The 144,179-nt window shown below is 40.0% G+C and overlaps 2 protein-coding genes and 1 pseudogene across 6 annotated transcripts in view; all 3 read left to right on the top strand.

The window, feature by feature from the left end:
* The first annotated feature begins 40,003 nt into the window (after window positions 1–40,003).
* RNF38 (ring finger protein 38) lies at window positions 40,004–102,751 on the top strand. 3 transcript variants are annotated; one of them, XM_016222849.2, is made up of 11 exons: window positions 40,004–40,072; window positions 64,662–64,811; window positions 71,675–71,868; window positions 78,741–78,954; window positions 83,840–84,007; window positions 85,364–85,534; window positions 87,780–87,941; window positions 88,258–88,364; window positions 90,482–90,566; window positions 93,694–93,815; window positions 99,255–102,751. In XM_016222849.2, exons 3-11 carry the CDS (start codon window positions 71,762–71,764, stop codon window positions 99,451–99,453), a joined length of 1,335 nt encoding a protein of 444 aa, XP_016078335.1. In that variant the 5' UTR covers window positions 40,004–40,072; window positions 64,662–64,811; window positions 71,675–71,761; the 3' UTR covers window positions 99,454–102,751. The 3 variants fall into 3 exon arrangements, with proteins under 3 accessions (XP_016078335.1, XP_016078334.2, XP_016078333.2); XM_016222848.2 differs by lacking the exon at window positions 40,004–40,072 and adding an exon at window positions 97,801–97,900 and having other exon boundaries at window positions 64,395–64,811; window positions 99,255–99,397; XM_016222847.2 differs by lacking the exon at window positions 40,004–40,072 and having other exon boundaries at window positions 64,396–64,811.
* A 3,595-nt stretch (window positions 102,752–106,346) lies between these two features.
* Window positions 106,347–107,206, top strand: LOC107544915 (small ribosomal subunit protein uS2 pseudogene; annotated as a pseudogene).
* A 31,466-nt stretch (window positions 107,207–138,672) lies between these two features.
* Window positions 138,673–144,179, top strand: part of GNE (glucosamine (UDP-N-acetyl)-2-epimerase/N-acetylmannosamine kinase) — a 22,422-nt gene continuing 16,915 nt past the window's right edge. For 2 of the 3 annotated variants that reach the window (XM_087822769.1, XM_087822768.1), the window contains exons 1-2: window positions 138,673–138,743; window positions 143,136–143,341. In XM_087822769.1, coding sequence (XP_087678895.1) covers window positions 143,178–143,341 — 164 coding nt within the window. In that variant the 5' untranslated portion in view covers window positions 138,673–138,743; window positions 143,136–143,177. Of the gene's footprint in view, window positions 138,744–142,190; window positions 142,817–143,135; window positions 143,342–144,179 lie in introns of those variants that run through there. The other variant, XM_016222845.2, reaches the window with a different exon arrangement.

Genomic DNA, 144,179 nt, shown 5'->3' with positions numbered 1-144,179 from the left:
CTCCCAGGCCTGAAGGGGAAAGGAGGCGGAAAGGATTGGGAAAAGTCACCCGCTCGCCTGGCATGTAGCGCAGGACCACGTATTGCCTGGGAGTCCCAATTTTTCTTTGGGCTGGTGGTCAGGTGGGTTGTTTTTACTGTGGATGCATCTTGCAGAGGGAAGGAGGAGAGGACTTGGAGTTCTGGAGGGGGTGGGGGGGAGCGTGCTATGTGTTGAAGGCAATGAGGAGGGGTCCTGAGGAGCTGGAAAGTAGTAGCTGTAGAATGGGGGAAAAGGAGACTGTATTCAGGGGGAGGGGAGATGAAAGGATGGCTGAAGGGAGGGGACAGGGTCTAGTCTAGGGGAAAGATTGGGATGTTTCAAAGAGGGAGCCAAACGTGATGAATTTGAAAGGTGTCTCTTAGAGGTGAGTGGTATCTCACAAGGTTGAGTAATAGGTATTGGTCTGCAGTGACTTCATTTCTTTAAGTAGAGACTGTTGGGAGTACTTTCATGTAAATGTTTTAGCTTTCGCACTCCCCACCTCCATTCTCTCTCCTGTTCTAAGGCTGCAGGCCCATAGTAGTGTCTTGGAAGTAAGGCTTGACAAAAGGGGGAAGGGAAGACTCATTAGCAAATGCATTAATGAGGGCCCTTTGTCCAAGATGATTCCTTGTTTAAGTCTGCTGTTTTCTTGCTGCCCTCCTGCACCTCAGCTTTCCAGCTGTGGTGGCTGTTGGCAGGGTGCTTTGGGAAGAACTGCCCCGATTCAGACAAGATGAGTTAGATTTTTCTAAAAAAACTGTGTGAGAAGCACATATTTCACAGATATATATATATATATAAAAGCATGAAAATTTATTTGTCAGAGACTTGCAATCAGGGAAATGCAAATTGAAACAACAGTGAGATGCCGTTTTATGGCCATCAGATTGGCAAAACTTAAATGCTGTGATAACAAAGTGTTAGTAAGGCTGTAGAGAAATCAACTTTTAATACTGCTAATGGGAATGTAAATGGCACAACCATCTCGGAGAGTAATATATTGAAGTCTGGTTGAAAGAAGGCAAAGGTACCTATTTACTCAAAGTGTTCATTTCATTTCTGGTGTATATTCTAAGAAGTCCTTGCACAGTCGTCCAAGAATATAAGTATAAAAAAAGTACAAGAATACTCATTGCAACTTAAATATCCACCAACAGGAGAACACATAAATTGATAGATTGTCCCACACAATTGAATATTATATAGCACTGTGAAAAATAAACTATAACCACATACATTAAAATAGTTGAATCTCACAAACTTAACACCAGGTAGAGGAACAAGTAACAAAATCGTTGCAGAATGTTTCCACTTGCATAAAATCTGAAAATATGCAAAATCATACTGTTTGTGGTTGTGTACATACATGGTAAAAGTAAAAAAACATGTGTGGTATGCACCAAGAGGTCTCCTGTTGGATTCCCCATTGGCTCACATGCCTGGGTTGCTGGCTTGATCCCAGGTGGTGGGGAGGTGGCCCATTGATGATTCTCTCTCCCCCTCGCCTTTCCTCTCGCTCTAAAAATCAATAAAAACATATTTTTAAAAAAACATGCATGGTAATAACTAACACCAAATTCAGAATAGTGATTATCTCTGGGAAAAGAAGATGAGGAATGGGATTGGACAGGGGCACACAGAGAGCTTTATATCTGTAATATTCTATTACTAAAAAAATCTAAATCAGATAATTGCAAATTAAGATTTGCTTATCTTGGGTGTAGGGTACAGAGATATTCATTGTATATTTTAAATATTTTCAGATCTTTGAAATATTTTCCACATGCAAAAAATGTTCTTGTTTATAGAAACACAAGGATTTTGCCCCATAATAATGAAACTAGCCACAGGCTCCAGTTCTGTACAGCCTATTAAGGTATGCAGGCAGGTGATGCTTTTCTCACCTGCTTCTGATCTGTAAAGCTAAGTTTTGTAATCGATGACTTTTATTTTGGAACTGCTGATAGGCTGGATTTCCCAGTGTTTCTAAACTTTCTAGTGAACCTAGGTCAGCAGTTTCAGCTTTGTCAAAATATAAGCACTCCAGTACATTTTGACTAGCAGATGTAGGGGGGGATGGGAAAACCCAGGAATCTGATTCTGAGAAAGCTCCAGTAGATTCTGATGCCCACTAAAGAATGAGATCCACTACCTTAGGCTTGGATGAGTTGTGCTTCATCTCAGTTTTGTTCCAGTCTAGCTCCCAGGCTGCCCTCTATTGCTCCTCCTGCATGACTGGGATTAATTTGGACTCATGTGATACTTAGCTCTTTTGTAGGGCATAAAATAATGATAGGGATGGAAGCCATTGAGTGTTAAACCCTTCATAATCCATTTTGTCTATTCCTCTTATTTTTATGTAGGTAGCTAAGGGGCCCACTGCCCACCAGGGCTATTTAGCAGGTTTTACAAACTTTAGCCACATGTGTCACAATATATGGTTTTATAGTTAGGATAGGAGGAGCAAAAAAGGGTCTAAACAGAGAAAGAAAACTAGTAGATTTGGTGAAAGTGAACTCCCAAAGGTAAAATGTATGTCATCATGCCTTTCTTTGCAGGTGACAGTGATGATTTGAGTGTTTTATTGTCTGACTTGCAGCTGAAGTTCAGCTATTTGAACCTATAGCCAAAGATTAGGGGCTTTAGGAAACAACTGATTATCCCTCAAGATGGAAGAGTTCCTTTCTCCCAAATTTGCTAGTTTTCCTTCTCTGCTAGATAGACCCTTTTTGCTCTAGTCCTAATATGTTTAGGAATTAATTTTTTAAACACATGTGAGGCTTTCTGGTAATGAAATTTGGGAAATGCCTATTTGTCTTCTTTCTGAAAGTCTACTTTGGGGGTGCGGTGTTGCCCCAATATACTTTTGCAGGGCTGCTGTGCAGGGTTGTATAGGTTGTGCCCAGTACAGGGCACCTGTTTTAGGTGGTATGTGGGAGTGTGGGAGTGGAAATCCATTCTGTGCTCCACTTACCAATATGAACACCTCTTGTGCAACTGTGTCCCCTCAGAGACAGGGGTACCCTTTTCTTATTTATTCTCACAAAGTGCTTTATGACGTAGCGTGGTAGCTTTGGAACTATAACTGTGCCACTCATACTCATCACGGGCTCTGCAAAGAGGGCTGGTTGGTACTGGGCCTGGGACTCCAAGCGTTTTCTCTTTGTGAACTTTTCATGGGAAGGGACCCACCAGCCCTGGTTTCCATCACTGTGCTCAGTTGAACCAAAGAGTTAAGCTTAACATTGTAAAATTTGTTATGGGGCTGGAGAAATAGTACAGAATAAACTACGTAGAAAATAGCATCATTTATGGAAAGACAGAATGAGAGAGAAATCATTAAAAAGACAAAGCATCTGGTAAGTGAAGGAAAGCCATGCACCACATTTGCTCCTGCATTCTTACAGTGCTCACTTTGAGGGGGAAATACAATTTTATTTTCCTCTTCCTATTTGCCCCTACATAGCATTTCTGAATTTCTTAAGACCTGAGGCTTTTTAGCCAATTTAAAAAATATTTACCCATTTGTATTTTCCATTAAGTGGTTGTTTACAATTCCTGCTGTTTCATTTTTTTCTTGGAGAGAGAAGAGGGGGGAGTGCTGAACCGAGGACAAGACTGGACTTCCTACTGCTTTTGCAAATAATGGCAGTGTGTTTTTTAGAACAGTTGTCATGGAAGAGTGCTGTTCTGCAGACTCAAGGGAGAGGTACATTTGAAGTGTTTTCTGTTGTCCTTTTTTATTATTATTTTAAAGCATGATTGAGGGTGATTGAGAGTTCCATTGTGATTTTGCTGCTGTCTTGAAGGAATTTTTTAAAGAAAATGTATGTAAATTAAACAAAAAAGGCTTAAAAATAGTCGTGCCCACACAAAGAGAATAAACAGTTCTCACCTATAGGCCTTACCTAAAACAGTTGCAGTTTTTTTTCCTGTTCTGCTTAAATGAATATTAGTGCTATTCTAGGGACTGCTTAGAATAGTTAACTGGAGTGATGTTGGGCAGGTAGAGGGGGCGAATGGTGGACTTACACTAGAGTTTATCATAGTTCCCTCTAGTCATGGTATGGAAAACTTCATCTGCTTTTGTGGAGGGAAAAAGTATACAAATAAGGGAGAGAGTGTGAATTTGATATATATAATCATTTGACCCTCTTCAAAGAAAAAAAAGAGGGAAGAAGTGTTAAGAGGAAGAAATACATACATGGAAGAGAGAGTAGCAAGCAGTTAAGCAGTAGATGTTTTGTAGTGCTTTGGGGACATTTCTTGAGTTGAAGTTACCTGTCTGTATCGGTTCTGCTTCAGCATCTTTGATTTCACTGTCTGCAGATGGTGCTCTCTGGCCTTCGGTCAAAACCAGTTTTATTGTCAAAAGCTAGAAAGTGAGCAGTTTTGAAGACTAGAAGTAGTAGGGTAGGCTAAGTAAAACGAGTATTCATTTCATAATCACTTTTACAAATAGTTGGGACTGTCATAATTAACAAAAGTATTTTTCATTAGGCTTTGAGGCTATCTTTTTTTAAAAATTTGTCTTTATTGTTGAAAGTATTACACATGCCCCCCCTTCCCCCTCCTTTGACTCCCTCTACTCCACCTCAATACATATTTGAGCACCTACTGTGTAGCAGTAATACCAGTACTAATCAATCACTGATTCACTGGAGTGATGGCCTTCATTGTCAGAGACTTCATTACCTGAGGTCCTCAGAACATTATTGAGACATGAGCTTCAGCTGTTGCTGCCCCCCCCCCACTTTTTTTTAAAATAGAGCAGGGAAGGGAAAAGGGGAGAGAAACATCAATGATGAAAGTCATTGATCGGCTGCCTCCTGCACAACCTCTACTGGGCGCTGAGCCTGCAACCTGGGCATGTGCCCTAACTGGGAATCAAACTTTGATCTCCTGGATCATACATAGGTCAGTGCTCAACTGCTGAGCCACGCCGGCCAGGCTTTTTTTTTTTTTTGGTACTCACGTGAGGATATTTTTTCCATTGCTTTTCAGAGGGAGGGGAAGGGAAGGAGGGAGGGAGGGAGAGAGAGAGAGAGAGAGAGGGAAACATTGATGTGAGAGAGACACATGGATTGGTTGCCTCCCACATGTGTCCTGACCAGGGCCAGGGATTGAGCCTGCAACTGAGGTACGTGCCCTTGGCTGGAATTGAACCCAGGACCCTTCAATCCACAGGCCAATGCTAGCCACTGAGCCAAACTGGCTAGGGCCTTTTCTTCCTTCTACTCCTTGGACTTCTGGTCTTGGTGTTGATCTACCCATCTGTCAGGACAGGCCCCATCCCATGCTTCCCCCATGGGAGGGGTACAGAGGCTTTGCAGAACCTTTTGGCCAGGTACCCAGCAAATAAAACCACTCAAACAATATTGAGCCAGACCTGAGGGCCACCATAGTGGTTCCAGTTCCCTTCCTTCATTGCTGCCTGTGTTGCCACCACCCACCCTTTGCTGTGGAGCCTGGGAGGCGCCCCCCTCACCCCCAATCATACAAAGAGGCTTTGTGCTCTGAGGATGTTCTAAAGGCGGGATCACTGTAATTATAATTCCCTAAGCACAACCAAGTAATGGGGGCAGGCAGGGTAAAGATGGTATCCAAGTACTTGTTGGTAGGGAGAAGTCAGGCGGGATTAAAAATTATCTGGAGACAGTACCAAAATGGATAATGGAGCGTTGTTGGTATTGCTGACGGGAACATGTTTAAGTGAATACATTTCAGGGTTTTAAAGTCTAATACTTGTAAGTTTTAAAAAGCACAAGACAGCTGTAACTTTTCTTTTTTTAGTCTAAAATTGTACAGTTACTTTAAAAGTACATTAGAAGAAGGTGTGTAGAAGTTCTCATCTACTTTGCTTTATGATTCGGTTGCCAGAATGATTAATTGCCCAAGAAAGCCTCATAAATAACTTTATTATACAGGGGTGTTCTTACTGATCTGTGTGTTTGTGTGTATGTATGTTTTAAGTTTCTAAAAATAAGCACTAACTGACATACTTGAGAAGCTGGTTTTCCCCTACTACCACCAGAAAAAACATCAATTAATCTGAGGATGTAAACTCTTGTATCAATCATCCTATGTCGTGATGTGCTTCAGAGCTCTGTTGGTATCCTTTAAGTGAACACTTTTTTTTTCTTACTATGTTAAAATGAACTATTAGTGTATTACTCTTACTACTGTCTCAAACATTTTATTTTTAAAGAAACGCACCAAACAATTGACTGCAAAGGTTATCTTTATACTTTAGGATACTAGACTCCAGTCCCCCTTTCTAAAGGTGAAGGGAAAGGGCTCCTATTTGTTATAATTAGCACTGACATCTGTGGTGAGTGAAGCAGCCAGGTAGAGTGTGTGTACTCCATGGAAACCTACAGCTACTGTGAGCTGGCCTCTCCTCTAATTACTTGTTGGAATCATGTCAGGAGTTGGACCTTTATTTTTACTGTGTAGCATGATTTTGAGGAAATCTACCCTTTTTATTGACAAATAAAATTGTATATATTTAAAGTGGTAGTTTGATATATGTCTACATTGTAAAATGATGTTAATAAATCCATCACCTCACAGTTACCTTTTTGTGTGTGAGAATGTTTAAGATCTGTTCTCTTACAGCAAATTTCAAATATACTAGACAGTATTAACTGCAGTCACCATGCTGTACATTAGATCTTCAGAACTTAGTCATCTTATAACTGAAGGCTTGTGCCTTTGATCAACATTTCCTCATTTCCCCCTTTCCCCCATTCCCCAGCCCCTGGTAACCACCTTTCTACTGTTTCTATGAGTTTTACTTTTAAAATTTTTTTAAAAAATATTTTTTAGATTCCACATGTAAGTGAGATTATACAGTATTTGTCTTTCTGTTTCCCTTAGCATTATGTCCTCCAGTTTCATCCATGTCGCAAATGGCAAGATTCTTTTATTTCTCACGGCTGAATAATATTTCATTGTATGTATATACGACGTCTTCTTTATTCATTCATCTGTCAGGTACTTAGGTTGTTTCCCTGTCATAGCTATTGTGAATAATCCTTTTGTGAACATGAGAGTACAGATATCATGAGAAAATCTACCTTAAATTCATCTTAACGTAGGACTACCGGATAATCCATTACAAAGAATTTGCCCAGGTAATCATTTGAAAAGACTGCCAATTTGACAACTAAATTTTATGAAGTTTAAAAATATATAAGAATCAGCTTTAAAAGGTGACCTGGCCAGTTTTTATATTTTTCATTTATTAGAGCAAGTTGACCTAATCAGGAATAAACTATTATATGAAAAAATATACACAAGGATTCATTTTATCTGCTTTAAATGAAAAGTAAATTTGATCCCCACCCACCTACCCTCACTGTTTTAGGCAAGTATATTAATCAACAGTGACTTATATTTTAGCTTAATAATAAACTGTTATTTGGCTACTTCATTTGCTTCATTTCTAATATATATTTCCTTTGGGGAGTCACCTCTGACTCTTTTTACTTCACTGCTCTCTTGTGGCCACTAAATGATAAAACATTGAGTGCCTACTATGTACCATGCACACTGAGGATTTCAGGTATGATTCACATATGCAACAGTTCAGTGATAGATTCTGACAGTGTGGTAGCAGAACAAATGCATTTTGGGCCCTTGCTAACCCTTTATAAGAGGACAGAGAATGTCACAATTGCATTAATGGCAGCAATATGATTTAACGTTGATAATTAACATTGCAAAAGCACAGATCTAATCAGATCAAAAAATTAAGTGGCTGCCTTTTAAGTAAAAGAAACATTTGGTCTGGCAGTCAGGGCCAGCACAACTGGGTCTTCGTTATTCCAATCTCTCTGTTCTTTCTCCTGAATATTATTGTCCAGGGAAATAGAATTTGCTGTTTTCCAAAGGTGTATCACTTTTTCACCTCTGTTCCTTTGCTTGTTACTTCAGCTTGGAATGGCTAGCCTTCTGCAGTTTTTCCAAATCCTACTTATTTTTTAAACCTTTTTTTTAGAGGGAGGGAGGAAGGGAAGGGGGGAGGAAGAGAGGGAGAGGGAGAGGGAGAGGGAGGGAGAGGAGCAGAGTGGGGAGGGGAGGAGAGAGAAACGACGATTTGTTGTTTTACTTATATATGCATTTATGTTGATTTTTGTATGTGCCCTCACCAGGGATTGAACCCGCAACCTTGGCGTATGGGGACAATGCTCTAACCAACTGAGCTACCTGGCCAGGGCCCTAATTATTATTATTATTATTAATTATTATTATTTTAATCCTCACCTGAGGATATGTTTTTATTGATTTTTAGAGAAAGAAAGAAACAGAGAAACATTGATGTGATAGAGAAACATTGATTGGTTGCCTCCCATGCACATCACCAATTGGGGATTGTACCTGCAACCTAGATATGTGCCCTGACTGGAATCTAATCCACAACCTTTTGGTATATGGGACGACACTCCAACCAGCTGAGCCAGCTGGCCAGGGCAAATATGTTGGATAATAGTGGTCACTTTCTATATGCTTACTGTGTGCAAGGTTCTGTTTTAAGTGCTTTACCTTGGTTAATTAATTTTCACCACAGTACTCCGATGCCATTATTCTTACTGTGCAGATGAAGAAACTGGAGCACAGAGAGGTTAAATAACTTGCTAGAGATGATGCAGCTATTAAGTGTTACCTGGGATATGAACCCAAGCCCTCCTGTTCCAGAATGTGTATTTTTAACCTTCGTGCTTTACTACATCTCATTTTAGGTGGTCTAAGCAAACTTGGCAGTTAATTTTGGTTAGCAAAAGATTGAGTATAAAAAGTGGTCACTGTTTTAGCCACTAAAGAGAATTTCAGTCTTTAGTTTACCTTTGCTCTTCCTGAGAAATTTTTCCTTTTTTTTTAAAATTTCTGAATTATTGTGTTAGGATTACTTAATTGATTTTTTAAAAGTAAGTCATTACTTTTCACAAAGTACCTGTATTGTGAAGTGGGTTCACTTCAGATCAGGCGTATTTAAATCCCTTCTTAGAAAATCTCCCACGTTCTATGATTCGGAACTTACCTGAGTGCTTGTTTGGGCTCTTATACAGATACAGAACTTCTCAAGGAAAAATTTGACCCTACTCAGAGGAACTTCTGAATCCCACCTTTTTGTGGATATGGGTACCCCTCTTCCCCCGCAATCAGCACAAGAATGGATGTTAGACTTCTTGTTAGCCTTTATTTCCGTAGTCAACTGATTTGTCACAAGCTAAAGCATAAACGTATCCCTTTATTCAGTGGCATAGAATATGGACATTTCAGGTTTCAGTTGGAGAGCCTGATGTTGGGTTGATGCTGTCTGAGACAGAGAATCATTTCAGGAAATAATACAGCGTAGGGGTTCCCAAGTGAACTACTTCAAAATTGGTTGGGATGCTTGTTAAAAATTCTCTACCTTTAGGTAGCCTAAAGTTGGAGTGATAAGATTGAGTGTATTTTCTCATAAGCAGTTATAGATGGTGTTTCTAATATTTCATCTATATTATGGGCTTAATAGGCTTTGGTGAGCCATCCATTTAGGAAATGTTCTATGGCAAAATGGGATGCTAAGGTCAAAACAGTATTTATAGACTTTTGGAACAGAGCCTGTTTTTGAGTGAAGTCCGCCAATTCAATCTTTTTCTCCTACTTTGCTTATGGATACCTAGAAAGGAAAAAGGAATTCACTTTCAAATTATTAAGCAATATGGAATTAATTCATAGGAGGGATATATTCTTTTTATTCAGGCAGGATAAAAACTGATTTAGATAATTGAGGAATTTCGGCCTGTGTGCTTGTTTAAGAACCTTAACCTCAGAACATACCTAGAGTTATATGTTTTGGGGCTCTAATGGAAGACATTATTGTTGAGTATCTTTGCTTTATATCAAGAACATGAATTATGAACTCTTGTGATCCAGTGATTTAATGTTTCTATTAAAAAGTGTACATATATATTGTTGAAAACAAGTTGTTACTATTTTGTGATATTTTTGAGCTTTAAATAAAAAATTATTTAAAGTTATGTGTGCTTAAAAGAATTAACCCAAAAAAACAACAAAGGCAGCAAATAAAAAGATTTGCCTTATTAAAATTAATTTGTGTACAACTCATGAAGTAAATTTCTATGTTGAAATCCAAGCTAAAGTCAGAGTTTGACTCTAGAAGGTAATAATATTGTGCATATTGTGAGTCTAACTTTTATTTTGCATTTTTAAAAATTGATTTTAGAGAGAGAGGAAGGGAGAAGGAGAGAGAGAGAGAAACATTTTATCAGTTGCCTTTCATAGGTACACATGCGCCCTCCGATTGGGAATGTCCTGACTGGGAATCGAACCCATGACCTTTTGGTGTACGGGACGATGCTCCAACTAATTGAGCCACACCAGCCAGGGCTGAGTCTAACTTTTTGGAGAACAAAATCTTTAAAAAAAAAAGAACTGCCTTAACTGACAAGTGATTTAATATAAACAATTCTGTGAGGTAGAAATAGAAATCAAACAGTTTTACCTTACCAAAATCTGCTTATAGCACATTTGAGATGCAAACATGTTTCCTTTCAATATAAAATTGTTTGACGGAATAGTTACATTATTTTTCCTGATACTATGTTATTTAAAAACCCAGGGCCCAAATTTAAGGCTTAATTAAAATACTCTTTGTTTCTGTGGAAAAGTTATCAAATTGAAAAGGGGCTTTGATTCCAACATTTTTTAGGAAGGGAGAGGCAAGTCAAATTGGGTATGGGCCCCTTAGACTTGACCATCCTACTTCCTGGGTCAAGAACGCTCAGAGAGAGGGGGGCTGTGTTGCCTTGGGGCGGGGCTTAAGCCTGATAGGAACTAGAAGTGAAACTGGAAGTGCCTTAAAAAGCAGATCGTAGTATAAGGCAGAGTCAGGCTGAATTGAGCAGTGAGTCAGGTACAAATGTGTATGTTGTTCCCGTGGCAGATTTCCTGAGAAAGTCAACAGGTTTTCAGTTGACTAAGGACAGACCTGAGACTGAGGAAAATGAGAGAAGAGCAAAAGGAGGAGGCTGAGGCAGGTGCCTTAGGTTGCAGGTTTTGAAAGAAAATTTCTGAGCTTTTGAGGGAGCAAGCAGGGAGGTAAAGGTGGGATTCTGGTGCCATTTCCCCCCCCCCACAAGCTGTGTGGAGGCTGAGGCTACAGCATGGAAGTGGAGGGTACATACACTTGTAGGTGTTGGTAAAGGTATTCTGGAACAGAAAAGGTATATTTCCGAGGTTTGTTTTAAAATGGTGGTAACTGCCAGAGGGAAAGGGTGTGGGGGAAGGTGGAAAAGGGCAAAGGGGGGATAAATGGTGACAGAAAGAGACTTGACTTTGGGTGGTGAGCACACAATGCAGTATGGAGATAATGTCTTACAGAATTGTACACTTGAAACCTGTATAGTTTTATTAATCAATGTCACCCCAATAAATTCAGTTTAAATAAATAAATAAAATGATAGGTCCCCATTACAATATTAGCGATACAAAGGTTAGCTAGTTGTATATAATTTTATTATACCTGTGGTTAAAATTGAAATTCACTTATTTTAAAAGAAAAATGAGAACTTATGCTATAATACTGACAGATCTAAGAGCAATAAATTTCCAGGGTGGTTTAATGGTAGTTATATGCTATCTCTCAGGCACAAAAGATGACACTGGTAACATGCTCCGCCTAACTAAGGCATGCGGTGATGGTGTTTTTCCCACAGGAGTGATAGATTCAAATTCAGAGAGATTAAAAAACCACTGGTCTTTCTGCTAGCCTCCTCTCTTCCCTGCCCTAGAAACCACTCGTACATAACTGTGTGTGGATGGGTCTGGGTAATATGGATTGGGGTTAGTTTATGGCTCTGAGGTCGATTGTTGCTGTTCACACTTTACTTATGTATCACCTGGGGATCTTTTTAAAATGCAGATTTCTAGCAGCAGCACTGTTTCTGAGCTTTTGGTTCACCTCACTAGGGTGGGGCTTGATATTTTGTATTTTAAACAAATTCCTAGGTGATGGTAATGCAGTTGGGGTAGGGGGGCATATTTTGAGAGTCCCTGGGATACAGTATAAAATAACCCTGAGGAGAATCAAACCATCCATCTTGGCTTCTTGAGCATTATTTTATAACTGAGCTGAAGATGGTGAGAAAAAGTTTGCAGAAAGTAATAGAGTAATTAATGTTGTTCCTGTTAAGCAAATAATACTTCATAAAAAAATTCTGTCTTTATTGTGATAAGTATGTGTCTTTGTCTAGAAGAAAATCAACACCAAACCCCACGAAAATGATTATAATAAGGATGATTACTTCTGGAGAAAGATCCAGGATTATGGAGGGTGAGATTTTAGTTTTCTATGTAAAGTTTTAATTTTTAATGAAGAAATTTGATTTGTATTTATGTAATTAAATTTATAAAAAGGTAAAAGAAATCTGTGCCAGTTTTCTTCAGTATACTTCAGATCTGTTCTCCACCCCTCTCTAGCTGGCTCTCTGTCCCAGAGAAGGTGCTCCCAGGCCCTCTGACTTCTTGTGTTCAACCCTAAGAGGAGGTTGAAGGGAAGGAGAAGAAAGAGGTCAGAATATTTATCGCCCCTCCTCTCAGGGGAGCCTGAAGTTCTGTTACCTGGGTTCTGGTCATTTCTGTCTCCTGTCTTTTTAGGGGACCAGAGTGGTAGTTTCTCTTCCATCCCCTGCGGTATCTGTAGACTTTACCTCCTAATTTTGTAATTATTTCTTTTATAATAACCCCCCTTCAGATTATATTCTAATTTGAGTTTGCCATCTCTTTATTATTGGGACCCTGGCTGGTGGACTCTCATTCCTATTCCTCTCCATTATAATCCTGTAGTGACAGTACTGTTTTGGTATGGTGTATCCTGCCAGACATTTTCTCTATATAGAGTGGCTCTTAAATAAATGTATATATTTAACATACAAGGGATCATGTGTACTTGATAGTCTATACATTTTTTTGTAATACTATATTATGACCATCTTCTACATAAGTATAAGAGAGACACAGAGAGAGAAACATCCATCAGCTGCCTCCTGCATGCCCCTTACCGGGGATCAAACTCACAACCCAGCATGTGCCCTGACTGAGAATCAGACCAGCAACCTCTTGGCTCTTGGGACAGTGCCCAACCAACTGATCCCACCGAGCAAAGCTCTACCTCCTTCTTAATAGCAGTGCAGTATTCCGTTATATTCTATATGGACTTTCCATGATTTAACCAATTCCATATATATTTAACATGACATTTTAAATCATATACTGAATTTCCATTAGTACTTAGATCTGTTTCTGTACTCTGTTCTGTTCTATTGATCTGTGTATACTTTGGCACCAACATTACATGTTTTTACTTATTGTAGCTTTATGTAGATAAATGATTGGTAGGACAAATCCTTGTAGTTTTTTTCTGTTTTTTTTTTAACCCTCACCTGAGGATATTTTTTCCATTGCTTTTTCAGAGAGTGGAAGGGGGAGGGGGAGAGAGAGGGAGAGAGAGACATCAATGTGAGAGAGACACATTGATTGGTTACCTCCTGTTCACATGTTGACCGGGGTTCAGGATTGAGCCTGCAACCGAGGTACATGCCTGTAGCTGGAATCAAACCTGGGACCCTTCAGTCTGCAGGCCAACGCTCTAACCACTGAGCCAAACTGGCTAGGGCCTTGTAGTTTTTCTTATTTTGAAGAAAACTTGGCTTTTATTACTATTTCCCCCCTTCTAGATAAATTTTTATTTATTTTTAAAATTATTTTTATTTTAAAATGTTTTTCTTGATTTCAGAGAGTGGAAAGGAGAGGGAGAGAGAGATAAAAACATCATTGGTGAGAGAGTCATTGATCGGCTGTCTCCTGCACGCCCCCTACTGGGGATCTAGCCCACATGTGCCCTGATCAAGGAATTGAACTATGACCTGGTTCATAGGTTGATGCTCAACCACTAAACCATGCTGGCCAAGCTCTAGATACATTTTTAAAAAGTTTTTGTCAGGATTACAAAAAATCCCATTGATACACTGATTGGAATTGCATTAGATTTATTAAGCTGATTTCTTCACATTGAGTCTTTCTATGTATCAACATTTCTTTCTATTTAACTCTCTTTTTATGTGCTGTAGTATTTGCCAGAGTGAAGTTTTGTGATTTAATTCACATTTGTCAATTCAATAGTATTTTATATTCTTCTTGCTTTTGACAATGGGATTTTTTATTATTATACTTTTTGAGTTTTGCCAATGTTAGGAAAAGCTGTTGACTTTTATACATTTATTTACAAACTTATTTCCCAAGCTTTGTCATTTAAATAAATTTTTATAGATTTTTTTGTGGGTATTCCAATTGGACAACTCTATTATTGGCAAATTTTGCTAATTTAGACTCCTTTTCAGTCTTTTCCTCTGTTATTTTTTTCTTATTTCATCTGCTGTGACATTCAGGAAAATGTCATATACTCACCTTTAGTCTAATGCGGCTGCATCAGGTGCGCTTCGCTGTTCGTTGTGGGCTTGACTGTGGATCTGAAACCTAACAAGTTAAAGAAGTATTTTTATTTATTAAGCATTTTCTTAGAAAGGATAAGTTTGTCAAATGCCTTTAAACACGATTACCTACCCTTAGAGATTATTTCTCTTGACCGGTTTATGGGCTGAGTTATATTAATCAATTTTCAGTGTGGAATTATCCCAAAATTTCTGGAGAAAACCTCATAGCTGGATTGATTTGTTAGTATTAGGGCTTTATTATATATGCACAAGAGAGAAGACCTGTAATTTTACTCTTTTGCCATCCTTGATAGCAGGATTTTGGTATCATGGAAAAATCATCTTTTTGGGAGGAGGGGCAGTAATCATTTCTATTTTGTTTTTTAGAGTTTCCATTCAGTTTTCTTCATTTTTTTTGTCGGGGCGTGGGGGAGGAGGGAAGTAGTGAATTTTGGTGAGTTAGGTTTTTTTCATAGAAAATTAAATCCTTTTCCAACTTTAAAAAAATATGAATGAGTTCATTGTGTTCTTTTACTTTTTTTTTAATATGTCTTTCTTGATTACAGAGAGAGGAAGAGAGAGGGAAAAGGAGAGATAGAAATATCAATGATGAGAGAGAGTCATTGATTGGCTGCCTCCTACACACCCCCACTGGGGATCGAGCCCGCAACCCCGGCATGCACCCTGACCAGGAATAGAACCGCAGTCTCCTGGATCATACGTTGATGCTCAACCACTGAGCCACGCTGGCCGGGCTTATTCTTTTTAAAATTTTCTTTGTAAATATAATTTTATCAGCTTTCTTAATCTTAATCAGCTGTATTTTTAAAAAATATGTCTTTTTAATTGATTTTTAGGAGAGTAAGAGAGAGAAACATTGGCTGCCTCTGGCAAACACCCCAACCAGGGATTTGAGCCTGCAACCTGGGCATGTGCCGTGACTGGGAATCAAACCGTCTGTGCACAGGATGTCACTCAACCAACTGAGCCACACTGTGGACAGGGCTGTATATTTTGTTTTATTTGATTAGGTTAAGTTCTGTTTCTGCCTATTTTTTCATCTGTAAAATAGATATGATGAAGATGAGCTGATGTAAGCAATCAAATGATGGTTACTATAATTAAAAAAAAAAGATTGTCTTTTATTCTTGGATTTATTGTTTCTCTATTTTTGTATACTGATTCAGGAATTTCTTTTCTCATCTTTATTCTTTCTGTATACTTTAAATTAAAAAATTATATAATTATGTTCTCATTACAAAAATAGACATTGCAAAAAATTTAAACATCACAGAAATATATATCAGAGAAAAGAAAAGTTTTTTTATTTGAATTCTTAAGAGATCAGTGAGAACAGGTTGGTATGTATACTCATGTGGGTGTGTGCTTTTTTACTATGCACATACATATACGTGTGTATACGTTATAAAAAGTGGGACCATACTATACTATATACTGTTTTGAAACTTGAATTTTTCCACTCCATACCTTGGATCTCTTTCCAAGTCAGTATTTATAGATCTAGTTATTCTTTTTAAAAACTTTTCTTTGAAATATGATATATATATATAGAATCATGCACATCTTGTAAGTTTGCAGCTCACTGAATCATCACAGTGTAAACATACAATGTAACCAACAGTGAGATCAAGAAATATAATAGTACAAGTACCCCAGAAGCCTCCCATTGTTTCCCCTACCTCAGTCTTTTAAAAAATTTAATAGCTTTATTGGTATATAATTCATATTTAATGTAATTCACTCATATAAAGTGTGCAGTTCAATGACTTTTGGTATATTCTCAGTTGTGCAACCATCACAACTATCTAATTCCAGAGTCTTTTTATCACTCAAAAGCAGTCCTGTACCCATTGGTAGTCACTCATTTCCTCCCACCCCAACTCTAGGCAACAATGATTTAATTTCTGTCACTGCAGATTTACCCATCCTGGATCATTTATATAAGTAGAATCATATAATACAGTCTTTTATGACTGGCTTCTTTTAGCATAATGTTTTCGGGTTCATCTATGTCGTAACACATATTAGTACTTCATTCCTTTTTATCGTCAAATAATTTTCATTGTATGGATATACTGCATTTTATTTATCCACCCATCAATTAATGGACATTTGTGTTGCATCCACTGTTGGACTATTATAATAGTACATCCACTATTGGACTATTGTTATGAATAATGCTATGAACATTTGTGTACTCCATTTGCACTCCATTTTGCATGGACTTATGTTTTCATTTCTCTTAGATATACACACACAAGTGGCATTATTGAGGAGTTACCAAAGTGTTTTCCAAGGTGGTTGTACATTTTATTTTACATTTCTACCAGCAATATACGAGAGTCCTAATTTCTTCACATTCTCATTAATATTTGCTGTTACCTGTGTTTTTTATTATAGCCATCCTACTGGGTGTGCACTGGTAGTTAGTTCATTGTGGTTTTGATTTGCATTTCCCTAATGGCTAATGATATTGAGCCTATTTTCATGTTTTATTGGTCCATGTAGATTTTAAAAAGACTTTTAAAGTTTCTCTAATTGTCAGGAGCAGAGCTAAATAGTATCTTTTGTGTCCTCATAATATTTAGACAAACATTTGAGTACACCTATATTTCTTCACTTTCTTTACTTTTTTCTTTGTAAGTTTAATCTGGAGTTTTATTTATTTATGTTATTTTTATAGGTTACATATTTTCTTCTGAGGATGATTTTTTAAAAATGTCATGCAATTATGTAACCAGATTTATAAGAGTAATGTAGATTTATTTGTATTTTGAATTGTTTCGCTGTTGCCTTCCATTCTTAGCTAGATAAAAAATGTAAATCAGTTCATTGGATTCATTGGGAGAGTACTGCACTTACCAGGACATGTTTTCATAGATTCTGTATAGAAGTGTTACTGGTCCAAAGTCTGTGTGTCTGACGCCTTGAAAGGCCAAAATTCAAAACACCAGAGTATGATTGAGAAGGCACCAACCAAGAAGATAGGAGTCCTAGTAGTTCCTCAAATCCATCTTAAGAAAGTTCAGAGTTCAGGCTTCTTTTATGTCAAGGGAAGAGAAAATGGGAGGGGCTGTTTTTGTAAAATCTCAAGCCCCAAGCAGAATTCCTCTAATGATTAGCATGTCTAAAGCAGAAGCTATTATTAGTCTGAAGGCCATGGAAACAACATGGGCTTGAAATAGATGGAGTCAGAGACGCTGAGCATTTCACTATTACAGGAGTGCTTGAGTAGATGATCTATGTGACTGATAAACCTGACTCAAACATTTCAAAGGTATGATTAAAGTTTGAATTTCATCGACATAATCCATAGCTTTGTTTGCTTTTAACTCATCAGGAGTTTCCAGGTAATATTTTCAGTCAGTTATCCCTCTAGGGAGAAGAGCCTGAGGTAGGGCGTTTGCAGAGAAAGATGATGTAGTCTGTTTCTTGGTGATCAGAGAGATGAATAGGAAAACCAGATGGACAGACTGGGGAGCGTGGTTCCATCATTTGGGAGAATCACTTAATTCCAGAACAACGTACCTACTCGTCTTTGTTCAAATATAATAGGTACATATCTTCATTTATACCACTGTTCCCTCCATGACTTCTCTGAGTTATTAGAATAATTTTTGTTCAGTGTACTTTGCTTTACCCAAAAGGTAAACAGTTTGTATTGAAAACTGAATGGAAATATTCCTTGAGGAGCCTATAGGGAATGGCTCAGAGGATGATATTGTGAATTTTCCAAGGCCTAGGGGCTAGTACTCAATTTCATGGACCCAGAAACTGGTCTTTTCTTGCATGACTATGGGTGATCAGACTGTCACTGTCTGAAAAACAGAAGGCTGAATCCAAACTGAAAGTACCAGCTTAATAATTTGTAATGTGAAAGGGCCTTTTAAATGACTTAAACGTAACAAATAAATATGAGTGTCTGCTGCTTACCAGACTTACTTACTGGGTATACAATAGTAACAAAAACAGGTAAAACCTCTGTTCTTATGTAGTTTACATTCTGGTGACATGAGATAGACAATAACAAATATATAATATGTCATAAAGATGATAAATGCTAAGATAAATTGAGTAGGGTAAGGAAAGATAAGCAGAGAATGAAAGGAGTCAGTTTTATTTAAAACCATTGATCAGCCCGGCCAGTGGGGCTCAGCTGTTGAGTGTTAACCTGTGATCCAGGAGATCTTGGTTCAATTCCTGGTAAGGGCACATTCGCAGGTTTCAGGCTCTATAATCCCCTGTGGGGGCCATGCAGGAAGCAGCCAATTAATGACTCTGTCATCATTAATGTTTTTATCGCTCTCTCCCTCTCTCTTCCTTTCTCTGAAATCAGTAAAGATATATTTTAAAAAATAAAGTGAAATAAAACCATTGGTCAAAGAAGACCTCTTTGCTGTGGTGATGATTGAGCTGAGACCTGAAGGACTATGCAAGTACAGAAGCCCTGAGGCAGAAGTGTGCTTGCTGTGTTTAGGGAGCAGGAGGGAATTTGGAGTAGCCATAGAGAATATATTGGCAGGAAGTAGGGTGATGACCTTCTAGGTCATTATAAAGACTTCCTTTTGACTTTTGCTCTAGATGAAATTACTCAGTATCAGTAGAGAAGTGATGATACCCATTCCCACAGCAGGATCACTGTGACTGCTATACTGAGAATGGGCTGAAGAAGGATAAGGGTTGAAGTAAGAAAAGTGGTTATGAGGCTGTTTTAGTAGAGGAGGAGATGAGGTGAGAAGAAACACGCCAGAAGCCAAGTCAGAACAGGCTGCTTGGTGTAGTCAGTCCCCCATCAGCCCTCATCAGCTTGACCCTTTCTATTTCCTGAGACAACTACATCATCAATGACATTGAATGACCAAACCAAGGGACACTCAGATCACATCTCACTGCATGTCTCACCAGAATTCTCCATAGAATTTACCCTCTTTCTTGAATCCCTAACTCTTGGCTTTTGTAATCTCATAAAACTGGTTTTCCTCTCACTTATGTGTATATTTTTTGTTTGTTAGCCCTATCCCTCCAATCACAGGTTTGAGTTGCTCAGGGCTTGGCCTTGTACCTCTTTCTCTTTTCTGGGTTCTTTTCCTTGATATCATTTGTCCCCAAGGATTTTAAATATCATTTATATGCTGAGAATTCCCAATTTTATGTTTTACAGGGAGCTCATATTTATGTGTTGAAAATTAAAATGTTTATCCAGCCAAAACTGGGGATAACTCGGTCCCGTTCAAGTCCTCCCCCCCCCCCCCAATTTTTCCCATCAGATAATGACATCCAGTTGCTTAATCCCTGAACCTAGGAGTCATTGTTTGGCACCTGTGTTTTTCTCCCATACCCCTTTCCCCCATATCCTTCACCAAGTCCTTTTCAACTCAGCTCCAAAATGTATCTTGTATCTTTCCATTCCATTTCATTCCCTCCTAGCCATCTCATCTATCCCACTGAACTACCACTCTGTCCTTTCAACTGGTCCTCAAACTTCTCTGGCTTCCCTCTGGTTTTCTCTGCACAGCAATGAGAGCTTTTAAAAGAATGGGTCACATGACTACTTAAAACCATTCATTGGCTTCCCGTTGCACTTGAATTTACCAAGCTTTTCCTTTCCCTCTCATAAGCTGTTTTCGCTGCATAGGCTACTTACTGCCCTTTGAGTGCTCAGTTCCTACTCATCCATTAGCTCTCAGCTTTTCTGAGGCTTTTCTTGGCTACCCTGTCTAAAGGAAGTTCTATCTCTCTGCTTTCTTGTTGCACCCGGTTTTTCCCTTTGTAGCACTTCCACAATTCACAATTACTCATTCATGGATATACATATGTGGCCCAGACACTTGTCCCTCTAGGTCTGCAAAGACAGATGAGTCTATCCTTTGCCAGAAAAGTTTGGTCTTGGTTGTAACTGATCACAAAGAAAGTACATTCAGAAGAGGCTGCAAATAATTTTTCACTTTGTCTTGGGTGAGTTCCCAGAAGCTCATTCTCCTTTGATCTTTTTTTTTTTTTTTCTAACCCCTTCCCTTTCTATTCTGATAACCTTCCTTTTGCCCAAGACTGGGAAGATCTTTGACAGCTTATGTTGAAGCCTGGGTTGACTTGTTCCTGGCTCTATCCAGTAAGGTAGTTTTTAATCATCATATTCTTCAAAACTGAACATTTATTTAGAGGGCACACCAAGCCCTCTCTCTTATTTCTCCATCTCCCCTAATATAACTTTGATGTTATCCTAATGTACCTCCTCACAAAGAGATTGGCATTGGGAAGAACAGAGGGAATGAAAGGGACTGGGGTCCTCCTGTCCTGCCCTCCCTTTTATTTTTTATTTTTATTTTTAAAACATTTTATTGATTTCAGAGAGGAAGGGAGAGAAACATCAATGATGAGAGTCACTGATAGGCTGCCTCCTGCACACCCCCTGCTGGGGATCAAGCTCACAACCCGGGCATGTGCCCTGACTGGGAATCAAACTGCAATCTCCTGGATCCTAAGTCGATGCTCAACTGCTGAGCCACGCTGTCCTGGCCCTCCCTTTCTTTTAAATTGTCTTCTGTACTAGACTATAAGCAGCATGAGGCAATAATCTGTTTCCTGTGTTCATCATCACGATTTACCTGGCACATGTGCAGTGCCTGGCACTTAGTAACTGCTCAGTACATATGCACAGAATGGAATTGGAGCACAAGCAGGTAGCTCATCTGACAATTTCATCTAGGTGATGGCAGGGTATGAGCTTGATGGAAAATCTCTTCCTCCCAGCAGTAAATGCCTCTAGTATCCAGAATATTTGTTTGTATACTCCCTTCTACCCCCAACTGTCTCTGCGCTGGGTAGAGCTAGACGACCAAAGTTTGGGCTCAGAAACTTTTACATTGCTGATTTCCACCTTCAGGTGGCTCTTTGCTTCTTTATATGTGCTCATGTCACTGATTAGACTTGTTGCTTCTGCCAGACCAGTGTTCCTGGGCCTAGGAAAAGCCTGTTTTCTACCACTGTGTTTTGATTCACTTAACTCTCTGGATCAACCCAGTTCTTGGGGTGGGGAGTGGGGTGGTGTGCCAAAGGCACTTGCGCACGTGCGCGTGCACGCGCACACACACACACACACACACACACACTTGTCACTCCATTTATTCCAATATGTATGTGTATATAATAGCTTCACTAAACCAATTTAGATAAAAGTTCTTTTTATACCTGCTTCTGAATTTCCTTTTAGTTGCTTAACTTTGGATTAGGTTAATTTCTTCCTTCGTATGGTCACTTATGCTAGAGAAGTAAACAGTTTTGCAAACTGAGAACAACCTATTTTTAATACTTTACTACCTTTTTGTTTGCTAGACACCTATATGGAGTTGTGAAGAAGGTGCGTGGATAATTAACTCTGTGTGTTTATACTAAACAATTATGCTGTGCCTATAAATGGGAGAATTGGAATTTCTAGTATATTTATTGGTCATTACCGTTTTTAATCTTCAACAGCATCTTGTCAGTTGATCATGATTTTAAGAAAACACAAGAAATTTTTTCTAAAAATTAAAGTTGTGGTCTCTAATTGGAAGCACTGATTTGGACCTGAGGTTAGTTTTCATATATTAAGAGGTGTGGTTTTGGTGAATGGATTTAATTCTCTGCCTTTTAAGATCTAAAAAAAAAAGGGCTTTATATATATATGTGTGTGTGTGTGTGTGTGTGTGTGTGTGTAGCATTAAGCTCAGAATTTCCCCATAAGTGTCGGATATCAGTAGCCTAAAAATACATTGGTGTAAAACAGAGCATTTGTGCTGATGTTAGTTACCAATCGCTATGGAGAATCTTGTTCACATATTTCCTAAGTATTCCTTTCTCCATTTTCTTTTGGGAAAATGTTAAAATCAGTTAAAATTCATTGTTTGCATTGCACATGGTAGTAGAAGGTGAATATGAAAATAAAATTCCATAAACCTCTAAAGTGAACAGTATTTAGTGGTGGTGGGAGGAAAGGAGGATTTCTGTGTAAGCAACATACAGTGTTTTGAGTTAATGTGTTATGTGGTCTGTATATAATGGAGTATGTATGTGTACACACATACATATGTATACACACACACACTCCCTCCCCCCCCACCCCCCCATGCATCCAGGGTTTTAAATATAAAGGAATTCTTCTTTTTTTGGAAAACACTAAGGGGGTTTGTGGTCAAAGCTTATAAAGCCATGATAATGGGTTTATTCTCAAAACACTAAATCTCAAAGTACCAAAATGAGGGCAATCCCCCATCACTGATATTTGACAGAGAGGCTTCCTTTTGGACAAATAAAAAGAATTAATACCTTAACATAGGCTAATAAATTTAACCCTAAGAAATGGTAGTACTCAGATAAAGTAATTTCAAGGAGGGTTTTTGGTAGTTCATGGATGCTGAAGGCCCTTGATTTTATGGACTCTCCCATGTCTCTACCCCTTCCCCTGTCTTTTCAGAGTGTGGCCATGGAAGACAATCTTGCTTTCTTGCCTTTTTTCTTTTCTTTTTTTTTTAATCCTCAGCCAGGGATATGTTTATTGATGTTAGAGGAAGGGAGAGACAGAGAGAGAAACACACAGAAGAAATATTGATTGGTTGCTTCTCGTATGTGTCACACCTGGGACCAAACCCACAACCTGGATATATGCCCTGACCAGGAATTGAACCCGCAACCTTTCAGTGTAGATGACGCTCCAACCAACTGAGCCACACCGGCCAGGGTGCCTTCTTTTCCTTTTTTTCCCTTTTTTAAATGTCTTTATTGGTTTCAGAGAAAGAAAGGAAGAGGGAGGGAGAGAGAGAGAGAGAGAGAGAGAGAGAGAGAGAAACATCAATGATGAGAGAGTTGTCATTGATCCTTCCGTACACCCCTGACTGGGGATCGAGCCCGCAATCCAGGCATGTGCCCTGACCAGGAATTGAAACACCATCTCCCAGATCCTAGGTTGATGCTCAACTGCTGAGCCATGTCCGGCTGGGCGGTGTCTTCTTTTCTTAAAGCTCTCTGGTTAGGAGATGAAATGTGGAGATAAGTCGTTTGGAAGATATAGTGGACTTAGTGTATATATTGTGGACTTCTCTCCTAGTCTTGCAACCAGGGAACTTCTGGCCTCTCAGGATTATCATCCTATTGAGGTTCTGCGTTCCAGAAGGGTTGGTGTGTGTGAAGAGAGCAAGCCCATGACCTTTGTTGTTGAGCATGCTGCAGCCAGCAGTGAGCTGCCTTGCCTGAAAACTGTTTTACTAAAAGCAGTGATTCTGATCTGATAAAGCCATACATTTTCTCTCCTAACACATGCATGTATGCACATGCATGCAGAATTTTGTGTACAGTTTAGTGAGTTCACAGACCTCCTAAAAAGTCCATTGATCAATTTTTTAAAGACCTGTGGACTGCAATTTGAGAACCTGTGCCTTAAAGATTTACATCAACAAGGCTTATAAAATTTGTACATAAAAGCTTTCAAGTTATTCTGAACACAGACTTTTAAACTGTTTTAATAAATAATATCTACCCATTTTGCAGACTTTCAAAATCTCATGGTGTGAGTACAGCTCTATTGAAAGGATAGATGCATGTCCTTCTCTTATAGCTCAGTAAAAAAGAGTTAAAAATTATTAGATTAGTTGCCAGTTAAATGGTTTAAATTCAATGAGAGAATCTGATTAAAGCATATACTACTCTAAACCATTACCTGTTTGCTATGTGTGGTTCTGCAAGATAGTTTTATCATATATTTGGTTTAAATGCATTTAGTTCCTTTGAGTTTAGTGCCTCTATGCTCTGGAAGAAAGCCAGCACCTGTGATAAAGCTGGTCCTACCTAAACAAGTTTACCTAGCAGAAATCAGATTTCAGTGTGTTATTCCTGGAAGGACCAGTGTCTGTGAATTTAAAGAATTTGGGGAAATTTTGGCTTCTTTAATGGTTTTATCAGCTTGTCTCTTACTGTATGGTAATCTTGCAGAGAAAATAAGAATGTAAAAGATCCTGTAGAAATTCAGACTCTAATGAATAAAGCCAAAAGAGACCTGGGGATGATTCATTGACAGGTCCACATTGTCCAACTATGTTTGACCAAGTTTATCACTGAGTATCAAGAGAAGCCCAAGACCTAACCACCACCACCACCAGCAACTGTGAACCACCTTCAGCATCCATTCTGTGCTTGAAGGGGGCTCCCAACAGACCACGAGAGGCCTCTTGCATCAGCTTAAAATAATAGCCTCTTGCTCAACCTGCCCTGTAGGAAATGATAAATTGAGTGAGGTTTTCATTCTCCTGCAGCTATAGTGAAGAAGGATGGCTGTCTCTCCTTGGTTCAAGTGTTAGAATTAGGAGCTGGAGTTCACTCAGAATAATGCTGTGCATTATTGTGTCTCCTCTCCACCCTCCTTAGTAGCTCATCACCACTTGTATAGAGCGTCTCCAGACTTTGTTTCTTGTCCTTGACAGTAAACGGTATTGTCTCCCAAAAAAAAGGAAAGAAAAGAAAGAAATTTCATCCAGGTGGATATTCTATTCCCTATTAATGCTAGAAAAATTAAAAGTGACTGTACTAAGTTTTCTGTGATCTGGTCAAATGGCAACTTATGAAAGGAAAAAAAGGGTCAAGGAAAACAAGTGCAGCTTTAAACAGACTTATCTGCCCCTTAGCTTCTTTCTACTGGAGATAGTTGAACGTTCACTCCTTTGTATAATTGTGCTTACTATTAAAGAAACAAAACCTTCTTAATTGAGATAAAGTACAGTACTGCATTGCAGTTCCTCTGAATTTATTTCTGCATACATGTGAGAGTTGAATACTGATAAACTTGATTTTTCACATTTGTAACTAATGCGGTTTAGTTGGATACAACACATAGTTTCTGTTAACTAGCATATATATGTAATCTTGGGAATCTGACTTACAGGATTTAAAATTAACGTATAATTGGTACTTTTATTATGCATAAAGTATTTTCTCACGTTTTAAAAATACTTGAAGAAATACAGTATTTGTGCAGTACTGATGTATGAAGTGCAACAGTACTGATGTATGAAATGTTTTCTGGGGTTTAAAAATATGAAATCTAGCCCTGCCTGCGTGGCTCCGCGTTTGAGTATCGACCCAGAATCCAGGAGATAGCCCTTTGATTCCAGTCAGGGCACATGCCCGGGTAGTGGGCTCGATCCTCAGTAGGGGGCTTGCAGGACCCTCTCATCATTGATGTTTCTCTTTCTCTCTTTCCCTCTCCCTTCCTTTCTCTGAAATCAGTATATATATGTATTTTAAAAGAAATCTATACACAGTGTTTATAACATTGTAGGCACAATTTTAATACTTGTTCTGGAAAATTTCAAACATGTATAGATGTAGAGAAACTAGAAGAGTGAACCCCTGTGTACCCATCACCCAGGTTCAACAGTTACCACATTATGACAATTTTATTTCATCTGCATTTTCACTTATTTTCCCCATACCTACCTAGGATTATCTTTGAAACAATTCCCAATGTTGGGCAGCCATGACAGTCTGTTGCCACCTGATGGCAGCATATCATAATTTGAAAGTTCTTAAATCTCTTGAGAATATAATTAAAAATAAAGGTAGGTAAATGGGCAGTTAGTGCTTAATGGTTACAGGGTTTCTGCTTAGGGTAATGAAAAAGTTTTAGAAAATAGAGAGTGGTGATGGTTGCACAACTTTGTGAATATAATTAATGCCACTGAATTATACACTTAAAAATGGTTAAATTGTTAATTTTTCTGTGCTGTATATTTTACCAGAGTAAACAAAAAGGACAGTCTCATGACAGTATATGATAACATATAAATACATGCGGAGATTCAGTAGTATGGTTCTTATTTATTTATTTATTTACTTTGTAGTATAGTTCTTGTGAAAAGAACTAATATGTATTTTTCATACTATCTTTTTTGGGGAGAGGAAGACCTAGATCAGCCTTAAAGTCAGTGAGCTTCCAAAATTACTTTGAACAGCAAAACCATGGTAAATAAAACATCAAACTCCTTGTGTGTAGTGAGGGGTCTAGGAAACTTCCATCTAGTTTAGCAACCTCCCCTGCTTCCACCCAATTCTGGGGCCCCTAAATGTTTTAAACTATGGCATATCTCCGAGCAGCTCCTTTATACACCAAAAAGCCATTATTATTCAGTTATAGAAGAGATCCCGGTTATCAGTTGGGTGTTTTCATTGGTTTATCAGATCAGGTCTGCTTGAGTCTGAGGTAATCACATACTCAGCACTTCTTGTGCTAGGGGGAGGGTGTAGGCACTTCCTAGAGAGGATTGTAAATTATGAGAAAACGTGCGTAGTGTTCTGAGTTCAAAGCTGAAAGGGATCTTAGGTTATTTAGTCTTTTTAGAGATGTGAAAACAGTTCCAGAGAGATGGGTCGAACAGTGCCGCACAGCTAGTGAGTGAGTGGTAGAGCTGTGCACTTGGTACTATAGCACCACTACTTTATAGCAAAGGTCTATCAAAAATGAAAATGGCTGTCAGCATATGTCTAGGGACAGGAAGAGTATTCATTCTGCTTTTTTCTGTCTCATGTTCTTTTACCTGATAATTGTGATGTTCAATTATTACAACTAACATTTGGAAAATTCAACCAACTAGAATATGCTGTTCTGAGAAGTCTGCTTAAGAAGGTTTTGCTATATTTGGTCATTTCAGTTTGCATTTGCATAGTATAATACTTTGATATGGTCTATTACAATGAACACAAACATAGTAGTTGGCAGGGAGATGGTTTGGGGTAGTAGGTCACTGACTTTGGCTTTAAGACCTATTCTGCCCATGCTCTGCCATTAACTTTCTGTATGTCCCAGGGCAAGTCGCTTCCTCTCAGTGGGCCTGTTTTATGCTCAATGTAAACTGGTAGAGATAGATTTGATGAGTTTTAAGGGCTCCTTTCAGAGCTGTTGAGCTGTATTATATGTAGGCTTCAGTATTGCAGTGAAGAATCACCCTCTTCCACGCTTTTAAGTATAAAGAACTCACCAGGTAGAAGCTGCTGCTCTTGGTTGTCCGTGACGGTAGTTATGCACACAGTGAAAACAAACCCAATTATGAAGTTCACATGAGTGAATTTTTATTTAGGTCTCTTAATACAGTTAATACATATTTTGAGTGTTGAAATCTCAAGCTTCCTCTTGGCCTGGGTCCTATGGTCATTGGATTTGAAAACAAAATAGAAAGCAAATGGTTGTTGGCAAGACCACTTCCTTTCTGTGTTTATATTTCTGTTACTTATTCAGTAGTTATTTTGAATACTAAGTATGGTAAGAGGGCTCAAGAATTCAGAGTCTGTAAAAAACTTTCATTTTCTTTGCTTCTTTGGAGCCTTATTCCTTCCCTTATTTATTTTAGCAGGTCATTTGTACTGAATATTTACTAGCTTCACATGCCAAATACCCACACATCTAGGGCTTGAGGAGGGTAGCTATTTGCTGTTAATTTGGAATCCTTCAGAGATAGCAGAGTATTAGAAATTTGTCTTCTGAATTCATAATGAATCATCTCTTTCCATCTACTAAATGCGCAGTGAGCACTGGGCTGGGCTTGGTATATCAACATGTGTAAGTTATGGCTTCTGCTCTGAAGCAGCTCTTGGTCTAGAAGGAGAAGCAAAGCATTGTGTGATGTGACGTGTTACGCAGAGGGCTATGGTAGCACAGAGGAAGAGTGTCTAAATCATGCTGTTAGTCACAGTGATGAGACTCTGGAGTCAAAATTTCTAGCCAGACTCAATCACAGGAGCTTAATCAGTCTAACTTGATGTGTATTTAAACTTAATATTAACAGTCAGTTTTTAGATTTCATTTTTATTTTAATACAAAGAAACAGTTTCCAAAACATTTTCTTATCTCAGGTTTTCTTTCCATTAATCACAGGGGAGAAAAAAAGCATTTCATATGAACTGTTGTATATATTCATATTGTCCTCAATTTTTAGAGATTGTTGGGCAAATCCTCACTGTGTATATGAATCCTTTATATTAATCCCTTGCCCTTTTACTCCAGAAACAGAAAATAACCCTCCATGTGATAAAAATCTGCAACATTGCCAGAGTCTGTACTAGAAGGGCCAAAAGTTCTGCCTGGAGGTGGTTAGCATAGTGAGGGCTTTGGGAGAGCTAATCCACAAACTCTCAACATGAGCAGAGGTCCAGTCATGCATATGGACCACACAGAACTGCATGAGAGTTTTTAGTGCACCACAAAGCTTGGTAGGCTTTCCTGTGCAAGAGCCAGAACTTTGGGAGAAAGTGAAGGAAAACAAAAACTAGATTAGAGCAGAATGAGTGTGGGAGGACTAGACAATTCAAGTCCTTTATGTTGCACTGTGTGGACTGGTTCTCGTGTTCCACCTCAGGGTGAAGTGTTTCAAGCCTGGATAAGACTTGGAATGGAGAAGAATTTTAGTACATCTTTTCCTAGGCTGTCATTTCAGGTGACATGTTGAAGTTTTGAGTTGTTTTTGTAAAGGAAAGTGTTCACTGGTGATTTGTTGTTTTTGACACTCCTTGGAATCAGCTGACACTCTGAAGTTCTAAGTTGGAAACCTGCATTAAAGAGTTGTAGCCTGACTTTCAGAGAGCCACATGCCTTCTTGCTTAAGGAAAGTCTTTCACCAGCAAGTTCTCTCTCCCACTCCCTCTCCAGGTCCTTCTGGTCTATGGTTCGACTCCCTTGTTTTAGCATGGACTGGCTGCTTACACTGCCTCTCATCCCAACTCCATAATTTATTTGTAAGCATCTCTATACCAGTGTTGTAGGTTCCATTGCTTTTATACACATGACAACCAGTTATACAGTCTCAAATTGTGTGCAAGCTCTGACAAAGGATTTTTTAATTTGTAAACTATTAATATGAAAAAGAATGGAACAAATAATGTCTGTTTAATTATGCAATTAACAAATAACCATTATTAAAAAGAAAAAAATTATGTGAAAACATACTGTCTCAAAATTCAGGACACATGGCCATGAAACCTACTTCTTATAAGAAGTTTATTGTCTGTTTCCCTGACCGTATTCAATTTCTCTACCATGTTCACATTTTCTCAGAAAGCATTTCATGATTAACTTCTTCCCACCTGGATTTTTTCTGTTCTTTGTTTCTAGTATTTTGTATTTCATGTTGATAAGCTGTCTTTAAGTGTTACTAAGTCATATCATTTGTGAGTACTCCCTCTATTATTTTAGGGTGGAAGTATCATGTTATAATATCCTGTCCTGTGATAAGAAAGAGCGGGCACCATGTGTCCTGGATTGGCCAGTGTAGCCTAGGAAATTTGAGTCTTTGTGGTCTATGCAGAATTTTCTGGGTTCTGGGGGATAATGGGTTAACTAGAGTATAGCATAAATGGTCTCCAGAGATAGCTGTGAAGAGAGAGAGGAGAATGGTCCTTAAAGCTGCAGTATGAAATTCTGCTTAATTTTCAGTTTTGTAAAGAGTACTAACAGCCATAGGGTGGGGGAAAAAATTCAGATTTCCCCCCTAAACATTTTTTCTTCTAAAAAGCTGAACTATAGTTGTATTTGTAAAGCCAGGGCCTGTCTGATTTTAACCAGGGAATATATAGGTAATTTTGTTAGTTTACAATATTTTCTCACCTACAGGTTCCCCCGGTTCTTAGAAATAGTAGTTTAAGTATTTTGCTACGAAAAAGCTGCCTGCTTACTGTCCCTTCTAGTCCTGTATTCCATCAGTGAATTTCTAGTGAATCATTCTTTGGACACTTTCCAGTCTTGATTTTTAGTTGAACTTCCTGTTTATCACTATGTATTTAGCTACCACAGTGAACTCTTCTGCCTTCATAATTCGCTATCTTTTTGTGTATTGCTTTTCAGGTACTTCGGTTGCTTTGCTTTTATTCATGTCTCAAATCATGATTGGCAAACTGGCAATCTGTGTATCAAATCTGGTTTGCTGACATATATGTATATATATATTTAAATATATCTTTATTGATTTTAGAGAGAGGAAGGGAGAGGGAGGGAGGGAGATAGAAACATCAGTGATGAGAGTCATTGATCAGCTTCCTCCTGCACACCCCCTACTGGGGATCGAGCCCGCAACCCGGGCATGTGCCCCAACTGGGAATCGAACTTCAGTCTCCTGGATCCTAGGTCGATGCTCAACCGCTGAGCCACGCTGGGTGGGCTGTTTTTACTTTTTAATGTAAATATGTAGCAACATTGGCAGTTTTCTTATTCTTGCAACTTTAATATCTTTGTTTTATCACCTTTGTGTAAAAAACCTGTCTTTGAGTTTTATACCATGCTTCCCTTTGCCCCTCTGTTTGTGGTCATCTTCTAAAACCTCCAGCACAGACCTTTTCCTCCTCCTGCTTCCCTCAGTGTACGGGAGATTGTGTCATCTGGTCCACAGTGTTGCTGTCCTCATTCTTAAGTGTTGCCACCACTATGATTGTGGATAAGCCATTTAATATTCCACCCTGTAGGAGCTTAAAATCTACTTGGAGATAACAAACAGTAAATAAAAACAGTAAAAGGCTTAAAAATAACATTTTAAGTAATCCATAGAAGAAGTGGCATAGGCCTATGTTTGAGAAATTGTTAATCAGATTATATAAGGAGTTATTTGAAGGGTGGTAAGTTCTTTTACCCTGGATTCCTGTTTCTATGTGGAGGGACATCATTTCATGTAATTAATTCCCTTGGTCTCTCTGTACCAGTGGAGGAATGACCTAGCTCTCAGTCCTTGTTCTCTTTCCCTTTCCTGGGGAGCCAGCCACCTGTAGCCTGTCTCTTGTTTTTCCAGAAACAGACCTTCATGTGGGGAGACATGTGGTTTTCCAACTGTGACTGTGATTGTGTGGGTGAACTGGCTCAGTTCTGGGGTGCAGTTTTAAGAAGCCCATTGTTGCTGTGCCTTTAAGTTACATTTTAAAAATATGGGCTTTATCTATAATAAAGCCTGCAGTTTAATCTCCATCTATTTGACTTTTTTGTCTTCTCTATTATTCCAAATGTGGGTGGATAGGTAGATGGGAAGAAAGGATTTTCTTTAATCTCCTAAATCCCGATAGTAAACATTGCTAAAAAGTACATGAGGAGGTGATCCTTTTTAGCTTTTTTCAGGTTTGAATTGGGTATTGAGAGAATGGCAGGTAGGATTTTAAAGGTGTGTTGACTTGGGAAAATCTAGGCAGATAAAGGTGAGTTTAAAGAACAAAGTTTATAGGTGGTTTGAGCAAAGGCTTTGGTAAGATGTTGGTAGTAATGAAACTAGGAGGACTGGCTAGGGCCCTGGCCGGGTGGCTTGTTTGTAGTTTTGTCCCATATACCATAAGGTTTTGGGTTTGATTCCCCGTCAGGGCACATACCTAGGTTTTGGGCTTGATCCCTGGTGCATATGGGAGGCAACTGATTGATGTTTCTCATGTTGATGTTTCTCTCCCTCCCCCTTCCTCTCTTCCTGAAATCAATAAAAACATGTCCTTGCATGCAGATTTTTAAAAAATCTGCTAATAAAAGTTAAAAAAAAAAAAAAAGACTGTCCAGGGTAGATTGTATATGGTTTTGCATGCCTGATTGACAAATTTGACTTTTTTTATCTTGTAAGTAGCAGACAGCAATTGATGGTTCCTATGTAGGAAAATGACAATGTTAAGGTGATGAATTAGGAAAGAGTTATGAATTGATGTTTTAATATAGTAAATACCTAAAAGAATATTATCATTAATGTCTAAAAATAAGTCTGCTTGTGGGATTTTCTAAGAACAGGCTAACATTCAGTGGTAACTAATAGGCTAAATCTAATGTTCATTGTATATCAGTTTGGATGTGTAAATGATTTAATATTGCTAGGAGCCCTGGCCAGGTGGCTCAGTTGGTTAGAGCATCATCCCAATATGCGAACGTTAAGGGTCTGATCCCTGGTCAGGGCGCATACGAGAAGCAACCAATGAATGCATGAATAAGTGGAACAACAAACTGATGTTTCTCTTTCTCTCTACCCCCTTCCTCTCTCCCTCCTTCCCTCTCCTTCCTCCTCTCCCTCTCTAAAATCAATTTTTAAAAAAAGTGATATGCTAGGAAATAATCTTTCTTGAAAGTAGTCATTCCTTAAGTAGCTGTGATTTCTTTGAACAGAAGGCCACTTCGCAGGCTAATTTAGATGGACTTGAAGTCATCTTTAAGCAGAATATTAACTTCCCAAAGCAAGGCTTTTTGAAGGAGGTGTACAAGTTTTTTATTGAAGAGTGTTTATGAATGTGTTAGCCCTTCTAAAGTGTCTGGTAAAATTAAGTGATCAGAAAAATAGTTTTGGAATCCATCCTAGTGATGTAATTCAATATTAAGAAATATTTGGCAGAGTAATTTAGTAACCTCGAACAGGTAAAAAGCCTGCAAAATGAAATTACATAAATGATATCTTTACTTACCACCTGACATTCATAGAGAGGTTGGCTGTATTGCATATAGATGGCTGAGGCACAGTAGGTGTGCCTGTCAGCATGGGCAAAGACCATTAAAAAAGAAAAAAAAAAGTCTTTATTGATTTCAGAGAGAGGAAGGGAGAAGGAGAGAAAGAGATAGAAACATCAGTAATGAGAGAGTCATTGATTGGCTGCCTCCTGCACACCCTGTATTGGGGATCGGGCCACAACCTGGGCATGTGCTCTGACCGGTAATCGAACCTCAATCTCCTGGATCATAGGTCGATGCTCAACTGCTGAGCCACGCTGGCCAGGACAAAGACCATTTTATAGCCTTAGCCATACAGTTCAAAATAGAGAAGGGAGCTCTTCTTACATTGTCCTTTTTCTTTCTCATCATTTCTCCTACCACCTTCTCCCCTGTCCACACCAGCACTCTGTTCCTTCACCCCTTGCCTCTATTGTGGTTAAAGCAGCCATACCCAGCTTTGCCTCTGCTGTGTTAGATCGGCTGGCAGATGGAACCAAAAATAAGTCTGCTTGTGGGATTTTCAAGACTGTCACACCCTGAGCTACTTTAGAGGGGGAAAAAAAGTTTTGGATAGGAAGGTTAAATCAGTATCTGGTGTTATATTAAGTGCTTTGTGAGTAATTTTCATTTTAATTATACAAGTAATACCTTTTTGTTATTAGTTTTAAATTATGCACATAGTGCTTTATTTATAGAGGATGCAAACAGTACAAAATATATAAACACACCCTCAGTGCCATTGTTCTTTTCAAGGATAATTACTGTTAATAACAGATTTCCGGATAAACTGGACTTTATTATATTTATTTATTGTTCTGCAACTTGTTTTTTTTCACTTAACAATGTACCTTGGTAGCCTTTCCATGTCAGTAGCTTTCAGGAGGGCTGTATAATACGTAGATCAGAGGAAGGAATAATGATTTATTTAACCACTTTCCTACTGATGGATACTGATAAGACTTTCCCAGTTACAGAGTATGCCAGACAAGTTTTGGAGTTACGGAAAAAGGAGGTTGATACTGTTAACTGTTTCTATTGCCATATTATAAGAATAAACACTTATTAACCCCTTTTGTGCCAAACACAGTGCTAAATTCTTTACACACATCATATAAACTTTGCAACAACTTGTGTCAGATGTTACATCTCTTCCTATGTAAGCAAAAATTTAGGGCTCACATGCCTGTGGTCTCACAGCTCATGAATGGAAGAACAAGGATTAAAACCCATGCCTGTCTCATGGCAAAGTCTCGTTTCTTTCCCATGTTATATTTCTAGGTCTAAATATATTATTAGCAAGTAAATGTTTTTTTCTGCCAGTGATGTTATTAAAATAAGTTTGAATATGATTTTTGTCCTATGAAAATGCACTCCTTGTTGATTTGTATTCTGTGGTCATTGTTCTGTCCTGTCCACCACCACCCCTTTCTTTTTGTGGATAGCTGTATTCTGCATAGATTTGAAATTTGGCACTATGAAGTGGCCCCTCTGGCTCATTTTACCTCCATTTCTTTTAGGTTTTGGGTTAGAGAGTATTTGATATAAATGGCTGTGTAGCGGTATTCAAGGCTGAAATTTCTAATAATAACTCTTAAGCTTCTAATGACCGTGTTGTAAAACTTCTTACTTCGTATGTTGCTTTGCCTTCCCCAAGGCCTGTGACACTCCACGGTAGCAGGAGAAAGAGAGGACATCTCTACCCAAGCAGGGGAAGATTTTTTCTTTCACTTGGGAATGGCATTTACACTAACCCCGCCCTCCTATCTCTTTGGCTTTGTGGAAGTAAACATATCCTAGAATGAGTGTGCTTTCCTACTTCCCGGCCTTTTGCTCAGCTCAGTGAGATCTCTACTCTGGACTGAACCTCTTCTTGAATGTCCTAAAACTCTTCCTGTTTTAAGTGTGTATTGGGATAGGTGAGAAGGAAGGAATCTTGAATATTTTAGAGTAGTGAATTTTAACATTTTGGGAATCCTGGACTACTTTGGGATCACTAAAGGAGTAAATATAGATAGAAAAGAGAAATCTGAGGGTTGAGCCTGTAGAATCGGGTGGGGAACACTGGTCTGGCCCTGCCAAGGCAACTGCAGGCGAGACTCAAAATTCAGTAAATCTAGGAGCTTTTGTCATAGCTAATTTTTAAGTTGATAATTTTGTACGGCCCGCAAATGATGTTATAAATATCCACATGGCCCTTGGCAGAAAAAAGGTTCCCCACCCCTGCTAGATACTGGGGATATGAGGAGAATCCTGCAAAATAGGACTGAGAAGTTGCAGTCAGTGATGTAGGAAGTTTCCGAATTAAAGGGTTTCAGGAAGGTGAGTGGAGTCACCTGGGTCACATGCTGCCATAGACCAAGAAAGATGAGGGTTCAGGATTAACTGTTGTGTTTTGCAGTGTGATGGTCTCTGGGAACATGACAAATAGTGACTCAGCTTTACATCACTGCTTTGCCCCTCTGGACCAAAAACACTCACTGATATTCTTGGCAGTTGCTCTGTTTCAGGCGTGACCTCTTTGTGTTTCCTAGTTTTAAACTTTGGGCTCTATATCCTGACTTTAGTTCTCACTTCTGTTCTCTTCCCTCCATTCCACACATTTTCCTGACTCTTCCCAGGGTGTCGTCTCTTTTCCCTTACAATGCTTCCAATCTAGTTTGTTCTTTGGTCCCAGCATCTTCTGCTTCCTAAACTGGGTTTATAACCATTTTTGGTGTATATCGGGGACTCCTTTGGTACTCAGATGAAGCTTATAGACTAGACCCCTTTCCAGGAGAACATTTTTAATTGCATAAAATAAAATACATGAGATTACAAAGGAAACCAGTTATACTGGAGTGTAGTTTTCAAACTTAAAAACTAATTTGTGATAAAAATATACTTGCATCTTTATTAATGCATTAAATAAAACATTCTAGCAGTGGGCCTAATAGTTATTGTAAACTCATAGTAGTGGCAAGTGTGAGTGATATTTCAGTGTACCTACAGCAACTGTATTATAATATATGGGTTTTATTAGTGACAAAGCCACAGGCACTGTCAATACTAATGTGGTTTGTTGCTGTATTCATAATGGAGTGAATTTTTGCATTTCAGTTTCAAGTTAATGAGAATAAAGGTACAATTTTATTCCCGTGTAAGTCTTGGGTCCCAGGGTAAGAACCTAGAGTGAGATCTGTAATACTGGTGTGAACAGATGATTGAACAGGCCACCAGCTGGAAAAACAGGCCTTGTTTGCATGGAAGCATACTTCCACTTTTACCCCCTGGCACCTACCAGGCATCATTTGCATGGGGAGGGGAGAGGATTCAGACATGAACTTTATGCCTTGAGTAGAGGGCTCAATTAGGTTCTTGAGCAGGCATAATAACTTCATAAAATGTATTTGAAAAAAAATCGGAACGCTTGTAAACACTGTCATTTAATGTAATATGTTTGGCTGTTCTGTTCTCTACTAGATTCAAGTTTCAAAAATTGGCCCCTTTGTTCTAGTATACAAGGTACTTCATTCTCTGATTAGTTTATCCAAACTGCCTTAAAATCTGTATTTTATTCTTCAGAAGTTCAGTTTGAGCTCTCTGTTTACATCCTTTGTCCTGTGGGGCAGGGACTGCTGGAGAGGGAGGCTGGTGCTTGTGTGCATTCATTCACTTCTAGGATGCTTCTGCATTGTTTTCCAGCAAATGGCCCTTCCCTTAGTGGCAAAGGAGTGAGTTCTGATATTCCGCATAAAAGGGCAAAGAGAAACCCTGCTCATTTTTACATTGGGTTTTTATGTTTCTTACTATTGAGGCTTTTGTGTTTTTTAAAAAAAAATTTTATTGATTTGAGTGACAGAGAGGAACATACATGTGGATTGAACCTGCAACCTGGGCATGTGCCTTGACCAGGAATTGAGCCGCCACCCTTTTGTGTATGGGACGACATTCCAACCAACTGAGCTACACCAGCCAGGACTTACTGTTGAGTATTAAGAGTTCTTTGAAGCCCGGCTGGGCGTGGCTCAGCGGTTGAGCATCTACCTAGGATCCAGGCGATCGATCGGGGTTCGATTCCCAGTCAGGGCACATGCCCGGGTTGCAGGCTCGATTCCCAGTGGGGGGTGTGTGCAGGAGGCAGCCGATCAATGACTCTCTCATCATCGATGTTTCTATCTCTCTCTCTCCCTCTCCTTTCCTCTCTCTCTGAAATCAATAAAGATATCTTTAGGAAAAAAAAGTTCTTTGAATACTTACAGATGCCAGTCCTTTATCAGATATGCATTTTGCAAATATTTTCTATTGGTCTGTGGCTTTGTCTTTTCATTCTCTTAACAGTGTCTTTCACAGAGCAGAAGTTTTAAATTTTAATGAAGTCCATCTTACCAATTTTTTTTCTTTTATGAATTATGCTTTTTGTGTTGCATCTAAAAACTCATTGTTAAGCTCAAGGTCATTTAGATTTCTTCTGTGTTATCTTCAAGAAGTTTTGTAGTTTTGTGTTGTACATTTAGGTCTATGACCTATTTTAAGTTAATTCTTGTGAAAGGTGTAAGGTCAGTGTTTAGGTTCTTCCTTTTTTTTGTATGTGGATGTCTTTTCATTTATTTTTAATACTCTCAGAAGAGGTTTTTAAGTTGCTAAATAATGTATGTTATCATCTTTCTAGCTCTCATGGAGTCTAAGTTTTTAGCGATGGTCCCAAGTAATGTTCTTTCCCACAGTCATTAGATGGTATTATGTGAACTGTTTCCAGCACAATTTCATCTTTCTTAAACTGTGTCCATTAGAAACACACATGACATGATATGATATGTTAAATACAAGGGTTGCGTGTAAGAATAAAATAATGTCTGTTTTGGTAGCTGTTGGTAGGTCTCTAATGCATACTTATAACCATCAATTCTTATGGTTCTTTTCCCCAGTATAACTTTAGTATTAAATAATACTAGATTAATAGGAGACTGAAAGTATAATTTTTACTAACTCCTTGAAACACATCTACCATATTTTTGACACAATAGTTTATGCTGTGATTTGATTTGTCCTACTATCCCAGAAGATTTTAATATTTGGGGAATTTTTATATATTCTTTATTCTAAATCATGTTTTTGGAATATGTTAAATGATCTTAACTAATACCAGTACCAGAGGGAACTCTGTGATTTTTATTATTCTTATCCATAATTGTACCTTTTTGGCAACTGTACCTCCTCCCCCCATTCGTCCTTCCCAGAATTGTTATCCAGTGACAAAAACTTGCTAAGCTTATCAAGAAGTTTATTTCTGAAACATAGAAATTGATAATAAATGTTAACAAATGTTTTTTCAGCATCTTTTGATGTGATGAAACTTTTTAAAAAATATCTTTTTATTGATTTCAGAGAGAAGAAGGGAGAGAGAGAGAAAAAAACATCAGTGATGAGAGAGAATCATTAATCGGCTGCCTCCTGCACCCTCCCCCCACTGGGGGTCGAGCCCAAAACCCAGGCATGTGCCCTGACCGGGAATCGAACCTCTATCTCTTGGATCATAGGTGAATGCTCAACTGCTGAGCCATGCTGGCTGGGCATGATCAAACTTTTTAAAGTTGTTCCCCCCCCCCAATACTTTGTTGATAAATTTTCTTCTATTGAATCAGATTAAGGAATCAGGCTTTCCTTAGATAAATATGAGTAGATTATGGTGACACTTTAATACATATGTTGTCACTATGCTGTATATACTTTATGCTGCAGTTTTTATAGTATTTTTATTCTTGTGTTTGAATGAGATTAATTTGTTTTCTTATTTTAATCCTTTTTATATTTTATAATCAATGTCATGTAAAGTGAGTTGGGAGACAACATTTTATACTGGGTAGGTGAGAAATAGTCACCGTCACTGGGATTATTATATCTGTACATTTAAAGAAATTAACTGGTAAGCCTATTTAGTAAGGAGTTTTTATCCTTTGAAGTTTAAAAAATAATTTTCCCATTTTCTCTGCTATTGCCAATTTAATTATTTTCTCATTTTCTTTTTATGAATGCATGAATAATACTTGATAGAAATCAACCTTTAAACAAGTCTAAAAGTAATTTCAATAAGTGTGAAATAAAAATTTTTAATATTTAGAAGAAAGGTGTCAAAGTTTAGTTGGCAGCATTCTTTCTCATTGGCATATGGAATAATTGGACATCTGATTTGATGGCATCATAAATTTTACAAAATATGGTATTTGTCAATGTAATGTCCACAGGGGTAGCAGTAGGATGCCCTTTGGTTCATCTAAACATTTACACATTCAGACTGGTAAAAACAGCGTAGACCTCACTGGGCACCAGTTGTTTCAGAAGGGTACAGGATAGAAACTGGAACTTGTCAGTAAGACAGTTGATTTTTGAGCCACCATTTTTCTGTATGGTATGAAGTAGGAACCAAAACTTTTTTCAAATGACTCATCAGTTCCAATCATTTATTGAATAATCATTTGTTTTCCTGTTGGCTAGAAATGTCACTGTTATCATAGAGCAGTTATTAAGAGATAGTTCTTTAAATTAACAAATGGTTGGGTATGTCAAAAGTGTATACTTTTAGAGTAATAAAACCTATTTATAATCATGATTTCATATTGTATTATTTATATGCTGAGAATTTATAGGGTCAGGTTTTTCCCCTCTAAATATGTATAGTCGGAAAAGGAGTATACTTTTTTCTAAAAAGGAGTTTGCCTTATTGAGGGCTGTTGTGCTTATTTAGGTGGACTGACTTTGAAAGCTAACCACTCAGTATAGCAGAAGGTGGTGAATTAGGGTTTGAATAACAGGGTTTTAGTCTTAGACCTGCCACCTCACTGACTGCTACTTTGTGCAAGTCAACCTTTCTGTATTTTGTTCTGCTGAATTAAACCACTAATAATCCTTGTCCTGCCTACTTTTGAGTATTGTTGAGGATTAGATGGGATAATGGATTTAAAAGCACTTTTAATTGGGAAAGCAGTTTAAATGTAAGGAATTATTGCATCTTAACTTTTCCTCCCTTTCTCTTGTAGGTAGTGTTGGTGCTTCTTTTCAGTGCCAGTCCATCCATCACGACCACATTTGTCATGATGACAGTGACAAGGTGAGGTCCGTGTTGATGTTTACCATGGTGAAAATGCATGCTGCCCTTATATGCTGGATCCACTTGATTAACACTGGACATAGGGCCAGGAGAGTTTTGAGATACAGAGGGCTTTGCTAGTTTGTGTGTCAGATTATTAAACGGCTTCAGAAAACTTGAGGATGTGGGCTGGACTCTTAATAAACCCTCCATATCCTTACCCCCATCCCTGTCCCTGTCCCTGTCCCTGTCCCTCTGCTTCCTCTTTTCTTGCACAGCCTGAATGGATTCCCTTAATATATGAACAAGTGCTCCAAAGCTGATAACTTTCTCAGCAATTTGTGTCTGTTTCCAATTTGAAATGTCTTAGACATTCCAATTAGGTTCATTTTCATAGGTGGTTGTGTTAGGTTATGATTTCTTCTCATGCTTACTTTTTTTTGGGGGGGGGGAGGGGGGACACTGTTTCCAAAGCCCAGTTTAAATGTTGAGGATTGAGAATAGAACCTGTCAAATTCATGCAAAACAAACAAGCAAACAAAAACCTAATGGTTTTTGTTTCATTTTGGTGTTTTGCTTCTGTTTTTTTTATTTCTAAGAAACTTGGTCTTTGGGGGCTTTCCAGTACTCATCGGCACCCTTCATGGCCTAGCCCTTGCAGTAGATACTAATGTAGGCTTAGTGTTTGTAACATCTGGCTGCTGCTGTTGGATGGGCTTAAATTTAGTCTTTTCCATCATCACTTTCTAGTGGCTTCCTTCCCATTTCCTGTGTCTCATATGCAGGAATGTATCACTCCCTTGATAGTTTCCCCAGGCAGACCAATCCAGGTGATCTTTTTCTCTGCTGTTTTAGCAAGATCCTCCTCCCTCATCCTGTTGGAGCTCAATCAAGAAGCTGGTTGATCATCGGGATTTTCCAAATAGCTTTCTTCGTTCTGTGTGTTGATCTCTCTATCTTTGTGAGCTTTGCTCAGACATTTCATTCTGTTTACAAAGAGAATAGTATGGTTGTAGCATTCCAGAGTCTCTTATTATTACAGTAATCCAGAGACATGAGTTTAACTTTAACTTCTTTTACAAGCAAGCCAGTGAAAGGAACTTCTAGACTATGTATATAGTTGGCTCCGTAAACTTCAGTATACCACAGAGTTTAGAAATAAGCATTTGCAAATAAGACTGATGGTAGAGGGAAAAGGCAAAATCACAGTAATATCACAATTTTGGGGGGTTAAATTTTCTTTCCCCTATTAAGTATAATAGGCCTCTATCCATTTGTTTATTTACAGTGGGAAAGCCAAATTCTGTCTCCTGGTTTTTAGAGTCTGGAGATGAGATTTCTGTCCACCACTGCCAGATACTTTCTACTTTGAAAAAAAAAAAAAAAAAAAAAAGGTTTTCCTCCTAATTTCTGAATCTTTGTATGACTGATTTTGTGCTTTTAAAAGATGGGATTTTTTCCTGAAATACATAGGGAAGGGAAGTTTTTTCACTTAATCAGTAGATCAAGGAACTTTCAGAGATGCTCTCCTCTCTCTCTTGCCTACTATGTGCTACTTGGGAAATGGATTAGGATCTCTTGACTATATTTATAATTTATTCAACTGATTTAGTCAGTAAAGAATATTTATTGATTGGCACTTAGGTAATGCATCATAATACTAAACAAAGATTGCTGTTTTTTTCATGAGTGTACAGTCTAACTGGGGGAAGCGGACAATAAAATAAATGTAATAGATAAGTTATATAGTATGTAACAATAAGCACAGTGGATTAAAGAAAACGTAGAACAGAATAAGTGAGATGAGGACCACCAGGACTTGTATAGTACCAATTGCTTTGAATAGGATCCTCAGGCATCATTCTGGGGAGTAGAGTGGTAGATAGCATGTTTAAAACAGCTTCTGACATTTCTTTGTCAGAATGGGTATTGGTTTCGCAAAAACAAAAATGAACCTGCTGCCTGATATATATGGCTTGGATGTGTGCTTGCCTCTCTCTTTCTCCCCCCCACCCTTCCTTCCTCCCTCCCTCCCTCTCAGAATTGAAGGGGTTGTAGAGCACAGTTAAACCGACCCTCTGTGGGAGAAATGACTTGTTCAGGAGTCACCCTACAGTGCTGGGGCTATTCCAGATCTTCCATCTCTGATACAAACCAGGTAAAATAATTCCTTAGCTGTTTTGAACACGTTGTCAAAACACATGTTGACGCTTTGCTTATTATCCTCACGTAGCTTCCAGGCATGGCTCGTTTCTCAGATTTGGAAATAAAAGGTGATTTTTCTTGAAAGTTTCCTCAATTTTAACTAATCTATGTGTGATTGGGGGTGGAACCAGGGTTCAGGCAAGGAGAAAGAAGGCCAGTCCATTTTGGGGATCTTTCTTCCACAGCCTTGGGAGTGGTGGCAAGTCCCCAAATTTTATGGCTTGGTCTGTTTTCCAGCTTAAGTTTCTCTGCTGATGTACATTGGCTTGTAGCCTATACTGCTGGGAAGGAGCTGATTCTAGCTCTGAGGTTTACTCTTAAATACTGTGAATTGCAAACTCTTGTACTTATCAGCTTATATTGGGCACAGCAATTCATACAAGCCTTCCAGCAATATATTTATATTCATTCATAGTGCCATATCCCACAGTCTCCAGGTAGTGGACACTTATTATATATTTGAGTTTCTACTATATACCAAACACTATTCTAGCTAGGCATTGGGGACGGTGCATTGAACAAAACAGATGGGAGTCCTTACTCTTGTGGAGCTTACTTTCTGTAAGTGGGTTAGGAACATGGTGAGACAATAAATAGATTGTTAATTGGTCATTTGTGCTATGAAGGATAACAGGGAAGGGTTACAGGAGTATTGGGAGAAGGTTGCCTTCTAAAATGGGATAGTCACTCCACCTTTTGAAATAGGGTTTGTTTTATCCCTATTTGTAGGTAAGGAATGTGAGACATAGGTTAAGTAATTCACCCGAGGTTTACCCAGTTAGTAAGTGGTAAAGCTGGGATTTAGATCCCTGCTGCCTAGTTCCAGAGTCTATACTCTGCAACCTGAAGAAATCCATTTCTAGTTTAGCTTCACCCGCTCAACTATGCCATGCCCAGAGAAAAATATATCTGCAAGTGGAGAAGGTCCTCGTGATTCATTGTGAAAACACGCCAGTTGGGAGGCAGTCTTTGCCTGTCAGTGTTTTGTTGCCTCGCTCCTTTTGGCCTCCGTTGTGATTCATGACTATATGTTACTCCAGGCTCCTCTAACCTGACTGCCCTGCCCTGCTTCATACTCAGAATTCTGTGCTTTGTAAGAAACCTCACACTGTGCATTGTTGCATTGTTGCATTGCACTGATCAAATGTGATGGTTATGTAGAAGTACTTTAAATGTATAAAGTTAACACAAAAATGTGATTGTGATTGCATGTTTATGTTTCACCTAGATATTGAAATATTATTCTAACTCAGCTAATGTCAACTTGGGAATAGTCACATCTTCATGGTGAGAACAAGCTTGACGGGGAATAGGTCTGTCCTGAGGATGAAACAAAATACTAAACAGTTTGATAAACGGAGACTATTTCTTCAGGTGAGGCCAGTCAATTTGTGGCCTCAGTGGTACACTTTTCTAGAATTTTTTCTAAACTGCATCTATGTGAAAGGCAACTCAGAGCAGAAGTCTGTTCTGGACAAAACTTCCTCATTGTAGCCTTCGGTCCATTTCTACAGTAGAAGGCATTAATCCAGTTTGTGTACAGGTAATCCCATGCACCTGCTTTCAGGGAAGGTGGGGAATGTGCTTCTGGTTTTTCTTCCGTGACTACTTCCTTTTATCTTAATCTTTTAAAGTTTTTAGTTGTTTTTTTTTAATTACATGTTGACTACAAAAAGATATGCAGCACTACCTTTGCTCCCTCTCCCCAGTAATCACAACAATTGGAATTTTAGTAATAACGGTATTTTTTAAAGTTATATTTGTATAAAATAGTTTTCATCTTTGCAATCAGCATTTTACCAACAGAAAATGTGTATGCACAAAACAATATACTCAAGTCACAAATATACAAACACATTTGACTCTTAATTCTCTAAAATGGATAACTTGTGTCTTGGTAGACATGAAATCATGCTGAAAAGGGAGGGAAAAATAAGATCGCTAAGAAAATGTGACTCAATCAAACTCCTTTATCCTATGAAGTGTTCTCAGGAAGCAGCATGGAAAGAGTATGCGCTTTTGAGTCAGAGACATAAATTCTAATCCCACTTATTGCCACTTTGCTTTAGGCAAGTTCTTTAAGCCTCATTTTCGTCACCTTAAAGTAGGACTAAATAGACACATCCAGTCATGGTTGTATAAGATTAGCAATAATAATACAATCAATATTGTTGAGCTCTCTACTATGTTCCAAGCACTTCTGTAAGCATTCTGCATTAAATCCTCTATCTACCCAGTTATGAGGTGAGCACTGTTACTATCCACATTTAAAGATGAGGAAGAGCCCGGCTGGGCGTGGCTCAGCGGTTGAGGGTCAACCTAGGATCCAGGCGATCGGGATGAATTTGAAGCAGGTATCTCCAAGAAGGGACAGACCGGTGAGCATGCCCTGCAGCCTTACACACTGGGTGTGAAACAGCTGATTGTTGGTGTTAACAAAATGGATTCCACCGAGCCGCCATATACCCAGAAGAGATACGAGGAAATTGTTAAAGAAGTTAGCACCTGCATTAAGAAAATTGGCTACCACCCTGACACAGTAGCATTTGTGCCAATTTCTGGTTGGAATGGTGACAACATGCTAGAGACAAGTGCTAACATTGCCTTGGTTCAAGGGGTGGAAAGTCATCCGTAAAGATGGCGGTGCCAGTGGAACCACGCTGCCTGAAGCTCTGGATTGCATCCTGCCACCAACTTGTCCAACTTGTCCCTGTGTCTGCCTCTTCAGGATGACTACAAAGTTGGTGGTATTGGTACCGTCCCTGTGGGCCAAGTGGAGACTGGTGTTCTCAAACTGGCATGGTGGTTTCAGTGAAGTGAAAGTCTGTTGAAATGCACCATGAAGGTCTGAGTGAAGTTCTTCCTGGGGACAGTGTGGGCTTCAGCATCAAGAACATGTCTGTCAGAGATGTTCATCGTGGCAATCAATGTGGCTGGTGACAGCAAAAATGACCCACCAATGGAAGCAGCTGGCTTCACAGCTCAGGTGATTATCCTGAGCCATCCAGGCCAAGTCAGTGTTGGGTATGCACCTGTGCTGGATTGTCACCTAGCTCATATTGCTTGCAAATTTGCTAGCTCAAGATTGATTGTCGTTCTGGGAAAAAGCTAGAATATGGCCCCAGATTTTTGAATCTGGTGATGCTGCCATGGTTGATATGGTTCCTGGCAAGCTCATGTGTGTTCAGAGCTTCTCTGATTGTCCTCCCCTGGGCCATTTTGCTGTTCATGACATGAGACAGTTGCTGTGGGTGTCATCAAAGCAGTGGACAAGAATGCAGCTGGAGCTGGCAAAGACAGCAAGTCTGACCAGAAAGCTAAATGAATATTATCCCCAATACTTGCCACCCCAGTCTTAATCAGTGGTGGAACAACGGTCTTAGAACTGTTTGTCTCAATTAGACAGTTAAGTTTAGTAGTAAAAGACTGGTTAATGAGTACAGTGCATTGTAAAACCTTCAAAAGGAAAGGAGAATGTTTTGTGGACCATTTGGTTTTTTGTGTGTGGCAGTTTTAAAAATCAGTACTTTTTAATGGAAACAACTTGATCAAAAATCTGTTACAGAATTTTGAGACCCATTTTGGTCAACACTGTAACTTTCTGTTATACTGCTTAGGTAAAAGGCTTAAGAGTTGCGCATAATCTATTTCTGATGTTATATCTGCTGATACTTTAGAATTGAATAATTCTTTTAATGTTTTTTCTGAGAACTTTTTTTTTCTTTTCATTTTGTCTTTTTTTAAAAAAGTATATCTTTATTGATTTCAGAGAGAGGAAAGGAGAGGGGGAGAGAGAGATAGAAACATCAGTGATGAGAGAGTCATTGATCGAGCCCGCAACCCGGGCATGTGCCCTGACCAGGAATCAAACCCTGATCGCCTGGATCCTAGGTCGATGCTCAGCTGCTGAGCCATGCCCGGCCGGGCTCATTTTGTCTTAAGGGGAGGAATCATCTGTTTACATGGTGAATGCAATGGGAGGGGTGTCTGTTGGTGTAACGCTAAATAGGTTAGGACAGATAAATAAAGAGTAACTTTGTTTATGTGTAAGCTAGTTCATAAAGGTCAGATTCTGTTATATTAAAGTCCACGTGCTACATATAAAACTTAGTAGTTACATCAGTATTGAGTACATTTGTTGGTATGTCAAGTTTTAGTTTTCCAGTTTTACTGGAATGTGAATTCACATTTACAAATATGAGGTAGTTTAAAAAAAACAAAAATGAAGCTTAAATAGTATCGAGCATTGTTTTGCTACAGTTAATTGTATCTAGATTTCTAGGAAAAAGAAATGATACTGGAAGTTGGGAAAAAACCCCAAAACAATACCAATTAGCAATCACTCCCCATTATTCCACTACCCCTACCCCCAGCTCCTAGCAATCACTAATCTTTCTGTTTCTGTGGATTTGCCTATTCTGCACGTTTCATATAAATGGAATCACACAATATGTGGCTGTTTATGTCTGGCTTCTCTCACTTAGCATGATGATTTCAAGACTCATCTATGTTGTAGCATGAATCAGTACTCCTTTCCTTTTTTTTTTTTTAAATATATCTTTATTGATTTCAGAGAGAGGAAAGGAGAGGGAGAGAGAGAGATAGAAATATCAATGATGAGAGAGTCATTGATTGGCTGCAGCCCGCAACCCGGGCATGTGCCCTGACCGGGAATCGAACCCTGATCGCCTGGATCCTAGGTCGACGCTTAACCGCTGAGCCAGGCCCGGCCGGGCTCCATTTCTTTTTATGGGTGAATAATATTCCATTGCATGGATCTAACACATTTTCTCTTTTCACTAATTGATGGATATTTGTTTCTTTTCCAAAGTGTCTGTACCATTTTGCATTCCAGAAAATGTGCCAACACTTTTTGTAATTTAAATTATAGCCGTTGTAGTGAGAGTGAAATGGCATCTCTTTGTGGTTTTAATTTGCATTTCTTTAATGACTAATGATACTTATTATATTATATGTTTATTGGTCATTCCTAAATCTTCCATGGTCAGTTAAGAAAAGCCATTTAAGGATCTTTGATTATTCTTGCTACTTGCGCTTTAAAAAAACATTAAATCTCCCCATGCCTCCAATTATGTAGTTACATGTGTCCATTATGGAAATTTGGGGAAATATGTAGAAATAGACTATGTCATAAGCAAACTCACCATTTTTTAGTGATAATTACTCTTAACATAGCATCTTTTCCCTCAAATTTTCCTCTATATTCTCTGCATGGTTAAAATAAAACTAAATTGTTTTAATTATCTGTGACTCTGTATTTGGTTACCCTAAAACTCAGTGGTGCAAAGCATATCTTTCATGGTTCTGGCATTTCCTGTGTTCAGCTAGGCGGCTCTCTTGTGTGTGTAATTTTCTCATTCAGTTGCAGTCAGATGGTGGTTGAGGATGAATCATCTTGATACATGTTTGATGGTGGATGCTGGGACTTCCACTGTGGCTCTCGGCCTGTATGTAGCTTGGGCTTCTCACAGCATGGTGGCTTGATTCCAAGAGCAAGTGTCCCAAAAAGACCAGATAGATGCTGCATGACCTTTTATGACCTAGTTTCAGAAGTCACAAAGTATCACTTCCACCAGTCACAGGCCTGCCCAAATTCAAGAGGAGAGAACATTGATCCTACCACTGGGCAGAAATGTCAACATAATGTTGTAAGAAGAGAATGAAAGGCAGGAGAACTTACTATGGCCATTTTGGAAAATAAAATCTGCACACTATATCTACTTGAAACATCAGTTAAAATGGCTGCATAATGTTCCATCTTAAGGCTCCATGGTAATTTAACATGTCTTTAATTGTGAAGCTTTAGATCATTAAAAAAAAACACCACCCCACTCTTATGCATTTATTCAGCAAATATTTATTAAGTGCTTATTATGTGCCAGGCACTGTTGAGTCACCAGGATACAATGGTGAGAAGACTGACAAGGAAGATCCTTGTTTTCCTGGTGTTTATTTTTTGTGGAAGAGGCAGAAAATGAACTGTATGTGTAAACCAGTAAGTAATCAGATGCAAGTGCTATGCAAGTAATTGGGCAGTTGGCTTCTCTAGATTAGATGTTAGGAAGGCCTTTAGGCACTTAGGCTAAGATATGAATGATAAGAACGAACACATTTGAGGGAGAGGGAACAGCTGTGCAAAGGCCCTAATGCTAGAAAGATTATGCAAACAGAAAGAAGGCTGATACCCGCACGAGCAAGGTGGAGGAGAGTGGGCGTGGTATGAGAAGAGGCAGGCTCAGGCCAGATCATATGGATCTTGGTAAGCCTGGGAAAGAACTTTAGATTTTATCTTGCTGGTTATGGGAAGCATTTGGAGGGTTTTAAGCAAAGGAGTGACATGATCTGGCTTGTATTTTAAAAACACTCCTTTTGCTGCTGTGATAAGATTTTCTTTTATAGTTGTGGTAAAATATACCTAACATAAAATTTCTCACTTTAAGCTTTTTTTAAAAAAAAAAAAAGATTTTAGAGAGAGAGGAAGGCAGAGAGAGAGAAACATCAATGTGAGAGAAACATTGATCGGTTGCCTCCCTCACGTCCCCTGACTGGGGATTGAACCTGAAACCTTTTGGTGTATGCTCCAACCAGCTGAGCCAACCCGCTAGGGCGCCATCTTAACCATTTTTAAGTTTACAGCTCAGTAGTGTTAAGTACATTCACATTGTTGTGCAATAAATCTCCAGAACTCTTTTCATCTTGCAAAATGGAAGCTCCATATCCATTAGACAATAACTCTTCATTTTCCTCTCCTCCCAGCCACTGGCAACTACCATTCTACTTACTGTTTATATGGAGTTCAGTGCTCTATGTACCCCGCATAAGTGGAGCCATGCAATATTTGTCTCCTTGTGACTGGCTTATCCCGCTTAGCTTCATATTGTCAAGGTTCATCCACATTGTAGCATACATCAGAATTTCCTTTCTTTTTACAACTGAATAATTTCTGGTATATGTTTATAGTATATTTTATTTACTCATTCATTCATGAACTTGTTTTTTTTTTTCATGTTCTGGCTATCTTGAATAATGCTGCTAGGAACATGGGTATTCAGATATCTCTTTGAGACTCTTCTTTGTGGTATGTATCCAGAAATGGAATTGCTGGGATCATTTCTATTTTTAATGTTTTGAGGAACCACTATACTGTTTTCATAGCAGATGCACCATTTTACATTCCCACAAGTGCACAATGATTCCAGTTTTTCCACATGCTTGTCAACGCTTGTTGTTTTCTGTTTCCTTTTTTATTTTTTTTAAATAGTAGGTAGCCATCTTAGTAGGTGTCAGGTAATATATCATTGTGGTTTTGATTTGCATTTCCCATACTTTTTTTCCTGTTTGTATGTCTTCTTTGAAGAAATGTCTATTCAAGTCCTTTGACCTTTTTAAAATCAAATTTTATTATTTTTATTGTTGTTCAAATTGTAGGAGTTCTTTATATATTTTAGATAGTAAGCCCTTATCAGACATGACTTGTAAATATTTCCTCCCATTTCATAGATTGCCTTTTCACTCTGTTGATTGTGTCCTTTGCATAGAGTTTTTATTTTGAAGTAATCCAGTTTATCTATTTTTTTCTTTTGTTGCCTGTCCTTTTGGTGTTATATCCAAGAAATCGTTGCCAGATCCAATGTTATGAAGCTTTTCCCCTATATTTTGCCCTAAAAGTTCTATAGTTTTAGCTTTTATGCTTAGATTTTTCACTCATTTTTGTATTTCAACATAAGAAACATTCAAACCTGTAAAGAATTTTTGTGAGTTTATTTGAGCCAAACTGTCGACAATTGCTGGGAAGCAAAATCGCAACAGATTGAGAAAATGTTACAGAGAATGGCAGTTTTACAACTTATTTTATACATTATAATCAAAAGAAGAGACATAAGTGAGTTACATGAAATCCATTGGTGATAGATTAGGGAGTTGGGAGAAAGCAAAGGGGGGGGTGTGTGCTCTGGGATTGGATAAAAGGTAAAATGATAGACACATACTTCTTTTACATAGATGGGTACAGGATAGCTAACAGTCAACAATTACCTCAATAACAATGAGGGGATTTGTGATCTCTGCTCTGGTGCAGTACCTGTGCTTTGATGTTCCAAAGGTATGTTATCATAGATGCAAAAAGACAATAGACAGGCTTAATTAAGGTGAAAATTGACCTTTGTTAGGGAAGATTCTAGCCTAGGACATGACTACCCACCGTAAATTGCTTGTAGTTAAAAAGTTGTAATTTCAGACCATCCTTGTGGTTGTTTTAGGTCTCTGAGTTTGTAAGGCCATCATGCAGACCTTCTTTGAGCTTGTCAGGTTTAGTATGTGGCCCCTTTTCATCCACAGCATATAGAAAAAGGTAAGAGTCTTCTGTCTTTATTGTTTTGCATATGGATATCCAGTTTTCCCAGCACCAATGTTGAAAAGACTGTTTTTTCCCCCTTGAATGGTCTTGGCACCTTTGTCTGTATCATTTGATCATATATTCAAGGGTTTGCAGGCTCTCTACTGTGTTCCATTGGTGTATAATATATATCTTTATGCCAGTACTACAGTGTTTTGATTACTGCATATTTGTAATAAGCTTTGAATGATCTCTATCTTGAGCCTAGATTGCTGGAGTAGAATTGAATCAAAGGATATGAGTAGCACAAAGGATTCTTTCCCCAGAGTAGCTTCATCTTATTAGGTCCTTTTAACTGGTTTTGGTGGAAGGAGGGGAACTTTTAAGGGAGGAGAGTGAGCATAGCTCGCTCGCTTCAGGAAATTTTTAAATTTATTTGTTGTGTCCTTGTTCCTCCCTTACTACCCACTCTGTTTCTTTGCCCCATTTCTCCTTGAGAATTTACCTATTGATAAAAACACTAGAAATACCACTGCTGTGAAGTATTTACATATCATTAAAATTTTTAATGAGCTCTTGCCATGTGCTAAACCCCTTGCCAGAGTCAATGAGGCTTAGTCTATAGCTTCAAGGAGTTTACTGTCTAATGGGCAAATAAGTCAAGTAAATATGTATTTGCAAGATAGGAGGATTAATGATATTTTAGAACAGAGTAGAGGCCACTAACTCAGCAGTAGTGGTTGATGTTGGAATGAGGCTACAGTCATGAGACTTGGAAGTGGATATGATGGCAGCACAGCCCTGTTTCTGACAGTGGTAACAGTGGCAAACTGCCTCCTTAAAGAGGTTGCAGACTTCTAGCAGGAAGACCATTCTCTGCCCAGCGCCTTCTTGGACAGGGCAGGGCAGGGCCCAAAAGTGTGTAGCTTTTCTTTTCCTGGCATTTTTCCTTCATGTGCATGGTTCTTCGGCATCTGGACAAGGATTCTTTATCTGCAGCTCTTCAAGTCATGCCTTTCAACATGTTAAACCAGGAGATGCCCCTCCTTCCTTTTCTGTTTCTTCACTGTCAGCCAACGTTCTCCCAATATGAATGTCAGTAATATACAAAGGAGAAATGGGACCTGTCCCAGAGGAGCTTATTACAGTTTAATAGGGGGAAGTAGACACTTAATAAATACTGTAAGGTGTTGTGATACAAGTGTGTAGAGGGATAAGAAACCTATAGCCTGTGATCATCTCTTCTGTATAAAGCCCCTTCAGATAAGTATTATTTAGATATTCTTTGATGTCTAAATGAAAGATTGAGCACAAAACCAAACTTTATATTTACTCTTGAGCAGACTACTATTATGTAGATAAAATTTGTAGTTTTTGTTTATAATAAAGTGTACTTGAAAATGTATTTCCAGCAGTAGTACCCTTCAAATTGACAAGATTGCGAGATAGTTTTCTAGAAGCAGATTGTGAGTTTCCAAATGAGGAAAAGACAGAATATCTAACAAGAAATCCATAACTATTAAAGAAATTTAATTTCAAGTTGACTAACCAGCAAGTTCTACCAAACATTTAAAGAAAGCATAACACCAATTTTACAGAAACTCTCCCAGACAATAGAGAGACCACTCCCTGATTTCATTTTCTAAGGCTAGCATAATCTTTGTAACAAAACTTGACAAGGACATTACAAAAATGTAAAATAAAAGCTCGTCTCACTCAGGAACACAAATATAAAAATCCTAAACAAAATATTAGCAAACCAAATCCAATAATATGTAAAAGGGGCAATACAATAAGATGTGTTTTTTAAATTAGAAGGTAAAGTTGGTTTAACACCCCAACACCAATCAGTATAATTCACACATTAATAGAAAAATCATATAATTAGCTCATAGGTACAAAAAATTTTGATAAAATTAAACATCCATTTATGATAAACTTTAAACCAAGTAGAAAATAAAAGAGAACTCCCTTAATTTGCTAAAGAGATTACAGAAAAGCTACTGCAAACATACTTAAATGTGAGATGTTGAAAGTTTTCCTGTTTTGAAATAAGACAGAAATGTCTGCTCTCACTATCTATTTAGCACTGTACCAGAGGTCCTCACCAGCGCAGTAAATCAAAACCAAAAAAAGAAAAAGAAAAATGTGTTGGAAAGAAAGATAGTTGAATAATCATTATTTTCTGCCAATATGATTGTATGTATAGAAAATTCAGAAGAATTAAGATAAACTAGTAATAATTATGTATAAAGCCTAGAATAAACCTAAGAACAAAAATGTGCAAGATCTCTACAGAAAACTGTAAAGCATTATGGAAAAAAATTAGTGATTCAGACAATGTAAGGATGCATCTTGCTCATAGATACTCAATATTGTAAAGATATCAACACCTCTTATATCATCTCTGGATACATGGCAACCCAATCAAAATCTCAGCTGTTATCAACAGCTATTAGAATGGTATGACACCAGGGTAGACAACCCCAGTGACGAGACACATTTGAAAGAACTTCAGTATTTTCCTATTTGGTAAGCAGTGTATTGGTATACAGGTTTCCTCTGCTATCTTAAAGTAAAGCATTCCTATGAAACCTTTCGTAAGCCGAAATGGTGTAAAGTGAGGAAGTGATTACCTTAGGACACATCTTGCTAACAAATGCACAAAATAAATCGAGATAAAGCACAGATACTCAGATACAGTTCAGAGCAACGGCAGCTTGCTGCTGAGATGCTGAGTGTAGCTGCCCTGGAAGAAGCTTGATGGTGCCACTGTTGCTGCTCAGGTGCACACTGCTGTGCTCACAGCAGAAAAAACGCTGCACCTTGTTTTTGCTAAATCCTCTTCAGATTCCTTTTGGTTGGCAGAAACAGGCACTAACGTAGTTCTTTTGTGAAACTGGGGAGGTTCGGGCATGGCTCAGCGGTTGAGTGTCGGCCTAGGATCCAGGAGATTGAGGTTCGATTTCTGGTCAGGGCACATGCCCAGGTTGTGGGCTGGATCCCCAGTCGGGGGCGTGCAGGAGGCAGCCAATCAATGACGACTCTTTCATCATTGATGTTTCAACTCTCTCTCCCTCTCCCTTCCTCTCTCTGAAATCAATAAAGATATATATTTTTTTAAAGTGAAGGGGTAGCCCGGCCAGGCGTGGCTCACGGGTTGAGCGTCAACCTAGGATCCAAGCGATCGGGGTTCGATTCCCAATCAGGGCACATGCCCAGGTCGTGGGCTCAATCAGTGACTCTCTCATCATTGATGTTTCTGTCTCTCTCCCTCTCCTTTCCTCTCTCTGAACTGAATAAAGATATATTTAAATAAATAAATAAATAAATAAATAAATAAATAAATAAATAAATAAATAAATAAATAAATAAATAAATAAATAAATAAATAAATAATAAAAGTGAAGGGGTAGCCCAGCCAGGTGTGGCTCAGTGGTTGAGCATTGACCTAGGATCCGGGAGATTGGGGTTCGATTCCCAGTCAGGGCACTTGCCCTGGTTGCAGGCTGCAGCCGATCAATGACTCATCATTGATGTTGCTATCTCTCTCTCTCCCCCTCTCCCTTCCTCTCTCTGAAATCAATAAAGATATATATTTAAAAATAAATAAATAAAAAGTGAAGGGGTATAAACCAGGCTTTCAAAAAGTGGGGGATACTGTATTTTTATTTTAGAAGTGAGGGGACTTAAATGACTTGGGTACCTCAGGAAGAAGTTTTTAGTAGTCTTTCGCAGTTTTCACATCTGTTGTGAAAACCAGTTTTAAAGGGCAATCTTGGAGTCAGAATTCTCAAGAAGTTCTTTTTACAAGCAACTGTTCCTTCAAGTGCTGTGCTATCTCCTAGCCACATGTGCCTAAACTGATCCTGGTCATCTCATTAGTTGTACTAGTCTCATTTCAAGTGCTCAGTAGCCATATGTAGCTTGTGGCCATCTTTTGGATGGTGCAGATGTCTAACATTTCCATTATCGCAGAAAGTTTTATTGGACACCTCTCTAACAAGGATTCCCATTTTTTTGGTCAGACATGAAACAAAATTATAGGTGGACCGGAGTTGAGCAACTGTTCTGGTATAATTGGCCCACCTTAAAGCTTATCTTTCGGTGTTTATTAGCAGGGTACCAGATTTTTTTAAGAAAATCAATTTGAGAAAAAATTGCAGTACAAATTTCAAACTATCCAGCCTTGAGGAGAGGAAGGGAGCATGGTTTTACATCTAGGCAGACTTCTTGGGTTAAGCCCTAAGAGCCCAGATAGCTAAAATCTTAACCATTTGAAAAGGGTTCTCAAGGAATTTGCCTCACAAAGGGAGAATCAGATAAACTGAAGCGTTAGGAACCCTGGTGGACTGTAGTAGATTTTTGCTGCTGAGATTCAGCACTTGAGGAATCTGACTCTTATGATTGGACAACTCTCAAATGGTGATTTCTCTTCCCTTTCCCAGTATATGACCCCCCTTTCCCCTCTCATCGCATAGCCCATATCCAGGTATACAGGAAAAACTGTTTCAGGATGGTATGTGTAAGAAAGCTTGTGTAGCTGAGATTCTGGTGGAAGATCTGTAATGCCAGGTTAATTCACAGCAGTAGAGGAGGAGTTGTGAGAAATTCACATTAGAAATGTATTGCATTAGATGCATCTAAAGGTGTGGCTGAGATTTATGACTCTTTACCATGAAATGGAAAATAGAAATGTTAAAAATTTGGTGTAATCATCTCCAAATTGGCTGCTTTGTTAGACTGGCAGAGAGGGCTTTGAGGGAAGAATGAGCGATGTAACTGGGATATTTAATGGTGGTTGGGCCTGGGGGAGGGGTTGTGTTCATAGGGGTTGTTATCTCATTCTAGCTTTTCTTTGTCAAGGAATTGTAAAAGCCTTTAATGTTACTGCTGGAATTTTGACTCAGCAGTTGCTAAGCACCTTCAGTTTTGTTTCAAGCTGTAGGTTTGGACCTTGAGATGGTTACTGAGTTAAAACAGTGTTCCAGTGCTGAGCCTGATCTGGGAGACAAATGTATACAGATAATTACCATATTCATACATAGAGGTTCAGAGGGTCCTGGAACATCATTTTTGTCTGATTTTCTAATTTTCTACTAGAAGCAGCCTGAGGCCTAAACCGGGAAGGAGACTGGTTTAAGTAACGCCAAAAGAACTACAATTCGTTTTCTGTTTTCTCCCCCTGATAGGACCACTGTAAAATACCCTCATTGAAGACATCTAGTTCCTGTCTGCTTAAAGCCCACTTCTTCCATAATGGCCCCTTCACTGCCGTCCTTTCCTCTGATACCACTTAACTATCTTTTCCTTGTATTTATTGTGCTTTTTATGGAAGGTCTTACTTCCTCTTTTATTTTTTAAAAATTTATCTTTATTGTTGAAAGTATTACAGATGTTCCCCTTTTCCCCCACATTGACTCCTCCTCCCCACTTCCTGCCCCCGCCCCAGGCCTTTACCCTACTATTAGACGTCTGTGTCCATGCGTTATGCTTCCTCTTTTAGATCTTGAACATGATCAGGTCACCAGGCCAGCTTCGATCTTCGTACCTATCTCATTTCCCATTCTCAGCAAGGTCTGAATAACTGTCACTTTTTAATTAAGCCTTACAGCCAGACAAGTTGGGTTCCAACCTGCTTGCTCCATTGTGAGACACCTTACCTCTACATCAATAAAAATTCCTCAGGCCACATGAATATATATTGTGAATTTGAGTGAGGTCGGTTACTGTTGACTGCTGAGTTTTGGAGGTGGGAGGCACAGACGGGCAGCAACAATTTAGGTAAAGTGTACGAATTGGGAGGCGCAGCCCGCCCACTGTCCCGCATCCGAGTGAGGGAGGCGGGACGGGGCGGGGCTGCGCAGGGGAGGGGCTGCGCAGGGGCGTGGTGCGCGGTCTGTTGCCGGAACTAGCCCGAGTTGCGCCAGGACTCTAGCAGCCCCGCCCCGCCCCCTCCCCCGCTCGGGGTGGAAACAAAGGGGGATCCGTGCTGAGCTGAGCGGAGGGAGAAAGAGGCGGAGCGTCCGTCGGTCTCACGCCCTGGGCCCGCTAGGTTTGTTCCCAAGAGGGGGCGGGGCAAGAGCGATCCAGAATCCAGAAGTGGGAGGGCTGTCGCCTGCGCGCGCAGCCGAGCGTAGTGCGAGCGTAGTGCGCCGGCGCTCGTGGAGCCTGGTGCTCGAGCAGGGTGGCGGGGTGCAGCGGGAGGGGCAGCTGCCCGGGTGGCTAGGGCGCGGGGGCGGAGAGCATGGAGCCCCCGAGGCGCTAGCTCGCTGTCAGCTCCGGGCTTGCAGCCATAGTTTCCTGGCGCAGCCCATGTGATGGTACCGGGAGGAAAGAAGCATCCTGACAGCGCCTTGGTTGAAGCCTGGGTTCCGGGGGTGAGGAGGCCTGGGGACGAGAGATCTGGCGAGCTGGTCACTGGCTGGGCGAGTGGTCACAATAGGAGACGGCAAGCCAGCTGGGAGCCGCGGGAGCAACCCCGCAGGGCGGAGCCTTCCCTCGCAGGTACTGGGAGCCGCGGCCGGCCGTTGGTTCCCGCGCGAGAGGGCTGGACGGCGGACCTGCAGGCCGTTGGGACCTGCAGGGGCCGCGCGGCCGAGCGGAGGTGTGGTTGTCCGGTGTTCGGAGGGGCGCGGCCGGGCCGGCGCTCTTTGTTTCCCAGGCGGCGGTGAGGAGGGCACAGCCAGCGGGAGCTCCGGCCAGCTGCCCCTGGCAGATGGCCTTGCTCTCTGGCTACCTCCCTTTTTGCCAAGGCGCAGGTGAAATGATGTCACCCAGGAGAACGCGGAACCAGTCGGAAGGGACCTCTTTCGCGTCCTTCTGCCGCGGCGGGTTTCTGGACAGGCTGTGTTTTGTTCTCAGGGGATGAAAGTTCTTCCTTTCAGGGCTGAAGAATGAGAGAGGTTGGTTTTGAACCAGGGCTTTTTCAAATTATTGAGGGCTAAAAAATAAAGTTTACATTTTCGTGTGTAGGACTTTAAAGGGACCTCGCTTTTTCTTTGTGCTGCAAAAATGATGTATACTGTTATTCAGTAAAAGTTGAGTATGCTAATTCTTCCATCATAAATAGAAACATGAATACATTGTATAAATTGCATTTTTTTCCTTAATGAGGCGCAATTAATGTACGAAAATTTAAGTAGATGCCGTTTTAGATCCTATTTGGCCTTGATTGCAGTATGGTTAACATATTTACCGCAAAATTCCTTTAAATAGCAAGCAGCCCTGGTAACTAGGCATAAATTTTTTAAAAATCCATTCACACAATTTTTATGGAAATCAGAACAGTAAGGATCTAGGGACAGTTGGAATCAAGGCAAAATTGTTCCTGTTTTTGGAGAACACGGTTCTAACAGAAATTGGACTTCTACAGAAGTAACAATACGAGAACAAAATACAGGTTTCAGATCATTGTGAAGCTGGGACGTACCTGCAATCAAAAGATGAAATTAATATCTGGATTTTCAAGTGGGAATTGTATCACTTCATGTAGCCCTTCAGTTTTTGCTGGCTTATAAATTTACTCTCATAGTACCTTTCACTTTTTGAAAACCTATTAAACCTTAAATCTATTTATTATAGGGCTTCAATTTTAAGTTGATTTCTATCATTTTCTGTAATGCTTATTTCTAAGAGAATTTGTGGTCTTTTAGAAGCTATAGTTGAATCATTTTTGCCACAGACTAGCCATGTGGGCCTCAGGTCTTCATCTGTAAAATATGAGAGTTGAATTTAAGTGATTTTCGTGGTTTATCCACCTTTGATAGCTTCTGTAGTTCTAGAAGGTAGTTTGTGATTCTGTATTTGTTGAAGTTTATATATCCATCTGTTTTTATAACTAAATTAGGTTGGCAAGTGTTAATCTTAGTAGATATTGGTAATTTACTAGGGCAGCCTGGTTTTTGAAAAAGAGTGGACAGAGGATGTTAGATAAAACTGAGTCTGTTAGCATCATAATGTAGAGTGTAGTTCTATTGTCTCTCTGCCAACAGCTTTGGATCAGGCTTTTAGTTACATTTTATTTGTGCTCATTTTTTACTTTTTTCCCAAGGCCATGGGTGGGAAGCATGGGTAAAAATCCTTAGGTAAAAATCTCCAAAATGATTGATCAGCATGGAAAGATTATTGATCGAGATTATCTTTGTCTTCTATTAACAGTCTACTCCATCTATTTCTCTCTGTGCTGCCCCAGTTTTGTTTAGGCCACCACCATTTTGTAATTCATTTTGCTGGAAAGGTAGTTCTTGATTAATCCTGTGATTATTCTGGAGTGTCTTGGTCTACTTACTGGTTTTTTGGTTATTTTACTATTAATCGCCTCTGTTCATTTTCACTTCTGTCTATTTTGGTTAACTCAAGGCTTGATTTATTTGAGAGTTTATAGATTGTAAACACACATTTGAACCCAATAGTTCTAGTTTGTTCAGCAGATGTTAAATTCCTAATGTGACATTGCCTATCTGGACGAGATCAAGCAAATATACAATAAATTAATGAGAAATTTGAGCAAATAGATGAAGAAGGTCCACGCATACAGTCTCCCCCCACCTCCATATGTCTTTTTATGTTCCTTTTTAAAGGATTTAAACACTTAACATTTCCCCCTCTATTTGAATACCTTACCTCTAACCCCCTCTGTTAGGGGGCCTTAATCTTCATTTTTAGTTCCTGTTGAATTGCCTCACTAGACTGAATCTTTTTGAGGGCAAGGTCTATTTCTTTTTCCTCATTGTATTGACAGCATCTAGCACATGGTAGATGCACAATAAATATTTGAATTAATTATGACTTATTTAATAAGAATCATCAGCTCAGTCTCATTTCATCTTTTTAAATACACAAGTTTTTCATTGATTTGGACTGGTCATGGTCCGAATGTCTTCCAGATCCATGTAATTCTTAAAGCTAAATTTGAAGAGATACTTTAGAATCAATTAAGAGGTTACCAGTGTAAGTAAAATGATTTTAGATATACTTCCTTGAGGGGAGAATAATCATTGTGCAGGCAAATCTGGATTGTGGAAGCAAAAGAAACAATTTATTAAAAGAATGTGTAACTCTTATTTTTCCTAATATTTGTGTTCACCTTCTCAGTACATGTAATGTGCCTACCTTCTCCCCTCCTTCCCATTAATTTATGAGATTGTGAGGTGGGGGAAGGGTAGAGTGGAGCCTTTTGGCTACTTTCACCAATCCTGGCTCTGCTCTGCTTCCAGAAAGACATGGACCCTTAACTTAAGAATGGGAGTAGGCCTGGCCGTGCATGGCTCAGTGGTTGAGCATCGACTGAGGGTCTTAGGTGATTGGGGTTCAATTCCCGGTCAGGGCGCATGACCAGGTTGACACTTGATCCCCAGCAGGGGGTGTGTGCAGGAGGCAGTCGATCAATGACTCTAATCATTGATGTTTTTATCTCTCTCTCTCTTTCTCCCCCTCCCTTCCTCCCTCTGAAATCAATAAAAACATTTTTTTTTTAAAAAGGGAATAGTTTGTTTTTAAAAAGAATTGCCCCACTGCGATACAGTGATGACACCCCCTTTTCCCGCCATAGGTAGTACCAGTCCTTGAATGATTTAAGGACTGCATAGTAGTCCACCAAGCATGGATACCATAATCTTAGCAAATAACTTACTTGTTAAGCATTTGGGTTACTTCTAGTTCCCTTTTAAATTGTTGCTGTAAATGTGCTGTGATGAATATATGTTACATACGGTTTTTCCCATGTTTTGGAGTATAACTTGAGAATTTATCAGAGGAAAGATTACGGATTCAAACTTTTGAATTAATAAAACCTACCTGATTACTTTCCACCCTGGAAGCAGTGAGACTATTTGGATAATTTGAATTTGACCTCTTCATTTTTAGATGCCCAAACTTAGGTACAGGAGTAAAGGACTAGGGGTCAGCACTAAGCGCCTGACTCCTTACCTTGTTTTGTTTTCCCCTTCTTCTGTTAGGCTGTAGTTTGAGTGCTGCTGACCAGTTGATATTATAGCAAGTAACAATGAACATTTTTTTCCTTTTTCTGGAGAGTAATGTGACTATTTTGGAGAAAGCCGTTTGGGCCTTTGAGCAATTTATTGTGTAGAAAGCACATTACTTAATACACCTACGTATCCTGTGCCTCACCTTTATGAGAAAAATGTAAATGAATGAAGAAGGAAGCTGTAGTCAAACTATTTTGGAGGAAGCAAGTTCTGGCACAATATCTGGACCTAAGTCCTATGTTATTTTTAGCACAATAACTGATAATAATTCCTGCACTCTCGAAGACAAAGGTTAAATTCTTGGTTATATTATGGTTACCAAGACAGGGAAAGGCCACATTAAACAAAAGATGTCTTAAAATAGTAATGCGTTGGTACTTAAAAGTGTTAAATAGTTTTAAATAACTTTAGTGTTGTGAAACATTGCTTTTCTCAGTTATGCTGGGTGGATTAGTTATACAGTTATATGTAAATAAACATTAAAAATGAGAAGTGTGTGAGTTGCAGGTTTAATCCCATCTCAGGGATGTTCTCTTGGCATGAATTTTTAAATATGTGAGTTGCAGGTTTAATCCCATCTCAGGGATGTTCTCTTGGCATGAATTTTTAAATATAAGTTGCATTCTGAGAGAAGGCTGAAGTTACTATGTCTTTGTAATGTTCAACACTTGCCTTGTTAGAGAAAAATAGAATTGTATCAATTTTCAGATATAGTATAACCTCAGTAATTTTTACTGAGGGAGAATTAGGGCAGTAGTGGAAATTTATGTCAAACAGTTTAGAAGGAAACAAATATATTTAAAAATACTTGATATAGCTTTAAATAGGCCTTGCGGAATAATTGTTAGTTACTAAGCCAACTGCATTATAAAGAAGAATGTTACTTTTAAAATTCTTAAACTACAAGGTGGTTTAGTGGGGCTCAGTATGAACCTTAGAGGCGATATAGACTTGCCTTTAAATTATGGTTCTTAGTATTTATGAGATGTGTGGCTTTAAGAAAGTCACTTAACCCTGACTTGCACTGTGTAAAGATCAGAGCCCAGTTCATTTCCTGGCATGAAGTTAGCTATTACAAGATTGAGATTTTTAAAACTGCTGTATTGCTTAAAGATGTCTTAATTTATATCTTTCATAAATTAATATAGCTAAAATTCTGGAGAAGAAAGTTTCCTTTGCATGTGGTACAGTAATTTTTATTTTTAATATGTGTGTGTGTGTATGTTTAGTTAGTTTCCTATTGTGTAATAAATTACCACAAATTTAGTAGCTTAAAACACAAATCTGTTGTCTTACACTTTTCATGGGTCAGGAGTCCTGGTATGGGTTAGCTGTGGGGCTCTCTGTTTAAGGTCTTACCTTATCGGAGCTGTGATTTCATCAGAGACTTGATGTTCTTTTCTCTGCTCACTTGTTCTTGGTTTAATATGGTTCTTGTGATTTTTCTTGCTAGCTGCCTGGTGACCACTCTCAGCTCTTAGAGTGCTGTCAGGTCTCTTCCACATGGCCCCCTTAGTGTGCCTTCTCACACATAGCAGCTTAGTCTGCGGGTTTGACAGCAGGATCTCTTCAGGAAGGGCTCTGTTCCTCTTTTGAGGGCTTTCTTTGATTAAGTCAGGCCTACCCAGGATAATCTCCCCTTTGTGATTGACTAACTTAAACCAACCGACTTAGAATTATGATTACATCTGAAAATCCCTTCACCTCTGTGGAGGACTTTGTCTAATTTAGGTCATGTGATTTAACCTACTCACGGGAATAAAATTCGCCCGTATTTACAGTCCTGCCGATACACCAGGGAGGGATGGGTTATACAGATGCGCACCAGAGGTGGGAGTCTTGGAGGCCATCTTAGGTTCTCTAACGCCCCCACACGCAGTGATTGTGTATGATTTTATCTTATCCAGTGGCGGCATCTGGTTTTGATCAAACCCATGTATCATTTTTGTCTCAGATCTGTATTAACTATAGGAATTGAATATAGCTTTTCTCCCTTCTGTTGTTTTCTCCCTTTTTATAGACAAATGGAGCTTCTGACTAAAGGATTTTGTGAGTAGGAGAGGAATATGCTTCAGAATTATTAACTGTGGCCATGGCAGCCAGGGGTTGCTAGTTTCTTACGTTTTCAAAGGAAAAAGAATGAAGGAGAGCAAACCTGATCCTCTGATTCTGTTTTCCCAGCCAGCTACTTGCAGGAGCAGTTTGTAAGAGTGCTATTCATACAGACTGCTTTAGGTGTGATAGTTGAAGGCAGATGGCCTTATTAAAATAACTCTTCAGAGGTACTTCCTGTGCAAATTAAAAGCTTAAGAAGATTGCAAAAAGAATGTGAAACCATCATAGAGGAACAGACTGTTTTGAGAGGAAAGAATTGCCAAAATGGTAAAAAGAATGCCTTAGACTGAGGAGTCAGGAGTGCTGAAACACTTTTTCCTATGAAATTTTTTCTTACTCTTACCCTCAAATAAACCCAGGACTTTTACCTGTATTCTAATTTTTCCTGTATTATGGCATTTAAAACATTGTCTTATAGTTGGCTACTTGCATCTTTTTTTCAAAAACACACACAAAACTAGAGTAAGCTTTTTGAAGGTGGGATTCATGTTTTATCTTCCTAACTTAACTCTTTACTTATAGGAGACAGTCAGTAAATAGTCCTTGATTCAGCAATTCGTACTTCATCATAGTGGTAAACAATATTATAACATTCGTGTTTGTAGTGCAGAGATAAGCTTTAAATTCATGTTCAGAACATTTGGTGTAGCAGTACTAATGAATTCAAAAGTTACTGCCCTCAAGTGTTTTTCGTTTACTCCTAGGAAGATCTTTGGAAGTTTGCTCTTACCAACAGGCATGGCTATCTGTTTACCAGGCTCATAGCAAACCAGAAACAAAAATTTATAAAGGAGCTAAGGAAGTTTATTATAGCAGGATTACTAATATATAGCATGCCACTTCATGATCTCTGTTTGCCTTACTCTCTGGCTACTTCCTTTCTGACCAGCCTTACTGAACATTTTGCAGTTTCCTGACTGGACTGCTATCTCTTGCCACTTATCCCTCCATAGCACCCAGTACCTACCATTATCATAGAAAGATGATACTCTCTATATTGTAGAATGATTTGCTTTTATTTATTTCTTTTTTATAGCACACACTTCTTGAAGGTAGGAAACCATGCCTATCTTTTTGGTTTATTGCCTGTCACAGAATAGACACTTATGTAGGGGAGTGAATGAGGCAATGAGGCCCTAAAAACAAGACAGCCTTAAAGCACATGGTCTTCAGTGTAGGGGCAGGCAGGTCCACAAAGCCTCACCCCCGAGGGGGCAGTTCACTCCACAGCACTGTGGAACAGGTGATGCTTGTGACGTCTGTGATTTAAAATGCTACAGATTAAGTATATTTACATATGAGTTTAAGGGGATTAACCTGCAATCAAGTCATGCATTTAAAACATTCCAGTCATTTACTTGAGGGCTTATGATCTGGCCTTTTATTCCTTTGGAAAGTTGCTAAATTTGTGCTGAATAGAGGTGAGATTACCATGGTCTTGTTTTTTATGCCTATGATCGCTATAGAAGTTTTGCCACAAATGTTCTGTACTTATTCATCATCTTTTGTACAATCATTTGGAAGTTTAAAAGTAAAATGAGAAAATATATTTATCTTAGTTCAGGTGGACACTTATCTTTCAGTATGTAAGAGATACAATTTTTACCTCAGGTTTTCTTAGCATAAAGTCTTGTCTGTATCCTTTAGGATTTCAGAATTAATACCAACAAATATCAATAGAAATTATTTGGGAAAAATAGGAAGGAGTCTGTGTTCTTGAACAGTGCTGTTTTGCCTTAAATGTTTTTCTAAGAGAGATCTATTGCCAGAGGCAACCGTTGCTGTTCTTAGCATTTGTTTTGATGTTTAAGATTAATTTTTTATTTATTTCCAGTCTCTGCTAAATCAAATACCTAGGAAATCGAGACTGTCCTTCATAGGCATGATTCTCCACATTGGTGCAGATAGCCATGAACTATCCTTTTCTTCTCCCTCTTTTTCCCAGATATCTCCCGGGGCCAATTCAGCACCTCTACCTGGCCATCCTAACAAGGTGATTTGTGAAAGGGTGAGACTTCAGAGCCTGTTCCCTCTCCTCCCAAGTGATCAGAACGCTACCGTTCAAGAGGATGCTCACTTCAAAGCTTTCTTCCAGGTTCTTATATATTTACCCTTTCCCTACACAGGGCTGAAAATCACAGATAATATTCTAGGTTGTTTCTAGGAAGGCTTGAAACAAAATTCTCAGTATCTTCCTTCTTCTTATTTTCTGTTCTGTGTGCAATGAATATTCTTCTTAGAGGACTTCTTAATATAAAATTTTCAGCCTGCTTTTCTGAAGAATGTTTGTCTTCTCTTGAGCTGTTGTTAATTTTTTGACCATTTAATATTCTTGTTTTTTGATCTTTTGGTCTTAATCACTTGTCCTAGTAGGCCAAGTTCTGTAGGCAAGTAGAAAATATTACAGAATATGTGAAATTGTGTAGCAAAGGAAAAATGGAAGCATATAACATATTTTTTAAAGCTGTCACTACTTATTTGCTTAGTGCTTAGTTATATAGTAATGCATATTTCAGAGAAGAAACATGGTTAGTTGCCTTCAATGACTTTTGATATCTCTGGATAAAATGTGATTTAAAATTTTGTTACATATTAAATGAAAATGAGGTGTGAATGGATTGAAATCATCATTATGTTATTAAAAAGATTATTAAAATATGCTCATATAAATTGTTAACTACTAAACTTTTAATCCATGAATCCATAGGTACCACAAAGGAAACTCAGTTACAGAATTGATTCTTGGATGCTAGGGTTTTGCCCATGTTATATATTTGTACATGTGTATATAAATCTGAGGTAATGAGAGTTGCTAATCAAGGCTAGAAGTTTTAGATAGAGCCAGCTCATTTTCTGTTTGTGTGGGAGTGGCAGGTTGCAGCTTGGGACTAGTTTTGAAAGAGGAATGCTTGTGACACATTAAACTGGAGATGTCCAGTTTCTGAAGCTAGCTGTGTAGGTGATTCAGGATTCTTCCATCTGGATAATATTCCTTTTTGGAATTTGTGCTAGGTTCTCTGCTTTGCATATATTATCTTATTTTGTTTTTAATAATAAAACTAGTAAACTAATCATGGGTGGTTTTCTAGATGAAGAAATAGGCTTGGTCGGCCCATGGACTAAAGGGTCCCAGGTTTGATTCCAGCCAAGGGCACGTACCTCAGTTGTTAGCTTAATCCCTGGCCCTGGTCAGGGCATGTATGGGAGGCAACCAGTCGATGTGTCTGTCTCACATTGATGTTTTCTGTCTCTGTCCCTTCCACTCTCTCTGAAAAGCAATGGGAAAAATATCCTCAGGTGAGTATTAAAAAAAAGGAAATAAGTTTGGAAAAGCACACCAAGGTGCCCAGTTACATACCTAACTATTGGCAGAGCAGAGACTCAGATCCAGCTTTTGCTATTTCTTATCTACTATATTTGCCTACTTACTGCCCTTTCGATAATAGTATTTCTTTAAACACGATGCAGTACATGTTAATATGTTTATTGATTTTTGGGGAGAGGGATAGAGAGATTGAAACGTCAGTGAGAGAGAAACATCAGTGATCAGCTGCCTCCTGCATGCTTCCTACTGGGGATTCAGCCAGCAACCTGGGCATGTGCTCTGACCCGGAATTGAACCAGTGACCTCTCGGTGCATGGGTTGATGCTCAGCCACTGAGCCACACCTGCCAGGCTGAATGCCATTTTTGATGTAGCATTAGCCTGTAATACCTTGATATTTAGTAGGGGACCAATAAGGAAAAATTGACTTAGTACCATAACTACCGCCACCAGTAAACAAGTTATTTGACATTTTCTGTGTTTTTTATACTTTGAGACTTCAGGCTTTAACTCAACATTAACTTTAAACTCAGAGAACTGCCAGATGCAATAGATTTAAACCCATGTTTTGAAAATGAAACAGGATATAGAGCTGATTCTATTTGGGTGTTGCGAAGATATTGTTATTTATAGTTCTAATTTAACTTACATCTTACTTTTCTCTAACTTTAGAATAAGGCCCTCAGTGTACTTTGCCCCCAAAGGAGACTGGAGATTTTCTTTACCCATTTACTGCCCTCCCACTGTTCTGCATGAAACAAAATAGTAGATCCTTCTCACATCCCCTTTGAGATACTGTCAGATACCTTCAACTGATTGATACCAAAATTAGGTGTGATTTCTTAGTTCTGATTATGCTTCTCATCCTTGTAAAATGTAGTTGCCACATTAAAAAGAGAACCTACCCAGCTGTGTCCTAGCCTCAGAAAGTTACTTCCTTAATATACTCATGTTTTCTTACTCTTGGCTTTTTCCCCAAGTTCCTTCCCTCCCAACTCTTTCTACTTTTTCTTCTCTTTAGAATACTTCATTTTAAACAGACTCACCTACCTCTTCCTTTTTTTTTTTTTCTTAAAGCACCTCTCTACTTCCTTATCTTAGCTGAAACTAGTATCTTTTCTGAGGACATCATTTTCCCTGCAGCCTTCTCTAGGGGAAAAGAAATTAGTGATTTTTCCCATTCCAAGCATGGGTTTAGGTATGTGGCTGGTAAGTGGGAGGGCCACAGAGGAGAAGGACAGTGTTGATAGTCTCCTGGATCCATGTTTCCGACCCCAGTTTTTGAAAAAAAAGCTTATCTTGTTTTTGATTTCTCTTTGTCATTCATCTTCACTGTTTATGAATTTTTTGTCATTTTCCTTGTTTATTAAAGACTTTTGTAATTAGCTTCTTTTTTTACTTGCTTGCTTTATATTGTATTATTCCTAGTCAATATCTTTCCAATTTTGCATGCTTTTTTAATTTTTAAAATTATGAAGTATTTCATATATATGCAAGCTATAAAATATAAGGCAACACGTGTAATTTAAAAAGCAACAACATCCAGCTTAGAATTCAACTGTTACAATGAAGTTCCCATGTGACCTTCCATATTACATCCACCTGCTGTCCCATACCTGTGCCTTGGGTAAACCTCTGCTGAATTTGTGTTTAATATCCCTTTGCTTTTCCATATGGCTTTCCCACATGCAGTATCCCTCAGTACTATATACTATTTAGTTTCTGAATTTAATATCAATGGTATCATACTTTGTGTATTTTTGTTATTTTGAGATTCATCTATATTGATGCATGTGGCTGTGTTAATCTGTTTCCTTCTTTTAGTATTCCATTTGTTATATGGCTATACTGTAGTTTATCCCCTCTCTTTTTGAGGGACATTTGAGTAGTTTCCAATTTTTCACTATTATTAAAAGTAATGCTGCCATGAATATCCTCGTATGTTTCCTGATGTACATTTAGTTAGTATTTTAATATTTCTCTAAAAGTGATAGCTTTGTATTTATTGCTCAGGGTTTTCTTACAAAAGTGGCACATTTCCATCTCTATAAAAAATAAGCTGTATTTAAAATTAGAATTGAAATGCCTCCTATAATTTTTTAAAAAAATTTAATTTGAGATATAATTGATATACAGTCAGATTCACCCTTTTAGTGTAGAGGTCTGTGAGTTATAACAGATGCATACAGATTGTGGAACCACCACAATCAAGATGTAGAACAGTTTCATCACCCCAAAAAATTCCTTTTTGCTTCTTTGCTATCAGTCCCTTACAGTTTTAAAAATTGGCAGTTTCTGTATTATCATCCAATTTAGCAATTGTGTATTTGAACCCCAAACTTGGTGTGAAGAGCTAACCCATGGTTTAAATTCGTAGAGGAGTAATACCTATTCCAGTGACCAATCCAGACCACATAGACATCTCTGTCCTTATTGACTCCATACCAGTGGGCTGACTTTTTCTGGTCTTCTCTTTTATTGAAAGCACACTACATTGGAAATTCTGGTGTGCAGGGGTCTCAGTGATAGACCTTGTCTTTTGTCCTCCCTGGGAACATCCAAAACAAAGCTGGTTGTCAGTTATCCTCTTTCTCTCTGGTCTTTGGTAACTTCCTCTTTGTTTCTGAGTTCAGTGATGCATTTAAAAAGTATTTTTGTGCCATTATTTCTAGATATTTATACTTGGATTTTCACATTTAGTCCATGATTTTGTCACAAAAAAGACTTTATATCATATCAAAGTTTACAATCTTATATTCTTTTTCTTTTTTTAAAAATTTTATTTATTGATTGTTCTTTAGAGAGAGGGGAGGGGAGAGAGACAGATAGATATCCATTTGTTTCACTTATTTATGCATTCATTGGTTGATTCTTGTATATGCCCTGACTGGGCATTGAACCCACAACCTTGGTGTGTTGGGATGATTCTCTAACCAACTCAGCTACCCAGCTAGGGCTGTTCTGTTCTGTAACTATAACAGTGATCTTTCATGCCTTGACCTCGGTTAATTATAATAATTGAAAACCATTAAATATCCTTCATAGTATTAGGTATATCTATATAGTCATTGCAGGACCAAGTAGCATGTTGGCCCATGAGAAGGAGATGTAGTCTTCACACTATTCAACTCAAAGAATGCTTTAGGTGACAGAATAATATGGATTTGTTTTTCCTAGACTCTCTGATTACCTTTTCCATTTCTTATCACAAAAGAGCCATGTGCTTACATTTTATTAAGAACTTCCAAGTTCTCAATCATACTGTTTTTGCATCCACATTATTTAGGGTATTTTTCTTAGAGTCCTCTGACTCCTTGTTCTAATTTGTAATGATTACTTTTTGTACCTGCCATGATCCTTTTCACTACTACTGTTTATTGGATATCCTGTATTTGTATATATTTCCTCAAATGAAATAGAGAAAGAACTTGCTCACACGCATTATAAAATCAATCTAGTAAATTTCTCTAAACAAATATGTGAGAAGCAACTTTTTTTAAATCCTCAGCCGAGGACATGTTTTTCATTGATTCTACAGAGAGAGGAAGGGAGAGAGAGAAACATCACTGTGAGAGAAACAGTGATCTGTTCAGCCTTTCTTAAGAACCTTGACCAGGGATTGGACGCGCAACCTGGGTATGTGCCCTGACTGGGAATCGAACTTGCGACCTTCGGTGCTCCAACCAACTGAGCCACACCAACCAGGGCTTGAGAAGCAGCTTTGAGTCTGGCAAGATCTTTGTTTTTGCCCTCACACTAGATTAAAATAGCTTGGTTAGTGTGTAAAATTCTAGGTTCAATATTATTTTCCCTCAGAGCACTTTTAACTTTTGTTTTCTGTGGAAAGTCTAATGCTAAACTAATTTTTGTTTCTTGGTAGTTTACTTCCTTTTTCCTTTGTTGGAAACTGATGATTTTTAGTCAAGTGTTGCTCATTCTGCCGTTTTTTGTTTGTTTGTTTGAATCAAAATATCTAAATTTCAATGGTTATTTTTCATTTTTTAAGTTTTAGGATTATCAGAACATAACTGATTTTCTTACTAAAAGCAAGGGGTAAGAACAAGCATTCTTTTAATAACACTGTTAAATCTAGGGAGAAAAGGTTAGTGTGCTGCAGAGTTACAGAAGAGTATATGGTTCTAAAAACTATTTTGTTTTAATTACAATGACATATTTGAAATATTCTTAAATATAGAAGGAAAATGATTTGGTCTTTGGAATATCTCTGTTAAAATCATTCGAGATGATCAGAAATAACCATTTAGCAGTTTGCTGCTTTTCTATCAGTTTAGTCAGTTCTGTTTTATGTTATCTCTTAAATCTGACGTTGTAGTATGTAGCACCATATACTCTTCAGCTAATATTTTAACATGATTTTTGTGCTACCAGCACGTACCAATTATTTTACGATCAAAAGTGCTGTATTACCCAAATAATTAGAACTCACCAGGAGTAGATTGGATTTAGGAGGGGTTCTCTTAGGAAAATATAACCCTCATCAGACTCTGAGTTAACTTGTAATTTTGACAGTTTTGGTGAGGCTCAATTAGGAAATTGAGTTGTATGGGGACTCCTGGAGAGTTAATTCAGTTAAGTAATTCATACCAATTTTATAGCTAGTAAGCAATGCTGTGACCCTTGAAAACTTGAGACTATGTGCTAGCACGTAGCATACAGAAGTTTTAAATGACTCATTCTCATGATCTACCCGAAACTCCGTGTATTTCCCAAAATGCTGTGACATACTGGTTAAGAAATGATAATCTAGATCAGTGATTTTTCAACCTTTTCATCTCATAACACTCAGATCCTAATTACTAAAATTCCATAGCACACCAAAAAAAATTTTTTTTTCTGATGTAACAAAAAAAGGTATAATTTTGATTCATTCACACGGGACCGCTATTGTTGTGTCAGCTTTTGTCATTTTTTAAGTTTGATAATCTAAAGGAAAAGAGGTCAGTGCTCCTAACTAAATAGTCAGGTAGTGCGTGTTTTAAAAATTATTGTGGCACACCAGTTGAAAATCACTGATCTAGATCTGTTGACTATTTTTTTGTCTTTATCTCTTTTATATAAATCTTACTTTATCCAGGTAACTGTTATTAAAGAAGATAAATGTAATGGCCTTAAACAACAGAAATAAGGATGCTGAGGAGTATGGTTTAGAATAAAGTTGAGGGCCTACTTAAATTATACCCCAACCCTAAATTGATCTCTCAGCTAAGAGTTGATTCCTAAAAGAGCAACGGTTAACTGATGGGACACATGGAATTTCTTAGTTGAATGGGGATTTTTAAGAGATGGTCAAATACCATACAATTGTTTATTGCCCCATTGTGTATCTTGTAATAGTTGTTACCTGATGAATTTTATGATTATTTTTAAGAAACGGAGTTTACTTTTCATTTGATATTACTTACTGTACATCTCCCTTTCTCTTCTGCTCCCCCCCTCCCGCAACTCACCCCAAGCATCTTTTTCTTTAAAAGTATTTAACTTGGGTTAATAGTGTATTTTTTCCCTCCTTTACACTTTAGGGTAAATATATTTAAATATCTATGCATAAACAATAATTTAAAATCCTTAAAAGGTCTTATTCAGTTGACTGATTTTTTGTTGTTGCATTAGCAGAGTGAAGATAGTCCAAGTCCCAAGAGACAGCGCCTCTCTCATTCAGTCTTTGATTATACATCAGCATCACCAGCTCCCTCACCACCAATGCGACCATGGGAGATGACATCAAATAGGCAGCCCCCTTCAGTTCGACCAAGTCAACATCACTTCTCAGGGGAACGATGCAACACACCTGCACGCAACAGAAGAAGGTTAGTCGATTACAATTTATTTCTCAAATTTTTTTCCATTGGTAGATTTTTGAGTCTTTTCTGTAGGCATTTTATAAACACATCAACACATATGTACTTGTACACTCAAACACGAAAAACGACATTACAAGTTTAGACTCCTACATAAGACTGTGAGAGTTCATATAGCTTGTGATCAACAAAGAAATTGAAAGAGGCTACAGTGATTTACCTAAAATCAATCCATACCATTATATATGAATTCAACTACCATATAGTTGAAGACTTTTTGCAGGCCAGTTTGCAATCCTGACTATGGAAAAATACATTTTATTGTTCACACGGTAAGGAAGTAAGGAGACCCAGAAATGAGCTATCTCTTCTCCACTCTCTATTTCTTCTTTATCTTCTAAGACAGTTGGGAGTGTAATTAGCTTTCTTAGTAAAAGAAAGTGTGGACTCTGTTACAAAGAGTCACTGAGGTTTCTAGTTCAACTCTCAGTCCTCTCTTTCATGGGACTTGGCCTTTGCCTTGCCTTTTCAGGGGAATACATTTCTTCCTGAGCTTCTTCCTCTTTGGTTGTTGTCTGAGGTCATAGATTTCTTCTTCCAGTGAAATAGTGCATCTTTGGGGTGGGACAACTGTTTGCATGTCCAGGTTGTTGATAACCTAAGAAATATTGTTAAATCTTGAGTTAAAAAGATTGTATGGATGGAATGTTTGTGTATCTTCAAAATCTGTATCATGAGGCCCTAACCCCCAGTGTGGCTGCAGTTGGAGATGGAGCCTCTGAAGAAGTAATTCAGATTCAATGAGGTTGTAAGGATAGGGCCTTGGTCCAAGAGAATTAGTGTTATTATAAGAAGAGATAGTAGAGAGCTCACTCTCTCTGCCATGTGAGGACACAGGGAGAAGGTAGCCACTTGCAAGCCTGGAAGAGAGCTCTTGCCAGAAACTGACCATGCTGGCACCTGGATTTTGGGCTTTAGTCTTTTTTTTTTTTTTTTTAATCCTCACCTGAGGATATTTTTTTCCATTGATTTTTAGAGTGGGAGAGATGGGGGGGAGAGAGATTGATGTGAGAGAGAGGTATCCGCTGATTGCCTCCCACATGCGTCTCAACTAGGGCCGAGGATCAAACCTGCAACCCAGATACATGCCCTTGACTGGGAATCAAACTGATGCTCTAACCACAGAGCCACACTGGCCAGGGCATGGGTCTTTAGTCTTCAGAACTGTGAGAAAATAAATTCCTGTTTATACCTCCGAGTCTGTGGTATTTTGTTTTGGCAGCCCTAGGAAACAATACTGAGGAGGTCTTAAAACCACCATTCCTTGTTCCAGATGAGACAGAATAAACCTGTTTCTGAGCTATATTCTGTTGAAACACTAAGACTTTTACATTACCTGGTGAGCATTGATACTTAATTATATGGAAATATTTAAGTAAAATAATCTGTCAACCAGGTAAAATATTTTATAGCATTAAATGTGAGTGTGAGGAAATACGGTTGGTTGTTTCAAGGTTACACCTTGAGCACATGCTGTAATCTTCCCTATTTTATGGTGGAATATATCACACATTCAGAAGAACGTGTAAAACAAGTGTATACGTAAAAGAATCCCACACAATTCTACCCAACAGGTCAGAATAGAATATTGTTAATACCTCAAAAAGCTTCCTTTCTTCCTTCCTAAAGAATAAACCCTTTCCTGTGATTTGTCATCCTTCCCTTGTTATACTTTTTAATACCTATGAATGTATTCTAAAATAGTGTAATTTTGGGTTTTGCCTGTTTTGTTTTCATTTAAATGTATTCTTTAATTTGTTTTACTAAACTTTCTGTTTTCAGTGTGGGTAACAGTAGTTCCTTTTTGCTGTGATATATTTTGTTATATTAATGTACCATAATTAATATACCCACCTGTTGTTGGGTAATGATTATGTCCAGTTTCTTACTATTATAAGGAGTGCTATTAGAAACTTTTATGTACACATTTCCTGGTGTACATGTACAAACATTTTTTTAGGTTATAATCCTAGGAATACAATTGCTAGGTCATAGGAAATGCTCTGGACTAGAAAGGGAGTGTTAAAAGTGTCTTTTTCCACATGGCAGTAGTAGCTAGCTGTGGGTTCTCAAATCTAAGAGAAGCATCATGCTCTACATTCATGATAACGTTAACAAAGGATGGATGGGGGGGGGGGGGGCACTTAGCTAGAAAACCAGCTACTGGGAATCCTGTATTCCACTCAGCAGTGTGTTACTCTCCTTAGTCCATTCTCCCTTTAATACTTCATTGTGTGCTAGATGTAAGCTTAGCTGCCAGATTTTCTTCTAGAAGCAGGCTGTGCAAACAGATGAAATATTCAACAACAGTCTAGCATAATTTCAACTACAAAGGTGATCCACACAAAAAGGCAGTTATAACAGACATTTGAGGAAAACCAACAAAGTGAAAGAAGGGCACTAAACGCAATAAAACAAAGAACTTGAAGAGACAGAACAAACAAAATAGAGTAAGTATAACATGAGAGAGATGCAAGAGGAGATTTATTATAAAAATCAACTAAAAATCTTATTGGTGCCCAGCCTGCATGCTCAGCAGTTCAGCGTCAACCTATTATCCAGGAGATCAAGGTTCGATTACGGATTAGGGCAATGCCCAGGTTGTGGGCTCAATCCCCAGCGGGGGACATGTGGGAGGCAGCCGATCAATGACTCTCTCATTGTTGATACTTCCATCTCTCTCTCCCTCTCCCTTTCTCTGAAATCAATAAAATATAAATAATTAAATAAATATTTTATTGGTAAAATTAAACAATAAATGGGCAGAAAAAGTGTTTTCATTTCTGGAAGATCAAGTGGAGGAACCTTCCCAGAGTGTGGTGTAAAAGGGCAAAATGGAAAATGTGGGAAAGGAAGTTATTATATAGCCCTGGCTGGTGTGGCTGAGTTGGTTAGAGAGTTCTGTGCACGGAAGGGTCTCTTGTTCAGTTTCCGGTCAGGGCACATACCTGGGTTGCAGATTTGATCCCCCATTGGGGTGTGTGTGAGAGGAAACCGATCAACATTTTTTTCTCTCTCTCTAAAATCAAGCATATCCTCTGGTGAGGATTAAAAATAAATTAAGGGTAAATTACTAGAAGAATAGAACTAGAATGTATAACTTCCACACAATAAAACAGATAAACAGCATACATAGAAAACTCAGTTCAACAGAAGATGGGAGGGAACAGCTTTGCACTATTTACAAGTGATGAATCTAAAACAAAATGACAAAATAAGTATCATCAGTGTCAAGTCAGCTGAAATATTTGTCCTGTCTTTTATCACTATTTCTTATTTCTAGATTTTCTCATAAAATTCTTCCTAAATGTTCTACCACAAGGCACACAGAGATTTAATGAGAGGCAATACAGGAAAATAGGAACCAGAATCATAAAGGGACTTAGAGAACTTGGATCTTAATTTGTGTTTGGTGAGTGGGGAAGTGAGAATGAGAGCAAGTGACAACAGAATAAAACAAAAAGGGCCCTTAAAGTTTGTGGGCAGGTGGAGGTTTGTTTTCAGGAGATGAGTGATGCGAGCATATATATTCTATTTTGATTTTATGTTTCACATCTTAACATCAAATAAAGACTTAAAATTGATGGTATATCATAGTTTAATTGGCAACTTTTTTCTTCTTTTTGGTGATACATAAAACAGTCCTTTAAAATACTTTTGCAGGTAGCACCCTTCTAGTTGCTATATGGGATGCTTGCTGCTGGATTCATGAATTAAAGCCAATGAGCTCTTCAAATAAGTAAAATATTTGTATGGATATAAAGATATGTTAGTTAAAGCCAGTTAGCTCTTCAAATAAGTCAATAAAATACTGGTACGTATATAAAGATATGTGTGAAAACATGAATTAGTATGCATAGATAAAATTTCTTGTTCTGTTAAAGAGACTAGAAACAGTGATGTGACTCTCATGTGGCACTGAGCACACTTGGCTTCAAAATATCAGCCACTCTGCAATTAAAGGTTCCAGGGCTCTTTGGAGAGCTGGTTAATTCAAGAACCAATGTAGGGAAAATATAAACAACAGCATATTGTGGTGCCAGATATTAAGGAAGTGCTCAAAAGGGTAAGGACATAGTAAAAGGGCACAGGAGCCAAACTGAAACTGCTCCCAGTGGACAAAGTTGAAATAATTTGAACAAAATAAAACAATAGTGTATATTATAACCAAAAGAATAAAATAAATATCCATGAGCACATACTGATTATAAATAACAGCAAACAAATAAATGGGAGAGATGCAACAGCTCTTCCTTATAGAATTCCAATTAATACATGTAGAAGAAATGAGAGGAATAGAAAATCACTATTAGAATATCCTAATGATTGCTGACACTTCATACATGCGTGCTAAAATTATCGGCAAACTTTCAGTAGAAGCAGATTAGTAATTACAAAGGGAAGAATGGTTTTGTAGTAGGGGGGTGTTGGCAGACACCAGGTTAGCCAAGTGGTCAATGATACATAAATCTGTACCAGTGATACATATTGATGTACTGTGCTCCTTACTATGATGTAGCATCCTGTCCAGTAATGTATAATCTCAGGCAGATCATGAGAAAGCATCAGACAAACCCATGTTGAGGGACATTCTGAAGTGTAAATGTCAATGTCTTCAGAGGTTTCAAGGTCATGAAAGACTGAGGAAATGTCATAGATTGGAGAAGTTAAGTAAAGGAGACAGGATAACTATATGCAATAATGAAATTCTGCATTGGATTTTGAAACAGTGAAATAGGGGGTGGGGCATTGGTGGAAAAACTGGGAAAATCTCAATACATCCTGTTTTTTAAATGATAGTGTGATACCAAGGTTTATTTCTTAATTTTGATAATTTTTCTATGCTAATGGAAGATATTAGCATGAAAGAAAGCTGGTTGAGGATTTTGTAAAAACTATACTAAAAAATTATCTCAGAAAAAAGACATTTAAAAAGTGAGTTTAAGGTGGATGGCATCGTAAATTCAATGAAGTACAATATGTAGATTTTGAAGGAAAAATGCAAAAAAAGATAGGCTAAAAATAAAGGTAGAAGAAACAGTTAATGGAGCAAGAACCTGGGGGATGGTATCAAGAGCATTGTTGAGGAGTTAATGTCACAAAAGAGCATTCCTTGTTCTAAGATTGAGCAGGTGGGAGTGAGAGGAAACAGATTTAGAGGTGCAGAGTAGGACAATTGAGAGAAAGGTGACCTGACCTCAGTACAGATTGCTGAGGTGGTTGTGTGCAGCTGTGTCTATAAGGGGGTTGTTTAGACTCTTTTACCAGTGTGGAATACATTGTAATGAGGCCTGCTGCTTTTTCAAATTGCATTGGTGCTGAGTCATTGTAAAAAGCAGTTGAGATAAATTGTGGAATTGTAGGAAAATAGAAAATGGAAGTCTAGTCAAAATATTTGTTAAATTTGTGTTAAACTATGTAGATGACTAGCACATGGAGAGTAAAAGTGGTTTCCTTTAGTAACCAGATTCTAACTAAAAATTCTGTATGTTAATGGAATATTTATGCTGACACTCTCTCAATCATTTCCATTCTCAGCATTTATTCGGTTACTGTTATATTTGCAGTTGTCAACAAATATTCTTTAGTTATTTCATGTATTTTCTTTTTTTTTAAATAAATATATCTTTATTGATTTCAGAGAGGAAGGGAGAGAGAAACATCAATGATGAGAGAGTCATTGATCGGCTGCCTCCTTCACGCCCCCCACCGGGGATTGAGCCTGCAACCGGGGCATGTGCCCTGACTGGGAATCAAACCTCGATCTCCTGGATCATAGGTTGATGCTCAACCGCTGAGCCACACCTGGCCAGGCTCATGAATTTTCAGTTGTCATTTTGGGCATATAGGAACTATGTCTTTATGTATGTTTTAGCCAAATAGACAAATGTAAAAGTTCCCACTATGCATATGTGGAACTGGCAAAGGTATATACAGGTTAAATTTTGTTATATAATGTTTATTAAAAAGGGGGGGGAATAATAAAATATGAAATTGCTGATATTTGACAATTTTTGTCTATAAAAAGCAGTTTCATACAGTTAAAAAAAATGACAGTGGTTGGCTGTTGATTTCTAAATACTTTCAGATCTGAATACCAATTTTGTTTTCCTTATTTTAAAAAAACATACATTATATTATGTAACAAGCTGATGATTGCCAGAAGGGAAGAGAGTAGAATGAAGGGCAAAAAACGTGAAGGAGATTAAGAGATACAGATTTCCAGTTTTAAAATCAGAAGGTCACAGGGATGTAATGTATGGCAATAGGGAATGTAGTCAAGAGAATTTTGATAACCTTGTATGTTGTCAGATGGTTACTAGACTTAAGGTAATCACTTCTTTAGGTATTTAATTGTTGGATAACTATTGTACACCTGTATAAGGCAATATTGTATATTAACTATTTTAATTTAATATTATTTATTTATTTTTTAAAAATATATCTTTATTGATTTCAGAGAGAGGAAAGAAGAGGGGGAGAGAGAGAGAGAGATAGAAACATCAATGCTGAGAGAGTCATTGATGGAGCCCGCAACCTGGGCATGTGCCCTGACCGGGAATAGAACCCCGATCGCCTGGATCCCAGGTGAACGCTCAACCACTGAGCCACGTCCGGCTGGGCGACTATTTTAATTTTAAAACATACTTTATTTAAATTTGTAAGTTTTTATAGCTGATGGGGAACTACAGCACTTATTTAATGTTCAAGCTTACCTTAGCATAAACTACTGATGGATTGTAAAGAAGGACAACACAGAATCCTGATACATCACAGCAGTAAACATTATAATGACCTTTCTGATATTTGCTGCGTTGCAGTCCTCCTGTCAGACGTCAGAGAGGAAGAAGGGATCGACTGTCTCGACATAATTCCATTAGTCAAGATGAAAATTATCACCATCTCCCTTATGCACAGCAGCAAGCAATAGAGGAACCTCGAGCCTTCCACCCTCCGAATGTATCCCCCCGTCTGTTACACCCTGCTGCTCATCCACCCCAGCAGAATGCAGTAATGGTTGACATACATGATCAGGTATAGTAACCGAAAGTCCAAGAAATATAGACAGTTTGGTGGCACTTTATTGAGGTGGTTTGTATTTTGTTGGTTTGGCTAACAGTTTGGTGGCACTTTATTGAGGTGGTTTGTATTTTGTTGTAAATTTCTTTTAATTTTACCTAGCAGGAAACAATTTTACCTGATATGAAGCAATTTTAAGACAAGTTCATCCTTTTTCATAAGGATTGAAATGTAAATTTTACACAGCTTCCTTAGAAGAAAGTTGAACTTTAGAAAATTAGGATCAAAATGCTTTGAAAATTTGATAAGAATGCCATACCTCTTGTGAACTTGGTTAAGGAGAAATGGACACATGTAAAGAAGTAGGAATAATTAAAAGACATATCCACACATGAGAAACAGTCACAGAATTTTTTTCAGTTGTAAAATGAAAATAGCACCTATTTCAAAAGAGATGTTGGGAGAATTGAGAGTTAATCCATTTTGAGCACTTCAGCTAGTACAAGTAGTAAGTGCTCAAGTATATTACTTCATTATTAACTATGATAATGAAATTCTATATATAACTCTGAGGAGACAAAAAGAAAACTTAAAGGAAGTTCAGAAAATGACCCAAGAATAATAGGAAAATTGGAATTACCAGAGAAGTGTGAAAGCTAATTCTAGATTACAATTAAAAAGGCACAATGACCAGATGGCTTCACAGCTGTTTTTTTAAGCTCCAAGGAACACTCATTTTAATAATAATCAAATGATTCCGGACTTTATTTTTCTTAAGGCAATTTTTGTAGTGATTTTATGAAGCCAGCATAATTCTCATACCAAAAGCAAATAAAGATGGTAATCCCCCCCAAAAACTAGAAAAAACTCTCAAATACATAAGGCTTTCTCAACAGATGTTTTAAAAATACAATCTAGCAATGTAGCAAAAGAATAATAACCTATAACCAAATAAGATTTATTCCCAAGTAAGAGGATAGTTTAATATGAAAGTATATTACGTCAAATAACAGAAGGAAAACCATACATGGTTATATCAAAAGATGTTGAAAAGTCAGTTAAAATTTAATAAAAACTGGAAAAAAACAGAATGAAAAGGAATATATTTAAGTAAAACTAACAGCAGGTATCCTAATTGGTGAGAGACAAATCAGCAACCACAGAGATGCTTACATTACTCTGTCCATTTTTATTTAATGTTACATTAGAAGTTCTACCAAATGTAGTTAAGATAATATAGTAATTAATGGATATAAAAAATTTTAAAAATAATTCTTTCTTACCCTCATAAAATTGTAGAAGAAGACACAGATTCTGCTTTGAAAGATTTTGATATGGTGCCTAAATACAAATTAAATGTACAGAAAGCAGAAATTTATTTTGATCAATTGATGAGTAGATACAATATGTTATATCCATACAATGAATATTACTAAAAAAATAATAAAGTACCAGTTCATGCTATACCATGGGTTAATGTTGAAAACATGCTAAGTTAAAGGGGCCAGTCTTGGAAGGCCATAGATTATTGTAGATTCCATTTATATGAAATGTCTAGAATAGGCAAGTTCATAGAAACAGAAAGTAGGAATAAACAGTGATTACTTATTAATAGAAAAGTAGAATAAATAATTTCTTCATACCATGGAATGTAATATTACAAAGATTTAATTAGAATTATGCCAGGAATGTGAACAATATCTGCAAGATACTGAGCAAAGGAGGCAAAATCGAGGGGACAGTGTTATGTCCCATTTTGTAAACCATGATTAAATATGTGTATGTTGGACTATATGAACACAAAGAAAAATATGAAATATATATACTGGACTTGGGGTGTGTGCGCTAAAGTGAAGGGAACAGGAAGGTGGTTAAGGATGGAATTAAAGAAAGAAAAGGAAAAGACTCAGAAGAGGTGAGATCTCATTTAAGACAAATTATATGTTGGGTGTATATTAATGAGAAATGAAACAATTACGTATGTATATATTAGAACAATCCAAGATATAGAAAACGTTAACAATAGCCATGGCAGAAATTAAAGAAATGATAAAATGCCTGTTTTTAGAAATGACATCTGAATTGTCTAATCTCTTAAGAACCGATAATTTATTAAGTTCCAGTTAAAAGTATTCCAGATCATAGTAAAAGAAAGCTTCCAAGTATATTTTATGAAGCTTGCATAACCTTAATAATGAAATCTCATAGACAGTAAGACAAAACTGTCAACTAGTTTCCCTTTTGAATACAGATGCAGATGTTTTAAAAATAAATTATAGCTAGTGATGTAAAAGAATATTAGAATTATTGAAAGAATTAATGTTAGAGTTTATTCTGGAAATGGAGCATAAGTTCAACATTAGGAAGTCTTTCAAGGGGATTAATTCCAATATACTGAGAAAATATTTTGTTAATAAATGGAAATATATATATAATGTAGTCATTTCTGTAGTCAAAGGTCTTAAATGAAAATAGAGAAAAATAATCTATTGATAATGTAACAAAACCCACAAACTTAAAAGAGAAAGAGAACTTGGAGGAATAAATTTAGTAATATCTTTATGAAGAAAACTAATTTTTTGAAGGGTAGTACCATAGTATTGAACATGTGGTGGCATAATGTTCTAGTGGAAACAACCTTAATAAAAAATTATGTGTCCTTTGTAAAATAACATAACCTTTAACACAAATTAATATAAATCAGGATATCAGTGGGGTTTCAAACTGGTTAAAATTATGAGTTTATTTACATAAGAATAAGTGTGTAAAGATGGCCAAAAAATAAAATGAGAAGAAAGTATGGTAATGAAAAGAATTTGTCTTATTAGATATTAACCTTTGTAATAAGATACTATATAGTTATTGAAACAGCACAAATTTGTCATGAAATGGATACTGGTGTATGTGGGATGTTACTAAATGGGAAAATGATGGTATTTCAGTTCAGAGGGAAAAGGATGGTTTAATAAACGGAACAAGTATAATTGTAAGGAAAAATTAGAGCTTTGCTTTACAGTATTAACAAAAATACTTTAGTTGGAGTATAAATTAAATATAAAAAATAAAAGTATTAGAAAGTTTAGGAGCATACATGTACAGGGTGGGGCAAAAGTAGGTTTATAGTTGTTCATATGGAAAATAATACAATAATTAATAAATGTTCCAAGAATAAACTGTTTCACTTACAACTGTAAACCTCCTTTTGCACCACCCTGTATAACTTCATAAAGGAAACTACAAAAGCTACACTTAAACTACATTCAATAAATAGATTATGGAAGAAAAATTTTCATTAAAGCATTTAGCTTTAAAAGATAAAACATAGACTGGGAAGTTTTTTTGATTTTTTTTTTTTTTTTTTTTAGGTTTTACACATGGCAAGCAATAGGTGCTTATTTCTGTTTTTTAAATTTTCTTTTTTATTGAATTTATTGGGGTGACATTGGTTTGCAAAGCCATACAGGTTTCACATGTACAACTCAAAACATCATCTGCACACTGCATCATGCACCCACTGCCCAATAGGTGCTTATTTCTAATTTTAAAAAAAACGATAAGTGAATGTACATACAATGTAATAGAAAATGGGCATTGAGCAAAGGATATAGATTACTTACAGAAAAAGAAATCTGAATGGTTAATAAACATATTTTAAAATGTTCAGCCTCTCTAATCAGAGAAGTGCAAATATAAAGCAAGTATGTTGATACTGTTTTTTTCATTCTTCAGGTAACCCAAGTATATCTACATTGAGTGTAGGTGTTGGGATTGTAACTTACTCCATCCAGCTATTTGCAAAAGTTTAAAATACATTTATCCTTTTTTAAAAAAGAAAAAAAAAGTTTTTCTTTATTTTAGAGACAGGAAGTGAGAGGGGGAGAGAGAAACATTGATGTGAGAAAAATCCATCCACTGCCTCTTGCATGCACACCCCCTAGTGGGCATTGAGTCCACAACCCTGACATGTGCCCTGACTGGGAATCCAACCAGCGACCTTTTAGTGCATGGGACAACACTCGACCAACTGGCCACACTGGCCAGAGCAATACATTTATCCTTTTACCCAGTAATAACTCTGAAACAAATAAAGCTACTAATATGTAAGAATATATATTCAATGATATTTTTTTAAATTGTATTTATATTGGCAAAAGAGTGAAAACTTGAATGTCCATTATTAGAGGAATGATAGAACTGTGTTAAGTGAGTTTACTTGAAAATCTGGCTAGTATCAAAAAGAATGATTACATTTAACTCACTTGAAAAGATATCTATCAATTGAAAAATAAGTTGCAGGGTAATATGATCTCATTTCTATTAAGAAAACAAAAATAAACATGATGACAATTTGTAGGTAATCATGCTTGTGTATGTTCGTAGGCTCATGGAGAAAGATGTGAAGGATATGTTATTAACATTGTCCTAGGATAAGTAGAATGAGAATAAGACTGACCAAAAGAGAAGGAAATTATTTAACTTTTAAAAATACTGTTCTTTGTTGTTTCTCTAGTTGCAATGAAACAAAAATTTTTTTCCTGTTGGATGTGGCCAGGTATTAGAAGATGAAAGCTGTCCTTTTCCCAAGTTTTCTCTTTAGAAAAGTTTTTAGTAGTCTAGAAGAGTTAAAATAGCAACTGATTCTTTTCCTGGACTTTTTAGGAAATCTTTTTGAAGGAAGAGTTTAAGTTTATTCCAAGTTCTGTGGGCATCATATACTACTCTTGAAACAGACAGCTTTTCTATCCAATGACATAGAATAGTTTAGTTGAAACTGTTGAAGAAATACATTGTGAAAATCTGTGTACCTGAGAATCAATAAATGACCAGATTTTGATTTTTAATAGTTGATGTTTTATCCAGACAACCAAAATTTTAATGTTTTGTTTTTCTTTCCTAATAGCTCCATCAGGGCACAGTCCCTGTTTCTTATACAGTAACAACAGTGGCACCACATGGGATTCCGCTCTGCACAGGCCAGCACATCCCTGCATGCAGTACACAACAGGTCCCAGGATGCTCTGTGGTTTTCAGTGGACAGCACCTCCCTGTCTGTAGTGTGCCTCCTCCAGTAAGTCTGTGCAATCCCTCTTTTTTTTTTTTAAAAAAAAAAAAATATATCTTTATTGATTTGAGAGGAGAGGAGAGGCAGAGACAGAGATAGAGACATCAATGATGAGAGTCACTGATAGGCTAGCCCGCAACCCGGGCATGTGCCCTGACCGGGAATCGAACCCTGATCGCCTAGGATCCTAGGTCGATGCTCAACCACTGAGCCAAGCCCGGCCGGGCATGTGCAGTCCCTCTTTAGAATGGCTAAGTGTGTTATATAAGTAAACAAAATTTAAGAGACTGCCTTCTGTAGCTTTTCACTTCCAACTAAAAAAGGCTATTTTATTGCAGTGGCAATCTCAATAGCTTTGTTATAGTAACAGTTTAATAAAATTAGCTTTAAATTTTGATATATTTTTACATTAATTAAATTATACATATTTGAATATCCTGAAGGTCAAAGCATGTTCCTTTGTATATCAGCACAGTTATAATTAAATCTTAATTTAGGTTGGCTGTGGAGTATTAACATAGGATATTGGACTTGTTAGTAATAAAGTCTAGTTAGTGATCAGCAGTAATAGTCTCAGAAGTTAATGGGATTTAACAGGCACTTCAAGTGCTTGGTCTATTTATTCCTCAGTATAAGAAGCCTGTGATGAAAATGGTATCCCTCATTTTCTAGATGATGAAATGAAAATGACTTGCTTACAGAGACAGTATGAGAGAACAGGGATTTACACCCACTTCTTTCTGCCTTTTAAACTTAATCTTTTAATCTACCAACCCTCCCTCCCCCCCATCCATCCAGTGTCTCTATTTCACAAATGGGGTTGCTGAAATCCAAGAGATTTAAATTACTTGTCTAAGGTCAATTATGTTTTCAAAGTAAAGCACTTTGCTAAATTTATTAATACAACCCTAATACGTTTGTTTGAATGTGGGATTAAAATGAACACACATCAACAAATACCAGCCCAATTTAACAGAATAATTTACCCAAGCTTGGTTTCTCAGTTATTGAGAAGACCATAAATCACTTAGTTGTGAATTGGGCTCCTATAAATATAAAAATCTTAGAAATAAAAAATTTCTACAAGATTAAAAAAGAGAGCTTCTTGGAAAGCAGTATCTGCCGCATCTTAAACCAAGTAGAGAGAGATTCCTCCCATTTCATAGTTAATAAGGCTAAAGTAAAAGTTAGGTGTTTTGACTGGTTTGTAAGAACTATATAAGATACAGAATAATTACTAGTTACCAGTATTTTACTAATAGTTACAAACATACACTAATATTTCATAGTTAATATAGGTTATTAAAACATTCTGGTTCGATTTGGGGGGATATGGCAATAGCATCTCGGTTTCTCTTACAGATGCTGCAGGCGTGTTCCGTTCAGCACTTACCGGTCCCATATGCTGCATTCCCGCCCCTTATTTCTAGTGACCCATTTCTTTTACATCCTCCTCACCTTTCTCCTCATCATCCTCCTCATTTGCCACCCCCAGGCCAGTTTGTCCCTTTCCAAACACAGCAATCACGATCGGTAGGTATTTTCTACTTTTATGTCTTTAATATTCACAGAATATTTAGACCTCAAAGGTAGATTAATTTAGTAGATATAAGTTGTTACCATTTAAAAACTATGCCTTGGGCATTCTTCTGGTTCTTAAAAGAATTAAGGAATCCAAAGGCATACAAATTAATATAGGTAAATTAATCGAGAGTTATCTTGGTTTCTTAAATTTCTAGTTATTTTATGTAACTTGTGTGACTTAAATATGTTCCTCATGTCTGCAATCCTTCAGGAAGTAAATGTGAAGAAAAAGTCAGTTTTCCTGTTTTTTTCCTTTTATGTATTTCTAAAATGGAAAATGAAAATATTATAAAATTGTCTATACTTGTTAGAATAATTTAAATTCATTTAGGCAAGTAAAGTAATCCTCTGAGCCTCAATTGGTTGTTATGAAGCCTGTTTTTCTACTCTGTTCTTATGAAAGGTAGATGAGATAGTCTGTTAACATAGTTAATTCTGTCCTGGGACTGGAATATAGCTGAGAGGCACAGGAAGAAGGCCCAGTTGTTTTGGGATTGCCCAAGTTGAACATCTGAATATCAGGCATTACGAGAATAGGAGAGAGATCATGTGAAAATGGTTAGAGTTTAAGATTTCAGCCCTGTGAAAGGAACTTGACAATCTGTTCTGGTAGAGCCTAACCATCCTTTACTAAGGGTTTATGTACCATGCTGGGGCACAGGCAGGGAAGAACCTACCTGGCTGCTCTCCTGAAACTATAGAAGCCAATTATGACAGAAGTTTCATCCAAAAAGTTAAAACTACTTCTACAAGAAAATCTTTTATTAGAATTGGGACAGAATTCATGCCAGGTTGTTCCTTAGCTTCCAGTACCTGGGAATTCAAAGTTAAAACAAAATTTGACCATCACTCATATCTGAATTTGGAATTATTTAAAAGGTCCAGTCACATAGCCAAATCAGAACTTGTGTTGTCATAGTGTCAGCACTTGTGATTTCTTTCAAGCATGTATAAACTTTCAAATTAAAGTGTTAGTAATTGTATTTGAGTAATATTCTCTATAACTGAGGGAGGAAGTCAGACTAACATTTAAGAATATGCTGAAAACATCAATACAAAATGTGTACACAAATGTCCTTAGCATTATTCCTAATAGCCAAAAAATAGAAACAGTGCAAATGCCTATCAGCTGATGAATGAGTAAACAAAGCATGGTGTATCTATACATTGGATTATTATTCAACCATAAAAAGTAGTGAAGTGTTGATACACAGATTACAAGATGATGAGCCTTGAAAACATTATGCTAAATGAAAGAAGCCAGATACAAGGGCCATAATATTATGTGGTTCTGTATATATGAAATGTCCAGAATAGGCAAATCTATAGAAATGGAATGTAGATTAGTTGTTGTCCAGGGCTTGGGGAGGACTGAGGAGAAATGGGTAGTGGACTGACTAATGAGGGGGTAAGGGGAGAGGAATGTTCTGGAATTAGTGGTGAATATACAAAAATGAATTGTACTCCTTAAGGTGTATTTTACAGTATGTGAATTATATCTCAAGAAGCTACTTTTTAAAAATTCCACATGCTATGTGCTTACATACACTGTGTTCTATGTGTTACTTATATATTGTCTCAGTGGTTTCAGCACACTTTCAAAATAGGCTGTGAAAGTATCGGTTCTGTAGATGACAATATTGAGGTTCGAATTAAGTAATTTATCTAAGTCACATGGCTAATTAGTGACAGCACCAAGAATCTATCTGATGTCAAAACCCATAAACTTTCTACTACAGCGTAATGCCTACTATATCTTAACCCATTTAGCCCTGGTGCTGATTTATAAATAGGTATACACAGTGTTCAACTTCATGTTAAGTGTTAAGTGTCTGAAAATCCTGTGAGTAGGTCAGTGTACCGTATGTGTTTTAAGTAATTTTAGTCATGCAGTTGGCTTACTACATGACTCTTTGCCTTTCCTTCTCTCATCTTAAGAGAAGGCTGAAACAGTAAAAGAAATGTATCCTTTAATGAATAGTGGAAATGTTTAATGACATATTTTGGAGACTTTTCTTATTGAAATTCAATTAAAGGCAAGAAGATTTTACTCTGTCCACGTGTATGAATTTAGGTTCATGTGAACATCAAGAAATGTATGACTTTAAAAATATTGGGGGTGTGTGATTTTTATTATTATAGCAACATATCTAAACACTGGAAGTACATTAGTTTGCTTTTTTCCCCCCCTCAGCCTCTGCAAAGGATAGAAAATGAAGTGGAACTCTTAGGAGAACATCTTCCAGTAGGAGGTTTTACTTACCCTCCCTCAGCCCATCCCCCAACATTACCTCCATCAGCTCCTTTGCAGTTCTTAACACATGATCCTTTGCATCAAGAGGTGTCCTTTGGAGTAGTAAGTTTCCACTCAATGTTATTTATTTTTTGCTTTGATAACTTGCTTGTTTTGAGTTCAGTTTCAATGTAACTCTGCATGTTTAGAATTTTATATTGTTGAAATCATTGGTGTTGGAAAATTGTATTTAGAAACATACCTATGTTTTAAACTTAGTTATTGCATCTATGTGAACATTTAAGAAATAGTAAATACCACTTGAACATTAAAGAACTTTCTAGGCTTTTTTTTTTTTTTTTTTTTAAGAGACTTTGACAGATTAAATATTTATAAAGGTAAATGATCTTAACTTGTTTCAACATTTTTTCTCCTACAGCCTTATCCTCCATTTATGCCTCGGAGGCTCACAGGACGTAGTAGATACCGATCCCAGCAGCCAATACCACCTCCCCCTTATCATCCCAGCTTACTACCATACGTGTTGTAAGTTCTTTCTTATTTTAATGAGTCCTAAATTTTGACATTCTTGAGATTCTCTTTCCTTTATGAGTATCTTCTATGTGGTGTATAATTTAGAGAGTGTTAGATATTTTTTTTTATTTAATGTTAAGGGGTTGGGGTATGGGACCATTTAAGGGTGAAAGAAAGAGTCAAGGACAAGAGAGAAGTAGGGGAAGAAATTTGTGAGCCAGAAAATAGGTTTACCAAATTTAAAGGTAGAAAAGTTTAAAATTTTTGCAACTTTTACAACTGGCATCACTAGCTGTCTTCTTTGATTATCCAGCTTTTGATGCCACTGCTTCTCTCAAGGGAAGAGAGAAAGATAAGATTTCTGTGCCTTAGAAATACTCTGTTAGAGGTCCTGGCTGGTTAGAGCATTGTCTCATTAGGCCAAGGTTGCAGGTTCAATCCCCAGTCAGGGCACATACAAGAAGTAACCAATAGCCTGGCTGGGTGTGGCTCAGCAGTTGAGCATCGACCTCTAGGATCCAGGAGATCACGGTTCGATTCCTGGTCAGGGCACATGCCCCAGTTACAGGCTCAATCCCCAGCAGGGGGCATGCAGGAAGCAACCAATCAATGACACTCTCATCATTGATATTTCTCTCTCTCTCCCCCTCTCCCTTCCTCTCTCTGAAATCAATAAAAATAAAAAATAAAAATAAGAAGTAACCAATAAATGCAGAAGTGAGTGGAACAACAAGTCAGTGTTTAAAAAAGAAAGAAAAAGAAATACTGTTAGGATTAAGTTTGTAACAGAAGCACCCATGGGTTAAACATGATAGTTCTTTATTTCTCTCTCATGTAACGAAGTTCAGAAGTAGGCAATTCAGGTATGGTTTGTTTAGCCCCATAGCTCTAAGGAATGGTTCTGCCATCCTGTTGCTTCCTGTGAAATAGTTCTCAGGTTCCAGCTATCACGTCCACATTCCAGCCAGTAAAAATGAAAGTGGGTCTCTCTGCCTACCTGCCTCCTCTCAGAGATACTTTCTAGAAGTTGTACGTATTACTCCTGCCAAATCCCATTGGCCAGAATTTAGACTTATGTCTATAACTACCTGCTAGGAAATCTAGAAAATGTTGTCTTAGGGTCAGGTGCTTCTATTACACTATTTTGATTATTGTAGTCTTAAATCAGATAGGATGTCTCCCAACTTAGTTCTTAAAATGAACCATATAAATTTCAAAATCAGCAAATTAGTTTCTACTTTAAAAAAGGCTTGCTGAAGCAGCACAGTTTACAATAGCTAAGATCTGGAAACAGCCCAAGTGCCTATCAGTAGATGAGTGGATAAAAAAGCTGTGGGATATTTACACCATGGAATACTATGGTGTAAAGAAGAAGAATCTCGTACCCTTTGGGACAGTGTGGATGGACCTGGAGAGTATTATGCTAAGTGAAATAAGCCAGGCAGGGAAAGACAAATATCACATGATCTCGCTTATATGTGGAATCTAAAGAACTTAATAAACTGATGAACAGAATAGATTCAATGACATGGAAGCATAGATGTGACTGACGAATGTCAGAGGGATGGAGGAGGGCAGGTAGGTGGAGGGGGAGAGAGTAACCAAAGAATTTATATGCATATATGCACAACCCAAGGACACGGACAATGATGGGGAGAGGGACTGGGGAGGGGGAAGGGACGGGGTGGAACGGGTCATTGGGGAGAAAAAGGGACATCTGTAATATTTTAAACAAAAATTAAAAAAAAATTTTTTAAAAAGGCTTGCTGAGGTTTTGGTAGGGTTTGCATGAAATCTGTAGATCAGTTTTGGGAGAAAATTGACACCTTAATATTGACTTGTCAAATTACAGAGTATATTTTTCTATTCTTTTAAAGTTTATCCTAACAGTATTTTTACAGTTTTTATTATATAGGTCTTGCATATGTTTTGTTGAATTCATTCCTAATATTTTATGTGAATGATATTTTTTTAAGTGTCAGTTTTTAATTGTTTATTGTTAGTGAAGGCAGTTTTTTTAAAGGGTTGCCACTGATTAAGCCTGACCATCTGTCCCTGTAGCACTGTCCTTGTTCTTCCTGTTCATAGAAGTAATGTATCAATGCTAGTGTTGATTATTTTCACTGCAGATCAATGCTTCCAGTGCCACCTGCAGTAGGCCCAACTTTCAGCTTCGAATTGGATGTGGAAGATGGAGAAGTAGAAAATTACGAGGTGAGTAGGTGAACTTTGAGTTAAGTTGGGGAGTATTGTGTGCATAAAATGTATTCTACTCAACTCATTCATCTAATTAAACAGTATTAGGTGAATCCATTGTACATCTCAAGATACAAATACGTTTAAAAAAAGTGTAGCACCCTTAAGGATATTTTGTCATGTACCACACAGCTCTGATAATGAGACAGACTTTTGGTGCTCTATTAGAATTACATACAACTCGTGTGGGAGAATGTAAATGAGAAAACAGTGAATTATGAATAGATGTTCTCAAAGATTTTGTGGAAGACAGAGATGTTTGAGCTGGTTCTTGAAGAATGGGAAAACTTTTTTGTGCATAAGATTGAGGCAGGAAAGTGCTGGGTATTCTTGAGGAACTGCATACAGTCTGTGGCTAACGTGAGATTTGATTGGAAAGCTCAACTGGTTGTCCTTGAGTGTCCTGCTAGAGAACACTAGGAGGAACATCACAAACACAATCTTAAAGCACCTTTGTTTTGTTTTCTAAATGCTTGTGGAAGAGATCAGGCCAAATACTATCCTTCTGTAATTTTCAAAATGCCATTATATCACTTGCTTTCTACATATATAATCACACTGCAACGTCCTTTGGCTTCGATTCCCAGATTTCTTGAGAGAGAAAGGTGCTATAATAATTTCCTGATTTTTGTTTCTAGAACACTGTGTTAGTTTTGTACAGAGCAGTAAGAAAAGGAGTTGGGCTCTAGCCAGTTTTGCTCAGTGGTTAGATCATGGGCCTGTGGACCGAAGGATCCCAGGTTTGATTCCTGTCATGCATGTACCTTGGTTGCAGGGTCTATCCCTGGCCCGAGTCGGGGTGTGTACCAATCAGTGTCTCTCTCTCATATCGGTGTTTCTCTCTCTTCCATTCTCTCTAAAAAAAGATCAATGGAAAAACATATCCTTGGGCGAGGATTAACAAAACAAAAAAAAGAGAAAAGAAAAGGAATTCATTATCTTTTAGGTATTCTGCACTAAAATTAAGTCTTATTTCATGCTCTAAAAGGACAGCTCTTTGGTAAATGGATTATATACATACCAATGGGAAAAACAGTGATACTATCCCAATGTAAGAAAAATATTTTGTATTTGGCATTGGAATCCCTTTCTAAACTGTATTTTGGATTTAATATGTTTGATCTTCTGCAAAGTCATACTTTAATCCAATTGAGAAAATCTTGCTTGCTTTTCTGGTTTTATCTCAGAGAGTATGCACACCTATAACACTCCCTAGTCCAGAGTGCTCACCATTTTTTGAGTCTACCCTATACATTGTTGCCTATGTGCTTTAACTCCCTTGATCTTTCTGCCTAATTACTTTTTCCCCTTCCTCTACATTTTGAAACATAGCCATCAAACTACATCTGTGAAAGGCATTTCTAGTCCGTTATCAGATCTAAATGTCTCTCTCCATCCTTTTTGTTCTTATAATGCCATATAGAATAATCATGCCCCACCTTCAGTTGTCTTGCCTGCTGGGTCATGTAAATTGTTGAGGGCTTGATTATCATTACATTGTCCTTTCAGTAAGGGCTTAATGAACATATCTTATTGAATATAAGTGTCATATTTGTGTTAGTTGACCTAAGTGTCCTATAGTATGTACAGTAGAGGAATAATAGATAGAGATAAGCTATATCATAAATTTTATATGCTAATTGTAATCAGCACCAATTAAATTTAACAATTTACTATCCTAGCATTTAGAAGGACTTAGGGGCATTCATGTTTACAAAGGGGGAGCAATTTATTTTAGGTGACCCAGTTCTTCAAAAGAAGCTGTATGTACCAAAAGCAGTGTTGTGGCATCATCGTATTAAAACATAGCTATCACAGCATTAGTTACTGAGATTTTTTTTGAGAAATTGTTCTGCTCAATACCTGTCGTCTTTTTTTTGTTACCCGTTCTCTTAACTCTGTGGCAGCCTGTAAAGGGGGAAAGCAGCACATAAAGGGCTGTCTGATTTTAGAATAAAGCAAATGAATAATTAGAGCCATTGAAAACTGGGAGAAAGGAGGTACTTATATAAAATCAGTAAGCAAAATAGCTGCAATTCATTGAAACATCAGCTATGCTAAAATTCATTAATTCATAGTGATACTTAAAAAAAAAAAAAAACCCAAAACCTCAGTGTTCTTATTCGTCCTGCACTATATATATGAGTTATACTACTGAATGTAGTTTGGTATGGGGTAATGCTCAGCATAGAAGTATTTCATCTAATAGATGAAGAAAGAATGATAGAATTAGAATATGACCATTTTGCCATCTTTAATAATTAATGAATCTAGGTAATCCTCCATCAGTGGCTGCTAACGTAACAACTAGGTATGATGAGCTATGATCAAAATACTCAAATCCACCAATTTATAGGAAATACAGGGGACAGGGAAACTCAAGTCAGGGTGGGGAGGTTCAGTCAAAATTCAGTCTGGGCATTTCTACAGGCCATTGACTTGTTTTTGTCAATAAATACAAAATTTAAAAAACGATACTTGACATATCAAACAATGGGAATACATGGATTTATTTGGATCCTGATTTGAATATTCTTACAAGTATTTTGAAAGTAATTGAAACCGTCAGGCATTTGACAAAGAATTATAAGGTGTGATGATGATGTGATTTTATTCTTTTAAAAAAAAAATTTTGTTTTTTAAAGTGGTGGTTTTCAACCTGGGGATAGTTTTATCCCCAAGAGGATATTTAGCAACATCCTGAGATATTTTTTAGTTATTACAATGCGGGGGGGGCTGTTACTGGCATTTAGCAGAGAACAGCCCCACATGATAAAATTTTATTCAGCCCAAAATGTCAAAAAGGTTGCAGTTGACAGACTGTTTTAAAGATACACAACAGAACTATTTTATTAATGAAATACCATGTTTTAGTTTTCTTTGAAAAATAATCTGGTGTTTAATAGGTGAAATAAAATTAGCCATGGATTGTTGAGCCTGAGTAATGGGCATATGGAATTTCATTATACTGTATCTCTTCTTTTGTATGTATTTAAAATTTTCCACAATAAAAACAGTTTTTAAAAAATTACTACAATAGAAAAATTTAAAGAAAATTAAAATATGTCTCCTTTTCCATCAATAGGCCCTTTTAAACCTGGCAGAGCGACTAGGAGAGGCTAAGCCACGAGGACTGACTAAAGCAGATATTGAACAACTTCCTTCTTATCGGTTCAATCCTAACAACCACCAGTCAGAACAGACTTTGTAAGTACATTTTTCTGACATCACTCTGTGTTAAATTTCCTTTTCTACCTTTATGAAATAAAAGCTTGAGAGTCACAGATAAAGATAAGTAACCTCTTTTTCATACTTTAGGCCTATGTTGTCTAGTTAGGTAGCAGCTAGTCACATGGGCTGTTGAAATAAAATTAAAAGTTAAATTTCTTAGTAGCACTAGCTAGTGATGCTGTATTGGAAGACGTAGAACATTTCTTTCACTTTAGAAAGTTCTATTGGAGAGCGCTGTTCTGGGTTTTTAGGTTTCCTGGAAATTTTTTGGTTTCTAATTCAAACGGCAATATTTTATATATGATTAAAAAGTCTCATACATGTAAGGTTTAAGGTTTTTACCTAAAGATTCTGCTTATTATAGTATCTTCTTTATAGCATAAACTATACTGAGATATAATTCACATTTATATTGGTTCTATAGTACATTCAGAGTTTTGCAACCATCTTCACAAGCAAATTTATATCATTTTCATCACCCCAAGAAGAAACTCCTTACCCATTAGCAGCCACTCCCCATTTCTTTCCAAACCTCTTCACCCTGACACAAACCTGAATTAATTTTCTTTAATCTCTATAGATTTGCCTATTCTGGACATTTCATGTAAATGGGATCATATAATATATGGTCTTTTGAGTCTGGCTTCTTTCACTTAGCTTGTGTTCAAGGTTCATCATGTCATAACTTGTAACAGTACTTCATTCCTTTTTATGGCCAAACAATATTTGATTGTATGGATACACCAGATATTGTTTATCCTTTCCTCAGTTGTTAGATATTTGGGTGTCCACATTTTGGCTAGTATTAACAATACTGCTGTGAACATTTATGTACAGATTTCCCTTGCTCCAAACGTAGAGCGTTTCATAAGCCAAAAGGGCATAAAGTGAAGAAGCAATTATCATTAATTCATATGGAAAATATTTTGAGCATTCCCAGCTCCAGAAAAATAACCTACCAAATTATATCAAAAAACACATAAAACTTAAAGTAACGCTAACATACAGTAAAAGCAAGAATGATTATGATAAATACACAGCCTGTATAAAGTTGAAATAATGTATGTACAGTGTAGTTTAACTTATCAGAATTGGGAAGACTCAGAGCACACGAACTGGCTGAGAGGTGTTGCTAATGGTGTGTTGGGCTGAGTCATCGGAGGGGAGGTAGGAGATACAGGAAAGGAAGAGAATCATCTGTTAACATGTCGTTGTCTGACTTCATCATGGGAAGCAGGTCACCGACATCTACACCTTCTTGTCACCTGCCTCAATGTCGAGGTCAAGGTTTGTCATCTGCTATGGCTGATGTATGATTTTTCTATAATATAATTTGTAGGCACTCAAAATATCCTGCAAACCTGCCCTAAACCTAGGTGCTCATTCAAAGTCATACTTTTCTGTAATCATTGCAACACTGTCCATTGTATCGAAAATATCACACAAGTGCTTCATGTTCAGTTCTGGGTTACCTGACTTCAGGCTTTTCACTTTTGGTTTGGGTTTTATGTGTGACCTTTCCTCTTGCAATTGCATGAGCTCTTCAGAACCAATAGTAACTTCAGCAGCTTTCAAGATTCTTTCTCTTGCCCCGCCAGGCGTGGCTCAGTGGTTGAGCATCGACCTAAGATCCAGGAGATGGCGGTTCGATTCCTGGTCAGGGCACATGTCCGGGTTGTGGGGTTGGTCCCTGGTTGGGGGAGTGCAGGAGGCAGCCGATCAATGACGACTCCCTCATCATTGATGTTTCTGTCTCTTTCCCTCTCCCTTCTGCTCTCTGAAATCAATAGAGATATATTTAAAAAAAGATTTTTTTTCTCTTTGCAAGTAAATAGTATGAATGGTGGATTAAGGCAGGTTCAACAGACACAATGTTTTAATTTTGTTCACCCCAATGTAAATGCTTAGTTATGTCTAGTTTTACACTAAGCATCCTTATAAGCTCTCTTAAGTCTTTTCAGATACCTTAGGACACATCTTGCTAACAGATGTACAAAATAAATCGAGATAAAGCACACATGCTCACAGACACATTTCAAAGTTGTGGCTTGATTCTGAGATGCTGAGTGTAGTTCTTTGGAAAGGAGCTTGGCAGTGCCACTCTTGCTGCTTGGGGTGCTTGCTGTAAAATAAATACTGAGTGCTAATTTTTAATATACTTTTTTTTGGTAAAAGCAGAAAATCCTCTTTAGATTTCTTTTGGTTAGCAAAAACAGGTACTAATATAAGTCTTTAATGAAAGTGAGTGGCATCGTGCTAACTTTCAAAAAATAGGGCAATACCTCTGTAGTTTTTCTGTGGATATGTATTGATTTCTTTTGGGTACCTAGGTGTATTGGGTCATATGATAACTCTGTTTTTGAGAACTTCTAGTTTTTCTAAAGTGGCTATACCATTTTACATTTCCACCAGCAATATACAAAGTTTTAATTTATTCACATCCTTACTGATGCTTATTATTGTCTATCTTTTGATTCTAGCCATCCTAGTGGGGGTAAAGTGATATCTCATTGATGTTTTGATTTCCATTTCCCAGATGACTGGTGATTTTGAGCTCTTTTACTCTACTTTATTGGCTGTTTATATATTTCTTTGGAAAACTATTCACATCCTTTTTTCCATTTTTAAATTTTTTTAAAAAGTTTTTGAGTTGTAGGAGTTATTTATATATTATATATACAAGTCCCTTACTGATTTTCAAAAATAACTCCCATGCTGTGAGTTGTCATGTTGTTGTTTTTTTTACTCGATATATTTATTGATATTAGAGGGGGAGGGAGAGAGAGAAACATTGATGAGAGAGAAAAACACCTGTCTGTTGCCTCCCATACATACCTCAACTGGGCATTGAACTCACAAACTAGGTATGTGCCCTGACCAGGGATTGAATCTGCAACCTTTTAGCAAATGGGACAGCGCTCCAACTGAGCACCCTGCCAGGGCTTTTTTTTTTTTTTTAATATGTCTTTATTGACTTTAGAGAGAGGAAGGGAGAGGGAGAGAGAGGTAGAAACATCAATGATGAGAGTCATTGATAGGCTGCCTCCTGCACGCCCTCTACTGGGAATCAAACCGTGACCTCCTAGTTCATAGGTCGGAGCTCAACCACTGAGCCTCGTCAGCCAGGCTGTTTTTATTTTCTTGATGTCTTTTGAAGCACAACTTTTTTAAAATGTTGATGATGTTCCATTTACCTATTTTTGTTTCTTGTGCTTTTGGTATCATCATAAAAGAAACCATTGCCTGCTTTGAAGTCACGAAGATTGACTCCTGTGTTTTCTCCTAAGAGTTTAATAATTTTTAGCTTTTACATTTAGGCCTTTGCTCCATTTTTTAGTTAACTTTTGTGTTAATTTTTGTATATCATGTGAGGTAGGGGCCCAACTTCAGTTTTGTTGCATATCGCTATCCAGTCATTCTAGCACCCCTTTGTTGACAAATACAGTACCTCCAGTATTAGGACTGGCTTGGGCCCTGGCCAGTTTGCTCAGTGGTTAAAGTGTTGGCCCACAAACCAAAGGGTCACGAGTTTGATTCCTAGTCAAGGGCATGTGCCCGGGTTGCGGGCTCGATCCCCAATAGAGGTGGCGTGCAGGAGGAAGCTGTTCAATGACTTTCATCATTGATGTTTCTCTCTCTCTCTCTCTCCCTCTCCCTTCCTCTCTCTGAAATCAATAAAAACTTTTTTTAAAAAAAATGTTTAAAAAAAATTCTTGGGTGAGTATTCAAAAAAAAGAACCTGGCGTGGATATTAAACCAGAGATTTTCTTGATGATCTCTCAGTAAAGAAAAGCACTTTTACTAAATGTCTTAATAATCATGATTTTTAAAATTTTGTCTTAAAATTTAAATGACATTTTGATAAGTGAAATGGTAAGTGGGTTTTTTCAGGCTTCAGTAGTCATAACAAAATAGAAAACTACTTGGTTTTATGGTTAAATGACTTGTTTGCTTTTTTTAGGTGTGTAGTATGCATGTGTGATTTTGAGTCAAGGCAGCTACTTAGAGTTTTACCCTGTAACCACGAGTTCCATGCCAAGTGTGTCGACAAATGGCTGAAGGTAAAGTGGATGGCATCTGAGAAGAGAATAAAATTGAACTTTCTTTTTATTGAGCATAGTTTCATGTAGAGTAAGTCCATCGTTGGTGGAGGGTGGGTAAGGAGGTAAAATTCAAGCACTGCTTTCAGTATGATTTCTGATCATGAAGAGAAATATCAGCAAAAATGAACTACAGTCATCATCATGGGCATGATTTTGTAAAACCTGAAACTTGGTTATCTGTCCTTGATAATCAGTATGTCCTAACTTTCTCGTGGTATATATTGGCAAGACCTCAACACCTTAGGCCAGTTTCCTCTAAGAGTTTAGAAGGGGACCTCACTGGAGCTCCTTTGTCAGACATTTACATGGGGACAAACCTCTAGTGCTTTTAATTCTGACCTTTGTAGATGTGAAAAAATTTTAAAAGTCCAAAGGACACAAATTAGTCAACTTTATGTTGTATGGGATTTTTTTCAGGAGATAATGCTGGGTTAGATAACTTCACAGTTTGGTGAAAAAGACAGATGAGCACAGATTAAGGGTACCCAGTTTAGCCCCAAACTGCATCCTGAAGATGAAGAATCTGAACTTTTTAGAAAAAGAAAGCATTAAATACACACAGCCCTGACATGTGAGAACAGAGAATAATTAGAAAACCACAGGTTCCATGTAGTTCATAGCTAGAGTATGCGAGGGAGAGAGTGGCAAGAGGCAGATGTTCAGAGATGTAACTAGCGACCAGCTTATTGTGAAGTCACTGAAATGTGAGGGAGTTTGGACTTGATTTTGAAAGTGATGTGGGAAGGATATGATTGAGATCGTGTTTTAGATCACTGGTCACTGTTTAGAGAATGAACTACAAGAAATTAATTTCTGAGACAGGCAGATGGAAAAAGGATATTCTGAGCCATATGGAGAATGAATAGTGGCAATTAAATGAAAAGGAAAGGGCTGATTTGAGAGCTATCGTAATAATGAGTATTTGATGAATAATGGGTTGTAGAAAGTAAGAGAGCATGTGATACCTACTATGTTGCTGGCTTTAGCAACTCAGCAAACGGTGGTGCCATTTGTTGAGATGGAGTTTTTTAAGCCAGTTGATTAAATTTGTCTGAACTGGTGATGGATAATGTTGTCTATATGGTGAAAGTGACCCTTTAAAAAAATAAAAAAATAAATCAATAATAAGCTGTTAAGTTTTTGTGGTTTAATGGGGTATTTTTAAAAAAGACAGATTAAATGTTTGCTTTATACCCTCTTAAAAGAACAAAGGATGTAAAAACCACATGGGTAGTAAAAAGAGTTTCATTGCTTTTAATATGTTTCATTGTGTAAGTCACAATTCAGACAAGTTTTCTCTTTTGTGTTTTAGGCAAATCGTACTTGCCCAATTTGCCGAGCTGATGCCTCAGAAGTGCATCGGGATTCCGAATGACCAACCTAAGAGCACAAATTTAGTTTGGGTGTTCCTCTTCACATGTATATACGGACTATCCATTGAACTTAATCTGTGTGGCTTCCAGCCCTCCCTTTACCAAAAGGGTCAATGGACCTTTCTTTGCACTGTGTGACTTAATCAACTATAAAAGCTTACAATTAGTCTTCATAATTATGGGATTGTTATACTAACCGTGTGATTGGAACTCCAAAGACTTTTTCTTTAGCTTAATTTCGTGTGTGCACTAACATTCCCTGGTTTTTGTGTGATCATTCCGAGTGTTGCTGCAAGATTACAGTGGACGTGATCTTTTAGCATGTGCTTTTATAAAAAGTGGTAGCTCCAGATGATATAGCAATCTACCTTATATAGAGCCTTCAGAAACTGTGAGTGGAAATGAATGCAACGTATGACTGTTGGTGATAAATGTATCTCTGTGTGTGAGAGAGAGAGAGTGTAACTACTTGTGTGAGGGCATGGTAGCTAATGTGTGTGTGAGATCCTATATACCAGCATGTACCAAGAATGTGTGTGTAGTTTTAATTATGCTGCAATGTATAATCTGGTGTGTTATTTAAACAGCACTAGTACTGTACACTGGTTTTTCCCTTGTGTTTGCTGTTGCACACTGATTGCTAAGGGTGCATCAATGACAAGGATTGAATACTCCATCCCTTTCCCTCCCAGTGAATGGAATGAGAAAGCCTTCTTCCTTTGCTTCAGGCAGCTGTCACCTTCTCTTCGTTGGTGGTCCAAGTGGGTCACTTAAGAAAAAAAGTGTAACAGATTCTCACTCCATGAACCTGATTTTTTTATTCTGTTGTGAAAACTTTTTAAATCTCCCAACTTGCTGTTTCCAAAAAGAAGGTGCAATATCATACATCATCAGTTAGCAATATTAGCATTTCAATCAGTGATTTGAATGTTGATACTTTCTTGTTTTTTCTTTTACATTTCCAGTAAGCTTCTTACAGGAAGTACTTGTGATTTTTTTTTTTTTTTATGTTTAGATTTGTAGTCTATTCTGAAGATATTTGAGTAATATATTTCTAAGAATACCACTGGTCCCATGAAGTCTCACTTTCTAGACTTCCAACAGAAAAAAATCTGTTAGCTAACTCAGCTTGATTTCTGGTATGTGTTCTTTGTTCAAGCTTCCATAGGCAACTAAGTTGTTTTAAGAAAACCGTATTTGTTTGTGTTAATTCACCTGCCACGCTCCAATTCTGAAAGCTGTCTAGTTGTTATTCTCTCAGTAAATGTGCTTCTCATCAAAACCCTTGTTTCCAGGATGGATCAAGTGCTGTGACAGCTCTAGTTCCTTAGACCTGATGTGCTTTGATGTTTTATTGCTTTTCTTTTTATTTTGTTTGAATGAGAAAAATTTAATATAACAGGTGTCCAGAATACTTGCAGTATAAATGAAAATTTGATTTTTGTATAAAAAATAATGCTGTAAAACAGGAATTGACCTTCATTTAGTTGATCTGAAATATTTCACTATATAGCTGTGTGAGTTTTTTTAATAGATTCATTGAACATAATGCAGATTGTTTAAATTCAGTTTTTCAGCAGTGTTTAGATTCCTCTCTCATTCTTTGTGTGCTCAACATTGTCTGCCTCTTCCCTGCAATTGATGTCATTGCTTTGCAGTAGCACAAGCTGTGTAGTTCCAGTCAGGACTGTGATGATTTGCTGCCAGCCTCAATTCAGCTTTCAGTTGGCTCTGTGTCGGTTTTCTACTCAGACAGTGTTAACTACTTATTACTGCCATGCTACTTGCCTTCCCTTGAAGTCTCTATAAGCTCATCACAGCTTAGAGTTCAGTAAAGTCAATTTACACAGAAGCACAATTTTGCCCTTTTCCAGACACTTGCCTCTGTCTAGTCATACAAATAGAATTTTGCATACTTTCTGTTTGCCCCTGTTATTTGTCAGTGCATCATAAATACATCTAAACAGTGGTAAAATGCACACATTACTTTTAAATCATTAGGATATCCCCCACCTACTCCTGATGAATAAAAAGTTTGTTAAAGACCAAAATTATTGGCATAATAATCAGCTACGTTACAAATCACGTATAGTTTAATCTTTATTTTTTTTAATTAAAAAATCATGTTTAAAATGGCAAAAGCCCATCTTATACATAAACTTTTATATAGCTGCAAAAAATTTTTATCTGTACAGATCTAACATAACACTACTACACTCAGTATTCATTTTATTGAAGCATGCAAGAAAAGCACTTTTTCTAATTTATATAGATACCTAATTAACAAGGCACATTGTACTAATGACTAGGAAAAGTAGCTCTTTCTTCCTTCCCTCTGACGATGAATTTTTGTCATAATATTTCTTTTCCAGTAAATTTTTGAGAGGCAGTTGGCAGTTTAGGAGGCAGCAGGGTCTATTGGTAAAATTCTGAATTGTTGCACTCTTGTAACTGATCTCTCTTTGGGAATGTATTTTCTTTGCATGGGGCTCTTAGAGATGTGTGCAGACTTGCTTATTAAGTGGTTAGTACATATTAGGAGTATACATGCATGTGTTCTGAACCAGCTCAGACTAGCCACAGTGAGCAGCTTTGTGGCTAGCAAAAGAGAAAGAGCATTTGATTTGTGCCCAGCTATTGTCACCTTGGGTGATGCACCGGATAACAGGCAGATGCTGGTTTGTTGCCTTCTTCCTCTTTCCTCCTAAAACAATATTGGCTTTACCATCTTAACTCTGCTGTGGGGTTTGGTTTTTTGTTTTTATTTTTTGTTTTTATGCATGAATTATCATCTTTTATTTTTTTTTTTTTTATTTTTTTTTTTGTGCCTGCCGTCCCCACCCCACCCACCAAAACAGAACAAAACAAAAAATAAGTCAAGGCCTCCAGGTATCGAGATCTCATTAGGATTTTCTGTCCTGGTTTCTTCTTCTTTTTTTAGTAAAATATAAAAAATGTGGAAGCATATTTAGATTTTATACACTCTCTCGAATGTGATTTGTTAAGATTCTTAAATTTGGGCCTCTTAAATATTTTGAATGAGATCAATAACTTACTTATGTGAGTATTTTTCATAGATATCTTTAGGCCTTCATTAGGAACCTACTTCCCCCCTGTTGGTACATTGGGTTACCTCATTTTGCTGTTTGTTTCAGATTATGAAAGCTTACAGGGGTGTTTTTTGGAATCATTTGCTGAGTCATTTCCTCAAATCATATTCCATTGTATCAGTTAACATAGTTAAATGTATGTATTATAAATATCTGTAACCAAATCATTTGAAGGCTTGATAAATTTTTAACAAAGTTTGTACATTTTTTATGAAAGTTACTAGTAATGCTTTACTAAGTAGTGCAATGAATTTTTATTTTTAATCCCTGTGCCCAATTTTGGAGTTGAGAGGGTTGTTGGTAATAAATGTATGATGTACACTTAAGACATTTTGTTGTGTTTATGTTGCTGTGTTAGGGAAGGGTAGGGGTTGTGTGTGCTTGGAGGGGTGTGTTGGGGATTCCAGCAGAAAGATAGAGCTGTTGAACTGTTAGCAGCTAGATTCAATTTTTAGAGTATAGTTCAGATTTTGTTTCTGCATTTGTGTAAACATCTTAGAAACACAAAGCAACTAACATTATAACGTGGTATATGATTATGTAAAAAGGCCAGAAAGATAACCAAGTTAGCCACATATGTGGCATAAGCTTATTGAATAGTAGAGAAACATAGTAGGTAACAATTTCTTTTTGTACATGTTAACCATAAGATGCAGGAAATAAGATTATAATAGATAATTGAGGATATTTGACCATATTGGTGACAGCTTACGTCCATCTTATTGTCAACATAATAAAGGAAAGAGGAGCTTCTGCTTGTCATTTTCTATACATGTTTGTGTAATTCCTTTGACTAAAAAGGAAGAAAGTAAAAGCAATCTACTTATATAGCTGTGTTACTTAAGAAGGAAAGTAGAAACAATATACAAAAATAATTGAAGCTAAATAATAGGTTCCAATTCTCTTCTGTCTTTCAGGAAACAGTCACTCTTTGCCTTAATGGAAGGTAATGCCCTCGGACTGGTCCCAGTACTCAACTGACAGAAGCATTCAGAAAAGTGACCAGGTCCTGACTGTTTCCCTCATTTTTCCAGCATATTTGAAAGAGTGTTTGTGTTGGACCTTGAATGTCTTAAGAAACCCAAAATTCGTGCTGTCTTACGGCAGCGGCGATTACTGCTCAGTAAATACCCATGCACTCTGCCCCATCTCCCTACCCACAGTAAGGCAGGGAGGCCCATTCAGCTGGCTCTGACAAAAGGCCTGTAAGCATAGGCCAAGTGGGAGAGACACATTGACTGGTCGTCTCCCACGTGTGCCCCAACTGGGGGCGGGGAGTGAACCTGTCACCCAGGTACCTGCCCTTGACCAGGAATTGAACCCCCACCCTTTGGTGCACAGGCCTGCACTCTAACCACTGAGCACACCGGCCAGGGCGAACATTATTCTTGATACCCCTAGACTTAATTTTGCAGTTGCATGCCTTAATAAACTACAGGATGAGGAGAAATATTTTACTCTGTATAGTTGAGTACAACTTGCTGCTATATTCAATACGTAAAGAATAAATACATAAAAAGCAGACTTAGTTGCTATGAGCATCATACAGCTAGCTGCCCTTGCTTGTTAGAATATCCCTAATCTGACGTTTGCTTAGCACCCTCAGGGTTCACAGCTACTTAAATTATTGTAACTTGCCAGTCAGAAACCTGGACATTCTGAAGAACTGAGTCAAACTCTAAACCCTCACTCCTATCGAGTTGCTCTACAGTGCACATGCTCTTAACCTGTTCATGTGGCTCTGCCTCCCAAACTGGCAGGCGGGAGACACAAGAACAAGAATGAATTTTAAAAAGTCAACAGTGACACCCAGGGATACTGAGTGTCACCATACAGTCTGAAAATGTGCTGCAGAATTAGCCTGGGTGTTTCCGGCTATAGAGGAAGTGAGTTGTTCGGGAAGGAAAGAACCCACATTCCCTTTAAACCTCTGGTCCTTGGTGTACACATGGAAATAGTATAGCGGCTGGTTAATAAAAGGACCTGTAATATTGACCAACTTTCTTGGTAGTTAAAATCTGATAAAGAAGAGTTCTCCAAATATGCCAGGATACATTTCTGACTGCAAACTTAACCCTCTTTAAATATGTCTGTTGATTTCAGAGAGAGGAAGGGGGAGAGAGAAACATCAATGATGAGAGAGTCATTGATCAACTGCCTCCTGCATGCCCCCTACTGGGGATCGATCCTGAAACCTGGGCGTGTGCCCTGATGGGGAATTAAACCACGATCTCCTGGTTCATGGGTTGACGCTCAACCACTGAGCCATGCTGGCTGGGCCAAAGTTAATCCTCTTAATAACATTTCTGTAGTCTGTGCAAGCAATATGGTATCCACATGTCGTATTTTGGTATTTTTTCTCTCCCGCTTTTGGACATGTTAATACTGGACTTTAGATAAATCAAAGGAAAATAACCTTGACTTATCGAAATAAGGCCAGCCTTGCTGAGAAAAAATGCATTACTATCTTTGGCAATTCAAATTCAGGCTCAGAAGGGCCCAGTTTTTATGTCAGTAAGAAGGAAAATTTATTATTGTAATCCCAGAATACCTAAAAGAAACTTGGACCATCTATCTAATCCAAGCTACCAGATTTTAGTTGGGCAAACAGGTCAGAAAGGAAAAAGTGAGTTCAAAGTCAATTTCTGTTCCCCACAAAATGAGATTTGAGCTTTTATTGAGCACCAGCTTGTGCCAGGCAGCTTCAGATTCAGGAGTTTGGATATTTAGTGTGTTAACTTCCCAGGGCCCCCACAACACTACCACAACTTTAGGGGCTTAGAACACATTTATTCTCATAATTTCTGGATGCCAGAAGTCCAAAATCAAGGAGCTGGTTTTCTCTGGAGGCTCTGAGGATCTGTTCCATGTCTTTCTCCTTAAGGTTCATTAGCTTGTAGACACAAAACTCCAATCTCTTCCTCTGTCTCTATGTGTCATCTCCTGAATGGAACTGAGTGACCTACGTAGAGGTCAGCTGTAGGGTTACCTTAGGAAAAGCCAGATTTGTCCTACCTCAGCAAATCATTTTAATCTATTCCAACAAATATGCATTACTATCTTTGGCAATTCAAATTCAGGCTCAAAACTCCAGCATTTCTTATCATAAAGCATGACCAAAATAATTTTGACCTTAAAAATGTTAAAGGGACTCATTCCTTTATCTTCAGCTCATTCTTGCAACCAAGAATAAACCGCAAATTGTGTTACCGCAGATTGACTCAGAGTAGCACAGCTTCCGAGTATACTTTTGAAAATAACTATGGAAGTTAATAACTAGGAAATGTACTGTCAGGTAAGGAAGCAATTAGCAATGTTTTTTGGTTTTTTTAATTTTATTTTTGTTTAAAATATCACAGGTGTCCCTTTTTCTCTCCAATGACCTGTTCCACCCCGTCCTGTCCCCCTCCCCCCCAGCAATGTTTTTAAAGGTGGATAAGCATATGGGAACAAACCTGCAACCTATGTTTCAGATGTACAGTTTGATTCATGATGGTTCCTTTGCTGAATCAAATATGATGAATCTTGAAAAAAACATGTAAGTGAAGCCAGACAGAAGGCTGCCATATGATTCTATTTATGTAAAATGTCAAAAGCAAATATCTAAAGACAAAGTAAATTAGTGATTGACTAGGGCTGAGGGGATAGGAGGAGGGTTGGGAGTGACAGCGAAGGAGTGTGGGGTTTTTTGGAAGTAATGAAAACATTCTGGAATTGTGATAGAAACACAATTCTGTGAGCATATTGAAACCCTTTGACTATAGCGGGTGAGTTGTATGGTATATGAATTACATCTTAAAGCTCTTTTTAAAAAAACATAAAATATACCCACCAGAATGTCTATAATTAAAAAGATTAACACCTTTCCGCGTTACCCTGAGAGGGACCCAGACGCCCACGTAACTTACAGGGAAACTTACAATGTCCGGAGCCCCTGGTGTCCTGCAAATGAAGGAGGGTGTCCTCAAATTCCTTGCAGCAGGAACCCACTTAGGTGGCACCAACCTGACTTCCAAATGGAACAGCATATCTACAAAAGGAAATGTGATGGCGTCTACATCATAAATCTGAAGAGAACCTGGGAGAAGCTCCTGCTGGCAGCTGGTGCCATTGTTGGCACTGAAACCCCGCAGACAGTCCTACCGTCGGAATACTGGCCAGCGAGCTGTGCGGAAGTTTGCCGCTGCCACCGGAGCCACTGCTGTTGGCTGGCTCTTCACTCCCGCAACCTCCACCAACCTGAGCCAGGCAGCTTCCTGGGAGCCGCGACTTCTGGTGGTCACTGATCCAGGGCTGCCCACCGGCCTCTCACAGAGGTGTCTTATGTTGTTAACCTGCCCGCCACTGCTCTGTGTAGCACAGACTCTCCTCTGCGCTTTGTGGACGTTGCCATCAAGTGCAACAGTGAAGGGGCTCACTCAGAGGGTCTGGTGTGGGTATGGCCCAGGCAGTGCTGTGCGTGCATGGCACCATCTCCCATGAGCACGCATGGGAGGTCATGCCTGATCTCTTCCTCTACAGGGATCCTGAAGAGACTGAAAAGGAAGAGCAGGCTGCTGCTGAAAAGGCTATGGCTGAGGAGGAATTTCGGGGTGAATGGACTGCTCAGCTCCTGAGTTCACTGCTGCTCAGCCCGAAGTCGCTAACTGGCGCAGGAACCCTCTGCCTGCTCAGCAGTTGCCTACTGAAGCCTGGAGCGCTCAGCTGCCACTGAAGACTGGTCTGCAGCCCCCACTGCTCGGGCCACTGAATGGGTGGGATCAACTACTGAGGGGTCTTAGCTGTTCTTTCACAAACTCAGAATGGAAATAAGGTTGACAGAAAAATAAGGAGTTAAAAAGATTAACAATACTGTATGTTGGAGAGTATATGAAGCAACTGCAATTCTCATACACTTGTTGGGAATATAATTTGGAATGACCAACTTAGAAACCTGCTTGCCATTATCTGCTAAGGTTAAGCATATTCTATAACTCAGTAATTCCTAGGTATATACTATCCAACAGAAATGTATGCCCCAAAATGCATGTACAGGAATGTTCATAGCAAACTATCATAGCCCCAACTGGAAACAACCCAAATTTTTATCAACTATTAAGTTGATAAATTGCAGTTACATTTTACAGTGATATTTTATACAGCCAAGAGAAGGAACTAAACTACACAGCAACATGGACTAATCTCAACAAATGTATTGACTAAGACACAAAAGAGTACATACTGATTATTCCAATTATAGAAGGTTCAAAAACCAGTAAAATGGATCTATGCTATGAGGTGGCATGGAAGTGGTTATCCTTGGCAGGGACTGTAGGAGCAGAGGGGACAAGGGGGCATCTGGGCTGTCAGTTATTTTCTGTTGACCTATGTGCTTGATTATACAAGTGGTTCAGTTTGAGAAATGTGTTCTATACTTATACTCCATGACCCATTTGAAAGAACTACAGCTATACAAAGTATGCGGGCAAGTGAATTTTTGTCATCTTAAGTGAGCCATACCAGGTACATCGATATCCCCAATGTTGCATCACATAAAACCTAAACAGGTTCCCGAAATCGAACACCACCTCATCCCAAAACATTTTAAACTTGCTTTTTAAGTTAAAGAGTGTGAGAGCAGCAATAATTTTTCTAGAAAATTGCCTTCATGCTAATGTACAGGTGGATTGATGTGGTTATAAACGTCCAAAATGTGCTTTAATGTTATTTGCAGAAAGAAAGCAAACCTGTTTCTGAGTGCAGGATCACTACAGCTCAGAGACTCATTCCTTCCTGAGCAATGTTGTATTTATTCCATACCGAGTAGGACTTCTAAAAGTTTAAGTGGTTTTTGAATGTTTCCCTTAACTGTTCTTCCCTCCCTCCCTTCTTCCTCCTGCATTCCTTCCCTCCCTCCCTCTTTTTCTTTCTTTCCTGTTCTAAAATGCAACTTCGTACCCTGGCTGGTGTAGCTCAGTTGGTTGTGATCCCCAGTCGGGGTGTGTGCGGGAGAACCAATCGATGTTTCTCCCTCTCCCTTCCTCTCTGCAAATCAATAAAAACATAAAAATAAAATAAAATGCAGCTTTCTTTAGCTTTAAAATTAGGCTCCCTCTCTATTGACCAAGACCGATTCTTGCATATGAACTTGACCCTATGCTCCTTCCACATACACACAGGTGCAGTGAGACTGGAGCTACTATATCTGCCAGTCACCTGCCCCTACCAATCACAAGTTTCCCAGTGGCTTCCTAAATGCCAAGCTGAGTGAACACATCCCAGTTCTTGTCTTGCTGGACTTCTCTGTGGTGCGTGACCCTGCTCATTTTCCTTCATTTTTGGGAGCTGCGTGCCTTGGGGTTTCATGACTCCTCACTCCATTCTTGCTTCTCTCTCGAGTTTCTTCTCTCACCTGTCTTGAGTGTTTCTTTGTTCGACCTGCGCTTTAATGTCAGGGCCCCCTAGGACTTGTTCCTCAGCCTCTGGTTTTCCCATTCTGCACACGCGCTGGAGTGATGACATCCCCTCCTACTGATTCAACTGTTGGTCAGTTCTCGTGACTCAGGTGCATATCAGCAGCCCCAGCTCCCCAGAGCTGCTGCCTGTTTCCAGCTTCCTGCTGAACTTCCTCCTGAATTTTCCCTCCCGAACATTCCACAGACACTCAAGCTCAGTGTATGCAAATGTGAACTCATCAAATTCCCCCAGAACTTCTCCTGTATCCTCTGTTTCCATTGCTGCCCCACCGTGCACCCAACCTCCCCAGCCAGGAACAGGGAAGTCATCCTTGACTCATCCGTCTCCCACCACCTCTCCGTCTTACCAGTTGTTCCTTTGTCTCCCGTTTCTCCGCAGCCGTAGTTCAGGTTCCGTCATCTGCCTTTTTAAGGTCATGCTTCCAGCTTTGCAACACCCCCACCCCATCCTCATATTCAAACCTTCCCACAGTCTCCAAAGTGAGTCAGTCACAGTACAAATCTCACTGGCTCCCTTCACCACCCATCCCACCCATAGCCCCAAACCTTTAAATCGCTTTCCATTGCCTACAGGACAAATGCAGTCTTACTAGCATGTCCCCTCTCCAACAAAAGCCCTCCTTAGTCTCCTGATTGTGGCTCCTGCCTCAGCGATGGCTCAAGGTCCCCTTGCCTTGTATTTTACCCTCTAGCAGCATCAACCTGCTTACAGTTCCCTAGACATGGTGCTCGCTCTTTCTTCATTTTCTCACGCAGACACCTCTGTCTGGAAAGCCTCTTCCTCCCCTTGTGTCTCTTCTCTTATGACTCAACTCAGGTGTCACCTCTTGCAGGAAATCCGTTCTGATCCCTGTAAGCGGGGTCAGATACTCAACCACTCCAGTAACAACCTGGGCTGAGCCATTCCCCTTCCCTTTCCCAGTGTGTAATCAGCATTTATTCTTATGGGTTTTCCACTGGCCTGTGAGTGTCTTGACCTGCACTGATGGATGTCTTTATTTTAGGGCCTAGCACAGTCTGGTATATGACAGGGGTTCAAGAAATATTTCTTGAGTGAAGGAATGAAGAGTGACTCCCCAGCTGGAATGGTTAGGTGGCTGGTGGGAAGAATCAGCCAAGGAATGAATCTTGCAGGAGGAGCAGGTTTTGACAAAAGTGAGGATGGGAGAAGGGAGTGTGTATGAGAAAGATGAGGATCTGGCCTTTAGACACCCAGTGAGGTTCACACACTGTAGGCAGTGATTGCATGACTAGGTCTGGAGCCACTGGTTGCTAGAAACATTCACTGTATCAGCTAAGATGAACGGACTTCAAAAGGAAGTCCCCAGGGCTGGTTGGGGTCCAACTCTACTTCCGCTAGGAAATGCAGCATGCTGACTGGGGCCAGGTTCCGCGTGGCTCTGAACAGTGGAGAACAGACACCCCTGTGCTGAGCCATCCAGAGGGGTGCTGAGGCTGCCCATGACTCCCAGTCCTGAGTGAACTGCTCTTCCTGGATTTGTGTATCGAATGAGTTAGATTCAGGTCACCATGAACCCAGGTGGGGTGAGAGCTGTGTCCCACATACCTCATGCAAAAGGAGACCACAGTCAGGAACAAGCCCTGAACTGTGCACAGAACACAAACGCCATCAGCTCCTTGACCACCCAGGATCCATCAGGGCCGATTGTCCAGAGAGGGCCTTTCCGGTCCTCCAGGGGCTGGCTCGTCATGACTCTTCCTAGGAAATCCACCACCCAAACCCAACCTGGAACCAAAGGCCATGCTGGAAGAAATGCCCTAGAATTTCATGCAACAGCGATGTAACAGGAAACAGATCCCTCCAACTATTTCATTAAGGATTCTCAGTCCACTTTGGGGCTGCTTGGACATGATGCCCGTGGAGAGAGGAAAAGTAGGAGACCAGCAGAAGTCAAAGGCCAAAAGCTCCTTTCATAGCAGCCACCTGCTGATTGGGTGCCCCTAGAGGTTTGCTCCCTGTCGCTCCTCTGCGAAAAAAGCACTGCCGCTGGGTTATCCACTGTGTTCATCCAGCCTTCATTAGCTGAGCACCACCAGGAGCAGGGCCAGGAAGCAGCGGTTCTGTATGATGTCTCTCACCCCCTGCGGAGTGGGTGTGCCTTCTCCAGGATTTTGGAACAGGAGGAGAAAGAAAAGGACTGATTTAAGTGGCAACTCCTGCCTCAAGCTCTGAAGAAGTGCAGAAGGTCTGTTTGCAGGAGAGAAGACTGATGTAGAAACACAGAGATGAGTGGAGACGAAAGAAGAGAATCTTGATGGCTCTTCAGTCCCTGACTCTCATCCCACTTGCACCTCAGCTCTCGGGCTCCATGAGCCACCCTTGATCCTTGTGACAAACTTCTCAGCTAACTCAACTCCAATGCGTTGAGGAGTCTCATTAACACCGGGAATGTGCCATGAATGAGCTCTGAGCCCAAGGGTAATTTGCTTAATCTCTTTGGGCTTAGTTCCCTCATCTGTCAACTGAGGATAATAAGATGCTTCCCAGGATCAAAGGCACTAAAATAATTTAGTGCAAGTGGAAGTGCCAACAACAGTACCACCCACATGCTAGGCTCTTACTGGATGCCTTTCCCAGTTAATCCTTAGGAGGCCAAAGGCACCCCTTGAAGTCCTGGAGAGAAGATTCTAGAATCATTCACACATTGGTGATGGTAGTTGAAACCCAGAATTGAATGAAAAATCAGTTCTTTAGCCGCCTCCCCCCAAAAGAGTACGAGGACATTACGTGTCTTCTAAAACTGAAGACTCAGCATCTGTCTCTGGACAAGGTAGGCTCTTGGGTTTGCAGATCTAGACATTTTGTCTAATGAACATTTCCACTGCCTGCTGGGCACCCATCCCATCACTCCTTCCTAAAAGTCCCTAGCCACCTCTTCCTCATACACCCCATGTCTGCAGGAGGCAGCTGACCTCAGTCCTAGCCTCAGGGTGGGCCCACGTCAGGGGGGTGGGCAAAGCCAGTGAGCACCTTCCATTCCTCTGTGTGCGGTCAGGGCTTTGAGGAGGCTCCGTGGCCTAAGCAGTGCACGGTAAGGTCAGTCTCCAGATTCTTTCTTGGAATGTTGCCTCAGAAACGCTCTGGCCCGCGAATGGAAACATGGAAGTATATATCCCTACAGGCATGTGGGAAACTAGCCCCAGGACCGAGCTGCCCACAAGAAGGCAAAAGATCATTGGAAAGGAACGCTCCTTGGTGTGGATGTCTACATCGAGCAATCCGGGGTCCACACTCCTCTGACTTCTGGCTATGGGAGCCAGCAAAGCCCGTGTTCAATTCGTAAATGGCAGAATAGTGTCCTAACTGGTATCACCCCACAAACGTCTTCTGGGTTCATGATTTCATAAATAGAGCCATTTGTTTGAACAGTGCCAGTTTAAGCGGAAGCATCACTGGTATTTGAGATGAAAAGACCCTTTGTTCAAAATTTTCCCTAAACAGTGGCGTTCCCAACCAATATTGTGTTCTTTTTCAAATTTTTAAAAAAATTTATTGACTTGAGAGAGAGAGAGAAACATATGCATTCATTGGTTGATTCTTGTATGTGCCCTGACTAGGAATTGAACCCACAGTCTTGGCATATTGGGTCGACTCTCTAACCAACTGAGCAACTGGCCAGGGTTCAGTCAAAGTTGTTTGTTTGTTTGTTTGTTTTTTATCTCCTGGCAACTCCTCCAATTACCTGGTTTTAGTCGTCACTCAGTAATGACCTGAGCCTCTCAGGCACCTCAGAACTCAGCACGCCCAGACCTGCACTTGTCCCCTCCCCAAACCTTTCAGCCTCCGGTGCTCTCAGGTTAGGTCAACAGCTGCTCATCAGCAAAACCACTCAAGCTGGCCAAGTCAAACAAGTCTCCTGGTGTCCTCCACTTCCTCACACCTACTCCCAATTAGTCACCAAGTCACAACTGTACCTCCTAGTTTCTCTGCTCTGCCCCTTTCTCTCTGCCTTTTCCCCCTCATTACCCTGGTTTAGGCTCTCTTCTTTTCTCTCTTAATTACCAATCTATTGAACCATAGTTATTGCTTTTTCTGATAGATTTTTTAAATAGAAAATTGAAGTCTTGCTGGATACCCAGCATGTTAGATAAAAAGGAGGGGTCAAAACTGTCCCACTTATCATTAAATAGTCTTTATAAAAGTGATTTTTAATAGCAGGATAACAATCCATTGAATGGGCTATCAAAACTCAAACTCCCATCCACTGTTGACCATTTAGATTGCTCCATCTGGTCTGTGAGAATCCTTGAGGATCTAGTTCTTTTTCCCTTTGAATCCCCCTCCATATAGCAAATCTTGACATGTGATTCCTTTGCTGGAGCCCCTCAGGCCTCACCACCACCTAGATCCAGGGCCCTTAGCATGGTCCCCAGCACCCTTTGGCCCTCCCTGCCTTTCAAGCCTTGTTTCTTACTACTCTCAATTTTGCATTTTACACCCTAGAAATAGAAACTATTTGTGATTTCCCTACACACACTCCGTGATGCTTCGTGCTCCAACTTCTTTCCTCATGCAGCCCGCGCCCGAGATCATTTCCCCACTGTTCTTTGCCTGGGAAACTTCTACTCATCCACAGAGGCTCAGCCCAGGGGTCGTTTCTCCCAGGAAGGCCTCCACTCCCATCTCTAACATAGTACTTTCTACATCATAATGCTACTACCTCTGATTATATATTTTCTCCATCACTGACTATAAGTTGGATTTTTAAGGTCAAGGGAGGTGACTTACTCTCTTTGTGTCTCCGGCACCCATCATATAGTATATATTTAATAAAGTTTTTAAAAACCAAACTGATCAGAGCAGCTTAAAATAACAAACATTTATTCTATCACACAGTTTCTGAGAGTCAGGAATCCAGCAGTGGCTTAGCTGAGTAGTTCTAGCTCGAGGTCTCTTACGAGATTATGACCAACCTGCCAGCTGAGGCTGCAGTCTTTGCAGACTTGACTGGGGCTGAAGGATGTGCTTCCAAGCTCATTCATGTGGTCACTGGCAGCCCTAGTTCCTCACCTATGGGCCTGTCCATGGGGCTGCTTAACATGGTAGCTTGCTTTTCCCAAAGCAAATGATCAAGTAAGAAAGAGCTCAGGTCCTTAAACTTAATATTGGAATTGACATGCCATCCCTTCTGCCATATCGTATTGGTCACACAGACCATCCCTGGCACAATGTGAGAAGGGTGTGGAGGTAGGATCATTGGGGGCCACCTTGGAGGAAATGTACCACAGCAGCACCTTTCAGGGTGTCGCCAGGGCATAGGGGAATGGCAGAACATCCCCAGGGGAGTAGGGGAATGACAGGCATCTCCTGGGCACGGAAGCCCTGAGCAGCTCACTGCAAAGGAGACGTGCTTGATGTCTCCCAGTTTATCTCTCTTATATTAAGTACTGAATAATTACATTACATCAAACTTTTTTTCACACACGCACCCTGAAAACAAACCATACTCCATCAATGAAAGCCGGTTAAAAAAATGATGGTACATATGACTGGGCATTAAGATGGGATTCTTTCTCTCTGTTTCAACTGAGACCCCAGATGCTTAGTGCCCCTACATCCCGAGAGAGGGGGGGACCACATATGTAGGATGGGCTAAGATGCCATAAAAACCAGCTTTGCTGGCATTAATGCTCACCCCACTCAACCTACAAAAGTACTAAAGGCTGGAGAGCTATTAGAAGTTATTAGAGTGCCGAGGCCTCCGCCTCCCGCCCCCATACCCCCCTGCGGCGGGAGAGATGCTTCCCCGCACCTAAAGCCGTGTGAGAGGACTGTTCAGGGGAGGCCTGGAGGGCTTACATGTGCCCCTGGACATTGGGGGACAGCGGGGGCGGTGTCTACCTGAGGGGGGTGGAGGCAGGGGTGCTGCACTGGCAGGAGCTGCCCTCGCGGGGACAGTGCTGGACAGCAAGTGTTCAGACGGTGAGCCACCTGCACTTGAAAGTCTAGGACATAAACCGGCATCTTTGCAGAAGGGAGCGGAATTAGGAATCAAAAGGAGTGGGAAGGAACTACCTGATGTTTTAACCCAAATATTTCTATATTTCCCAAAATAAGTATGTTCATATGTTACCAAAAAGCCCAGGGGTAAAGGAATAAAAAAGTACATACAATATACACATAAGAACAAACTGTTTGCTCTAGGAGGCAGTACTAGGAAAACATTATTTTCAAGGATTTTATATTTTTGTTATGTTTGAATTTTTTACAATAAGCATGTTTTATTTTTAGAAGCAGAAAACTATCCAAAGACAGCACTGAATGAATGAACGAATGAATGAATGAATGAATGAATGAATGAATGAATGAATGAATGAAAGCTACCAAAAGAACAAGCTTCACATCCCTCTTCTTTTTCATTTAAACACAGAGCTGACTAGTTGGGTAGGTCTGCAGCTCACAATTCATTCCTCTGCTGCGGAAAAGCCGCCAGCTCCAGACTCCTTTTTCCTGCTGCCCTTGCCCAGGAAGGGGCTCCAGCCAGGACTGCGAGCAGGACTGTTTTGTACCTCCATTAGTGTGACACTGGCACCTTGAGAGCCCTATCTGTCCCTGGGGGGGCGTCCACCGCCTGCTCAGGCCTCACTGCTCCTCAGCTCTCCGTCTGAGCCCGGCTCCCAGACGCCCACCTGCCTGCCTCCTTGCACTCAGGCTTCCTGCGCCTCCTCCCTCATCCCCAGTGCACTGATCTTCTGGGGTTGCTTCACTTTCCAGTGGGGAAACTGAGGCACACTAGGACAAGGGAGTTCGCCAAGGTCAAGCCAGGGGTTAAAGGCAGGGCCAGGGCTGGGACCCAGGTTTCCTAGTAGCTGGTACCATGTTTTTTCCATGAGTGCTTCATGCAAGGGGCCTTTTCCTTCCTCATCCCCCCAACCAGCAATGCACCTATTTACCTATTTGCACTTCAGCAAGTAAAGGGGGGGCAGGGTGGTGGTGGTGGTGGTTTACAGCACTGGATTCCTAGGAAAAATGAAGAGAGCACTCTTTCCTTCCTCTGGCCCTGTGTCAGCCTCCGCTTTGCAGGCTGAGAAGCCTGGAGGCCCTGCTCCACGGCAGTGATCGTCCCCCACAGCCCGCTCCTGCTTCTCCGTACCTGCGCGTCAGCTGGGGAGCAGGGGAGCTATCCCTGGGGCAGCGGACCTGGTGAGGGAGCCTGCGGCCCGCAGCCGGCAGCCCCCGGGCAGTTCCGCCCACAGCAGGCCAGGGCTGCCAGCGCAGCCTCCCCCTTCTTGTCCACGCCCCTTCCTCTTGGCTTCTGCCCACACCCTTCCAACCCCCAGGACTGACTTAGGGAAATGGGGTGCTCCAGAGCCAACTCATCCTTGACACGTGGCCAGTCTTCTTAATGAAGCAGGGAAACCGCAAAGTTCAAGTGGATGTTTAGAACTGAGCTTGGCTCACATGCTCAGTGATCAAACAGCAGTGAAGTCATCTGCCTTCTTGAGGGAATTTTTCAATAGGGGCAGTTCCCTGGCAGGTGGCAGGTGGCAGGTGGCAGGTGGCAGGTGGCAGGAGTTAGGAATGGGCTGGGAGTTTTAAACATACAGTTGCTGAGTCTGCAAGGAGCCAGCTGGCGGAGTGAGAGAGACCTAAGGACGGGGCTGAGGTCTTTGAGCCTCTGCTGGTTCAGCTCTCACTCACAGGCTTAGATTCGGGGGTACAGTGTGTTAGGGCGGGGGGTGGGGAGTGTCAGGCGTGACCTTCCTTTTCTCTGTCTCCAGGGCCTCCTCCCATCCTCCCCCATCTACATCCTGTTCTAAGTTGACCCAGGGCAACAGACATGAGCAACAAAGGGCTTTGTGTCTTCTGAAAAGGATATTGAGACGGAACTCCACAGAGCTCATGTTTTCAGAACCTCCCTTTGCTGGTTGCTCTCCTGGGTTCTTAACCTTTCCATGGGCCATAAATTCACTCTGCTGGCAGAACCATGAAGCCTATGGACCCTTCTCAGAATGAGGTTTCTAATGCATAAAATAAGTACAAAGACTATAGAGGAAATCAGTCATAAGGAAATACAGTTGTCAAAATGTAAACACTTGTGTGATACAGAAAATAAATGCTACTTTATTAATGCACTAAACACCACAGTCTAGCAGTAGGTCTGCCAATGGCTGTGCTTTCGAAGAAGCGGTGAATGTAAGTGAAATTTCAGGCCTCGGCAACAATTGCAATGTGATGTAAAAGTACCTGTGATTCTAGTTGTGACAAAGTGATAAATTCTCTAATACACGATGGTTTGTGACCTACATTCTTTTTAAAAATATATATGTTTTTAGACCTGCCGCCATGGCTCAGCAGTTGAGCATCGACCTAGGATCCAGGAGATCGCAGTTCGATTCCCAGTCAGGGCACATGCCCAGGTTTCAGGCTCCATCCCCAGGGGAAGCGTGCAGGAGGCAGCCGACCAATGACTCTCTCATCATTGATGTTTCTATCTCTCTCTGCCTTTCCCTTCCTCTCTCAAAATCAATAAGGACATATTCAAAAACAAAAACAAAAACAGAGCAGCCAGTGGAGCCTCTGATAGGGGAACTTTCCAGAGCTGCCAGTGCCCAGCAGGCGGCAGGGCACTCGCCTGGCCTTCCTCTCTGTTCCTCCAGGGCTCCGCCTGGTGCACCCCAACAGGAGGGGCTTCAAATGTCATTTGGCAAAGATCTAACACTGCCTTCTGCAGCACAGACACTACTAACACTGGAGAAAAGGATCCAGCCGAGACCTCTCCCTGCCGAGGCCAGACATGTGCTCGTGTTTATTGTCTCCGTGTCCTTTGAACATTAATCAGAAAGCCTCTTTGATCAGATGAAAGGTCGCACTATCTCCTGCACACAGAGCTCCAAGGTTGGAACAAACACCCACAAAAGGCAGATAGATGTCTGCTTCTGTTTTCTTTGCAATGATCAGACAGACCTCATTCTGGGTGGCCCATCCGGCCCCCCACCCACACCCTGGTCACCCTCCTCCAGACTCTGAATCAAAGTGGCCTCAGGTATTTCATTGATTCATTCATTCATTCTTCACCCATCCACCAAACACTGTTGCACGCATAGGTATGTCTTTCACCCGGCACTGGGCAGATGAAACCAATCTGGGCTCACAATCATTGCATTCTTTTTTCTTCTTCTACTTTTATTAGTATTTATTTTATGCTATAAGTTTTTGTTTCTTCAGTTCCTCTGAGATCTTTTTCTTCTGTGCAACCTCCTCTTCTGGTTTAGGGACAACTTGCTCTTTTTCAGGAAGGATCCTCTGGGGGGGGGGCAGGGGGAGCGCACTGTGGGTCAACCGGCCCGCGCTCTGTAAGTTCTGCGCTGCATCTTGGGAGCTTCATTTACCCGGATGTGTCAGTGACCAGAGAATCCACATCTAAACCCTTCAGTTCAGCGTGACTCTCTGCATTTTTAAGTGTGTGCAGCAAAAACTGAGCACTGTTTTAATGCCACTGACCCTGCCCCTGGCCCCACTGTTTGGCCTGGGCATACCCACCAACTCCACCATTGTAACGACAGAGTGGCCACATGGCTCCTGTAAAACGACATCCTTAGATATTTGGAGGCTTTTTGAACACGCACACCCTTGATGGCCTGGGCAGTTTCACGAAGTGAACACGAAGTGTGGAACCTCTTGATTTGCATGATTTTGTGAGGTTTTCTGGGACTCGTGAACCATTTTCAGGGGCCACCTCAGGCTGCTTTCAGGAACAGGACGGATTCGCTTTTAAAATGGTCTTAAAGCCGCTTTCTTGGGATGCTTTTTATTTTTTCTAGAACTGCTTTTCAAAAGAAGGTAGCTAGTATCAGAAAGAAATTTATTCATAAGCCTGTGGATTTTGGTTGGTTGCTAATAAATACAAAACAGAGCTTTAGTTCTGGCCCGAAGAACTGAAGAATGGAAACCTGTCCTCCGTCCCCAGGTGGCCAGGGCCCTCTGGATGCCACAGGGACAGTCCTAATCTACGTTCTCAGGACTGTCCTATGTAAACGCTCGGCTCCAGGAGTTCTGGTCTGGCCCAGCCTTACACCACCCCCTCGGCAGGAGCGGGTCCCGGCCTCAGCCCGGAGAATGCCGGCGGCCCTCCGAGGCCCTGGGTGCCCCCTCCGTGTGCCGCGGCGTTCTCTGCGCTGCTTGTCTGACGATGGCCGTGCGGGCTTTATTACGCCTCTGCATTCTTGCCCTTCTGCATTTGACGTTGCTATGTTATTTATCACTTAGCTATGCCTTGGCCCTCTCTCCAAGTTCTGAAGATGCCGCTTTATAGCATTTCTTGCATCTGAACTCCTATTTCCAGTTAGCCAAGCCCTCGTCACTTCGTCCGTGAATATAACCATGTATTTAGTGTCAAGAGCCTATTTGATGCCAGGCCTTGTATTATTTTATTTTTTTTTAGCTTTATTGAGATATAATTGACAGAATTGTAAGATATTTATAGTGTACAATGTGATGATTTGATAAATATATACATTATAAAAACGATTTCTACCTTTGAGTTAGCTAGCACATCCATCTTCACCTCATATATTCACCTCTTTCTTGCTTGTGAGACCACTTAAGTTCCATTCTCTTGGCAAATTCCAGTGACATCACCTAGCGTTATCAATAGAGTCACCATTAGATTCTCAGCCCTTATTCCTCTGATCACTGAAAGCTTGTACTACTCTGTTTCTATGAGTTTGACTTTTTTTTTAGATCCCACATATAAGTGCTAACATTCAGGATTTGTCTTTTTCTGTCGGGCTTGTTTTACTTGGCATAATATCCTCCAGGTTCATTCACAACGTTGTAAATGGAGAACTTTCTTCTCTTTTAAGGCCAGCTAGTCTATGGCACAGCCCTTCTCCATTCGCCCGCTGACGGACACTTAGGTTGTCCTGATACCTTGGCTCTTGCAAATAGTGCTGCAGTAAAGAAGGGAGGGCAGATATCACTCGAGACAGTGATTTCCTTTCCTTTATACATATACCCAGAAGTGGGGTGGCTGGATCATATGGTGGTTCTGTTTTTATTTTCTTGAGGAACCTCCATGCTGTTTCCCACAGTGGGTGTACAAATTGACATTCCCACTAACAGTGTATGAGGGTTCCCTTTTCTCCACATCTTCACCAGCATTTGCTATCGCTTGTCTTTTTGATAATAGCCATTCTAACAGGTCTGAGGAGATATCTCATGATGGCTCTGACTTGCATGTCCCTGGTGATTAGTGATGTTGAGCACCTTTTCATGTACTCGTTGGCCATCTCTATGTTTTCTTTAGAAAAATGTCTATTCAGGCCCTTTGCCCATTTAAAATAATTAATTTATTTATTATTGAATTTATTGGGGTGACACTGGTTAATAAAATTATATGGGTTTCAGGGGTACAATCCTATAATACATCATCTGTATATTGCAGTGTGTGTTCACTACCCCAGGTCAAGTCTCCTTCCATCACCATTTATCTCCCCTATACCCTCTCCTACCTCCCCCACCCCTCTCCTTTGCCCATATTTTTAATTGGGTTATATGGGCTTTTTGCTGTTGAGTTGTACCTCCTTGTGTATTTTGGGTATTAACTCCTTATCGGATGTATGGGTTACAAATATTTCCTCCTGTTCCATAGGTTGCCTTTTCATTTTGTTGGTTTCCTTTCCTGTGCAGAAGCTTTTTAGCTTGATGTAGTCCCACTAGTTTATTTTTGGTTTTGCTTTTGGTGTCAAATCCAAAAAACCATCGCTGAGACCAATATCAAGAAGCTTACCCCCCATGTTTTCTTCTAGGAGTTTTATGGTTTCAGGTCAAGGCTGTAATTCATTTTGAGTTGATTTTTGTGTATGGTATAAAGATAGTGGTCCAATTTCATTCTTTTGCATGTGACTGTCCAATTTTCCCACCATCATTTATTTATTTATTTTTAAATATATCTTTATTGATTTTAGAAGAGGAAGGGAGAGGGAAAGAGAGAGATAGAAACATCAATGATGAGAGAGTCATTGATCGGCTGCCTCCTGCCCGCCTCCCGCTGGGGATTGAGCCCCCAACCTGGGCACGTGCCCAGACCGGGAATCGAACCATGATCTCCTGGATCCTCAACCTCTGAGCCACACCCAGCCGGGCCCACCACCATTTATTGAAAAGATTGTCCTTTCTCCATTGTATTCTTAGCTCCTTTGTCAAAAATTAATTGACCATATATGTGTGGGTTTATTTCTTTACTTTTTAAATTGAATTTATTGGGGTGACATTGGTGGTTTCAGGTATACAATTTTACAATATGTGTGAGTTTATTTCTGAGACTCTATTCTGTTCCATTTGTTTATATATCTGTTTTTATGTTAATGTCATGCTGTTTTGATTACTATAGCTTTGTAATATAGTTTGAAATCAGAAAGTGGGACACCCCCAACTTTGTTCTTCCTCAAGATTGCCTTGGCTATTTGGGGGTTTTGTTGTATTTAGATTTTGTATTTATTTCTGAATTGGAATTTTGATAGGGATTGCACTGAATATATAGATGGCTTTGGGTGGCCCATTTAGAAACTACTACTTTGTTTGGTATAGTGCTGTGGGACCCATGGGGGCAGGCCCCCTTGGCTATCAGAACGAGGTAGTTTGGGGCCTGTCCCTCAGATGACAGTCTTAATGATAAGGGAAAACTCAGTCTAAACTGGCCAACAGTCTCCCAACCCCCCCACCCCAGTTTCCCCTTCCTGCACCCCGACACTTTCCCACACGCGCCAAACTAGATAGGTTAGCCCCGCCCTCCTTCCACAACATATGCAGGAGCATGTACGGGATATAACTTCTTGCCCGATTGTGCTCGGGGCCCAGACTTCGGACTTGGACTCCTCTGGGCCTGCTGGCGTAAAATAAACCTCCTGAACCCCGAGCCTCCGAGTGCTGCTTGGAATTTCCATGAGGTGAACGTCTCCAGTTCCGCAACGTTAAAAGTTGCGGTGCTGTATGTGTGGTCCAAACTCTTTGCTCCTCACAGGTAGTGAAATCACCTCCTTTTAAAAATGAGGAAATAGAAAACCAAATTGTGGAAGTGAATTGTTCAAGGTCACATAATTTGCTGGGTGTAATGTTCCTTCTTCCCAACCTAGGGCTTTCATTTGGAAAAAATTAACTATATGTGTGGATTTTAGAAAAAAATTAACTGCAGGTGTGAATTGTAGAAAAAAATTAACTATGCATGTAGATTTTAGAAGACGAGACAAATGGACTATTAAGTCACTACTCTGACTTACACCCAGAAAACAAATATGCCCACAGTGGTTTATGTAGTAAAGAGTCTGTGCTGTAGGAGGTCAGGACTGTGCAAACATTATACTCCACATCAAACAGATGCCTGAAATTGCAAAACAGAAGCTCAAAAGTTAGGTGGCTTTTTATTTATTTTATTATTATTATTTTTTAAAATATGTCTTTATTGATTTCAGAGAGAGGAAGGGAAAGAGAGAGAGATAGAAACATCAGTGATGAGAGAGTCATTGATCGGCTGCCTCCTGCACGCCCCCGACTGGGGATCGAGCCCACAACCCGGGCATATCCCCTGACCGGGAATTGACCTGGATCCTAGATCCTAGATCAGTGCTCAACTGCTGAGCCATGCTGGCCAGGCTTAGGTGGCTTTTTAAAGTCACACATACAATGAGCTTAAAAAGTCTGATTTTTTATTATGATTGGTTTACCCATTCATCCAGTGTTTAATTCATTCATTTAGCTAATATTCCCTAAACATCTCTTAAAGAGCTTACTTCAGTCAAGGAGACAGAAATGTAAAAAGTAAAATCAACGTAAGACAGAGTGAGCTAACTGAAAGAGGCACCAGTACAGAATTATGACACAAAATACTAATATTGAAAAAATAAGAATTATGACAGCATCCAAAGGAATCATACTAACTAACTTCTCCTGGGCACTCACTATGTTCCAGGCATCTTCTACGTGCTTTGCATGTATCAATTTATTTAATGGTCACAAAACCCTATGAGGTGAGCAGTAGTAGTCTCTCAACATTTATATTAGAAAATTCAAGCACAGAATGGTTTTGTAACTTGCCAAAGATCACAAAACTAGCGAGTGGATTCAGGAAGTCGGGCTCCACAGCCTGCACCTGTCATCCTCTCACTAGAGCTGTTCAGGAGACAAACAAATGACAGTAACTTCTAACCAGAGGGATCTGGAAGGCTTCATGGAAGAGAAGACATTTGAGCTAAGCCCTGAAGGTGCAGGAAAAGAGCATTCTGTCTCGGGAGAGCAGACGCAGATGCAGAAACCCGTGTACTGGGGGTAAGCATCCGGCGTGGCTGGGGTAGGTGGACAGCAAGGAGCGGAGGGCGAGCTCTCTGATAAGTTGTCCTCACAGTATTCTGAAAACACTGGAAAATCAAAGAATTTCTTTCGAGCAGGGAAGGACTCTATTCTATTACCTTCTATCTATCCCTTCACTAATTTTTATTTAACATCTACTTAAACACCTGTTTAAACATCTAATTTAACACCTGTTGAGGGAAACCTTAAAGCACAGGGCTACACATGCAGCTAGCCCCTGGGTTACCAAATACAGGACCAAAACGCTTAACGTTGGGACCGTCTGCCCATGAACCCTCTCCCTAATCCCCACGTGGCCCAGGGAGAGGAGAATTCCCGTAAGCGGAGACTGGGAGGAAGGAACTGGCTATGATAGGGGCCTGGGTACCTGGGTCTAGGCTGTGCTAGGTTGACTTTGTGGTCCCACAATTCAGAGTGAGAAAATTCCAAGGACACCCTTCTAGACCACATCCTATAGATATAGGTATCTTTGGGGAAAATTGCCCAAGATATAGAAATGGGCCACAGAGGTGATTAGGGTTCCTTTCAGCGGAACGTTTACCATTGCCTACTGGATCTCTGATTTTCTGATTCTACAAGGCTTGTGCAATTTGACTGATTTCTGATTGACTAAGCTATTTGCCATCTCTGTAGGAGTTGAAGTAAACTTGTAAAAAATTGGTAGATGCAAAAAGCTCTTGTCCATAGTGATGCAAGTGAATTTTGTCTAGTAAGGATACGATTGCTTTCTCCTCTGTAGAAAAGATAACCCCAAACATTACATTTTATTGCACTTGGGTATCAACCAAACCAGTTTTGCATGTATTAGCAAAACCATTTTATCTTTCCTCATTGCCTCTCTGTTCCTCAAATTCTCCTTTGACACAGCCTCAACATCTTACTGGTGTGCTCATAATGAATGGGCACCAGTAAGATGCCCATTAATTAATCTTTGACACGTGTTACTTTATATTTGTGTGAAAGTCATATTTTTACATTTTTGAAAAGTCATACTTTAACATTTAATCTCCATAGGTTTTCCAGCATCTGGGTTAATCAGAAGAAAGGAAATGTCACAATTTTTATTAGTGGACCAAAAGTAGTTTCCAGAAATTCTAACTGTGGTCCTTGTTGGCAACACTTTGAGAATTCTAACTGGAGTTTTAAACAGACACTTTATGAGAATTTAGAAAGGAGAGAGAAACCTTTACTGTGTACGTTGTCAATTACTGGGCTAGGTGATTTACATGTATTACCTTAATCCTCAGGAAATCTTTGAAAGAGGTGTTACATATTGTCCTAAATTCACAGGTGAATGGAGGAACTATTTGAATAAATATGGCAACACCCGCCTGTAGATCAAGTCATAATAGTGGAAAATTACAGTAATGATTCATGAACCTCAATGGTTAAAAGGTCACACCATAAATACGGGTGTACAATTCAATAAAGATGTTAGTGAAATGACAGCCAGCGAGGTGAAAGTCATAAACAAGAAAAACTGGTGCCAGTGCTTGGGCAGGGGCTCCTAATTGCATGGGTACAGCTTAAAGGCTTCTTTAGAGATCCTGTTTATTTAGGCTTGTTACCACCCGGCCTGCCGGCACATCCACCCGCCCTGAGCAAGAGAGAGGGAATTTAGTGCTAAATCAGTCCACGTCCTGCCTCCTGCCTACATCGCGACCTAAACACCGGGCCTCTCAGAGGAACGTATGTATCGTCCCCGCTGGGAGGCCGCCCCTCAGCAGAGCGGGTGGAAATCGGTGCCTCTTAGAGACAGAGAGGGTCCCTCCTCTGGGTCTGCGATGGTCCCCGCTGGGAGGCCGCCCCTCAGCAGAGCAGGTGGAAATCGGTGCCTCTTAGAGACAGAGAGGGTCCCTCCTCTGGGTCTGCGATGGTCCCCGCTGGGAGGCAGCCCCTCAGCAGAGCGGGTGGAAATCAGGTGCCTCTTATGGACAGAGAGGGTCCCTCCTCTGTGTCTGTGATGGTCCCTGCTGGGAGGCCGCCCCTCAGCAGAGGGGATGGAAATCAGGTGCCTCTTAGAGACAGAGAGGGTCCCTCCTCTGTGTCTGCGATGTTTACGCTCTGATGCAAAATGGCATGATGCTAAAAATGAAAAGCTGGGCTGTATTCTTGATTCTTCCTCTGTTTCATAAAAATGAATTTATTGTTAAGAAGAAGAAAAAAAGTATGGAGGGGCAAAGGTTTACATTGTTCTGTTTGACTTGGACCTGCTGTCTACCAGCAGAGAGACCGAGGCGAGAGGGCAAAGGGGAGGCAGGGACGCGCCAGGTGTTCGCACCCACTGGGGGCCTCCTGCTGCCCCGGGGCTCCCAGGCCCTGGGCTCCTCCTGTGGCGTCTGGCTTCCCTGGGCAGCAGCCCTCTTTGTTTCCCACTTGACCCCTACCGCCTTCTCTTGGACACCATCTCTTGGAAAATGCAGGACGGCCTGTGGAGCTCCTGCGCGTGTAACATCTGCGGGGTTAGCCCACGAAGGCCTCTTCGGGCCTTACTTCCCCCTCTGGCTCTCTGGCCCTGCCTGCAGTGTTGCTCTGCCCTGCCACCCGCACCCCAGCCTCCTCCCTGGGTGTGTGCATGCTTTATTTTATAGTCTCATAAACATGTTCCCCCGGGGACACACACAGGCCCAGACCCCTGTGTGAGGGTCTGCAACTTATTAACAAATATCTGGTGGTCATAAAGCAGAGCCTGGGACCCTGCCGGTTCAGCTGGTGCCGACACGCCCTCTCCGCCTCCAAAAGCCGTGCCTGGCATCGACAGACCGGTGGCCCACCTGCTCTGTTCCCCCATTACATGCGACAGGTCTGCCCAAGTCGTTGGAGCTTCACATTCCAGCAGCACTTGGGGACAGCTCTAGGAAAGCACCCCCACTCTTTCCCAGGGCCCCTCTTTTCTGAATAAGAGTTTCCTTCCTGCCGGCTACAGTCAGAACCCACTGATGTTTAAAACAGGTTTTGCTATTGTCTGAGAAGGACCATCTGTAAGGCCCTGCAGGTCTCCTCGGAGCACTAGCAATCACCTGAGCCCGTTGAGGAAGCCTAAAATAGCAGCAGGGACATGCCTGCCCCGGGGCCGTCCCTGGAGCACTTCTCTGGCTTTTGTTTTCCTCTCAATGTTATCTGTGGAGCTTTCGGTCACTCTGACAGGTCATGGTGCCTCAAGAACCCTTCTTTATTTTATTTTATTTTTCAAATTATAAGAGAAAGTCTATTTAGAAAGTTACAGAGGTAGTAGAAGTGAGCCAGCTGGGCTGCACAGGCTCAGGAAACAAGTGACAGAAGCAAAAGAAGGGCCCTTGGAGCTCAGGAGGGGGGAAGCTTGCGTAATGTGCCTGAGGGAAGGAGAGGGGACGGAAAGGTCTGTGTGTGCTCCGGGAGGGAGGGTGTGCTCAAGGGCCCTTCTTTCTCCAGGCCCCTGGGTAAATGGTTGTACTTCCCGCTCACCTGGCCCCCAGGTCTCCCTCCTGTCTGTAAGTCTGTTGCGACCAGCGCTGATTGACAGCTCTCTGAAACCAGGTCCCTGTCTGCACGTGGCCCTGACAGCTGACTAGTGTGCTTCCTGCCAACCGACAGCGAGGGGGTGATCTGCTCGGTCTCATTCTTTATGAGTCCCCTTGTCCATCGGAACCGCCTGACTCCCAGGGATATGAAACCCCCAGTTGTTCCCATTGACCTTCCCAGAGGCCTTGTCACAAGGCCTCCCACATTTCTATTTTTAGTGTTGGGCTCTGAGAGGGAACGAGAGGGAACCAAGTGCTGCAGCCTTTCTCTCTTGCGAAGGCCAGAGATGCGCTGTGTTGAAGGGCAGAAGGTGGCACAGAGGGGTCGCTCCAAGAGAGGACAGATGCAGGGAGGGAGGAAAAGCGGCCAGAAAGCAGCCCTCTGGGTGCCCTCATTCTGGGGGAGGAGATGAGGCGGGAAAAGCAGTGAAAGGAAACACATAAGGCCATCAGCATGTGTGCTCAAGAGCCTAGAACTGTGCCAGGCTGTTCTAACATACTTTCTATGTTCTGTCAGCACTCTAATATATGCTGAATGAATGACTACCTGAATGTATTCATTATGATGTGTATTAGAAAGGTCTAGGCCCTGGCCTGGTAGCTCATTTGGTTAGAGCATAATCCTGATACACCAAGGTTACAGGTTCGATCCCTGGGCAGGGCACATAGGAGAAAATCAATGAATGCATGGATGAGTGGAACAACAAATCGATGTCTCTCTCTCTTTCTCTTCCTCTCTCTCTCTAAAATAAATAAATAAATAAATTAATTAATTAATTTTTAAAAAGGGGGAAAGAAAAAGATCTAAAACTAGCATGTTAATGCTATTGGGAGCAGAAAGGCACTCTAAATATCTCTTGAATGAGTGACTAAATGCATTGGAAAAAATACATAATTAGAAAATTAAACCTGTGATTTCACAAATTTATTGGCTAAGTTAAAAAAAGAATTAATGTTGATTTCAGGAAAAATGTAAGTGAAATAACATTACAAGCAGATAGGGCAGTCATAAGATTGAGATACAGTCTCCCCATTGCTTGCATCACCCATGGGAGCCTGGGTCACCGTTCGGTCTAGGTTGGGAGAGAAGGGAACTCAGTGTCAGGTGCTGGGTATACATTTTTTTTGGGTGTACATTTTTCATAGGTGTCTCCTTCAACATGGTTACAGCCCTCTGAATATTATCTCTGTAGAAGTATCATCAACCTTACAAAATTTAAGTAACTTGTCTCAGATCAATCAGCTGTAAATGACAGAGCCTGAATTCAAACACAGCTCTGGCTAACTTCCCAGCCTTGCTCCTTTCACTGTCTGCAAGGACAAGAGGGAGTCCCTGATAAAAAATGTTCCACTCGGGAAGGAAGCAGGAGGGTGTTTCCTTGGGAGGTTCTCTGTCTGAGTGAAGTTTGGGTGAGTCCATCAGCTGAGCCACTGCGGGGGATTTGATAAGAAATCTATCTTAATCTGATAGGAAACTGAAAGAAATAAAAGCACTGGAAAGGAAAGACCCGCAGAGAGAAAGCTTGCCACTCACTGCCCACGGCACCTTATACTGAGAACCAATACTATGGATTACTCATTGCAAAATATTTTTATACTTATCCCCATATTTGAGGGACGTCTCAAGTTTTCACAATCCCCTCTCCCACAGGGATCTCTAGACTCTTGCTACTCAAAGTGTGGAAATTTAGCTGGGAAATTTAGCTCAAGCCCAGCCGGGCGTGGCTCAGCGGTTGAGCATCGACCTAGGATCCAGGCGATCAGGGTTCGATTCCCAGTCAGGGCACATGCCCGGGTTGCGGGCTGCAGCCAATCGATGACTCTCATCATTGATGTTTCTATCTGTCTCTCTCCCTCTCCCTTCCTCTCTCTGAAATCAATAAAGATATATTTAAAAAAAAAAAAAAGAAATTTAGCTCAAGCCTCCGCCTGTGTGCCTAACAGTGTCATAACAATTTACTTCATTCCTGCAGCCGCCCCCCCCCCCCCATAATGGGGCAGAAGCGAAAGGGGCCCATCCTGAGGCATTGTTCTGAATTAAATGTTTGTGTCCCCCACCCCAAATTCATATGTTAAAACCCTACCCCGCCCGCAATGGGGTGGTGTGGGACCTTGGAGAGGTAATCAGGAGTAGATGAGGCCAGGAGAGGGCAGCCCTGGGGGAATGGGGTGGGTGCCCTTGTAAGGGTCAGGACAGCGCTGGCCCTCATGTGGGCACGAGAAGCCCAGATGTTCAGGGTCTTGAAAGAGGGCTCTCAGTAGAACTGCACCATGCTGGTACCCTGATCTGAGATTTGCAGTCTCCAGAACTGTGATTAATAAGTTTCTGTTGTTTACAAACCACTGTGTGCTGTGTGGTAGTTTGTTACACAGCCCAAACACACGAAGACAGGAGTCCCAAGTGGCAGAGGCGGGTCAAATCCCCTCTGGTTTTGGCAGCCCTTTTAAACCATCAACACCCCAGGGCCACCCTCCAGATTGCAGCCTGGGAGAGAGAACGCAGGCCTGCTCACCTGCTCCCTGCTCGTCGCCTCCGCACCGCTCCCATCTTCCTCCCACCACCCACGGGGCTGGGAGAAGTGGACTCGCTCTCTCTTTGCAAGACTTTTTCCTGCCTCTTCTCCTTGCGGTGGTGGCATTTGACCTCGACCCTTCTCTGGGGTCCTAGTGGGGGACACGGTGAGGGAAGATAAGAGAAAGTGAGTCTGGAGGTGTTTCTAAATGTTATTTTATGTGTTGTTGCATTCCACCTTTAGAAAATCTTGGTATCACACGTCGGCATTGGCTGGGTGCTCCCAGTTTGGGAGGTAGGCTGGGGTGGCCGTAGGTTCCCCCCTCCCCCTGAGGTGTCTCTACTCGCTTCCCCAGTGCCTTCCCTGGGCTTGCCTGGGGCCTGAGCCTGGGGCTCCTGCAGAACCCAGTGAGTACGTCTGTGGAGGAGGGAGGAAGCAGTGTTCCAGAGCAGAATTTGCTTTAGCAGGGCCCTGGTTCCTGCCGATCCTGCCCTTTGAGTGTGTTCTTTGTGAAGGTGGTTGGGTGGTGCTCTGGTATGGTCTGAAGCTGGCCATAGACACCGTTGGTTCTGGGGCCAAAGTCAGCTGCTGCTTGTGCCCTGCCCAGGGCCACCTGGTATGGCCTACAAAGTCATCTGCAAATGGTCGCCATTTGTGCTGGGCTTGGAGGTGCCTGGGAGAGGCTAAGCTGCAAACTGAGGCTGGCTGCCACTAGTGCCAGGCTTGGGGCTGCTTAGCAAGAGGTATGGGGCATGCTGAGGCCAGATGCTGCTTGTTTAGAGTTTATGGACCATGAAGATTTTAGGAAACTCTACAGCATGAGTCAAGACAAGCCATTAGTATAGAAAATCAACGGGAAGTGGCTTGGGTGGGCCTGAAAGGTGGGTGGAGCGGAGTCTCAGGGAATCACTGGGGTGGAGAGAACAGTGTAGGCAGGTTGACGTGGACTCAGCCCTGGCACTGGCCTTCGCCTGTAGCTGGAGGGCTTAGCAAAGGAACGGTGGAACAGTGGCTTCTGCCTTCCAGCTCTTGCCCTAGAGCCAGACAATTCAGCTCCTCCCCATCTGACCCCGGCACCTTTTGAGCTGCTGCCCCAGCACCGAAGCTTAGAGCAAGCGAGGGAGCCCTCGGCGAGCCAGTCCGTGCGCAACTCCAGCAGCCCTCCGTCTCTCTCGGCGCCATCCCCGCCGGTTTCCAGCCAGAAGTTAGGGAAATTCTCTTCCAGCTGCTGGAGCCCTTGGCTGGGGATCCTGGGATGGGGCTGGGGCCCCTTGTCCCTCATGGGGGACCTCCGTGCCGTTGAGATAGTCTTCCCAATTTTTAACTGCCACAGGTGGGAGCGGGACCAGCCTGTTGGGTGTCTGCACTCCTCCCACCGGGCTTGACGTGGCTTTTTCTATACGTCCTTAGTGCTGGGCTTCAGGCAGTTCTCCATGACGGCTGTTCTGTAGGTTAGTTGCAGTTTTGATGCAGTCGTGAGAGGAGGTGAGTACAGCGTTTCCTGCTCCACCACCTTGACCAGAAGCCCTGTTCAAACAAACATATACTAACGAAATGGAAATAGCAGATCATCAGCCGGTATCTCTTGCCACCAATCTGGTGGGAGGGGCGATAGGAGGTGGGAGAGGAATTTCTGAGCACCGAAGTGCAAGGTACACCGTTTATAAAATGTAGCAACAGTTTTTTATTCTAACAGAGCTTAAACTGCGACACTGACTTTTTTCTTCAAGCTCATGAATCGAAGGGTTTTCAATATGTCGAGGTCTGTGACTATTAAGGAAACTTGAATCCTCTAGTTTAATCTCTTTATTTTTACTTTTTTGGCTCAAAGTAGTATATCAGTAAATGTTTTGAATGAACCATGTGTGAAAAGACTATTGAGATGTTGATTGTAGATTTTTGTTCCTACCTTCAAGAAACTCAGAAGAAAGTAATTTTTCTAGTAGAAAATAAAATCAGGTAGCACGGTATTTCAAAAACAGGGCAGTAACGCTCGGACCCTAACTGTCCTCCTACTTGCAAGCTACTGTCCAGACTCAGGAAGAATTCAGAGCCATATTTTTTTCCTTCCTTCTCAGAGAGGCGGGGCTCAAGATTTGGTCTGGGATTCAGACGCTTACTAATGACTGCTCTGTTGCAGCTCCACCAACAGAACAAGCAGCTGTCCTTAATTCCAACAACACTGGGTGCCCAGCTTGGCCACGGGATGGAAATCAATGTGTATTCTTACCAGGAGCTGGGCTTTCAAGGACCTCATGTAAGTAGCTTAGCACTTGGGTAGAGCTTTACCACTGAAATTGCAATCGGAAACAAAGGGGGAGACGGCAAGGAAGAAGAGGGAAGCTTTTGTTTTAAATCTGTCACATCCATCATTCATTTTTAATGTCATATTTGAACTGCTCACTCGCGTTAGTCATTTTATGGTTCCTATTTGTTTCTTGGTTACTGCGCCCAAGCTCACGGTCTTAGCACTTTTAAACTGAAAGCTGAGCACGACCTCTCCCTGAGTCCTGCTTTCATCCAGAGAGTAGATCTGCTCTTACTTTTTTGAATCTTCTGCTTCATAAATGTAGCTTGTTTCCAAAAGTGAAAGTTTGCTGCAGCTATTTTTATTTGTTCCTTTGCTTTTGAAACATGGTATGTCTGGCTTGTGCCCCATGTCTGGCTTGTGCCCCATGTCTGGCTTGTGCCCCTTCTCCCATTTAGCTACTGACTAACCAGTGGAGTGCCCTTAACTCTGAGTCACATAGTATCTAAGCCAAATAAGATGGAAATTACCATGCTTATCAATGTATCAGTATGTCCTGTAGTGTGCTATATTATAATGCAGTTTACTTAACCTAAATTTTTATTGAAATGTGGAAATTCAGATGTTTTAGGAAATCATCACATTTCAATTTGGTGATTTAAAAAAAAAAATATATATATATATATATATATTCAATTTAAAGGTTATCTATAATTAAGGAATGGCTTATAAGCACTTCTCAATCCAATATTCTTGCAATTATTTCAACACAGTCTACTTCTAGCTATGCCGCTGGGCCTAATTTCAGTTTGCCTCCTTCAGTGAGACCTTGCTGTTTTTATTTTTTAGTAGCACTTGCGCTTATATATAAATTTAACGTCAGATTTTCTGAGCTTCTAGTTGGAACTTCTTAGTTGTTTTTCCCCTCCTGTCTTCAATAAAATCGAAGAAATGGTTGTTTCTAGTTACAAAGGTAATAGTTGCTCTGACTCCCGTTTTTCATGTGACTAACTTTTTAAAAATGCACCTTGAAACGAGCACTTCACCCGTCTGCCCACATTTGGCAGTTCTGTGACCACGTCAACTCTGAAATACTGTGTGTCGCCTTCAAGTTTTCCAAGGCTCTCTCCCGCTTGATATTTTTCAATATTCCTCCGCAAAACTGTCCCCCTCGGGCCGGTCTTCTCCTTCACACACTGTCCTCAATCCCCCTCAATCCCCCTCGTTTTCTTCCGTCAAACCAGGCTCTCTTCTCGGAAAATGCTCCTCTGAAATGTAAGGTTGATAGGGTTTCAGGACAGGCTGAATTTGGGGGGTAAATGCGGAGAAGTCCAGGTTACTGATGGATGACAGTGCCAGTCACTGAGACTTAGAATGGAGAAAGCCCAAGTTCATGGAGAGGAAGGAAATGTCTTTCTGGCGAACTGAAGTGCCTGTGGAACACATCCACAGGGAGATGCCCTAAAAGGAGCTGGGTGTTTGGGTTTAACTGAGAAGACTGGGCTAGAGACCCCAATTTAGAAGTAATTTTCGATGGTTGTGTCAAACCATGGAAGTGGATGGGGCCACACCAGGTGTATGGTGTGTGCTAAAACGAGATGAAAGGAAGGCTAAATAGGAATCCTCGGGAACATTAATTTTTAAGTAGAGGTTTGAGGAGTTTAGCAGCCCGAGATTGGAAGTAGGTGGAAAATCAGGAGGTGTCACGGAAACCCAGGAAGAAGGAAGTTTCGAGAATGAGGCAGTGACCAAAAGCGTAAAGAAGAGATTAAGTGGAGAGAAGCTGGAAGGTAGAAAAAACTGAGCAGTTGGTGAAAATGAGTCAGCAAAGAGGGAACATGGCCAGGAAAGCACCGCTGAGTGTTAAACACAAAGCACAATAAACTGAAGTCCCTGGGTTTACATCCTATAAAATTTAATTTAATAATGTCTAAGAGTCTAATTGTCTAAGAGTTAGATCACTGCCAAGTGTAAAATATTATAAAAGGAGCTCTGAACTGGCCAAGAGTAAAAGTATAACAGACTGGGAGTCAGGGGCCTTAGAAAAATCTGGTGAAACAGGTAGGACAAGAAATGCAATTGGGTGCCTGGGGCTAGAACTAGCAGTATACTTCAAAATAGATATAAATTTGGGGGGGGATGAATTAGGCCTTATCTTTCTCCAGGTGCTCAGTGTTATGCAAATATCCTTAAGGTGCTGCAAACTCAACAGGTCTTAATCCGAACTCACCTTCTCTCCTCCTCCAGCCCATCCTCACACCTGCTTCTCCTCTATTTCAGATAAAGGCATTGCCAGTCTCCCAGGTTTTTTTTAAGTGGAAACCTTCAATGCCAAAGTTGATCCCCTAGGCATAATTTACCCAGCAGGGAAAGGGGAGACACGGGGAGTTTTTCTTAAGCAAAGCAATGACTAGTGAAAGCAGCCTTTTAAGTAGATTTAGGCAGGCAGGTGTGCAGGGCAGGCGAGAGGAGCGCGGGAATGCAGGCTGGAAGAGCAGGGAGCAGAGTCCTCTAGGTCCGAGATGCCATAGTTGCTTAATTCTAAGACACTATTGACATTACAGATTTGTTGTAACAAAAACTCTACATTAAACGTGTACATTGATTAAAAATAAATCTTGAGTTCAGGTATGTAAAATCATGAAAGTGTATAAGCATCTCAGAATTAAGGAAATAAGAAGATGAAGATCTGAATGAACTAAGGTGGTGATGTTAGAACTGGGAGGGAGGAGCAGGTGCCAAAAAACACACAAAACACCTTTTGCAGAATTCGAGAGATCAAATGTTAAGTCAGGGAGAGAGAGAGAGAATATTAAAATATGGCTCCATGAATTTGAGTCTGAAAGAAAGTGGCAAGGCGATACCATTAAGAGAAATGGGGCAGACGAGAGGGAAAACAAACAAACTAAATTTTCTATATTGAGTTTGGGGTGAGGAAACATCTAGCAGGCAATTGAAATTATGGGCCTAGAACTAGAGTGAGCAGGCTAGAGCGCATCCACGGAATTATCCACGCAGAAGTCAAAATGGAAGAGTTGAGAGTGAAAGAAATCCTGAGAGATGGTGTATGTGGAGGGCCGGGGCAGAGGTGTGATCATAGGGACTGGCCACCTTCAGGGACAGGCGGGGGGGGGGGGGTGGGGGTGGGTGGGTGGGACAGGAATGATCCGAAAGGTTGAATTAGATCCATTGCAGAGGAGGGAATGAAAGACATGAGGAGAGAGAGGTGGAGGCCTTTTGCTCATGCGTTGGGCTTACAGACACTAATTCCGTGTATTTGGCTGTGTCTTGAGCAGTCACAGAGGTCAAGAAGCCCACTTCAGTACCCCAAAGGAATGCGGGGCGCGCCCCGTCTTCACTGTGAGCCGCCCGCTGACTGCTAAGAGCTGACTACTCCTCAGCGCCAGGCGTCCTGCCCCAGTACCTTGGCTGGTGCCTCAGCCTATGTGAGAAACCGTGGGATTGTCCCAGAGCCTTATTGCTGGTGCCGAATGCTGCTGACCTTAGCCTGGTCCTTTGAAGTCCAAAAGAACACACTTCCCACATAACTCTTCCCCTGCCCCTTTGTTCTCCATCCCCATAACTCTTTAATGAGCAGTTAATTTAGAACATAATTTTGTTGGTCCAACTTTTTATAAGAGTCAAAGTTAAAGGCAAACTAGTTTTATCACTTTCTCAGTTCTTCTGTAATTGTGGTGCCAGTTGAACTTCTGAACTCCTATTAGTCAGGGGTGACTGAGCACTCTCTGCCTTACCTCATTTCCTTAGCAAATAGGTAAGTAATAAAATTATTATCGGTTTAAAATATAATACTTGCAGAGCCCGTAAAAATACACTTAAAAATCCCAATAAAGGGCAGTATTTCACAAAACAAGCACACAGTCATTGCATTTATTTGTACTTTTGTTCTATAACTGGGGAAGCTAACACAGGTGCTTTAAAAAGCTGATTGGCTGACATGATAAACTGATTAATATTTGGGGATATGAACAGTGATTAATCGTCCTGAAATACAAATTTCAAAAGGCTTCTCTTTTTGTTATGAGTATCTTTTTATTTATTTATGTTTTAATCCTCACCTGAGGATATGTTTTTATTGATTTTTAGAGAGGAAGGGAGAGAGAAACATCGATGTGAGTGAGAAATATCCATTGGTTGCCTCCCGTACGTGCCCTTACTGGGGATCGAACCCACAACCTGGGTATGTGCCCTGACCAGGAATCAAACCCACAAGCTTTTGGTGTATGGGATGTGATGCTCCAACCAACTGAGCCACCCGGCCAGGGTTGTATTAGCTATTATTAAAAGTATTTATACTTTTAGTTACAGTTTTTTCTAACTATAATCTTAAACAATGTTTAAAAAACATATTGTACTTATGATACGCATACAAAAACATCTACATATCTTAAGTGTACAGTTAAAATTTTTACAAACTAAACATACCCATTTAATAAACACCCAGATTTTTAAAAAACTGAACATTAACACTGTTTTTTAAATTAATTTTTCTTAACTCTAAGAGAAAAAAAGTAATGTTCTGTTCTGGGTATTGGTGGTATGGCATGTAACTTTAAAAGTGATATGCTCAGCCCTGGCCAGTGCAGCTCAGTTGATTTAACGTTGTCCCATGAACTGAGAGGTCGGGTTCGATTCCTGGTCAGGGCACATACCTGGGTTTCAGGGTTCATCCCCGTAGGGAGCGTGCAGGAGGCAGCCAATCGATGTTTCTCTATTGCTGTTTCTCTCTCTCTACCTCTCCCTTCCTCTCTCTCTAAAACCAATAAAAACATTTAAAAAAAAAAAGTGATATGCCCACCTTAATATTTCCTGAGACTTTTATTAATTTTTTTAATCCTCACTTGAGGATATTTTTTCCATTACTTTTCAGAGAGAGTGGAAGGGGAGGGGAGAGGAACATCAATGTGAGAGAGACACACCAATTGGTTGCCTCCCGCACTGGCCCCAACCAGGGCTGGGGATTGAGCCTGCCACTGAGGTACGGGCCCTTGGCCAGAATCGAACCCGAGACCCATCAGTCCACTGGCTGATGCTCTAACCGCTAAGCCAAACCAGCTAGGGCTTTCCTGGGACTTTTAATACCACTTGTGGTAAGCAAAACAATAGCTCCCCAAAGATGTCTACATCCTAATCCTCAGAACCTGTGCGTATGTTTCCTTCAATAGCGTAAGAGACTTTCCAGATGTGATTAAATTAGGATTTTGAGATGGGAAGATTATTCCGAACTACCTGAGTGGACCCAGTGTAATTATGAGGGTCCTTTTAAGTGAACAAGGGAGGTAGGGGAGTCAGAGAAGGAGATGTAGCAAGAAAAGCAGGTCAGAGGGGCCACAAGTCAAGGAATGTGGGTATCCTCTAAGAACTGGAAAAGGCAAGGAAACAGATTCTCCCCTGCAGCCTAAGAAAGGCAGACCTACTGTTTTTTTCTTTTTTTTTTTTTAAAAAGATATATTTGGCATAACATTATATTTATTTCAGGTGTACAGCATAATGAGTCAATATATGTATACAGGGTGGGGCAAAAGTAGGTTTACAGCTCTTTGTGTGGAAAATAATACATTAACAATAATACAAGAACAAACAGTTGTGTGTACTCACAACTGTAAACCTACTTTTGCCTCGCCCTGTATATTGCTAAAAGATCATCACAATAGGTCTAGTTAATCTCCATCACCACATATAGTTGCAGTTTTTGTGTGCATGGTACCTACACTGCTACCTTGATTTTAGCCCCGTGAAACCCATGTCAGACTCCTAAGTCCCAGAACCACAGATAAGACAGTTGTGTTGTTTCAAGCCGCTAAGTTTGTTACAGCAACAATAGGAAACTTATACATCATCTATAGTCCTGCAAATCTGTGTTCAGATTCATATATTTTATTGCCGGTTTAGCTGCTTCATTTGGCCATCTCATAGGTATTGCAAACATGACATATTCCAAATCAAAACCGCTTGCCCTGGTTCGGCCCAGCGGCTAGAGCGTCGGCCTTCAGACTCCTTATGTTTGTTATGCCTCCTTCCAAAGACTGCCATCATGCTATTTTTAATTTTTTATTTTTTCCATCATTCTTGATCCAATCCACTGTCCACACAGCAGTCAAAGTGAAATTTGAAAAAGAAATCCGATGGCACTTCCTTGCACCAAATCCCTTCGTGTTTGTCCTTTTGTGCCTGATGTGACCTTTTAGTGGCTCCAAGCTGGCTGCAGGAGAGCTAACGGGTAATAATTCTCATGCAGATGAGAGCTTCATCATTAATCGGAAAATGAAGTGCAAAAGTTTTGGCTTTTAAAAAATATATCTTTATTGATTTCAGAGAGAGGAAAGGCGAGGGAAAGAGGGAGAAACATCAATGATGAGAGTCACTGATCGGCTGCCTCCTGCGCGCCCCCGACTGGGGATCGAGCCCGCAACCCGGGCCTGTGCCCTGACCGGGAACCGAACCCCGATCGCCTGGATCCTGGGTCGATGCTCAACCGCTGAGCCACGCCCGGCCGGGCTGAAGTGCAAAAGTTTGACTGCATATGATATTCACCTTATGTATGAAGAGTTGTTAAACTGTTTAGTTTCATCTGTGGCGAATTATTTAATGGCTGTAAAAAAAAAATGTTTTGTTACCACCAACTCAGAGCTTGTCAGTAGGGAGTGAGGAATGTGAACGATCGATAGTCTTCATCAGCGGCTGCGTGAGGGCTTTGCCTCCCCTGCTGCCCTCGCCGGCTGGGCGCGGCCCGGGCGCAGCTCGCCCTCGGGACCCGCTCGGGTTTGCCCCGAGCCTGCCCGCGCCAGGGTTCCGCGGAGGGCCGGCTGCACCAGTGTTGTGTTGGCCACGGCCTGTGAGGTGACCGAGGGAGCGGAAGGCCAGAACAACTACCCCGTGGGAGGGCTCGGACCTCCACGCGTCCGCGAGGCCGGCGAGGGACAACCGGGGCTGGTAGCACCGACGGTGCCACGACCGCGGAAGACCTCAGTCCCCCCCGGCCTCCTGCAGAAACCATTACGGGGGGTGGGGCTTAGGAGGGCACAGCCAATCACGAGGTTCTCCTCACGTGACGTAAGGGCGCGCTCGCCGATTCGTGCTCGGGTGGGTGTGCAAGGGTGCGCGCGCGGGGCCCGGGCGGCGAGTCATCGCCCCGGGGGCCCCGGGGCGGAAGCCGAGGGGGCGGGCACTGCCTCAGGCTCTCGCCCTCGAGGCGTGGCGGCGGCGTAGCGGCGGCGGCGCGGGAGTGAGCCGCGGACCGGAGACGAGACTGGTGAGAGCCCCGCGTCCGCCGGGGACGCGGGAGGCCGGCTCGCAGGGAACATCCTCCCGGCCTCTAGGGCCTCTTCCTCCGGCGCCCAGCCCGCGGCTTTGCACCGCATCGCGCCCCCCCCTGCCCACACCCGACCCGGGCCTCGCCCTGTCGTCCGCGGGCTTACACGCCAGGGCCCCTCTTTAGTTCGGTTATAGGCCCCGCCTGGTGGCGGGTGAAGCGGGCAGGTTCAGTGCGGCCCCGGGCTAGTAACCGGCGAGGTGTGTGTGTGCGTGTGTGTGTGTGGGGGGGGGGGCGGTTAGAGGGGGGCCGGCGTGCCTCTAACCCTGGGAAATGCTATCCAGCGAAGATAATGTCCTGTTAACGCAGGTGTGCCAGAGAGGGCGGAGAGCTGCGTGGCAGGCAAGTTGCCCAGGTTATAAAGGTTAAACTAAGAGATGATTTCGAAGGTCTGCGCCCAACCCTGAGTAGTCTTACCTGGGCTTCCTTGGAAGCGTGATATGCTTCCTTGGAAGTTTTATTTAGCACTCACACCCCATCCTGAGCACACGTGTAAAATTGTTACAGCATAAAAAGCATTCTTTGCTCCTCTGATAGAGAGGAGGGTGGGGTACAGCTTAGCATTGTAGATAACTGGTTAACCCAACTGTAGAAGCTCTGGAAGAAGCCAAACCGAATTATAGCTCAGGAATAGGGTTCTGAATTTCAGACCACTTTCATATAGCCTCTTCCTTTTTATTTCTGTGAGTCTCATCCTCTCTGCACTGAGAGAAGAGTGATATGCCGTAGTGACCCTCAAAGGACGCCTGAAACCAGCAGATAGTACCAAACCCTATATACAGTGTTTTTTCCTATGTATACATACCTGTGATGACGTTAATACCTTTTCCATTTAACTAAGCACTTAGGCACTATGGCTTTAACTTGCAATTTGAGGTGTGACAGCAAAACTAGCACTTTTTTTCTCTTCCCTTCTTCACAATTTCACCCATACATTTGTTCATACTGTAGATCTTAGCAACCTCAGCATATGATTCTTTTTCTTAATTGAGTTGCGACCTTTCATGTTTTCACTTAAAGGAAGCACTTTACGGCTTCTCTTTGGAATATCTGAACTGCCAGCATCACTACGCTTACCCTTTGGGACCATTATTAAGTAAAGTAAGGGTTACTTGAACACCAGCAGTGTGGTACTGTAACTATAAACCTGATAACTGAGACTGCTACTAAGTGACTAAGGTCTGGAGCGTATATATCTTGGATACAACACTGAACAAAGGGATGAGTCACACTGGGACGGAATGGGATGGGGTGAGTTTTCATCACCCTACTGAGAACAGCGTGAAATTTAAAACTTAAGGAATGTTTATTTCTGGAATTTTTCCATTTAATAGTCTCAGACCCTGGGTAACTGAAACCTCGAAGAGTGAAACCTCAGATAAGTTGGTGTGTGTGTGGGGGCTACAGTATCCTGTTCTCTTGGATACTCATTCATGGATGTTTATGAAATAAACAGACACAAGGCAGATGCTGGGTGTGGGCAATGTCCTGAGTGCTGAGTTTATTTATTTATTGATTGATTCATTGATTTGACAGAGAGAGCAACATCGATTTGTTATTCCACGTATTTATGCATTTATTGGTTGATCCTTGTATGTGCCCTGTCCGGGGATCGAACCTGCAACCTTAGCTCTGACCAACTGAACTGTCCAGCCAGGGCCTATTATTTTCTTTTTAAGATTTAATTTCCTTCCTTAAAGAAGTTTTGGCCTAAGTAACTTAGTATTTTTCATAGTTTATTTATATAGCTAGTTTACTCTCAGTTTTGGTAGAATACCTTTGAGTTTCCTGGAAAATACTAAGCATTTTAGTGTTGCCAGATGGAAAGTTTACTGTTCTTTTAAAGTAAATGCAAATTGATCAACCATGAATGATTTGCTTTGCCTCACCCAGCAAATTAAATATCATCAACAATTTATTCAGCTTAAATTTAGTGAGTGGGAAAAGGATTATGTATAAAAACACCTAAGACAGCCAGTTTTAGAAAAATGTTTTTGTCTCTTTAATTATGAGGTAGTGCTTGGATCTTATGAATACAGCAGTATTGTTTTCTTATAATGTTGATGAGATGCCATAGGTCAGTGATTTTCAACTGGTGTGTTTCAAGAATTTTTAAAACGGGCAGTACCTGAATGAATCAAAATTATACCTATTTTTTTTTGTCAGTTTGGCAAAAAATATATTTTTTAGTGTGCCACAAAATTTTAGTTTATGTGTGCCGTGAGATGAAAAAAGGTTGAAAATTGCTGGCCTATAGTAAAATTGGTTTTGTTTCACTTAGTCATAAAACCTATTGACGACATTAAGTAAGGACTTACAGTACAACTCTTGACAGAATGCTTATTTCATTATCTTATAAATGCTTTCCATTGGGTAGGATTAGCTTTTACTGAGATTGTAAATTCAGAATGGGCCCAGTGATGGGCAATTTGTGTGATCTTGGAAGTTCTAGCCTAAGAGAGATGAGATGCCAATGACAGAGGGCTACTGACAGGATTTCCACTGAATTTCAGAGTTTGTTTACCCTGACCTAAAGGGCAGCTCCCTTTTTATTGGCATCCTTACTCAAGCTTTTCTGGATCCCTGAGTCCAAATTCTAAACACTGATACATGCCCTGAAAGATAAACATTGAGATCAATCCATGAAGTGAAATTTTATGTTGATATAAAGAAGTTTACAATGCTCCATAAAACATACCTCTTATCCCTTGCCCCTGATTTTTACTTTGTGAATGGAGAGTATAGAATGGTGGGGGGCCAGGAAGGTGGAAGAGCTGAGCAACAGTGCATACCTGTATGTTAGGGCCACAGTGCTCAGGAACACGGCACCAAGAGGGTGGGTGAGGAGGAATGAGGTGTATGTGCAAGTCCTCCAGAGGCGGGGATACTTAGGCTGAGTTCGGAGGCATGAGGAAGAGTTCAGTCAGAGGGAAAGGAAGTTTAGGTAGAGGTACTGGCAGCCAGAAGAGCACAGATATGGAGGCCCACTGGCTTTGAAACAGAGTAGAGGTTATTGTAGTTAGGGGAGAAATGGATGGAAGGATGCGCTAGGTCCAAATCAGGAATTTGGGCTTTATCCAGAGGTGATGTATCCTGTTTAGCATGATAATCAGATTTATGAACTTTGGAAAGAACACTCAGAAAGTTTGTGGGAGGCAGGGCAAAGCTAGAGACAGGCAAATTACTTTGACAGCTGTTACCATAGTTCAGACCTAGGATGAGGGATTGGGCTAGTGGCTGTCCTGGTGGGGATGGAGAGGAGACAGATTAGAAAGATATTCAGGAGGTGGAATTGATAGGGCTTTAGGAGGCCCAGAGTGAGGAGCAGAGGTGACAAGGATGTCAAGGCATTTGGATGAATAGAAGTTTGTAACAGAACAAGGAAGGAGAAACAGGTTTAGAGAAGAAAATGAGTTCTGTTTGGAATAGCGACTTAGGTGCCTGTGGGATGGGAAATTCTGGTAGGCATTGGGAGTGGTCAAGTTTGTAATCACTGACAATAGGTGCCAAGGAGGCTGTAAAGGTAGGTTGTTGTTTTCTGTTCTATTGTTTCTTAATCTTTGCCTTACTCATCTCTCTCTCCCTCAGCACTAATCACAGTGTTTTGTAATATAGGGAGTGTATGGTGTGAGGGTGAATAGGTATCATCCCCTATAAGATGGGATCCTGAATCTTGGGGAAGTAATTTCCCCTCTCAAGACCTGTGTTTTCCTTTTGGTTAGTGAGAGTTGAACTAGGTCAGTATCTCAAAGTTTTGCAACAGTCTGGTATGTTGGGATCAATTGTGAATTATGGCAAGTAATTTTTAACTAATAAAGAGCTGATGTTTGCTGGCCTTTTAAATGAGATTTGATTTATGCCACTCTTTTTAAATTGCATTCCAGTATATTTTCTTTTTCTTTTTTAAAAAATCCTTACCTGAGGACGTGCTTACAGAGAGGAGGGGAGAAAGAGAAACATCGATTGGTTGCTTTCCATAAGCTCCCCGACTGGGGCTCAAGCCTGCAACCCAGGTATGTGCTCTGCCAGGGAATCAAACCCACAACCTTCCAGTGCACAGGGTGACGCTCAACCACCTGAGCCACTCCTGCCCAGCCGAATGGTTTCCAGTATATTTTCTTAAGTGTGAGAAAAAGGGGTGGAGTTATAGTTAGTCACCTGGAATTTCATAACTCTGGATGTGCCAGTGGCTGTATCACACAGAAGTGCTGTGGGAAAAAGGTGAAGAATCACTATGCTAAGTGGTGGATAAGCAGTTACAATTGTAAAATTCTGTTTATATCTAGGACCTGTCATTCTGATCATAAATAATTTTTATTTTTGCAACTTTAGGAGCTCTATTTTAAGGACCTTTTAAAAAGAAAAAATCAAGTCATGGAGAAGAATGGGAATAACCGGAAGCTTCGGGTTTGTGTTGCTACCTGCAACCGCGCTGATTATTCTAAGCTCGCTCCAATCATGTTTGGCATTAAAACAGAACCTGAGTTCTTTGACCTTGATGTGGTGGTGCTTGGCTCTCACCTTATAGATGACTATGGGTAAGAGGAAAGCATTTTCTTATGATATTCTTCATTGCAACATGGTGTACTGGAGAGAGCTTGGACCTAGGCACCATGAGGACCTAGCTTCAAATCCCAGTTCTACCACTTAGTTTTTATGTGGCCTTGGAGAAGTTGCTAGCATCTCCGAGCCCCAGATTCCTCAGTTATAAAATGGAGTGAAGACTTGTGTTGGAGGTTATCGTGAAGAATGGAGATAGTGATATAGAGGGTGCATCACAATGATGCTGCTTGATAGGTGCTTGGTAAGTGATAGCTATTAATATTATTATTATTTGTTACTACATTTAGGAGAAATGGCACTTATATATTATGTGATATAATAATGTGATTCCATGTAATCTGTTGTGTAATAGTAATTCTACATTAAAACTGGTAATATAGATCAACAGCATATAAAGTAGTAGATATGGAACAAGATTTTAAAAATTTAATTGATTTACAAGGCAAAATAGAATGTTATATTACCATTATCATTTATATTTATTTGATATTTATTTTGATGACATTAGGCTTGTTATCGATCATTCAAAATATGAAAAATAAAAGTTGAGAAATCTTTGAGAGAGCAGAATATATAAACCAAAGATGAACATTCATCTTGTTATATGTAATAAAGTAGCATTAGTGCACCCTTGTGGCATGAAAATGTTAATGCAACCTCCAAAGACGGTCAGAAATACAATATTAAATATGAATGAAGTTTGTGTTAAAGTAAAATTGTTTTTTTCAGACTGTTCTTTAAAAACAAGATAATAACAACAGCAAAAACAAATAAGTAAAAACTTGCCTCCAAGAACCAATTTAGCAATTTACA

This window comes from Miniopterus natalensis, chromosome 12 (assembly GCF_054644295.1).
Source record: "Miniopterus natalensis isolate mMinNat1 chromosome 12, mMinNat1.hap1, whole genome shotgun sequence".
Taxonomy (NCBI): Eukaryota; Metazoa; Chordata; class Mammalia; order Chiroptera; family Miniopteridae; genus Miniopterus; species Miniopterus natalensis.
The sequence above is the reverse complement of the archived record's forward strand: the minus strand, read 5'-3'. Positions and strand labels throughout refer to the sequence as shown.

Excerpts from the sequence above, each read along its gene's own strand:
- RNF38 (XM_016222847.2), top strand. The coding sequence starts at position 64,599 with ATGATTCTCCACATTGGTGCAGATAGCCATGAACTATCCTTTTCTTCT. Across the intron at positions 78,955-83,839 it reads TGGTTGACATACATGATCAG|CTCCATCAGGGCACAGTCCC; the intron begins GTATAGTAACCG and ends CTTTCCTAATAG. Across the intron at positions 87,942-88,257 it reads AAGAGGTGTCCTTTGGAGTA|CCTTATCCTCCATTTATGCC; the intron begins GTAAGTTTCCAC and ends TTTCTCCTACAG.